Source organism: Polypterus senegalus, chromosome 8 (assembly GCF_016835505.1).
Source record: "Polypterus senegalus isolate Bchr_013 chromosome 8, ASM1683550v1, whole genome shotgun sequence".
Taxonomy (NCBI): Eukaryota; Metazoa; Chordata; class Cladistia; order Polypteriformes; family Polypteridae; genus Polypterus; species Polypterus senegalus.
In genome coordinates, this window is record NC_053161.1 from 160,333,083 (window position 1) to 160,477,261 (window position 144,179).

A 144,179-nucleotide genomic window follows, 5' to 3' on the forward strand; every position below is an offset into this window, starting at 1 on the left:
TTATCATGGGTCCAGAATCATAGAGGACAGCTTGCATGGCATCCAGATCAAAGCCCCATTCATCAGATCAAGAGCTCCAGATATTGGTATCTTTCACTTTGGGGTATTGGACTCCAAAACCTGATTAGGTCCTCGCCAGAAAAGAAATGTCACAGTTTTACTTTTAAGGGTTCTATGTTCTTTGCCAGAGCCCACATTAACTGTCCACTCGTTTGTCAAACAGGTACTTGAATTCTTCCTTCTCTTTTCTGCAGCAATGTCTTTCAAAGATGATTTGAACCATGAAGTTATGAATGGTATATAAGGAAAAGCTCATTTATCTGCAAGCAGAGCAATACAAATGAACTCTTTTTTCATAAATAACATGTATTTATTGAATATTTGTGACTATTGTTTTAGGAATGGAAAACCTGCATGATTATTAAATTGCTTTGGGTTTAACGTGTATAGAATTGGGATAATATAATTGAACAGTTTAGAAAAATGAGATTAGCATGGCATGGTGAGCACTTAGAGTAAAAGCAATGTGGCAGACCACTGCCCGCCAACTCAAACAGCTAATCAAACACATACTCACTCGCTTTGGTCGGTGCTGCGGTCCAAACCCATCTGTGAGCCACTGTAGCGGCTTTAGAATGGCTGCTGGTGATTTGGAAGAAGACAGACACAGCAATACCCGAATTCTGCCGTTTATTCTACAAAAGCGTCATCCAGCTTTTTTCTACAAGACAAGCAGTAAAGGGCACAGTCAGCACATGTAACGTCAGGCGCTCTCGGTCTCCCGCAAAAGCGTCATCCAGCTTTTTTTTTTTTTTATTAAACATGTATACACAAATACAATAAATACAAATTTAACAATTGAATATAAACAACAATAATGAAGGACAATAATTAACGTTGCAACATACCTACAAGACAAGCAGTAAAGGGCACAGTCAGCACATGTAACGTCAGGCGCTCTCGGTCTCCTGTAGCATGCCAAACAATATACCAATGAGGTTGAATCTCCGCTAAACCAAACACTTTTAAAACCCATTTCTGCCGAACAAAAGGGACAACAGAACCTTAAAGCACATCGACAACCACATGGCGTGATGGTTCCATTCAGTTTCATACAGAAAACACTTATTTAAAACTTGTCAATTTATACAAGAGACGGAGAGCATTGAGAAGCGCCTTACCTGCAAAAGCGTCATCCAGCTTTTGCCAGGAGTCTGCTGTACGTTACATGCGCGTCCCGTGGGTGTTGCATCAATTAAAGCGACCCCCCCCGCTACAACAAACAAATAGGAACTATATACAACAGATACAATGATTACATTAAAAAATAAACAAAATTTACAATATATATAAAACAAAAGAAGTTCAGTATATATAAAAAAAAAGTTTAGAGAATGTTCACAATAAAACAAACTAACTCAGCCACACCACGTTGACTATTCTTTTGCCCTCCATGGCTACCGCTTCAAATGTATTTCATGGAAACAACACTTCTTTCAATGTTATAGAAATTTCCTGCTTCAGGTAACTGTTTATTTCTATCAGTCAGGATTTTTTGGAGAAATGTCATTGACGAAACTGTTGCTCTCAAACTTCGTAACATGGCTGTTAGCTTTGTTTGCCAACATTGGGATAACTTCGGTGACGTGGTGTCCGTTGTTCTTAGTCACAGAGGCATTGTTATACAGTCTGCTCAACAATACGCTGATTACATGAATACGTCCGGAGTCTATGGTGGCGAGGCAGAAATTGTGGCAATGTCCCAAATCCTTCCAGCTACTATCAGCATTTACTTCCAAGAACGTCCTCATGCCTCTCCTCGAGTTTACAATCCGGCCCAGCGTCTCTTCATATCCCTGCTCTTTAGCGGTCCTTTGGATCATGGGCATTACGAGGTTCTCATGCCTCTCAAATACCCATGTGATTACCTTCTGGTGACATCTTTTGACTCTGTCGGTATGTGCACACAGCGTGCACACCCACTTGCTCGCCACACTAATGTGACGTCACCTGCCCACTCTCCTCTTCCTGAAAATCAGATAAGTGTCAGATGATGTGATGTATTAGGGTAATAGTAATAGAAAAGTATAAAAGGGAATTATTTTTTTTTATTGATTACTCACTCTATGGAGACATTTGTGCATATCTATGTGCAAATAAAGAACTGTTCTGCATTTTCATCAGGTGTCTGTGAATGACTTCTTTGAAAACAAAGGAAAGTTTTTTTCTCAACAATGGATTTTTTTTTCTCCTTTTCGTGTCTGTCTTAGTACACCTTCCAAGGAGATAACTGTTGGATTAGTGCATGCGCTTAAATTAATTTGCATCTTTCAAATTAATAGTCCTCTTCAGTCCTACTAATATTCTGTTTGTGTGCCAACTCTTCTAATTTGTATTTCGGGTCCTTACAGTGTTTTTCACTCGAGTGCTTATACAAAAAAAAAAAAAAAAAATGTGATCAGTCTAACTCGGTATTTACGGTAAGGAGTGGATGTTGGCCATAGGTGTTCCTTTATATCTTTCACTTTGCCAGAGTGGTCCTCGGTCCAAAACGCTTTGAAAACCACTATATTAGAGGAATTCAATAGAACTTCCAGGATGACTGTTTATTCTCATCCAACGGGCTTAAAGTACATGTAACACTTGTATATTTTTTATATAAAATGCCGAAGAAGAAGAGCAAAATAATATATTGTATATTGTAGCGACTGAATTTGCAGTTCAAGGAAGCAGACACTTGCATTAGGATGAAGTGCAAAAAGATAATCGGCGCTATGGTTCTTGTTTTATTTATTTAACCAAAAAAAGAAAAAAAAAAAAAACTGTATGTAATTTATACTTAATTATGTATGCGCCCACTACTCCTGCTGGGACAGTAAGAGTGTCAAGTGTTATGGCAACGGAACATGTACACTCACCGCTATTTCAGTTCTTCACAACTCGCATGTCACTATTTTCCGCTTTGGGGTGATTTTTTTCCATAAATTTCAGTTCCAGAGACGTACCTTACGCAGCGCGACCCTTTTTAATCTTTTGTCTTTACCTATGTTGCGCCGCCCATGCAAATTCAAACATGTTTTGCATAATAAGTCCTGCCATGGCCGAATTCGTAATACTGGTTGGTCCATTACCATTAGCAGCTCGGCTACATTATCTCGCATATTCAACAGTACTCTGGTGTTTGTACACTACTTCTCCCGCGTTTTTACTTCGTATTCTAACTGGCCATACTAGCCCCGTAATATTGACTTTACAACATAAACAGAGAGCAAATGTACGCGCGTGCGCTTAGCTGACCCGCAGCCTGTCGACACAGAGAGCTTGCGTCAACTCAAAAGGCTGAAGGGCGTGGAAAGAGGCGGTGAAGTCTGTGGCGTCATTAAGGGCGACGATGGCTGAAGTTGATGTGCGCTTCTTCGATACCGGGCGCGAATATTTAACAACAGTATGGTGCGAGAACAGTCGGCTGGGACCGTGGATTGTTAAACAGGGCTATCCGCTGGCAAAGCGGCATACACTGAGTTATCAGTGCGAGTGGATTTGAAGAGAATCCGGTCACTTAGAGAAATACGGGTAAGAAGTCCGAGTGTGGGCTTTTAATTTTATTAGTGGTGCTCAGGATAAACATGTATTCTGTGCGGATTGTTTAGCAATACCAGTAATAGCAAAAACCGTATGAGCAGTGATGGATGTCGAACGTTACCGTGCCCGCACTGAAGCCAGTATTGTCCGGTAATTACATGACAAAGGTTATTGTCATGTAGAAATCTGAAGCAGGGACTCAAAGTGCTCACCTTTTAACCTAGTTCGAACATGACCTCAGCATTTGCAATTACTGTATATACGTGGGCTGTCATATTATTTTAAGAATGGACAAGCGGATACGTTGGTATTTTTACTGAGTATCTGATATACATACTTGTGCTTCATTCGTAAAAGCCATCAGGCAAATGAACTGCAGAAGTCATATAGTTTCCTTATGCAATTACAGAACCCCAAATCAAAACTGCATTCCTAAACATATTTGGTATAGGTATCCACTGAAGAAGATAGTCCCGGTATTGCTGTACCTGCGACTCTGTGGAATTCCTGTTTGATGATGGGTATTTATTTCTGTCTTGGGAAGACACGCCGCTATGTACGTGCGAGCGTGCATTTCAAAGTTATGCACATTTTTTGCGATCGTTTTGGTGATACGTATGGCACTGTTGTGAAGAAAACTGTCCTTAAGAAAAAAAAATGCATGATTTGCATCAATGTAATCTCAAGGCCACGATATGTGACAAAGAACATGTCATATTTTAGAAGATTGCCAAGACATATTAAATTCCCGGATGTAAAATGTTAACATTCATGCAGCCGCTTCTCTAAGGGGCGGTCTAGAATGTCCGACCGAGTGTCTGCTATGAAACTAATGCAGCTTAAGCTTTTCAGGGGCCCCAGAAGCAATGTTAACCCCCAACAACTCAACCTATAAGGCACGGGAAATTTTTATTCACACCAGCAACTTTGACGTGTGAGATAATCCAATTCAGCATTTTTAATCAAAAACTGAGACGTAGGCGAGAAGGATTCTATCGATCGAAGTGGCTCTAGAAGGACAAAGAATTGTGGGAAATCGGGGTGCAAAGCCCCGCCCATTGACCCGTGCTATTTGCATGTTGAGAGCTTGCAAATGAAAATTCAATGAGCAGCTGGTGACGTCAGTGCTTATTTGCGTTTTACTTTTCATTTTTGCAGCTTCCTTTCAAATGGGGTTATTTAAATTCACTGCAGCATTCTTGCAGGCAGACTTGTAAATGAAATTGCAAATGGGGTATTTCATTTTCATTTTAATTTCTGCACAACTCTTGCATACAGACTTTGAAAACGAAATTGCAAAAGAGAGATTGTATTTTATTGTACTATTTTTAATTTTCATTTTGATTTTTGCAGAAAACACCTCCCATATTATAGAGGTTGCGCTTGAGCATTTTTCCCTTGTTAAATTCAATCTTCTTTCTGCAAGGAGCAAGAAGCTGCTGTCATTTCTTGTAAACCTTAAATGGATGCCAAAGACGAGACATGCCAGGCTGACATGAGTACTATGGAGATAATCACATTAAATATTAAAGAGGAAGGCTGTGAATGGGAGTCTGTCTGTACTAAACAGGAGGGCCATTGTGTTAAAGATGAAGATAAGGAGCTGTCTTCAATGGATGTTAAAAAAGAGGCTGAGGAGAGGTCTCTCATAAGTGGCACATACAAACATGAACTTACAGACAGTATGAAAGGAGAAGAGCTTCATTTAGACAATGAATGTCAAGATGGACTCTGCTTGTTTCAGGAGTTTTCTATTACTGTAAAATCGGACTGTGAGAGGGCCGAGGGATCCTTATTAAGCAGAACATCGGCAGATCCACCACCATTTCCAGGTATGTGTTGAGGAAGTAAGTGTAAAATCAAAGAATCTGGTTGGTTGGGTGTGCAAGAATGTTGCCTAAGTGGGTAACTTGTATTATTATTAGAATATTTATGAATGTTAAAAGTAGAATTGTAGCATTGTGCACAGTGAAAGGTGGAGAATTTATTTTTTAGTAAATTGCTCCTTTATCCAGGACAATACACATATTTGAACTGAACAAATTGAGAATTTAATCACATTAACTGCGAGCAGTACATGTACTGCAAGTCAGACCAGATATCTATGGTAACATTTTTTTAGTATTTTCACTGTTGTTGTGTTAGACCAAGGGAAGTAATAAAATAAGCAGAGAATTCTACAGGAGAGGTAAAAGTTTACCTCTGCAAACTAGAGGGGGCACTTTTGTAGACACCCTTCTATCTAGAATGATGGCAAGGAGGTAAGACAACACAAAAATATCTGTGTTATTAACAAAATAAATTCTAGAGGAATATCACTTAACAGCACAAGTACAAGGATAAAACAACAAACCTCTGGCCCAGTTGTGTTGGTGCTGATGTGGTGGCCTGACCAGTTGTCCATTGAAAGAACTTCTGTAAGCACTTCAAACTGCTTTCACGTGCTCTCTTTATATGTGTAATATATGTGTGTGTTTATTTGATGTATACAGCATATGTGTGTGTGTATACATGTATGTAATTTACAGTACATATATACATACGCTACCAGTCAAAAGTGCAATGCACACACGTCTAATGTCATAATATTCCATGAAATTAAGGCATCGAACAAATCCAAACAATGGCAAATAAGAATAAGACAAGGAATCATTAAGTGTACAACATTTTATTCCAATTTTTGACTCATCAAAGTAGCCCCCTTTTGCTGATATAACAGCCAAACTGTGGTAACCCTTTTGATTCAGAATGCCAGTCACTCTGTGCAAGTCACCAACTCTGCCTCCAGCATCTGAACCCCAGACCACCACACGTCCTCCTCCATGTTTGACAGCTGGTGCCACACACTGAGGAACCATCCTGTCACCAACTTGACGGCATACAAACACCCTGCATGATGAACCAAAGATTTCAAATTTGGATTCATCAGTCCATAAGATTTTCTTCCAGCCTGCAGTAGTCCACAGCTGATATTTCCAGGCCCTATTTTGCCCTTTAAGGAATGGCTTTCTGACTGCCACTCACCCTGTGAAACCTGCAGCACCAAGTCTCCTCTCCACTGTACAAACTGACACCTTGCTTTTTTTTTTGTTGTTAACCTTCCTGTTAGGCTGTGCTGAAGCTGTTGTGCTGTGATGCGTCTATCACTCAAGCTGATGACCCTCAGAAACTAGTCTTCCGATTGGGTGGTGACTTTGGCTCTGCCAGATCTCTTCCTATCAGAATTTCTTCTAGTTTCCAATTGCCTTTGAATTGTGTAGGACACCACTGTACTTACTGACACTTTGAATTTTTTTGCAATTTCTCTAAATAAAAGTCCTACACTTCTAAGGGTCATAATACTCTGTCTCATTTCATTTGTTACTTGCCATTTTCTTGCCATTATCATTGGGATATTGTCCAAGTAGTACTTCATAGGGTGTAGTAGCACAGTCTGGTCCAACTCTGCTTTAAGACAGACAGAGGATTTTAAGTAATCCACATAAGTTGGGACACCTGTGCAAATTGCTTCAACTTGCAAGGCTTCATTTACTTGAAGTGCTGCAGAATGTCTGTAGGTTGCAGCCTATTAGTTGTTCCCATTTTAGGTCAATCATTGCATTTCAAGTGATTAAATTTGAAGGAAAACTGGAAAATCGTATAACTTGTGTGTATGTATATACACATACGCACATAAATGAAAGACCTGTGCATGTAAGCAGCAGTCCGCTCTGCTCATGCTCAACCACAGCCACTCGATGGAGCATGCGTGTACCTCACTTCTCACTATGAAACGCCTGTATGCAGCAAACGCCGCTGCACAACAACACCGTTGTGCTAACAACACAGATGAAGAGATACGACATCCAATGGAAGCAAACGCCGTGGCTCAACAACGTGCAAGTGAAACACCTCAGCCAAGGAGGGCAAGGCTTGAAATTTTCACTAAAAACCATTGTCTGTCAGAAGGTATTTTCTTGAGACAAAGATTAACAGGACTTGTATGTCAGTGATAGGGTATCGCTAGTGTCTTCTTATGAAAGTCAGTGGGACAGCCAGCACAGGTGGGTCCATGTCCTCTGCCCTGGATAATTCTTAAGAGTTAGCTGACACCTCTCTTAGTTCACAAATATAGTAAAACTGCTAAGGAGTCTTCAGGTTTAGTTTGTTTAATCCCGAAGACCATATATAATATATAGATATACACTAGCTGTCATATGCAGCTCCGCCCATGTAGAAGTGAAACAGGACAGTGAGGAGGGCCCTGCCCAGCTCCCTACTCCTGATGTCATGCTTCCCCCTCCCCTCGGCCCACAGCCTCTGTCTCGGATTAGCGAGAATATATCTCTGCTGCAAGCGAACTATGATTCTTAGTGTGATTAGAGAAGTCGCAAAATCAACTGGAATGTTCAAGCAAATTACAATTAAAAAAAACAGTATAAATCCATTAAGTAGATCTTTTGTGAAAAGCAGACAGACATGCAGACAGACAGATGTTGGATTTTATATAATATAACTATAACACTCTAGTCAAAACAATGCTTAGTGATGGTCAGTGTTACTAATGAATCTCTGAAGGTTTAATGTCCACTTTTTCTTTGGACACAGTTGCCGTGGTCAGGATGCTCTCTCTGGCTTATATTGTCTGAGGTTCTTCTAGGCATCATTTTCTCCAGGTTCTGTTCTGTGCAGACATTTGCAGAGTGGAAAGTTACAGAAGTCACAAAATTCAAAAGAGTTTAAGAAGGAGTTGTCACCTGTCTTTGATTCTCAATTTGCCTTTTGCCCTTTAAATAACAACTCCTATCGACTCCGAACTACATTCTCCTATCAGTATTCTGTTGCCTAGAGCTGCAGTTCTCATCTCCTGGTTGAAATTTGTCTTGCAAATAATAATTCATTTGAGTTTCTTTGTTGCATTCATAACAAATGTGTTAATGGAAGCAGATCAACCCAGCAACAAATACAACAAATTGTCAAGTCTGTCGAAACCTAATTCCTGATATCTAATGTAGGAAATTGATGATTAATCATCAATAAGATGCCCACCCAGGTATGACACCATAATAATTTGAAATTTGAAGAAGAAAATGTAACTTTGTTAATAAATAATTGGTGATTAATCAAATAATTCAGTAAGGCTCCTACTTTATTTACCTTAAGTTTCTGTGTTTCCAGCCTTTACACTTATATCAAACATAAAGCAGGGAGAGGTTGGATGCTTATTGGTATTTTACGTTTTACTTTCTTTTGGCACAGATAAATGGTTTTATGATACCAACTTTTTATGGATGTTGCCTGTTGTGTGGAGTTGTTGTTGAAGGATCAAGTGGAGGATTCCTCATATGTTGGAGTGCAGTCTTTCTCTTTGCTGCACAATCCTTGTCAGTTCTACGCTGCTGCATGATTTGGCTATTTTAAACAGCAAGCTTTTGTCAAACATCTTTCAGAATATTTAATTTTTATGTTAAATTGTGTATGTGTTCATTTTTACAGACTTGCAAGACCCTGGGAACTTTTCCATTTCTTCAGTTTCTCAGACATCTCCTCACCATAGATTACAACAAATGGTGTTTGAAGAAACCATAAATATAACATCTTCAGGATCAGACATTTCAATACCCGCCTCCTTGCAAAACAGTTCCCACAGCAACACCACTCAAAAACAGTTGAACAGTATAAATTCGATTACAATGCATGTTTACCATGAGCAGCAAAAAAGTTATAAATGCAAATCTAAAAATGGAGATAATCAGAGGAGTTGTGCTACACAGAACACTCATTGTTGTTTTGATTGTGGCAAACAATTCTCAAGAAAGAGCTATCTGGAAAACCACAGAAGAATTCACACAGGAGAAAAGCCTCATTGCTGTTCTGATTGTGGCAAACGATTTTCAAGAAAAAGCAGCCTTAAGACCCATACAAGAATTCACACAGGAGAGAAGCCTCATTGCTGTTTTGAATGTGGCAAGCAATTTTCTAGAAAGAACAGCCTTGAAACCCACAGCAGAGTTCACACTGGTGTGAAACCATATTGCTGTTCTCAATGTGGCGTACAGTTCACTTACTGGAACAGTCTTCAGAACCACACAAGAATTCACACTGGAGAGAAACCGTTTTGCTGTTCTGAATGTGGTAAACGGTTTTCTGATAGGAAACATCTTTATAACCATACAAGAATTCACACAGGAGAGAAGCCATACTGCTGCTCTGAATGTGGGAAACGATTCTCACAAATGAACATTCTTCAGACCCACACAAGAACTCACACTGGAGAGAAGCCATACCGCTGTTTTGAGTGTGGGAAACAATTCTCACAAGGGAGCAGTCTAAAGAGCCACATAAGAACTCACACTGGAGAAAAGCCATATTGCTGTTCTGAATGTGGAAAGAGATTCTCCAGCAGAAGTGGTTTTCAGACACACTCGAGAGTTCACGCTGGAGAAAAAGAAACTGAGAAATCCAGAAACGGAATTTTTTTAAAAACATAATCAAAGATGATGATAATGAACACACTAAAGAAGCAGAGTAAAGAAGCAAACTAAACACTGGTATGCAGTAGAAGACACACAAAGGTAGAATTTGACAAGAAGTCTGATTATGCAAAGTCCAAGTCACTGATTATGCAAAGGTGCATCCTCTAAATTCTGACTGCTATACTCTTTCCATTTCTTAATGGTTGATTTAACTGGACTCCATGCCCTGACTTGTGCTTTTCAAGCACCATTTTGTGGAGTTGTTTAGAGTTGTTATTTTGTCTTCAATGTGTAAGTTATTCCATCATACTGACTCACTACAAGGTGGACATTTTAGATTAGGTGCATTTAGACTATGATCAACTGAAAAGCCCTGGACTACGACAAAAAATCTCTATTGAATTAATTTTGTGATTTCTAAAAGCAATTGGCAACACCAGTAATGATTTAGGTTTGCTTTACTTAACAGGGGAAAATACTTGTGCAATCAATTATTTTGTTTTTTGCATTTGTTATTAATTTAAACCACTTTACAGAGATCTGTTTTCTCTTTGACATTAGTCTTTTTCTGTTCACCAGTGTCAAATTAAATCCACTGTGATACAAAGATGTATAACAATAAAATATGAAAACCTCAAAGAGGGTGGAAGGTTTTTGTAGACACGGTATGCCAATGCTACTACTGCTTTTATTTCACAGAATGTGATTGTTATCGATAGATAAATGAAATCTGTGGTCGCCGAAGCCAAAGCTGTCACTGGCTACTATAGAAATTTCTGTGAATGTTATGTACAGTACACTGTGTCACAAAGCAATGGAAATAAATCCATCTGCAAAAAAGGCAGTATAGAAAAGTATATTCTTAAAGTTGATGATTTGCATATATTCAAAGAGAATCATGAGCATATATGATAATCATTATATCCTGGAACACGTTAGTATAGTAAGGGTTACAGTTAGTCTTAGACCATGAAAGAGCTAATCAACTCTTTTGAGGCAGGTGTCAATTTATAATTACGTCCAGTAGCATTCAGCACTTCAGTCAGATGGGGGCCAATCAGCTGATGCTGGTACACCAGATTCCTTGCATCAAAATCTCAGTGCAATATGTCTGAGTCCAATTCAGCAATACAGTAATCCCTCCTCAAACGCACCCCCCCGCGATAGATGAAAGTCTGCGAAGTAGAAACCATATGTTTGTATAGTTATTTTCTATATATTTTAAGCCCTTTTAAACTCTCCCACACTGTTAACATTATTAGAGCCCTCTAGACATGAAATAACACCCTTTAGTCAAAAGTTTAAACTGTGCTCCATGACAAGACAGAGATGACAGTTCTTTCTCACAATTAAAAGAATGCAAACATATCTTCTCTGCAAAGGAATGCGTGTCAGGAGCAGAGAATGTCAGAGAGAGAGAGAGAGAGAAAAGCAAACAATCAAAAAATGAATACGTGCTTTTGTGCTTTTAAGTATGCCGAAGCACCGCGATAAAGCGGCATTTTTTAGAAGAGCGTCCGTATCCTCTAGGCAAACAGCCTCTGTGCAAACGGCCCCTCTGCTCACACCCCTCCATCAGGCAGAGAGAGAGTGAGAGAGACATAGAAAAGCAAACAATCAAGCACCGCGCGGGAAGCATATCGTATATCATTGAGGAGTTTTAGTTAATACGTAATACATGCTCTGATTGGGTAGCTTCTAAGCCATCCGCCAATAGCGTCCCTTCTATGAAATAAACTGGGCAAACAAACTGAGGAAGCATGTACCATAAATTAAAAGACCCATTGTCCGCAGAAATCCGCGAACCAGCGAAAAATCCGTGATATATATTTAGATATGCTTACATTTAAAATCTGCGATGGAGTGAAACCGCGAAAGTCGAAGCGCGATATAGCGAGGGATCACTGTAATACACAAAACATAGTCTACTGAGTATTTTGCTTTGCACATTCACTTCACATTCTCATTAGAACTGCCTTTACCTCCGTTGGCTGGTGTCTGCACGACAGATGAAAAAATATTCAGCCCTCATAGAGTTAAGAAAGGCCACAATTGATTTTTAGCATAAAAGAGTGGCCTGTCTGCCCTTTCACTTGCTTTGTTTTAAATATCTGTGAATCACGGATGTTGTGTTCTTTGAAGCAGCTAGAGTTTGTTTTAGTTGCATAGGTGCTGGGTATATCCAGCTGGGGGCATTAGCTCCCTTGTTGGAATGAGTTCTTTTGTAATTGAGGCATGTTACATAACCCGAAACTATATAGATGTAATATAAAAAGGCGATACCCCTCCCTTAATGATACGGTGTTAAGATATCATATAGGAGAAATAACTTAGCTTTCTATAATGACGGCTTACTCTGCATAACAGATGAAAGAAGCCAATGGCAAGAACCCAGTTCGGGAGTGGGGGCCCAATGTGTAGAGTCTGCCATATTCGTTGCTGTGTTGAAAGGATTTTCAGGATCGGATGATGTTATCTTCCATCTGTCCATCGGCTTCAAATGTGTGCCTGTCAATGTTCCAAGGCTTTAATTATACTCTTTCTTCATGTGCAGGCCCCCACTTAGGTGAATCAAGCCATTCCAAACAAAGCAATGAGGATACAGTTTCATGCTGACTCTGACAGACGAAAAATAGTGCACGTTTCCCCAGCTGTCTTTTATCTGTCTTGTCTTATGCTTTGCCTAGGAGTACTTATATGGTGAACCCCTGTGCTAAATCCGGCTCTGTGCATGGGAGTAGAAAGAAAAGTAGATTTATAAAATATATTTGTACAGAGGATAGTGACATTAAAGTTATGTTCTGATTACACTGAGTCTTCTGCCAGGTAGATTAAACAAGTTTCTCTAAGCATTCAAGGTTTAAATATGGGAACACTATAGGCAAGCTTTCATATTAGTGCATATACTATACATATAGGTTAAAGGTGCCTTTAAGTTTATAGGTTTGTGCCTCTTTATGAATAATAATAAAGTTATAGAAGAGTATATTAAACCAGTTTTAAACTATGCAAGAATTAATTGTTAAGGGTCTGTACTGTTACTTCAAGTAGTCAAAAGGCGCCAAGCTGTCTGCAGCTTAGCCCTTATCAATTAAACTGCATGCTGCCGCCTAACTGGCATGGCTGTCTATTATGTCAGCTTTAAGCAATGCTAATACAACAAGTAAATATTAATTGGATTATTACTTAAGCAGTCCAATTTTCATAGGTGGGTTCTACTGAGTCCAAAGTACAGTAGTGGTGAGAACTATTTAACCAAAGGCCGTCACTCTTTAACAGCTCAGGATTAGGGAGGAGTGATTTGGTGATGCTCACCTCCAGGTGGCACATACGTCCCTTGAGCCAAAGGGATTTTAATGAAGAAAGAGATAGTGAAGGGTAAATTGTTATGAGAAAGTCTGCAACACCTGGTGATTGTTATGAGAAAAGGTGCTGAGCGAGGTCATTATTATTAGAAACCCTGTACAGCAGATGATGGGAAATTACATGAAGTGGGAATATTTTGTGATAAGAATTGTAACAATTGTGAGGCTCACGGACTGCTCAGGGCTCAGTTCATCTGAACTGGGACCATGTGTGCATCAGGTAATAAATCTTGATTCTGCTGCCTGTCCTGAGACTCGGAGTGCCTTCTGTGGGGCTGAGGGTGCCTGTGCTGCAAATCTGCTTCAGCAGCAACAGCAGCAGCTTAGTGTCTCCAGTACAGGGTTACAGGCTCATATAGAATAGATCACTGAACTGTTGTGGGTCTTAAATATGCTTTGTGAACAACCCCAAATGCCCCCACTAAAACCATTAAATGCAACCAGTATGGCCAATCTGGACATTTTGCCAAATTCTATCATGTTGTCGGACCCTTACAAGCCGTGCCAAATGTTACTGTGCTTGAAATCAATGTTCTTACCTTGTACTTGTGTACATTCGGTGTTCCGGTAAGCTACCAGGATTACTTGTTGACATTACAAGCAGCCATTTTCACTTCTCCCTGAATAGATCTACATTCTGCAATATACGTGCGGGCCTCTGACACTGCACAAAGTGTGTCTAATCAATTACATGCAAAAACCTTTTCTGGGATGTGGTACTGTTTCATCTCAGTGTCTATAAATCACACACAGGCTACATTCTCTGTCCTATACTTTGAAAATTCTGTAAAGGTTGGGTGGACTGCAGCTGCATGTCGATTTACACAATTCAAAGAAATCAATGGTGATTGTTTTGCCACACTCTAAAAATGTTTTCTATTGTCTGGTGTCAAATGGCAGCAGATATAGTACTGTATTTGTTACACATGATGGGCTTTTTTTGGTTGACAAAGGTAACCTTTGCTCTGGCCTCTGTTCCAAGTACATTGAAGTGCTGTCACAGGACTGGATATTGGCCAATGTCTTCTACAAGATCTATTGAGTCCCCTATGATCTATAAGCTAAGGCTACAAGAAATAATGCATTGCCTTCATGGGTGTGGGTTGCAGAAAATTTGAATTGCCATGCAATTTCATCCAGTGGCCTTCAACCCAATTTAGAGTACACGGATATAAAGCATCTCATCTTCAGGAAATTCTCTTTTAACACTGTTTCATTGGACTGATTACAGGCTCTTTCACAATTCTTCATACCCTTCTACAGAACTCCTGTACTTGTGCCAAGGCATTGATTTTTACCAGTCCATTGCTTCCTCTGTTTGACTCTTGGTTAGTTTCTTATTATGTGCTCCTGAATATGGTTTTGGTGCTGTTCTTGTGCAAGGTGGTGGTGGTAATGAGAAAACAGTTGCATTTGATGTGCACTCCTTGTCAGATCATGAAAGAGAGCCCTCTGCAAATGAAGAGTCTTTTTGCTATACTTACTGCACAGGTCACTTTTCATTCACAAGAAAGGGCCTTGACCAGCGTTTCTCAACCTTTACGTATTTGCGACCCGAGTTTTCATAACAGTTTTAATCGCGCCCCCCTAACGTTTTTTTGAAAGGAGCTCACTAATACCAATTTGTTCTTTTTTTAATTAATGATATATCATAGATTCATATTTTATTATACCTACTTAACTTTTATCGACATTAATCTAACTATATTTATTTTTCTAGTTTCAGAACATAGTTTAAGTTAATTTATTTTGGTTTCAATAGATGTATTTTTCATATTTTCGATTCTTGATTTCTTTTATTCACATCTTCGCTCCCCCCTTTTTGATACTTTGCGCTCCCTAGGTTGGCCCACCCCACAGTTTGAAATCCACTGACCTTGACCGAGTTGGTATTTGAATTGTCCAGATAGGTGGTGACCTGATGGCTCTGCATTCAGGGTTTTGGGTTGGTGATCGATGGCCCAGCTGACGTCACCTTGAGTGCACTGCTTGCAGCAGCTCTGAAGGCTGCTTCTACACACAGTAGAGAAGGAAATTCTGTCTTGCTCACAGTGTCAAGAAGATGCTTTTGAGTGCTCCTTTGTAACCCAAATGTTGCAGGTTCTGTGAAAGAAAAACACAGACATTGTACGTTTTATAATGTTTCAGTAATCAGTTGGGATTGAATGATGGGCTGGGAGCTGTCTGAAGGAGGCAAGTTGTGTGTGAATGTGCTGGGGCAGAAAGACTGGAATCCCTACTTCAGACTTCTGTGGCGCAGAAGAGGGATCTCGCCAGACAAAGCCAGATGCTGCATACCCAGCTTCAAACAGCTCTGGACAACGAGAAGGCTATAAATCTCATACAGGCCATACTCTTATAGGCGGAGTGGTGGCTCCAAGGCTACGGATCTGCACTGGCAATCGGAAGGTTGCCGGTTCGAATCCCGTAAATGCCAATAGGGACCCTGCTCTGTTGGGCCCTTGAGCAAGGCCCTTAACCTGCAATTGCTGAGCGCTCTGAGTAGTGAGAAAAGCGCTATATAAATGCAAAGAATTATTATTATTAGCCCGAGCTCAAGCTGACCAGATAAAGTGAGATGCTGAGCACGCCTATATGTCAAGATGTTTGCGAAGAGCTAAGTGTGCCCGTGTGCAGCACTCTTAGTTTATGAAAATAATGAGTGTTGGAGGAATAAGGCTTTAACCATTTACAGTAAGGAATGTGAGGCATGCTGCACACAACTAGCATGTGATTTGTGTGGTTGAACAAGGTGCTGTATTTCTGTAGCCAATGAGATGTATTATTTTATATTATACAGTATAGCTGTAATATGCAAATGAGTTATGTAAGCTAATTATTTATAAGTAAGACTTTGTGCCTTTGCTCGGGGACCATCCTTTCTACTAACATTTTAGGGCGGATGTTGACTTTTGTCCCTGCGTGGAGTTTGCATGTTCTCCCCGTGTCTGTATGGGTTTCCTGCGGGCGCTCAGGTTTCCTCCCACAGTCCAAAGACATGCAGGTTAGGTGGATTGGCGATTCTAAATTGGCCCTAGTGTGTGGGTATGTTTGTGTGTGTCCTGCGGTGGGTTGGCACCCTGCCCGGGATTGGTTCCTGCCTTGTGCCCTGTGTTGGCTGGGATTGGCTCCAGCAGACCCCCGTGACCCTGTGTTCGGATTCAGCGGGTTGGAAAATGGATGGATGAATGTCGACTTTTGTCGACACAAGGGGTTGAGGATGGATATCAGGGACAGAGGGTGAAAGAAAGCTGTAAATGTTGATAAAACTCATCATTACGTTATAGGTAGACCCTCTTTGCTTGGAGGACCGTTAGACTCATTGACTTGATGATGAAACCCTGCATGTGTGTGTGAGTAGCATAGAGTAAGCAACGTTTAGAATGGCATCGACTTCGGGTGAGAGAGCGAAGCAAATGCATAAAGCAAAATACTCTGTGTGTATTATTTCTTTCTTTCTTAGTTTTTTGCATATTATTGCTGAATTGGACTCTGACTTATTGAACTCCGATTTTAATACAAGTGATCTGGATATTGAAAATGAAAGTCACATGCCTGCATCAGCTGATTGTAGTGCTGGACATGCTCGTGCAGCTGACGCGCCAATAAAAACGTTTGCCCTGGGGGGGACTACACAGACCTCGATCAACGGGAGACGAGTTGGCAACAGGACTTCACCCAACGATGTGGCCTGCTGGTGGACACTACGGATTAGCAGCCACTTGACTACTTCAAGTAGTTCTTTTTACCAGAAAGTATTTTGTATATGATAAGCATGTGAATATGCATACTTTAGGGGCTCCTGGAACATAAAACAGAGAGTCAACATAAGTATTTTATGTTGATTTATGAGTGAAAATATTGCTTTGTGGGCTTTTTTGGAAAAATATTTACTCCTGGGACAAAAAGAAGAAAAAATATTTAGCCCTAAAAGAGTTTTAAAGCTGGAAGCAGGACAGACTAATGGAGCACCTACTTGGTACACAAAGGTATGGCTAATCAACTGATCGTTGTTCATTAATACAGGTATTTACATATTATTATATGAACGGCTTTTACACTGAGTGTAAAGCAAAAAAAACACACCAAGTGGAAAATACGCTGCTGCTTTGTAGGGCACAACCGCATAGCCAAACGGAAAAGAGTGTGCTGCATGCAATCCACTAACAGTAACCTACAAATTGCGTATTTAGTATTAATTCAGTTATTTGCTAGAGATAATTTGAAACCATGTAATCTGGTGGTGCAGTGGCCATTGGGGTTAGGCGTGGTTAAAGGGAAAGCTATTTACTTCACAACACCTGAAGGACTACATTTATTTTGTTAATTGAGCTGTATTACTGACACATTTCCAGCATTTAGTATTCAAAACAGGTGATCATAAAGAGTTAATCGCACTCGCTGAGACCATTTCAGAAAGGCACAAGAATGTGCAAACCCCATCCAGATGCTGGGAGCGAGGCAGGAATGGCCGCTTTCTGCTACCACTCTGCCTATGTTAAAACATACATACTGACCTTAAGACATTTCAATGTGATTACAACTGCTCCTGCTATCAGAAATCTTGGTGTTTTGTTTGATTCATCACTTGACTTTGAGCTACACATTAGGTCTCTGTCCAAAATTTCATTCTGTCATCTCCGTAACATTGCCCGCCTTTAATGATGCTCAGACTCTGGTTCATTGTTTCATAATGTCTTGTATTGATTACTGTAATTCCCTTTCCATCAGCCTCCCTGCAAAATCTATACAGAAGCTACAGTATATTCAGAACTCCGCAGCCAGAGTCCTCACCCACACAAAGTGGTTTGCTTACATCTCATCTCACGTTCTTGCCCAACTTCACTGGTTACCGGTTCCATCAAGGATTAAATTCAAGATTCTGCTTCTCACCTTCAAAGCCTTACATAACCTTGCCCCCTCTCTACCTCACTCAGCTCCTAACTCCTTACACTCCTTGTCACCCTCTCAGGTCCTCGAGCAGTGATCTCCTTACTGTCCCACACACCAGACTTCACCCTGGCAGGCAGGTCCTTTAGTGGTATGGCCCCTCAACTCTGGAAATCTCTTCCTCAATCTCTCGGAGATTGCTCCTCTTTCTCCACCTTTAAATCTCAACTCAAACTTTCCTCTTCGTAGAACTTTTGTCATCTGTGTAATCTTTGGTTTTTTTTTTCTTCCCCTTTGTATATAAAATGACCTTGGGTTTGTGAAAGGCTCTCTATAAATGCAACTTATTATTGTTGTTATTATTATTATTAAAGTATACTTGCAATTTTTTTTTTAGTTCTTGACTCACGTGATTGCAAGCTGAATCCATCCTTAATCGACATCAATAGCTTTCACTAAAGGACAGAAGAATATGTGTGCACACCACCAGCGTTTTCCTAATTTTGTTGAGCTCCTTCACTCCTTGCTAAACGCACAGGAAGAGGCAGTGACTGTCTGTGAAAACAATACAAAAACGCCTCTTCTTTGTTTTTATGTCTTACCATCTCTTTTCAAGAAATGCATATTCATTTCAGTGGAGCAAGGAGTTTGGCTGAAACTGCTCAAAAAACAGCCGAGGACAGGACTTTCCTAAACCACTCTTTGCTATAATGTTTTGATGCGGACGGAATTGTTAAAAAATAATTGCAAATCACACAATAGGTGGTTGAGGATCTTTCTGGTCTACCACTAAAACGCTAGAGAAACTCTTAGGTGTGAATGGGCATCTAAGTCCTCCACATACTGTATATGATTTAAGTTTGTTCACTGTCTGTGTTAAGCGATTGGTTTGGTCACTGATGTCTACTGTCATGACTGTTCGCAACAGTAAAAACACTCAGTTCTTTCCTGCATACGTTTTCAGATTACCTTCTGTAGCAAGTATACAAGTTTAAAATGTCACTGTACTATGTACAAAAAAAAAAAAAAATTATAAATCCACTCACAAGTACAGCTAACACAAGGCCAGATTTTCCACACAGGGGCTCATTATTTAGAACAGCTAGGCAAGAATTAGAAGACAAGAAAGGATATCGCCTTTTTATATTATATCTATATAGTTTAGGGTTAAACGCAGCCATTACAATATAACTTCTTCCAACAAGGGAGCTAGCACCCCCTGCTGGACAGACCTTCACGATTTTTTCTTCTGGCCCGTTGTCTTTGACTCTTTTTTTCCCTTGAAATAGATATTTCTTTCTCACCCTTTATCTTTGTTCTTCCTTGACCTTTCTGTCCTCCTCCTTCCTCTGTATGGCGAAGGCTCTTTTCTTTGATCACTATTGTGACTAACTTACAGTTACAATGGCCTTTTCACTGGAAATCACCTGTGTTTCTGTCTTCTGACATGTGAAGATCTGTGGCGTTCATCCAGTTTCAGTATTAGTGAGTGATTGGTCTGGTGACTGGGAACACAGGGAACTTTCACTTGTTTTTAGCTTTACTCTCAACCCATTTTTAAACTTATCTGGCCTTGTGAAACTATGGCCACTTTCACAAATAATAATTATTGGCATTTCCTTGTTTTGTATATTAACCTTTTCTTACATGGGTAGGGTGAGAGTGTGAATGCTATAGGTATGATTGTTTTATTATTTTATTTTAAAATCTATTTTAATCATTTAACATATTTCGCTTAGCTAAATATATATCCTGTATATATATATATATATATATACTGCTCAAAAGAATTAAAGGAACACTTTTTAATCAGAGTATAGCATAAAGTCAATGAAACTTATGGGATATTAATCTGGTCAGTTAAGTAGCAGAGGGGGTTGTTAATCAGTTTCAGCTGCTGTGGTGTTAATGAAATTAACAACAGATGCACTAGAGGGGCAACAATGAGATGACCCCAAAACAGGAATGGTTTAACAGGTGGAGGCCACTGACATTTTTCCCTCCTCGTCTTTTCTGACTGTTTCTTCACTAGTTTTGCATTTGGCTACAGTCAGTGTCACTACTGGTACCATGAGGCGATACCTGGACCCTACAGAGGTTGCACAGGTAGTCCAACTTCTCCAGGATGGCACATCAATACATGTCATTGCCAGAAGGTTTGCTGTGTCTCCCTGCACAGTCTCAAGGGCATGGAGGAGATTCTAGGAGACAAGCAGTTACTCTAGGAGAGCTAGAGAGGGCCCTAGAAGGTTCATAACCCATCAGCAGGACCAGTATCTGCTCCTTTGGGCAAGGAGGAACAGGATGAGCACTGCCAGAGCCCTACAAAATGACCTCCAGCAGGGCACTGGTGTGAATGTCTCTGACCAAACAACCAGAAAGACTTCATGAGGGTGACCCAAGAGCCCCATGTCCTCTAATGGGCCCTGAGCTCACTGCCCAGCAGCATGCAGCTCGATTGGCATTCACCATAGAATACCAGAATTGGCAGATACACCACTGGTGCCCTGTGCTTTTTACAGATGAGAGCAGGTTCACCCTGAGCACGTGACAGAAGTGAAAGGGTCTGGAGAAGCCATGGAGAACATTATGCTGCCTGTAACATCATTCAGCATGAGCAGTTTGGTGGTGGGTTAATGATTGTCTGGGGAGGCATATCCATGGAGGGTCACACAGACCGCTACAGGCTTGACAAAGGCACCTTGGCTGCCATTAGGTATCAGGATGAAATCCTTGGACCCATTGTCAGACCCTATGCTGGTACAGTGGCTCCTGGTGCACAACAATTCCTGGCCTCAAGTGGTGAGAGTATGCAGGCAGTTCCTGGAGGATGAAGGAATTATCTATATATCTATATATATATATATATATATATATATATATATATATATATATATATATATATATATATATATATATATATATATATATATATCGTGCAGTCCACTACATATATGTAATGTGAATGTAATTAAAAATTTAATTAAGAATGATTTTTTTCACCCCCTAAACCCACTTCATCCAATTAATGGACCCAGAGAGTCAAAACCTGCCCTGTGCTATTGGTCACAAGGACAGACAAACTGGGGGTTTCGTCAGCTTTTGTATTCCTTGAAAGCCCAGATCAGCTTGCAGCACCAGGTAATTAGCAGATTAGGATGTGTGAGAAGTTCCGCTGTATACTTTCATTTACTGATAACATAAAGCTGTACAGTACTCGCTCTCAAACCTCATAATTCAGTTAAGGGTTCTTGGAGGGCTGGTATCTATCCAAGCAGCACTACAAGGCCATTGCGAACTCTGCTCACACTCACACACTCCATTTTGGAGTTTCCAATTAACCTAACCTGCACCCCTTTAATGATGTGCCTGAAAATATACTCGCAGATACACGGAGAGAATGGAAACTTAACCTTTGTGTGTGTGAGACTGAGATCCAGGAAGCAGAAGTTTGAGCCACAGTAATACCATAGTGCTAACAAACATACTTTTACCCTGCATGTTCAGTTTCTAGGCAATCTTCCTGTGACAATGCTATTAATTTTGTCTGGCTGGTCAAGTTGTAGCTGAAAGGAGTAACTTTTGCCAGTGGCAAGCGCAGGAGGGAAAGGAGCAGTCTGTCCGCAGTGCGCGTGTGCACATAACTGTGTGGCCGACTACCGCCAGTGAGCATGCGCTCATTGAATAAGAAGGCGTGGCGCACAAACACGTTGCAAAACATATGACGTCATTTGGAGCGACGAAAACCTTAGTCGCTGTGTGGCTCATGACATTCGGGCGCGTGTATTAAACAATAGTACACAGCTGGACTGTTAACTGTGGTTTTGCAACTTTTACGTTGTGATTAGCATTTTTGAGCTTACATTGCCAGCCACTGAAAAGAAATCACATCACTGAAAAAATTACAGGTAAGTGATCCGATTGGAGGCTCTCTACTGTATCGAAGTCTGATTTTTTTACCCCTTCTTCGTATGCATGATTTAAAACTTAGTGACACGTCTATTTCCATCAGTTTTATTGTTTTTGTGCCATCCTAATGGCCTTGTAGGCTCGGTGTGTCTACTCGCTTTATTGTTTACGGCTCATTATCTAATCTCATTTACACTCCAGAGCTCACAGAGAATCCGCTACTGAGTATATATTTTTCAGTTTATGTTTCAGAGACTCGAATTTTGAACCCACATAGGCGTCGAATTTTTACACAAACATCCATACATTTTTCCGTTTATTCTTTACTAAAGAACTGCCGCTAGTTAATATAACAGACACGGGGGCACGCCACAAATAGTAACCCCTCCGAGATTTGATCTTAGGACTCTTACTCTGAAGTAACCACCGATCTACCCTTCACTGAAAGAGTTAATGGACGAGTTACAACATAATGATATTGTGAATCTTTGAAGAAAAGTCTTGGTTTTTATGTTAAATGTCAGTTCATGCGAGGCTGACAAAGAAATTAAGAAATCTTAAAGGAGAATTTAGCCAGCGCTGTGGTGCAGTGGTTAGCACTGCTGCCAGACAGCTCTGGGAGAGTGCCTTTGAATCTCACTCCTGGCTTGTCACTCTCTTTGTGGTCCGTTGTTTGCAGATTTATCTGACTTTGCATTGGTTTTACTCCCACACCCAAACGACTCGCGTGTTAGTTCAATTACTGACTTTTCATTGGCCCAAAATGATTGAGTGAGCCTTATTTTTAAAAAGTGCCCTATTTTGTGTCAGAATACCACCCTCGACGGAAACATTCTTTTGTATGTAAGGGTCCTTAACGCTAGGAATTGATAAAGTACTGGCAAATGAAATCAAAGTGGTCAACTCCTCTGAATGCATTTTGTCTGTAGACTTTTTGGTATACAATAAAGACACCATTCTGCTATAATATTTCACACAGGGAAAATAATCATGACCCAACTTAAACTCTCCAGACCTTAATCCCATTAAGAACTTGTGGTCAATCCTCAAGAGGTGGGTGGACAAACAAAAAAAAAACAAAAAAAACAAATTCTGACAAACACCAAGCATTGATTATGCAAGAATGGGCTGCCATCAGTCAGGATTTGGCCCAGAAGTTTATTGACAGCCTGCCAGGGCGAATTGCAGGGGTCTTGACAAAGAAAGAAGGGCCAAGACTGCAAATATGTACTCTGTGCATAAACGTAATGTAACTGTCAATTAAAGCCTTTGAAACTTATGAAATGCTTGTAATTCTGCTTCAGTATACCATAGAAACATCTGACAAAAAGATCTAAAAACACTGAAGCAGCAAACTTTGTGAAAACCAACACTTGTGTCATTCTCAAAAATGTTAGCCATGACTGTACTTGCAGTCCTGTAAAGGGATCTGCACTGGCAGTCGGAAGGTTGCCAGTTCGAATACCGTAAAATGCCAAAAGGGTCTCTGCTCTGTTGGGCCCTTGAGCAAGGCCCTTAACCTGCAATTGCTCCATCCTGGGTACGATGTTAATCTGGATCCATCCCTGCATGTAGGCCCTCGAACCTGCAGGGAAAAACTTGAGGGTTGGTGGCAGAATTGGCACTCCGGCCACCATAAAAAAAAACCTCATACTGTTCCACTCCATCTGAACTAGTGTGGTTCTGAGGTATCACATGGCCGCACTCGGGTCCTAATCTGGATCCTGAGTTTGTTTGTCATGTGGTGGGTGCGGCAATGCACTGTATCAGTGTGTGCTCCTAACCTCCTGCAGGTGACATACTACCCTTTTACTTTTCAATGCCACATTACATGCCAATAACATTGATGGGCCAGAACTATAGGAGATAACCTCTTTCCAGCTTATTGAAGGTTAATTTATCCCTGCCCATTTGTCATGAATAACCATGAACATGGTGTGTAATAGATTAAAATATTAAAATGTAACAAATAAAGTACTTGTGTATTTTCATTCTGTTGAACTCTTTAACTGTTGGTGCAGTTCTAGTTGATTGACATTCTCTTGTTTTCTGCAGGAAGCAAAGAGCAGCTGAGACTTTTAAATGGATGCAATTGAGGAAGCATGCCAAACTGAAATGACTAACATAGAGAAAAACACTGTGAATATTAAAGAGGAGGAAGAGGATTGTGAATTGGAGTCTGCCCACCTCGAGGACAAGAATCTCTCCATTAAAGATGATAATAATGAACGACCAACCTTGAGCATTAAAGAAGAGACTGAGGAAAAGGCATTGAGCGATGAGATGCAGGAACATAAAAACACACACCAAGTCAAAGGAGAAGACCTTCATTCAGAGTCTTTCCTACAGCATGGATGTCAAGATGGATGTGGTTCACTTCTAGAATCTTCTGTCAAAGGGAAATCTGAATCGGTGCTGTTAGATTCAAGGAGGCCTGAGGGGATGAGAGCAAGGAGAACATCAGAAGACCAGCCATCATTTTCAGATGAGACTGGAGAAAGTAAGTGGAAATTGAAAAAATCTGGGAGTTTCAGGGATCAGTGACATGAGTCTTGTGCATTTTTATTACACTTGCCAAGGTACCATTGTTTTTGATGTTCCTTAGTGAAAAGTGTATATATATATATATTTTTTTTTAAGTATAATTGTTATATTTTAAATTCCTGAACACATAACCCAGTTAGTGTTACTATTCAAATGTAATTTGAATCTATATGAAAAAAGACTTACTCAAAAGCAAATGCTGACACTTAATGATGTAAAAAGCATGGCCTCTTTTTAAATTTGTGTTTAATTTATTAAAATCGAATAACATTCCATGCAAGCAAGTCAAGTTTTGCAAAATTAGGTTCAAAACAAATCAACCTCCCAATTTTTTTTTTTAATGATAACTTTGCATACATTTCTGTATAGTGTTACTCCAGATAGTCTATACTACTGCACTTTTATATTTCACATATTTTGTATGTCACTTGCACCAACATTATTTTTAAAATTGTTAATTGTCAGTTAATATAGTCATTCGTAAAACAAGATTTTTCTACTGCACTGTTTTGATTTTAAACATGTCTCCATCCCTCTAAAAGTATCATTTTGCTCCTTTTCATGTTCTGTTTCACTCTTCAACCAGAGATCTCCGATTTGCTGCCGTATTCTATTAAAACCGTTATACATTCATTGTATTAAATGAAAGCTGCTTTCCTTTCGCATTAAGTATGTTGGGAAATAATTGATGTTTTGCTTATTATTATAACTGCTTAAAAACCGCCATTTTAAAGAGAATTTTCAGTGTCGAGAAAGCTACCTCATCCAACCTGTGGCTTTTGGAGGCTTCTGGCTTGACACATCTCTCTATTATATAGGGTGGTCCATATCTAATTTTGCAATATTCATTACGCTATAACTTATTAAGTTTATTACATAGAAAATCACCCGAAAAATCCCGGCGCATTGAGAAATGTGCGAATTGACAACATGAAGAATCGTCTTTGTGCCGAACTGGAATCGTCCCCGCACAAATCAAAGTCATCCAGACAATCTGGATCTGCATAATTAGATCTGGACCACCATATAAAAAAAAAAAAAAAATCCTGGGGTGAGACGAGACTTTTTTCAAGTCCCGCCCTCTCATATTCAACCCTGCACATGGTACTCTCACCTCTCATTCGTGTGAATGCTTTTGACAGACACAGTTCCTGCTCTCTCAGCTCTTATAAATTTGTAGCTGTTGGCGCCCATTAGCACGGAGTTGAACCTCCTTCCTCTAGATGGCCTCTTCATTGTGGGAACTCAGTCCCACTTTTGACCTCTGTAAACTTGATAATGGAGTTTAGGAGTAAAGAGGGATGGTGATAGTGTGCTAAACAAGCTCTGGATGCTCTAGTATACTGTGTTCCATTGTTTCTCCAAGCCAAGTAGTCTGAGGCCTACTAGTACAGTCACATTAGGGCCACGAAAATTAATGTAGGAGGTTGAATGTTAATTCAAGGAAAATGGAAAATGAATTTTCTTATTGCCCATATATGTTATTTTAATACTGCATGGGTGGCTGAGGAAATTGTATGGCTTGTCTAGATCTAATTATGAGCTAGTGAAAATAATTTGATTCCAATATAGCTGGTGTTGTGGACTTGATTTACACCACAGCTAACAGGTGACATCATAATGAGCGGTGACTACCTGAAACCAAGAGAGCTTCAAATGTGTGATTGTAGGTTTCTTTGGTGCTGGAACAATGGGTGTTGTCTGGGGAGTTTTTAGTGCGGTTTAAGATACAAAAAAAAAATCTTTCTGTAACATATGGGACTAATTAAAATTTTCATTGGACTGATTTTTTTTGTGTTTGATATTATATTTTAGCATTTCTTTTGTAATATATTCTTTTTGGATATGAATAACACTTATTTAAAAAGTGGTGGCTGGGAATTGTAGTCTGAACTAAGGACATGTTGAAGGTGTCCCAGAAGATATGGGCCAATCAGCTGCCAGGCAAGGCCGGCGATTCTGAAGCTGGAGCTTTACTGGTGTTCACTGTCAGTAGGTGAAGTGAGAACCTAAACGCCTGCTTTACCTTTTAGTCCTTTCAGATTTATTCCATGTTGTTGTATTTGAAACGAGCATCTGGTTAAGAGGCGCCAATGGTTAATGAAGTAACGATTTTGCTGTATGAGTCTGATTGCTTGAATTCCTTACCACTGTTGTTAAAGTTGTTTTCATTTTTTACAGTGTAGTTAATTTGCAGAGTTTTATTGCATGTATGTATTTATTATTATTATTATTATTTTTTTTTTAAGGAAAGTATTGTAAACATCCAAAGAGTCGATGTCGAGATTTTGATCAATCTCGACGTTTTAGACCTTCCTGACTTTCTCATATACAAAATACAGGGAAAGTATTGGAATCCTCCAAAAATTCCATTTCGAGATTTTGTTGATTCTCGATGTTTTAGACCTCCCTGAGTCTGAAAATACAATTTTTGGAATTATGTATGTATGTGTGTGTAAACGCAATAACTTGAGTAGTCTTTCAGTTACATCAACCAAATTTTGCATACAAGTATTAGATACAAAACATAGATTTATGCCAACTTTTGGGCTATTTCTGCCGTTGGAAGTGGTACTTTACCTTTACTTCATGCAACTGCAGAGTCTGATTTATTTAACTTTACTCTTAAAGTAACTGTTCAAAATATTATTAATTTGATTTGATTTGTTTTTGATGGTTCTTTAATTTACATAATACAAAAATATAATCATTGTCTTTCAGTTTACTCCTCGAACATCCATGCCCATATCTGAGTATGTGAGAAAGTCTAGGGGAGACCACTCCCTATTTTTAACACTCATCTCCTTATTACCAAGTTCAAATGCTGGGACACGGGGCTTTAAACAAGACATGGACTTTCCTGTTTATCTTCCTCTTTCAGATGAGGCAGTTCTCCTATTCCTCTTCATGTTAAGGCCTCAGCAGCATATTTCCTCATATTACCACTCAGTTGTGTGGTTGATATTCATCTACACCCATTTAAAATAAATTAAAAAAAAAAAAATGAAACTGTCATTACTTAAACAAATGACAGTACTAGGGCTGAAGCATTGTGTGTTGCATTTCTTTGCTCAGGAATTAGCACACTAAATGAATTTTGTCAGATCTCTTTGTAAACAACTTGTATTTATATAAAATTGTGCATTTGTAATTTCTGCAGGTTTACAAGACAGACAGAGTTCCTCCTTGTCTTCGTTTCTTCACACTTCCCTTCACTTTGGGTCACAAAAGACAGCACTTGAAGAAAATGTGAAGAAATCAGTATCTGGGACAGAGATTTCAGTACCAACCTCCTTCCCATATTGTTCGGTGCCTGTTGTGAAATTAATAAGAATAGATGCTGTGAATACTAAACAACAGATAATCAACACAAATTCAGTTGCTAAAAATAAAAGCAATCGGGGATGTTATATTAGACAGAAGACTCATTGTTGTTCTGAATGCGGCAGGCAATTCTCAAGAAAGGCCAATCTTTACATCCACCAAAGAATTCACACTGGAGAAAAGCCGTACTGCTGTCCTGAATGTGGCAAACGATTCTCTCAAATAAGTAGTCTTCAGACTCACACAAGAGTTCACACTGGAGAGAAGCCTTTTTCCTGTCCTGAATGTGACAAACGATTTTCCCGACTGAACAGTCTTCAGACCCATAAAAAAATTCACACTGGAGAAAAGCCCTACCAATGTGAGGAATGTGGCAAAAGGTTCCCACTAATGAAACATGTTCGTAGACATTCAAAAATTCATACTGGAGAGAGACTGTATTGTTGTTCTGATTGTGGCAAAGCATTTTCTGACAGGAACAATCTTCAGATCCACACCAGAATTCACACCGGGGAGAAGCCATATCAATGTAAAGATTGTGGCAAACGCTTCTCAGATAGGAGTTATCTCAATACCCACAAAAGAATTCACACTGGAGAGAAGCCGTACTGCTGTCCTGAATGTGGCAAACAATTCTCACAAACAAGCCACCTTAAGAACCACATGAGAATTCACACTGGAGAGAAGCCGTTTTGCTGTTCCAAATGTGACAAACAGTACTCCTCAAGGAGCAGTTTTCTGAGCCACACAAGAACTCACACTGGGGAGAAGAATAAAAATACACTGTAATGGCACCATCATGACACTGTGACCTTACTACATGTGGGCCATATTTTTCCCAACTTAGAGAAACATTGAAGCCAGGAAACCAGATATAATTGTGCAGAATTACAAACCATAGATAATAGAAGTATTAGTTGGAAGTCACTGCTTACAGTCATGGGAAAAGTAAGTACACCCCATGGAAATTGTTGTATTTTTCAACATATTTGAACAGAAAAACAGTAGATCTTCATGCAAATTGTGCCTACAGATAAAGGCGATAAACTTCAATAAAAAAAAGAAAAGATTGCCTTTTCAACCATTTATTCAACAAACATATCAAGAGATGTAATGGTGTACTAGGGAAAAATTAAGAGCACCTTTGGCCTCAGAAACTGATATTCCCGTATTTAGCAAAAACGGCTTCTTGTAGGCCTTTTGCATCACTGCCCACCAACCTCTGATATCGACTTGGTGAAACTCGTGACCACTCCTCTAAAATTCATTAATTTACAAGGTTTCTTTGGGTTTTCTTGTATGCACTGCCCATTTCATATTCCCTCACAACATTTTAGTGGGACACAAGTCATGGCTTTGACTTGGCTAGTTCATTACACTCAATTTCTTCTTGTTGAGCCATCTCTTTGTGGATTTGGTGGTGTGCTTTAGATCATTAGCATGGTGTAAGACCCATTTCCAACTCAACTTCAACCTTCAGATAGATGGTCTGGAATTCCCCTCAAGCACACTTTGATAAGATGCAGAGATTATTGATATCTTGATGAAGGCAAGCTGCTCAGGCCCTGAGGCTTCAAAGCAACCACATACCATAATACAGGGCGAGTCAAAATGATGTTAACACTAATGGTACTGCTATGTATATACGTATATACAATTTTTGTGGACAATGTATGTGCCACATATGGTACATGATGGCAAACAGGTTGAGACATTCCTGCAAATCATCTTGCACATATGAAGTATGTCTTGTGAATAAATTGTTTCTGCCATTCAAATGTTAACATAATTTTGACTCACCCTGTATATATACATTTGGTGTGAAGTTCTTATCCTGAAATGCTGTCTTTGGTTTGCACCAAACATGTCTACAGTTACAGTGGCCAAACAACTCCATCTTTGATTAATTTTTCCAGAGCACATTGTTCAGGAGGCCTTGTCTTTGCATACAGCAGCTATTCAATGCCAAGCTGTAGTCTTGTTCTAATGTTCTTTATGCACAGCAAAGGCTTTACACTGGCATACCTTGCATGTAGATCAAATTTCTCAAATCTCTTTCTGATTGTAGATACGTACACACAGTGCCGGTGTTATTATTTTGCACCCTAGGCCAAGCTTATTAATGCGCCAACCGACTCTTCTGTAGCCAACCCGTGTGGCTGAGTTTTCCCCCCTTATGATCTGAGCCCTAAGCAAACGTCTACTTCCCCTTAATGGTGGCGCCAGCCCTGCATGCACCTTGACACAAACATTTTACAAGAGGTACCTAGATCTTGCAGTCAAGTTTTGGGGTTCTTGGAGACTTCTTGTATTATTAGAAAGTCAGCTCTTGGGATGAATTTGTTGGGCCAGCCAGTCCTGGACAAATTAATAGTCATTTGAAATTTACTCTTCTTATGGATGATTTTTTTATTTTACAGTGGAATGGTTGATTTCAAATAATTTGGCAATCTTTTTAAATCCCTTGGTATGCTCCTAGGCATCCACAATTTGAGGGACTTAGAAAGCTCATTTTGATCTTGGCATGATGGCATCACACACATCAATAGCAAAGAGAACACCAGACACTGCATATCTGTGGTTTAAAACAACAACATTTATTTCTATTGCACATTTTCATAGAAATGACTAGGGGGCAAAGCCCCTGCTCGCTTCGCTCACCAACCCCCGTTTTTGTTAAACCAGATAAACACTTTTAAGATTATTTTTTTCTTTGAATTGTTGTTATTTCATTAGTTTCACTTTTATTTCAGAACTTTTGTAAAAACAATATTTGGAATCTTTCGAGTTCCAACGTGCTGAATCTTTTTAATGAGGCCAGTGAGACATGTGTTTAATGACTTTGTACCATAATTCAGGATAGGTTTCTCTGTTTGGAATTTCAGCACAGGCACAACGATCCACATCATCAGCAGTTAATCATTTTTTTTTGCAAAGTAACCATGCAGTTAAATGACCACCTAAATAAACCTGCTATTCTTGATAAATTTCAGTTGGGTTTTAGAACAAATCACAGCAGAGAAACTGCACTCGTTAAAGTAGTAAATGATTTGCGAGTGAACGCAGACAGAGGCCATTTATCTGTTCTCATCCTCTTAGATCTGAGTGCTGCATTTGACACTAATTGATCACAACATTCTTAGAAATCGCCTTAGTCAATGGGTGGGCCTCTCTGGCAGGGTCTTAAATTGGTTTGAATCCACTGGCAGGGAGAAAATTCTTTGTTAGTTGTGGTAATCAACTCAAAGACACATGATATCCAATATGGTGTTCCACAAGGCTCTATCCTGGGTCCGCTGCTCTTCTCAATCTACATGCTTCCGTTAGGTCAGATTATCTCAGGTTACAACGTGAGCTACCACAGCTATGCTGATGACACACAGCTGTACTTATCAATAGATCCTGATGACCCTGATTCTATTGATTCACTAACAGAATGTCTGACTTGTATCTCAGAATGGATGAATAGTAACTTTCTCAAGTCAAATAAAGAGAAAACTGAAATTTTAGTGATCAGCAATAATGGATACAATGAGGTTATTAGAAATAAACTGGATAAATTAGGATTAAAAGGCAAGACGGAGGTAAAAAGCTTAGGGGTAATTGTTGACTGTAATTTGAATTTTAAATCGCATATTAATCAGATCACTAGGACAGCATTTTTTCACTTAAGAAACATAAGTAAAGTTAGAGCTCTTATATCACTGAAAGATGCTGAGAAATTAGTTCACGCGTTTGTTTTCAGTCGACTAGATTACTGCAACGCACTCCTCTCAGGACTACCCAAAAAAGACATAAATCGATTACAACGAGTGCAGAATGCAGCTGCTAGAATCCTAACTAGGAAAAGAAAATCCGAACACATTTCTCCAGTTTTAATGTCACTACACTGGTTACCTGTGTCATTCAGGATTGACTTTAAAATTCTGCTTATGGTTTATAAAGCCTTAAATCTCGCTCCATCTTATATATCGGAATGTCTGACACCTTATATTCCAAATCGTAACCTCAGATCCTCAAATGAGTGTCTCCTTAGAAGTCCAAGAACAAAACTTAAAAGAAGTGGTGAGGCGGCCTTCTGCTGCTATGCACCTAAAATCTGGAATAGCCTGCCAGTAGGAATTCGCCAGGCTGATACAGTAGAGCACTTTAAAACACTGCTGAAAACACATTACTTTAACATGGCCTTTTTATAACTTCACTTTAACTTAACACTGATACTCTGTATGTTCAATTCTTCATAATAACTATTAATGGTGGCTCTAAAATCCGTACTGACCCCAACTCTCTCTTCTGTTTCTTTTTCTGGTTTCTTTGAGGTGGTGGTCTGCGCCACCTCCACCTACTCAAAGCATCATGATGCTCCAACAATGATGGACTAAAAGCCTGAAGTCTACGTGACCATCATCATCAAGTCCTTCCGTAAGAACCCTAAATCCAAAGAGGACTGTTTCATTTATGTTAGGTAGAATGCCCAGAGGGGACTGGGCGGTCTCATGGTCTGGAATCCCTGCAGATTTTTTTTTTCCAGCCGTCTGGAGTTTTTTTTTTGTTTGTTTGTTTTTTTGTCCACCCTGGCCATTGGACCTTACTCTTATTCTATGTTAATTAATGTTGACTTATTTTATTTTCATATTGTGTCTTTTATTTTTCTATTCTTTATTATGTAAAGTACTTTGAGCTACTGTTTGTATGAAAATGTGCTATATAAATAAATGTTGTTGTAACCAATAAATGCATGTGAGTTAAACCCCGTTTTTGAAATGCTCTGACTTAAACTAATTTATTTTTGTCTGCGTCAATGCGATCTGTGCTACCTTTTTCTGATACTGTAGCAACTGACGTAATAAAGTGTCACAAACGTTCTACTTTAATGAAACTCATATAAAAATATAATCATTGTCTTGCGGTTTATTTCTCCATCCCCATATATGAGTATACGAGATGTGGTATAGCGCGTCCGCGGGTCCAAAAAAATGGCTGGTTTTAAATAAATCCAGATAACCGTGTCAGCCTCAATGGGCGCGATTGCACGACTGCAGGAAGTTAATGAGCTAACTGGGGCGAGTCGCACCTGCACATGCGCCCACTGTGCCGTATAAGTACAGGTCAGCAGGGGGGGGTTGTGTGCGCGTGCGAGAGAGAGAGAGAGAGAGAGAGAGAGGGAGAGGGAGAGGGAGAGGGAGAGGGAGAGGTGTGTCACGCTGGCTGGCTGTCGGTGGCGCTCAAGTGGTTGGTTCGCCCCACTGAATATTTGCGTGGAGTAGGGCGAGCAAGACGGATGACCTCCCTATGGATCCGAGGTACAACTGCGGAAGTGTGAAGGAAGACGGGAGGAGAGCCGACCTCGGACGGTCTGGCTGCGCTGTTTGAGGCAGTCAAGGCGGGGTCAGAGGAGTGAAGTTCGTGGTTGCTGACTATCCGAGAAGGGGACTATCCGCTGACTACGCGAGTGATGTGTGAGCTGGGGAGATAGAGAACGAGGTGGGCTGAGATCGGGAGGAGTTAGAGACTGCATTTTAACCTCTGGTTTTAACGCATTTATTTATTATGGAGTTTTATCTCCACCTTTCATTTGGTTTTATGGATTTATTTATGTGCTGTTTTTAGAACACTGCACAGTGGACACTTTTACTTTTGGTTTTGTTTTTGCCTGTTTTTTTTAATAAAAGCACCTGTGCACTTTCCACCATCATAATGCTTAATGTGAGATTTGTCCTCACTTGTCAGCTCATCTCGGTCATAACTACTGACGGTTATTGCGTTCTAGAGACACCCATATGTGAAGGGGGACCCGCACTGTCACACGAGAAAGTCGAGGGGAGACCACTCCCGATTTTTTTTTTTCTAAACTGGTTTGTCATGGTGGGTGAATATTTTTATTTTGTACAAAAAGAGGATCATGCCAGAGTAATGCAGTTCCTAAAAACAGCAATCTTGTAGTTTTATAGTACTCAATGTGTTTAAGTGAGTGAGTATAGCAGTTATACATCCATCCATTATCCAACCTGCTATATCCTAACTACAGGGTCACGGGGGTCTGCTGGAGCCAATCCCAGCCCACACAGGGCGCAAGGCAGGAAACAAACCACAGGCAAGGAGCCAGCCCAACACAGGACACACACACACACACCAAGCACACACTAGGGACAATTTAGGATCGCCAATGCACCTAACCTGCAAGTCTTTGGACTGGGAGGAAACCCATGCAGACACGGGGAGAACATGCAAACTCCACGCAGGGAGGACCCGGGAAGTGAACCCTGGTCTCCTTACTGCGAGGCAGCAGTGCCACTGTGCCATGTATACACTGAATATTGATGCTTGCCCTGTGGTGGGCTGGTGCCCTGCCTGGGGTTTGTTTCCTGCCTTGCGCCCTGTGTTGGCTGGGATTGGCTCCAGCAGACCCCTGTGACCCTTTAGTTAGGATATAGCAGGTTGGATAATGGATGGATGGATATGCTGTGGAGCAGCTCTTAGCTTCTGCACTGCTGAAATGAAGTGATGAAGTTCCTCCTGTAAATCAACTTATCCGTATTCCATGTAACACTTCTGTAATTTTATTTACTTAAAATATAACTTAATCCACTGTAAATTTACAAATTCAAGGTAGATGAAATTAGTTGTTTCCATTTCTGTATAATGAATGAAATCAGGTGAATTCACACAATAATCAAGACCGAAGCAAGAAGTCTGTGTTTTGCAGTCCAGTTCCTTACAGTATGTACGACATGCAATGGGAGCCAAGTTACTCCAAATCCTTTACCAGTTCAGTCTGATCTGCCTCAGTCACCCGACTCCCACCCAGGATACTTTGGAAGGATTGAGCCTCCCGACTCCCTGGAGGCTGTTGGTCTCCTTTAAAAAGGAATTTGTTGTCATCATTAAAACCCTCATCAAGCAAAGCCAATGGAAAAAGAATTTAAATGAGGTGTTTTCAAAGTTTGGTCAGAAAATTATAATTGCCAGACGAAACCTGCACAAAGTTCTGGCATTGCAGTGCAACAATTCAGAAAAGTGCTTTGTATTAAGAGGAGAAGGACAGCCCATCATATCCTTGTCTGTTATTAAATTGCACTTCTAAGACAAAGAGAAATTCTTTTTTATGAAAGCCTTTTCTCAGCACCATATCGTCTTGTGTTGGGTTTCCCCTCCAAATTGTCCTAAACTCATGTCAATAATCTTCACACTGTAGTGATGAACACGGACGTCAGACAATAGGTGGCACTGCTGTCCTTGGTTTATATGGATTGGTCCTCTAAGCCTCTCAACAACTCAAAAAGGACTGATGATCTGGTGAAGGCTCAGCTCTGCGTCATTACATTTATAAATAAAAATGATACAAAAAAACAGATAGCAAAGAGAAGAATTAAGTAGATATTTTGGGAGGCAGACATGAGCTGCCACCAATAGGATGTCACGTTGATCACCAGAGTGGAGCTTATGCGGTAGATATTGTCACCCGCCATCCTGATCTGTTCAGTTTCTCCTCTAGTGCCTTCAGCTTCTTCTTCTGTTTCTCGCTAATCCCATTACCATCCACCCTGGAGAAGAGACAGAACTGTGAGTTACAATCTTATCGTGTGTCACTTTACTCCCAGTCAACTTAGAGACACCTCTCCATCTGCCATCAGTTTCCAAGAATTACTTACTTTGGAACTGAGTGTCTGTTCATTAATTTGGGTCACATTTTTCCTTATTATCTCACAGTCGTGTGTTGTGTCTTTCTTTTATCATCATCTTTTATCACAAGGTGTGGTGATGGGAAGCCCTTCCTGTTTCACTCAAACAACGTAAAGGGCATCTGTATCGTCTCCTTGTTTCAATTTTCCCCAGTTTCTCCTCTACTCATGGATGAACACCACATATACTGACATCTTTTCGTGTCTCTTCTCCTCTCACCTGTTTTCCCTTTACTTTCCTCATTTTTGTCTCTCATTTCATAACCGATGGTTGAGTATCTCATTGATTTCTTTCCCTTTATCAGCGTATCTTTAATTCCTTTCCATCAGGTATGTCCATCTGATGGTCCCTCGTATCTCCACCCTTCTTTATCCCCACCATTCATAGCCCTGCTGCTTTCTTCCTCCTGGTCTCCACGGTTCGCTTGCTGCACCCCAATGTGCCTGCCCACAGGTTCTCCTCTACAACTCCAGCTGCACTTTTCCTTCACTTTCTGTCCCTTGTCATTCTGCTTGACTCTGTCGGTCTGGTGACTGCAGTTCCCCATCTCTTTGTTCTTACTGACTACTGTAGGAGCAACAGCGAGAAGACAAGCAACTGGGAGAGTGTCAGGAAGAACAGGGACATTTCAATGGAAAGCCAACAATATAATGTTTAATTTATACTAAGAGTCTGGGTTATGAAACTATCATTAAAAAAAAAAAAATCAAATGATGGACAATGACACTAACTTGAAGAAGCTGAGGGTCTCTGCCTTCACCACGTCAGCATTAATTGTTTATACTCTTTAGAACCTGACCTGGGCCTGGAGTGGGATCACTTATCATCTGGATTGATGGTGTCTTCTCATCCTGCTAAGTCTGATGGGGTACTTGTGGCATGTCTAACATGCACACTTCAACATGAACGCACCTCATAGAATGTTGGAATATTGACTTATTAAAATTCATATATATATATATATATATATATATATATATATATATATATATATATATATATATATATATATATAGTGATAGACAGCCGGCTGTTCAATCTGGCCGACACATCCCAGAACAAGCAGAATGGAGGAAGGCAGCCTTTTCTGGATACTGTCTCCCCCGGGATGCTAGGTGGCAGCTTCCCTGGATGGCAACGGTGTCCCGGATTCCCTCAGGGCATCCTGAGACATGGAGTTCATTTTCTCAGCCCAGTTGGGTGCCGTGGGTGCCGCCAGGGGGAGTTTACAAAGAACCTGTGGACTCCTTCTGTTACTACAACCCGGAAGTACTTAGGAGTTATGAGGACGGAAGCCTGCAGTACTTCCAGGATATTTGAGAACTGAGGATGTGGCATTGACCTGGAAGAAGAGAAGGAGTACTTCCGAGTCATGGACTATTTAAAGGACTGGTCAAGACCCAGCAGAAAGAGCCGGAGTTGGGAGGTTGGGTGACTAAGCTGCTGGGAGTGGAAGATGGATTGATAATTGTTGTGATTATTATTAGTATTGGAGAATTGTGGAGTGTGCGGTGCTTTGTGCACTTTATTTAAAGAAAATAATTAAATTCTTCTTGGTACTTTTAAACGTGTGTCCTGGACGTCTGTCTGGTGGGTTTAATGGGGCAACAGCGGCTCTAGCGTCCAGTATATATATATATATATATATATATATATATATTTTGACGGGTGGCCAGGGCCAATGCCTGGCCGGGATGCCCTTTCACCACATCTGCCAGAGGGACAAGGGTGAGAAGCCCAGTATCTCCCCCATGGACGCTAGATTGCAGCCTCCCTGGGTTGTAGCGGTGCCTCGGACTCCCCCAGGGCTTCATGGCGGTTGGAGTTTTGTGCCAGGGGGTACTGCAACATGAGCTGCTGGCCCCTTTTGGGCACTGGTTTCACCTTACCCGGAAGTGCAGCCAGATGTCGCCAATCAAGCACCTGGAGCACTTCTGGGTACCCAATAAAAGAGAGCCAGCGACCACCAGTCAGCGGCCAGAGTCGGGTGGAAGGAGGACAAAGCTTGCTGAGGAGGAGGAGTGGTGGTGGAAGAGAGAAGAAGAGTGTTTGGTGTGACTTTTATACTGTGCTTGGGACTGTGTTGTGGCTGGAGGGATTATGGGGAAGACGTGCCCTCCAACTGAAGAAAATAAAAGTCTTTTTATTTTATACGTGCCTCCGTGTCCATCTGCATCGGGTCAGGCGCCTATATAGCGCCTTTTCTTACTACAGTGGTGTGAAAAACTATTTGCCCCCTTCCTGATTTCTTATTCTTTTGCATGCTTGTCACACAAAATGTTTCTGATCATCAAACACACATTTAACTATTAGTCAAATATAACACAAGTAAACACAAAATGCAGTTTTTAAATTATGGTTTTTATTATTTAGGGAGAAAAAATCCAAACCTACATGGCCCTGTGTGAAAAAGTAATTGCCCCCTGAACCTAATAACTGGTTGGGCCACCCTTAGCAGCAATAACTGCAATCAAGCGTTTGCGATAACTTGCAATGAGTCTTTTACAGGCTCTGGAGGAATTTTGGCCCACTCATCTTTGCAGAATTGTTGTAATTCAGCTTTATTTGAGGGTTTTCTAGCATGAACTGCCTTTTTAAGATCATGCCATAGCATCTCAATTGGATTCAGGTCAGGACTTTGACTAGGCCACTCCAAAATCTTCATTTTGTTTTTCTTCAGCCATTCAGAGGTGGATTTGCTGGTGTGTTTTGGGTCATTGTCCTGTTGCAGCACCCAAAATCGCTTCAGCTTGAGTTGACGAACAGATGGCCGGACCTTCTCCTTCAGGATTTTTTGGTAGACAGTACAACATGGTTCCATCTATCACAGCAAGCCTTCCAGGTCCTGAAGCAGCAAAACAACCCCAGACCATCACACTACCACCACCATATTTTACTGTTGGTATGATGTTCTTTTTTTGAAATGCTGTGTTCCTTTTACGCCAGATGTAACGACATTTGCCTTCCAAAAAGTTCAACTTTTGTCTCATCAGTCCACAAGGTATTTTCCCAAAAGTCTTGGCAATCATTGAGATGTTTCTTTGCAAAATTGAGATGAGCCCTAATGTTCTTTTTGCTTAACAGTGGTTTGTGTCTTGGAAATCTGCCATGCAGGCCGTTTTTGCCCAGTCTCTTTCTTATGGTGGAGTCGTGAACACTGACCTTAATTGAGGCAAGTGAGGCCTGCAGTTCTTTAGACGTTGTCCTGGGGTCTTTTGCGACCTCTCGGATGAGTCGTCTCTGCGCTCTTGGGGTAATTTTGGTCGACCGGCCACTCCTGGGAAGGTTCACCACTGTTCCATGTTTTTGCCATTTGTGGATAATGGCTCTCACTGTGGTTCGCTGGAGTCCCAAAGCTTTAGAAATGGCTTCATAACCTTTACCAGACTGATAGATCTCAATGACTTCTGTTCTCATTTGTTCCTGAATTTCTTTGGATCTTGGCATGATGTCTAGCTTTTGAGGTGCTTTTGGTCTACTTCTCTGTGTCAGGCAGCTCCTATTGAAGTGATTTCTTGATTGAAACAGGTGTGGCAGTAATCAGGCCTGGTGGGTGGCTACGGAAATTGAACTCAGGTGTGATACACCACAGTTAGGTTATTTTTGAACAAGGGGGCAATTACTTTTTCACACAGGGCCATGTAGGTTTGGATTTTTTCTCCCTAAATAATAAAACCATCATTTAAAAACTGCATTTTGTGTTTACTTGTGTTATATTTGACTAATGGTTAAATGTGTGTTGATGATCAGAAACATTTTGTGTGACAAACATGCAAAAGAATAAGAAATCAGGAAGTGGGCAAATAGTTTTCACACCACTGTATATATATATATATATATATATATATAGCAAAATACCCGCGCTTCGCAGCGGAGAAGTAGTGTGTTAAAGAAGTTATGAAAAAGAAAAGGAAACATTTTAAAAATAACGTAACATGATTGTCAATGTAATTTTTTTGTGACTGTTATGAGTGTTGCTGTCATCAAGAATTTGATTATCATTATTTCTTTCAATCAGGTTTGTATTTGGAGGATGTGTTGTGTTCAAGTTACATTCTGTGTTTGTGAACCATTGTAAAGATAACAGGTTTCATTCATTGATATCTTCACTACCCAAATCGGTACTCGTGAATCTAAGATGTTTAACAGGCATTCCCGGTATTAAGTTGTGGATTTGCTTGCGAATATTTAGTGGCAGCGTGTCTATGAACTTAATTTAAACTTAAGCTTTACACCTTGCTTTCCTATTGATATGTCTACAAAGGCTTGTTCAGATTCAGAGGGTTGTTCCTTTCTTACTGCATCAATAAGCAGCTCACCTTCCTCTTTATCTGAGACTTCACACACTGCATGCACAGGTTTACCTTTCTCAGTCCTGCAAACTTTAACAAAGTGGTTCAATTTACCACATTTTTTACACTGTCTTCCTTTAGCTGGACATTGACTTTTTCCACCGTGTGCTTTGTTTCCGCAGTAGCTGAACTTATTAATATGCTTGTATGCGTCACTCGCTTCATATTCTATTGCTGCTGTCTCAATTGTGTAATGCGTTTTTTTGCTCAGTGCTCTTTGGAGCTCTTGCTTTTTGTGTGCATACTGCGTTCACAGTTAGTTCACGTGAGCCGCTCGGAGTACTTGCATCGAAGGTTCTCAGCTGTGCTTGTGCTATCTCGTGCGATCTTGCAATGTCCACGGCTTTATTTAATGTCAGCTCAGACCCGGCACTTAAAAGTTTCTCTCGCACTTTCGCTGAGTTTGTGCCAAACACTAGTCTATCCCTGACCATCTCATCTTCATTTGCATAAGCACATTCCTTCACCAGTAATTTTAACTCCGTTACAAAGTGATCAAAAGTCTCGTTTTTATACCCTCCGTCTTCTCATTAAACTTGTATCTCGTGAGGCAGCCAACTACGTGGGAGGCGTGGTGATGGGTGAAGTTGGAGAATTAGTGATGTTGGAAAGTTCAATATGGCGGCCGACAGTGGCATCATACCACCGAAATAAGTACGTACATCGGTTTCGGTTAGCGCAGAGAAGCCGCCTACCAAATTTCGTGAAGATGGGGCAATAAATAAGAAAGTTCAACATGGCGGACGTTGTCGACCGTTATCGACTGTTATGACCGTTATGTGTAGAATTTCGAAATGAAACCTGCTTTACTTTTGTAAGTAAGCTGTAAGGAATGAGCCTGCCAAATTTCAGCCTTCTACCTACACGGGAAGTTGGAGAATTAGTGATGAGTCAGTGAGTGAGTGAGTGAGTGAGGGCTTTGCCGTTTATTATATATATATATATATATATATATATATATATATATATATATATATATATATATACTCAGCAAAAAGAAACGTCCCTTTTTCAGGACTTTGTCTTTCAACAATAATGTTTTAAAAATCCAAATAACTTTCCAGATCTTCATTGTAAAGGGTTTAAACAATGTTTTCCATGCATGTTCAATTAACCATAATCAATTAATTAACATGCACCTGTGGAATGGTCGTTAAGACCTTAACAGCTTACAGAAAGTAGGCATTTAAGGTCACAGTTCTTAAAATGCAGGACACTAAAGAGACTTGTCTACCGACTGTGAAAGATGCCCAGGGTCCCTGCTCATCTGCGTGAACGTGCATTAGGCATGCTGCAGGGAGGCATGAGGACTGCTGATGTGGCTAGGGCAATAAATTGCCATGTCCGCACTGTGAGACGCCTAAGACAGCGCTACAGGGAGACAGGAAGGACAGCTGATCATCCTCGCAGTGGAAGAGCCCGGATCTCAATCCCATTGAGCACGTCTGGGACCTGTTGGATCGCAGGGTTAGGGCTAGGGCCATTCCCCTCAGAAATGTCCAGAAACTTGCAGGTGCCTTGGTGGAAGAGTGGGGTAACATCTCACAGCAAGAACTGACAAATCTGGTCCAGTCCATGAGGAGGAGATGCACTGCAGTACTTCAAGCAGCTGGTGGCCACACCAGATACTGACTGGTACTTTTGAATTTGACCCTCCCTTCATTCAGGGACACATTGTGAAACATTTTTAGTTTATGCCTTATGGTGTTGACTCTTTTAGTGTTCATACAAATATTTACACATTAAGTTTACTGAAAGAAAAAACAGTTGAAAGTCAGAGGACATTTCTTTTTGCTGATATATATATATATATATATATATATATATATATATATATATATATATATATATATATATATATATATATACATACACACACACAGTATATTGTCACACATGTGTACCAGAGATCAGAGTTTCACTTTCCGGACTCATCTGAGATACTGTACATAATATTTTGCTGGGATGAGAGGGGGTGCTGTTTCCTTTCCTTGTTTCCTGTCATTTCCCTTACAGTGCCAAGAAGACGCCTGAAGAAGGCAAATAAGAAAGAGGAGCTCCACTCCTTCCAGCCCAGACAGTTTAAACGTGGACACACCCTTTATGAAGCCCACCCAAAGCCTGACCAAACCTTTAATTAAAGAGCTGTTTCCAGGCTGATTGCTTATATTCCTGTTTTGCACCCATGAGTCAGTTTCTTTTGTTCTGAAAACTATTGTGGTGCCGTGCATTAAATGGAGTGGCCCAGTGGGCGCCCCAGCATTTTTTTGGGACTCAGTCAAATCTTTCTGCCAGCCCTCAACATATGAATAATCTATAGTTAGATACAGTAGAATATGCAGTAGTTACACACTGTATGATGAAACACTCTCCTTGACTACTCCCATTGTGCTTCCTCTAGACTGCAGGAAGATTGCATGATTGTACTTCCAGCCCTTTAAGAGTGAAATCTCCTCCTGTCCCCTTCTTCTGTGTGTCTGTCTGGCTTCCTCTGATTTCTTGTTTTTCTGCTGTCTATCCTGAAACCATCCATCCATCCATTATCCATCCATCCATCCATCCATCCATTTTCCTAACCCGCTGAATCCGAATACAGGGTCGCGGGGGTTGGCTGGAGCCAATCCCAGCCAGCACACACTAGGGAAAATTAAGGATCGCCAATGCACTTAACCTGCTTGTCTTTGGACTGTGGCAGGAAACCAGAGTACCCAGAATAAACCAACGCAGACACAGGGAGAACATGCAAACTCCATGCAGGGAGGACACGGGAAGTAAACTCAGGTCTTCTAACTGCGAGGCAGCAGTGCTACCCACTGTGCCACCGTGCCGCCCCCTGAAACCATTATGTGTGATTTAAGCACAGAACTCGTTGCATGCCATTACCTCTCATTCTGCCCACACACACTCTCATTGATTCCTCACCCCAGTTTCTCTAATTTACAGTTTTTGTTCTTCAGCCCCTCACATAGAAGACACACTCCTGAGTCCTCCAGGTTATTTTTGCTCAGGTCCAGCTCAGTCAAATGTGAGTGTTCAGCAGAGAAAGCCAAGGAGAGAGCTGAGCAACATCCAGAGGTGAGGCCACATTGATAGAGTCTGTAAAAATAGCAGAGGGATGAGGTGAAGACACACACAGTTTCTGATGGCAAACATTAGGAAAAACTCGGATATCCATATAGCAAACAGCAAATAAAAGCTCAACTGAGAAAATGGTGGTGTCTATCATCAAGCATTATGCCATCCGAAAAAATCAAATCATAAGCTCACACATTCAGTGTTCCCTCACCTCAGTTTCTGTAATTTACAGTTTCGGCTCCTCAGGCCCTCACACAGCTGACACACTCCTGAATCCTGCAGGTTATTCCATCTCAGGTCCAGCTCCGTCAGGTGAGAGTGTTCGGCAGAGAGAGCCGAGGAGAGAGCCGCACAGCACCCAGAGGTGAGGCCACAATGAAAGAGCCTGTGGAGAAGAGCAGAGAGGAGGTGAAGACACCATGTCGGCATCCAGGGAGATCAGTTCACTTCGGGTAAGACACTGTGGTCGGGGTGTTTAATATAATAGTATAATCTGCTCGTGAAATATTATTCTTTTATGCACAATATATATTTTATTTCTGCTTATTATCATGTTTCATTGCTTGCTTTTCCAAAGGTATTTTTGTCTTTTGATTTCACTGTTATGCAGCATCAGTGAGAAAAGTGTTTCTTAAGCCTTGTCAGGAAAAATTCTGAGAAAGTTCTTTCGGTGGGTTAATAAGTTCAAACAAAGGAATATGCTTAGAAAGTTACACCCCACCATCACAGACAGAAACCCAAACAAACTGATCTGTTTGACTTTTCAGTTGCAGCCCTCAATAACTTTCCAAACTTCTGCACATCCCCTGGAGAAGATAAGGTCCAAAGTCAACAGATAAAGAGAATATTGCAGCAGCAGCAGCAGCTGCATCCATTCTATTGACTTTTCCAGTGGGGAATCTCCCAGCAGAGTCTGACGTGGATTGCTCACTGAATGATCCCTCAATCAAAAGGAACTTTATGCCTGTGTATCTGTGTGTTTGTCCAGTTGCTCTGTCTCTGGCATTCCAACATATGAAGTAATGAAATGCATTTTATTCACCATTCCAATAGATGGTGCATTACAGACATTAACACTTCCATTTACAAATCCAATACTAAAGAGTGTATAACAGAAACATATGCATCGCATTTGTCATTCCAAGAAATGGCACATCACAAACATTTGAAGTAATTGATTTTATTACTACAAATGTTTGTGATGTGCAATACCATGGAATGACAAATGCAAAGCAATTCCAATAAATGGTGTGCTGCAAATATTAAAGCCGAGGTCTATTGTGATTATTTAGATGTCAACCCATCTTAGACGGGAAGCACTGCTAGTATAAGTGTAAAATTGCTTGTGCTCTTACAAAAATGAAATATATTAAAATACACTTTAATCAAAATGAATGTATTTTAAAATATGTTGCAATATACTTTAGGGATGCATATATTACAATATATTGCAATGTGCTGTAAAATATGGCCGACAGAGAGAAGACACAAAGAGCTACAGACAGACAGACAGACAGACAGATTCTCCTTCAGTGACATTTCCAGGTCTGAAGCCAGGGCCGGATTTAGATGAAAAGAGGCCCTAGGCTATTCCACTTATGAGGCCCTTTCACCTCCCATTTTTAAGTTTGTAAATTACATGAGAGATAATAAAATACATCATTACTGTGATATATACTCAGCAAAAAAAGAAACGTCCTCTGACTTTCAACTGTTTTTACTTTCAGTAAACTTAATGTGTAAATATTTGTATGAACACTAAAAGAGTCAACACCATAAGACATAAACTAAAAATGTTTCATAATGTGTCCCTGAATGAAGGGAGGCTCAAAATCAAAAGTACCAGTCAGTATCTGGTGTGGCCACCAGCTGCTTGAAGTACTGCAGTGCATCTCCTCCTCATGGACTGGACCAGATTTGTCAGTTCTTGCTGTGAGATGTTACCCAACTCTTCCACCAATGCACCTTCAAGTTCCTGGACATTTCTGGGGGGAATGGCCCTAGCCATCGATCCAAATCGATCCCGCTCCAGGGTACAGACCTCGGTGTAACGTTCATTCCTACGACGATAAACACGAATCCGTCCATCACCCCTGGTGAGACAAAACCGTGACTTATCAGTGAAGAGCACTTTTTGCCACTCCTGTCTGGTCCAGCGAAGGTGGGTTTGTGCCCATAGGCGGCGTTGTTGCTGGTGATGTCTGGTAAGCACCTGCCTTACAACAGGCCTACAAGCCCTCAGTCCAGCCTCTCTCAGACTATTGCGGACAGTCTGAGCACTGATGGAGGGATTGTGTGTTCCTGGTGTGACTCGGGCAGTTGTTGTGGCCATCCTGTACCTGTCATGCAGGTGTGATATTCGGATGTACCGATCCTGTGCAGGTGTTGTTACACGTGGTCTTCCACTGCGAGGATGATCAGCTGTCCTTCCTGTCTCCTTGTAGCGCTGTCTTAGGCGTCTCACAGTGCGGACATGGCAATTTATTGCCCTAGCCACATCAGCAGTCCTCATGCCTCCCTGCAGCATGCCTAATGCACGTTCACGCAGATGAGCAGGGACCCTGGGCATCTTTCTTTGGGTGTTTTTCACAGTCGGTAGACAAGTCTCTTTAGTGTCCTGCGTTTTTAGAACTGTGACCTTAAATGCCTACTTTCTGTAAGCTGTTAAGATCTTAACGACCATTCCACAGGTGCATGTTAATTAATTGATTATGGTTAATTGAACATGCATGGAAAACATTGTTTAAACCCTTTACAATGAAGATCTGGAAAGTTATTTGGATTTTTAAAACATTATTGTTGAAATACACAGTCCTGAAAAAGGGACGTTTCTTTATTTGCTGAGTGTATATCAATATGTTAATAATATAATCATGAAAATATAAAATAAAGCATGAAATATACACTTTAAAATATACAAATTAAAACATATGTTAAGAACTTACCTAGAATTCCACGAAATGAAGATATTGTCACAAAAAATTTTTCAATAGTCTATAAACACTTCACTGAAGTATTGAACCTACTGAACTCAAAAGGCGAGAATCAAATGATCGTGTACGCAATCCTAAAATAAGAATCTTTTCTAATAACATTAACACGTGTTTCATATTATCGAAGTAACACGAATATAACCGAACGTCGGGATATCAATAGGTCTGTTCGTTTGTCTGTTCCAATCTACACCAATCTGCACTTTATTTATGCAAGAACAAACCAGAGCTTAGTAGCATAAGGCACGTCAATATTTGCCATAGCAATCAGTAAACGTATGAACGTTACTTTGGTGCAATCTAGTATATCCAAACGAACAGACCCAATGAGCCGAACGCGTTGATCTTAACCAATACATTTCTATGTTTGTTTATTAGTCAAATGCATAGAATTTCTCCTTCTTTTCGGTTCAGTGTTTTAGTGTTCACTGTTTTTAGAATACTGTAGTGTAATTTTAATTTTGCTAACAATTTGAATGTAGGCCCCTCTTGATCTTGAGGCCCTAGGCTGAAGCCTAGTTAGCCTATAGGAAAATCCAGCCCTGTCTGAAGCCACTGTAAAATATGTAAATTGTTGCTGTTTCTGTATATTGCAGCGTAGTTTCCAAAATATAAAATTATTTATTTTTAATATATTTTAAAATAGTAGGACTAATATACTGTAACGCACATAAATTGGATCATACCTTTAAATATGCTGTCACTTCTAATTATAATATACTATTTAAAATATTTAACAGCATATAGCTGTTTCAATATATTCCACAATATATTTGACTTTTTTAGAAAGTAACTTTCTAATAATAGAATATTTGCTTAAATATGTGTTTATAATGAAAAATCTTAGTCTGACAGTTGGTTTATTTTTCTCTGGAAACTAATAGTGTAGAGACACACATTTAGCAAACTGCTAACGTTTTAAATCAATTTTTCTTGAAATATCAAAAAATATCAGTCTTACAGTATACATGTTACAAAGTGGAATACATCACACCCTGCATGTACTGACACCAATAAGTCGGATTGATTAGGAAGCCAGTGTTTAAATATTTTCCATGTCAAAACATAAGTATAAAAAGAACATACAATATATGCAGAATGCATTTATAAATATATTAAGAGAAACATATCTTTGATTATATTTCAGATATACTCTTTACTCATATATATTTGAACTACATATACTTCACATTAAATTGCAAGATATGTCTACGTATTTTTAGGTATATTGCAATATACAGGGGTGGGCAAAAGTGGGTTTGCAGTTGTCCGTATGGAAAAGACATGCAGATTATGATTATTACAATCGCTTTATTATCTCAAAAGAATATCACCATGTCAAAGTGCACTTAACATACAGGTTGTGTGTAACAACTTCATAAATAATAATACAAATGAATGAATAAATAATAATACAAGAATAAACTCACACCTGTAAACCTGCTTTAGCTCACCCCATAAGCTTTTTGTGAGTGGCTTTTGCTGTTCTGTCTTTCTTCTTCTTCCTCTTTCAGCTGCTCCCATTAAGGGTTGCCACAGCAGATCATCTTCTTCCATATCTTTCTGTCCTCTACATCTTGTTCTGTTACACCCATCACCTGCATGTCCTCTCTTGCCACATCCATAAATCTTCACTTAGGCCTTCCTCTTTTACTCTTGCCCGGCAGCTCTATCCTGAACATCCTTCTCCCTATATACTCAGCATCTCTCCTCTGCACATGTCTAAACCAATGCAATCTCACCTCTGTGATTTTTGTCTCCAAACCGTCCAACTTGAGCTGACCCTCTAATGTCCTCATTTCTAATCCTGTCCATCCTCATCACACCCTAACCCTAATCTTAACATCTTTAACTCTTGCCACCTCCAGCTCTGTCTCCTGCTTTTTGCTCAGTACCACCGTCTTCAATCCTAAATAACGTTCCACTTTGCATTTCTCAACCCTGAACCTGCTCCATTGGTGGAGCTGATACTCTCTGCTCCTGACTCTGAATGAAGGTGAGCACTAATAACATTTCTTATAGGCATGTAATAAATAAGAAATAAAAACTCTACTAAGTTAAGTGATGTTACGGTCTGGGCCAGAGTCACAATGTAAACTGTTGCTTTCATTCATCATGTCTTTAACACTTAAATCCATTAACTTTTTTTAGGTACTAGGGGGCTTTGCCCCCTGCTCACTTCGCTCGCCAACCCCTGTGTTTGGTTAATCGGATATACAATTTAATTTTTTTTTTCCTTTGGAATTGTTTCAATTTCATTATTTGTACTTTTACTTTAAAGGTTCATTAAAAACAACATTTTTTGGAGACACATTGTGACAACGCAACGTATAACTGCCCGTGAGTGAATATTGTTTCTGTTTCTCTAATAAATAATCCGACTTTTTCTAATGTTTGTCCCTGTAATTTATTGATTGTCATAGCAAAAGCTATTCTCATGGTAAACTGTAAACATTTTAATACGAATGGCATATCAAGATCTCCTTTGGTGTGTAATTTTATTCGCGGAATATATACATTACCTTTCTTTTTGCCTGTTAAAATTTGCATCGCTTCTCCGTGATCATAAATATACACCTGACCGAATTGTGTATTCTTTGAAATTTAACTTGTCATTGCTTTAACTGTTGCGGGACCACAGATTCTCATGGTCTGTTATTGTGTAAATCCACATTTTGTGCATAAGAATGATGCGAATGCGAACAGACTCTACACTTTGCCTTTTATTTCTGACCTCGATTTGTCCTGCTCTTATTTTTTCAATTACACCTGGTTCTGATGGTTAATCACCTTTTGTTTTGCGGTAATGCGATCTTTTCTATCTTTTTTTTGATACTGTAGCGACTGACATGATAAAGTGTCACCAAAGTTTTACTTGAACAATCGCTGACCCCGTAACCCCAAACACAACTTTCAAGCACCTTTTCCAACCCCTCATCCCCCGCATCTCGCCCCCTTACTGCATCAATCAATACCCCACTATCAGTCTTCCGTGCTGTACTCCACCCTCCGTCAATCAGACTGAACAGTCACTTAAAACCAAAAAGGCCTCAACCTAGCTGGGATGCTACAACAATTTTACTGGTTTCATAATCTATCTGGCTTTTTTTCTCTCCAACGCCTTTGGTTGTCTATTCTCCGTATTGTCCTTATATGCTTTAAATGTGTTGAGAGCACAGAATGTGTGTGCACTACGTGCTTTTACACGACTGACTGTTTTTTGATGCATGTGCTCTTGTATGATATCATTTGTGAGTAGGGCATGTCTTGCAAGAATCTCATGTTTATGGTCCCCGCGAGACGCTCCGTGACAAGTGTCTTTTGTCTTCCGAGAGAAGATCACGTATCGTAGCCTTGCTTTTGCATTCCAGGATTTCTTTTTATAATAGAGAGATAGATCTATAAAATCCTTACAGTCTTGCATACTCACACCGCTTACTCACCTCAGTTCCTCTACTTTACAGTTTGCACTCTTCATCCCCTCACACAGCAGATGGACTCCTGAATCCTCCAGTTTATTTTCTCCAAGCCACAGCTCAGTCAGTTGTGAGTGTTCAGTGAAAAGAGCCGAGGAGAGAGCAGCTAAACATCCAGAGGTGAGGCCACACGAGTCGAGACTGTAGAGCAGACACAGGGTTACATTGGACTAGTCCAAGTATTATCAAAAGCGTAGGCACACAAACACTACAAACACTGTTTATTCTTGAACGTTTAACTCTTTGCTAGAGCTATTCATTCTATCACGCCACTTTGGTCTTGGAGATGGAATCTTCTTTCCTGATGAGCAGCAGCAAAAACAAGTCATATTAAATCAAAGAAAGATTTTTGATACAAAGTTACCCAGATAAGTAATTACTAGCCTTGACAGTACATCTTGACATCCATGCATGGAAAGAAGGCTCTAATATCGGACAGGTGTACAGTGCTACAAGTACAAAAGAATGATAAGAAAATGGATAAACAACTTGTACATTTGTACACTTTTATATATACATTATGGTCATGGACGCTATGACATGGGATCCAGAATAAATGGTGGAGCACCAGCCGGGTCGTTTGATTTAATTAACAAAGGAGAGCACAACAAAAACAGCAATGGTGCTGACAAAACAAAGCAAAAGGGCTGCTATAGGCCTGCTAGGACAGAGTAGAGCTCCATCTCCGTTGAGTGTTTGTCTACGATGAGTCGCCACCTTTTGGGAGCACCTTGAATATATAATCCACTGACAAGACGGGACAGAGTCAGTTACCCCATTAGGCACCTTGTATGTGATGTGGTCAAGTCAAGTCAAGTTGGGGAGCATGCACTAGTACAGCGCGTTGCCGTACCCACTACATGTCGAAACAACTCGGGATCCCAGTTGGCAATCCCCCAGGCAGACACTCAGTCCAGTCCCACCCTCCGGAAATGACCCTCTGTCTACCGCAGCCAGGTGTTACGTGGGCGACCCCTTGGCCTGGTCCAGCCACTCGGGTCCCCAACAATGAGGACCTTATAAGCCAGATCACCCTCTGGGAAACGCGCCACATTGTCATAGTGCCATAACTGATGCTCACTCACAGTGCAGGTAATGTGCCTCATTTGGGATTCCATGAGCAACCTCTCATTCGACACAAAGTCAAACCAATGGTACCCAAGGATTTTCCAGAGAGACACAGTACCAAATGAGTCCAGTCTTCATCTCAGGTCAATAGATAGCATCCATGTCTCACAACCATATAGCAAGACAGAAAGCACCAGAACTCTAAAGACTTGGACCTTCGTCATGTTGCATAGATATTGGGAGTACCACACACTCCTTTCCAGCGACCTCATGACCCCCCATACTCTCCCAATCCGTCTACTGACTTCATAGGAAGAGTCACCAGAAATATGAATGTCACTGCCAAGGTAAGTAAAACTCTCGACAAGGTCGACATTCTCTCCGCAAACACACACTGCTGATGGCTGTGCCCAAGAGGTCATTAAAGGCCTGGATCTTGGTTTTTATCAAGACACTCGCAAGTCCAGACACTCTGACTCCTCGCTCAGTCTCTCGAGCGCCCCGATCAGAGTCTCCATTGACTACACAAAGATCACAGCATCATCAAGATCCGTGATTCCCACTTGTGATTTGGGAACAGAGTGAAATGATACCATTAGCAAGAGCGCCCCCTCTTATCCCAGAGTAGTATTGCTTAACAAAGAGGAGCCAGTAAGGTGATCCTAAGACAAGCATGTGTGACAACATGTAATTTGCATGCTTAAATACTTTAAATGTTCTTTTATGTTCGCAACTTCTTATAAAATTAAGCAGAAAATACTTCCTTATACAGTAGATAGATAGATAGATAGATAGATAGATAGATAGATAGATAGATAGATAGATAGATAGATAGATACTTTATTAATCCCAAGGGGAAATTCACATACTCCAGCATCAGCATACTGATAAAAAACAATATTAAATTAAAGAGTGATAAAAATGCTGGTATAACAGACAATAACTTTGTATAATGTTAACGTTTACCCCCCCGGGTGGAATTGAAGAGTCGCATAGTGTGGGGGAGGAATGATCTCCTCAGTCTGTCAGTGGAGCAGGACAGTGACAACAGTCTGTCGCTGAAGCTGCTCCTCTGTCTGGAGATGATCCTGTTCAGTGGATGCAGTGGATTCTCCATGATTGACAGGAGTCTGCTGAGTGCCCGTCACTCTGCCACAGATGTCAAACTGTCCAGCTCTGTGCCTACAATAAAGCCTGCCTTCCTCACCAGTTTGTCCAGGCGTGAGGTGTCCCTCTTCTTTATGCTGCATCCCCAGCACACCACCGCATAGAAGAGGGCGCTCGCCACAACCGTCTGATAGAACATCTGCAGCATCTTATTGCAGATGTTAAGGGACGCCAGCCTTCTAAGGAAGTATAGTCGGCTCTGTCCTCTTTTGCACAGAGCATCAGTATTGGCAGTCCAGTCCAATTTATCATTCAGCAAACTTTTGCACGTGGCAGGACTCCGGGTTGTATTTGAAGTCCGATGTATATAGGCTGAACAGGACCAGAGAAAGTACAGTCCCCTGTGGCGCTCCTGTGTTGCTGACCACAATGTCAGACCTGCAGTTCCAGAGATGCACATACTGAGGTCTGTGTGTAAGATAGTCTATGATCCATGCCACTAGGTATGAATCTACTCCCATCTCTGTCAGCTTGTCCCTAAGGAGTAGAGGCTGGATGGTGTTGAAGGCGCTAGAGAAGTCCAGAAACATAATTCTTACAGCACCACTGCCTCTGTCCAAGTGGGAGAGGGATCGGTGTAGCATATAGATTATGGCATCCTCCACTCACACCTTCTCCTGGTATACGAACTGCAGAGGGTCGAGGGCGTGGCAGACCTGTGGCCTCAGGTGGTGAAGCAGCAGTTGCTCCATGGTCTTCATCACATGTGACGTCAGAGCAACAGGCCGGAAGTCATTCAGTTCACTAGGACGTGATACCTTTGGGACTGGGGTGATGCAAGATGTTTTCCAAAGCCTCAGGACTCTCCCCTGTTCCAGGCTCAGGTTGAAGATGCACTGTAGAGGACTCCCCAGCTCCAATGCACAGGCCTTCAGCAGTCATGGTAATACTCCATCTGCTTTGCTGGCACGAAGTCTCCTCAGCTCTCTGCTCACCTGCACTGCTGTAATTGTGGGTGGGGGGAAACTCTCTCCTATGCCGGTATCAGCAGAAGGATGGGTGGAGGGTGCAGTACTCCGAGGTGAGAGTGGGTTAGGGTGGTCAAACCTGTTAAAGAAGTTGTTCATCTGGTTTGCTCTCTCCACGTCTCTCTCGATGGTGGCACCCCGCTTCGAGCTGCAGCCAGTGATGATCTTCATCCCATCCCACACTTCCTTCATGCTGTTATTCTGCAACTTCTGCTCCGGCTTTCTCCTGTACTGCTCCTTCGCCACCCTGATCTGGACTCGGAGTTCCTTCTGCACGTGCTTGAGCTCATGCTGATCACCGCTTTTAAAAGCCCTTTTCTTCTGGTTCAAAAGACCCTTGATGTCACTTGTGATCCATGGCTTGTTGTTAGCATAGCAGCGTACTGGAACTACAATGGCCATACAGAAGTTGATGTAGTCAGTAGTGCAGTCAACAACCTCCTCAATGTTTTCACTATGTGACCCCTGCAGGATATCCCAGTCTGTAGTTCCAAAACAGTCTCTCAGAGTGTACTCTGCATCAGGGGACCACTTCCTAAATAAGCGTGTGGTTGTAGGTAGCGCCCTTACTCTTGGTTTGTATTGAGGCTGAAGCAGAACCAGGTTATGATCTGCTTTCCCAAGCGCAGGCAGCGGGGTGGCGCTGTATGCGTCTTTAATGTTTGCATACAGTAGGTCAATAGTGCTATTTCCCCCAGGTGTTACAATCCACATACTGGGAGAAGGCAGGTAATGTTTTGTCCAGCGTCACATGGTTAAAGTCTCCAGCGATTAGCACAAGTGCCTTGGGGTGCTGTGTTTGCAGTTTAGCAACAGCGGAATGGACGACGTCACCCGCTATCTCCATGTCCATCCACTATCTCCAGAACACAAAATTTTGAATAAAACTACTGTCTACACTGAGAATTTCATTTCCATTCATTTCTGTATCTTTTGCTCTAGGTCAGCGTTTCTCAACCTTTAAGTACTTGCGACCCAAGTTTTCATAACAGTTTTAATCACGCCCCCTAAGATTTTTTTGAAAGGAGCCCACTAATACCAATTTGTTCTTTTTAAATTAATGATATATCATAGATGCATATTTTATTATATCTACTTAACTTTTATCGACATTTATCTTACTCTATATTTATTTTTCTAGTATCAGAATGTAGTTCAAGTCAATTTGCTTTGGTTTCAATAGATGTATTTTTCATATTTTCGATTCTTGTTTTCTTTTTTTCACATCTTCGTGCCCCCTTTTTGTTACTTACCGCCCCACAGTTTGAGAACCACTGCCTTTAGGTGCTCTAGAATTAATGACACATGCTTGACAGTGCTTAAGCAAGGTAAGCAATACTGCCCCATACTGAAAAGAGGCGCTATTGCTAATTGTCCTTTCTTTTCCACCAGCAGTTCCAAAAACAACCTCTCAGTGAAAGCAGCTGACCATGTCCGTGGAGCTTGGAGAAAGCCCCGCCCCTTCTGGTTAGGACCAGACAAAAAGGGGCGTGTCCAGAGAGAGGCCTCTTATTCTGGACCCAGACATCAAGGTGCCTAAGATATTTTCACATACTATTGTTAAGGCTGGATTGGCCAAGTTGCTGTTTAATTTATGTTAATTATAATGTTTTGTTTTTCTTTCATTAAATGAGGTTGTTTGGCTAGTTTCCCAACATTTATTGTGGGCTGTATGACTCTTCCTGGATTTGACAATGCCATAAATATCCAGACTTTGATAAGTGATGAAAAGGGGAGCAAATGGCCGGCATGCTAAAATATAATATGAACATGAATTCAGTTGTCCGCATATTGTAACAGAACAAGATGCAGAGGACAGAAGGTTATGGAAGAAGATGACCTGCTGTGGCGACCCTTAATGGGAGCAGCCGAAAGAAGAAGAAGAATTCAGTAATACAGTTATAAACACACACATACATTTATGCACAGACTGTAATGACTACCAGCCAAGGATGAATCACCTCTACTTTGAGCTGCCATTCCATCATACAAATTAGCAGCTTCAGAGCCAGCAGCAGGGGAGTTAAAAAAAAAAACAGCGTGGTGCAGTGGTTAAGGCTTTGGACTTCAAACCCTAAAGTTGTGGGTTCAAATCTCACTACTGACACTATGTGACCCGGAGCAAGTCATTTGACCTGCCTGTGATCCAATTAGAAGACCAAAAAGAAATGGAACCTGATTTATAAGCTGATTTGGTTAAAAGCATTGACTTAATAAAAGTAAATGTCAGCCTGCAAAGCCACAGACAGAATTCCAACTAGTGTGGCAACAACCATAATAGGGAGCCACCTATATGAGCGATGTAAAGACCAAAGAGTCCATATTGGTACTCAGCACTGGCACTGCAATATTCCCTGCATTCATTTCTGTATGTTGTGTAGCTTTATTAAATTAACAATTTAACAAAGGCAAATTAACCTCTTCAGAATGAATTATATTATTGACCCAGATATAAGAATAAGAAGACCACCTTCATAAAGGTTGGCAAATATAAAAATAGCAGAAAATTTTAGGATATCCTAAACAGATCTGATTAGACCAAAAGAATAATCCAGTCCGAAATGCATAACCAAGCTTACAAATAATGAAAAGAAATGACAAAGATTAGAGTTTAAACTGAGAAAGAAAAACACAGAATATAGCTTATGGTGTATTCATGTGCTATCAGAGTATTTGGTGTTCTGAGTTGTGGCATCTCACTTTCCTACTTCAGTGACAATGTGAATTTGTGGTCAGACTATATGGGAAAACATAAGGCCGCTGTTGATTAGTAATTGATTAAATGTAATTGTGAAAATAAAGAGCTGACTAAATCTATTAAATGTTTACCACTTCACTCCAAATGTAATTATGTTTTATTTTATACAATTGACAAAGGTGAATGGTCAGCATTACGTTATAAATCCGAGAATTCGGGTGGCTTTGTTTTCTCCTAATTGTCCAACTTTTAGAGTTTGCATGGCCAGGTCAGGTTGGGGAACATGCACTGGTACAGCATCCACCCCTCAGTCAGACATGCGGTCCAGTCCCCTCCTCTGGAAATGACCCTCTGTCTACCGCACCCAGGTGTTAAATGGGCATCCCCTTGGCCTGGTCCAGCCACTTGGGTCCTCAGTAATGAGGATCATGCAGGTCAGGTCACCCTCGGGGAATCGTGCCACTACAGCCATGTGTACACATACTGTATATATACTGGCTGGGTTGAGCTGCTATTCGTCTCTTATACTGTATATACATATATACATATATACACACATATATACATATATACACACATATATACACACATATATACATATATATATATATATATATATATATATATATATTGTGAAAGATATATATATATATATATATATATATATATATATATATATATTGTGAAAGATGCAAGAGCAAACAGCATAAAGGTTTGGGGTTTTCCGGCCCCGTATATTGTAGAATAATCCACAATTCAAAAATCAAAACAGGTCAAAATATAAACACAAAAGGTTCATAGGCGCGACCCCATTCTAGGCGTCGGCGGCCATTTTATAAGGGAGGAGCCGGAAGTGGAGGAATGCTAGGAAGGAACCGTGAGGAAGGATGGGACTGATGACGTCAGGAAAGATGGCGGAGGAAGGGCGGAAGTAGCGTACTGCGGGAAAGCTTATGGTGGCGGAGCGTCTTTTTTCCTGGAAGAAAGCAAAGGAGAAAGGTTAGTACCCCGCCACTCCCTGCCGGCGAACGTCTTCCGAAGCGTTTTAAGGTCCATCCGCGGTCTCCTATTCGCGCGTGCGTGACAATATATATATATATATATATATAAGAGACGACTAGCAGCTCAACCAAGCCGGAACCCCCCAAGAAATGGTAAGATGGGGAAGGTAGCCTCTTTAGGGCAATGCTTCCCCCAGAATGTTAAATGACAGCTCTCCTGGATCTCAGCAGTGCCCCGGATTCATACAGGGCACCACAGGACTTGGAATCTTTATCTCAGCCCTGGTGACTACCATGGGTGCCGCCAGGGAGTGCTGCAAAAATGGAGGAGCCGTATGGCATGGGGTTCCTGTCTAACCCAGAAGTGCTTGCAGGCTACTTGGGTAGAAGAGCAGAAGCACAGATTGACCAGTATAAAAGGTCTTGCCAGCCTCACTGGGACAAGCCAGAGTCAGGAGGAAGGGGACAGAGCTTGCTGGAAGAGGAGTGAAGGCGAAAAGAGAGAGAGAGAGAGAGAGAGAGAGAGAGAGAGAGAGAGAGAGAGAGAGACAAAGATAAGAAAAGTACTGGGAACTGTACTTTGGTGCTTTCTACTGTGCTGTGCTCTGCGGAGTAAGGAATAAGTACTTCCCAGCTGTAAATACAAGTGTCTTATGTGCTGCACTTGTGTCTCTGCCTGTCTGTGCCAGATTAGAGTAGCTGTACTGGCCCCGGTGGTCCATAAGCCTCCTGCTCGCTTTGCTCACCCACCCCCCTTACCCCCCCAGGGCATGCTTTGTGCCTCTCATTGTAAAGGGGGGTGGGGGGGTGCAAACACACCAAGCTGCATGTTCTGCTTGTGGCAATGTGCGTTGATCATATCAACAGCAGATGTACAGCAGCTGTCCTCACTTTGCTCACTCACCACCCTCCCATGCGCTATGCACCAAACACTACACGTCTCTGCCGCTCATGTTGTGAATTTGGGGTGATTTGGGTGGTTTGGAGGAATGCATGCTAAGGAGATGCGGATGGATCAGCTGCTGGCTTGCTGCTGCTGAGCTGCATATTCTGCTTGTCGCGCCGTGCATTGATCACTTAAAGGCCTGTACAGCAGCTGTCCTTTTGTCTCACTGCTTTGTCTCGCGGGACGTCAAAGTGTCTCTCCAAGATGATCACATCTTGACCCAAGATTTTTATTTATATATAGATAGATATATATAACTGAATAGTTTCTTGGAGCCTGGACTGTTTACAGCATGGGCTTACATGGCTAGTGTATATATAAATATAAATACACACAGTTGTAAATGTTAGTATGTCCAGCTATCCTAACACACACATTAATTTAGAAGGTTGAAAACTGTATATCCCACTGACACATGGGCAAGTCTAAATTGGGCATCTGAATTGCCTTTAACTCATAAAATTAATAAGGAAAAGATAAAGATAGTCGGAGAAAAGTGAGAGAAAGAGGGACGCAAAGGAAAGACAAGTTAATATAAAAGTTGAAGATTAGAGAGAGAGACACAGCGAGAGTAACAAGGACATGGAGCAGCAGCGATCTGAAACTGTGAACAGTGAGGACAAACTAGGAAGGAACCACAGTCCCTGACTGCTTTACTTTGTGGATGAAGAAATATATTTTAGAAGGTTTCAAAAATGTTACACACACCTCCTTACCGTGACTGGCACTTTAATTTCATTTTCTATGATTTTTTTTCTGTTTTCTGTTTTTCTAGAATTAATTCCCGCTGTTGTCTTGTGTCTATCATATTTATATGGTTCTTTGACATGTGGTTTAGCACTATTAGTACTTTCATTTTCATTATAGTACACGTTAATGCAATCAAATTTCCTTTACATGTAGACTTAACGCATCTGGTGCCATGTTGGCCTTAGTCAGAATTTTGGGAGCAAAAATATCCAAACGACATTCAGTGAAATCTGAATCAATGAAGCCCACAGTGTTTACTCACTCCAGTTTCTTCAATTTACAGTTGTGGTTCCTAAGCTCCTTACACAAGAGATGCACTCCTGAGTCCTGCAGCTTATTGAGTCCCAGCTCCAGCTCAGTGAGCAGTAAATGATCAGCAAAGACAGCTGAGGAGAGAGCTGAGCAGTAACCCGAAGTGAGACTGCAGTTCCTTAGCCTGAGTAAATAAGGAGAGGGAAATGAGTGACATGGTGAGCCAGGCACACACAAACACTCACACTCACTCTTTACTCACCCCAGTTTCTCTAATTTACAGTTTCTGCTCTTCAGCCCCTCACACAGCAGACTCACTCCTGAATTCCCCAGATTATTGTTTCTCAGCTCCATCTCAGTCAGATGTGAGGCTTCAGCAGACAGAGCCAAGGCAAGAGCCAAACAGCAGTCTGGGGTGAGATGACATAAGCGTAAGCTGTGGAGAAGAGGAGAGAAGAGGGAAGGTGAACAGCTGGTGTGTGTCAAACAGTCAGAGGGGCTCCTCCTGGTTAACCATCACTGCTTAAAATAAGTCTTATTTATAGAAAAAGAAACCTGAACCATGATTGGCACCGTTTCAAACCTGCCTCAGTAAAGCCACTAGATCTTGTAAACCGGTCCTACATACTAATGTAAGGAATTAGGTTTCCAGGAGGAGCTTCTGTAATAAGTTTATATGTTTAATATGTCACTGTGCTCTGTACAATAAAAAAATATTTTATAAATCTGCTTCTTCTCACATGTACAGCTAACACAAGGCCAGATTTAGCACACAGGGGCTCATCATTTAGAACTGCTAGGCAAGCATTAGAAGACAAGAAAGGGACAACTGCAAAAATGGGCATTGTACTGTTTCTGTGTGTCAGAGTCAGCATGACATTGGGTCATCACTTTGCCTTGTTTAGAAATGCATGATTTACCTAAGTGAGGGCCTGCACATGGAGAAAGGGTATAAAGCCTTGGCACATTGCCTGGCACACCTTTGAAACTGATGGATGGATGGGTGATACCGTCATCCGATTCTGAAAATCCTTCCAGCGCAGCAACGAAAATGGCAGACTCTACACATGGGTTGTCATTGGCTTCATCGTCTGTAATGCTGCGTAAATCATCATTAAAGTTATTTTCTTACTGCCGTATCACTAAGGGAGGGGTATCGCCTTTTTACAATATATCTATTCAGGTTCAGGTTACTTAAAACGCCGCAATTAAAAAGAACTTATTCCAACCAGGGAGCTAGCGCCCCCTGCTGGATAGAGCTTAATTTTCCAAATTCTCTAAAATGAGTTTTAGTTCTTCATTACAGCGCTTCAGCAATAAGACTCAGAGCTAAAGGTGTTGTCCTTTCTTTTGGAATCTTATAGAAAATAAAGAGTTTTTTCTTCAAGACAAATAGATAGTCACGTGAAAAAGTAAGTACACCCCATGAAATGTTGTTTTTCTTTTGTAACATATATGATTCTCATCTCTAGGTAAAGATGACGCTATTCACCAAACATCATGCCGCATTTACAGTACATTTTGTAGTCCATTGTAATAATTTAAATAAATATAAATGCAAATTTCACTTGTGGAAGATGTAAGTCCACCCCTACATTTCTCACTGGATGCAGTGCTGTAAGAGCGGTGAAGGGAGTGCGTTATTCTCAACTTACCAGAATCTGGCATCAGTTCTTCTTGGCTCTTGAGTGACCTCGGTAGCGTAGCAGAGGAGTCCTCAGTGTGCGGAAAGGCACACAGAGATGGTCACCCCAGTTTGTGGACTATTTGCCAATTTTTTTTTTGACAACAAAATGGTGGACATACGATCCTGAGCTACCCAAGAACACTTCTCTTCCCTTCTACACTTCTCCTCAGTAATTGCTCCTCCTTCTGCTTTGAATAAATCAATATACTTTATTAAAACTGCCTAATGTGAACTACTGCTTACAATATCATTGTTTCCATTATGTGTTGTCACAAGAATGACAAATAGACATCGTAAAGGTTTGGGGCAGCTGCCCGTATAACGTGCCATGGCTGCATAAAAGGTATTTAAAGATAATGAGATGGTCACAAGACTGAGTCTAAACCAGAACTGCAGTATTGAATCAAGATGGTGGCTTTAAAGGCCAATGTAGGAAGTGATGTCATAGGAGACAGAAGCGGAAGTGACACCATCAGAGGCGGGGCCATAAGTGGCATTTTCGGGGGCGGGGCCGGAAGGAACGTCATCAGTAGCACCTGAACTAGAAGCGATGTCATTGGGCCCGGAAGCGGAAGTGACATCATTTAAGGTGGGACCATAAAATGCCTTCATCAAAGGCCCTGGAAACAGGAAGTGATGTCATCAAAGGTGCCGGAACACTGCAGGATGTCCCGAGAATTGTTTGCAAGGGACTGAGAAAGACAGTTAGAGCACCCTGTCACCCCCTGGTTGGAGGTGGAATTGCCATTATTCAGGCCATTTAGTTGACTCCTACTCACACGTGTGTGACAGTGTATACTTTTTGATTTCATAGTTCCTTTGGACCATTTTTTCTGCCATATTTGTTTATTATTGGGCGGCTCCATTTTGTACTCTCATCGTTAGGATTGCTCCCGAGTTGTTAGGGGTTTGACCTCAGAGGTTGCACGTTGCTTATGATACGATGGGAAAACATTTGCTTGCTTCCTTATAGAAGTTCATGGATTTCTAAAACCTTTATTTTAAAAACCTTTTTTGCTTACACGATTCTCTCTCAGTATCGACTTTTTGCTTTTTAATCTTTTCTCACATTTTAATTTTGGTGACTTTAATTTGACACTTTTCTGCTTTTTGGCTATGTCTTTTTTCTCGTTACATAATAAAAACTTGTCAGCAAAGTTCAACAGATACTGCAAATGTGAGTAATCAACATTAAATTCCTTCTCGAAGATCCAGCCCCACTCTGTTCTCTTATTACAGCAATGCACATTTTAAATGAAGATGACTGGTGCCTATATTTATGAAGCGTCTCAGAGTAGGAAAATGCTACAGAAATCTCAGAGTAACACAAATTGTGTCTTACTCTTAAGAAAAGGAATAAAAGTATTTTAACAATTTTCCTAATTTAGAAAACTATTCCTAACATCACCGGGGCCTCATGCATAACACCGTGCGTAGAACTAACACTCTAACATGACATAAGCACAAAAGCTGAAATGTGCTTACGCACAGAAAAATCCAGATGCAGGAATCTGTGCGTTCGCCAGCTTCTGCGTTCTTCCGCTACATAAATCAGTCAGCGTGAAAAGTAACGCTCGAGCACACACCTCCTCCCAGAATTATGCCTTTTTGAATATGCAAATCAATATAAATCGCCCTTAATCTCAGCATTCTGTGAAAAGACAATGGGAAAAGCAAGAGGGAAAATAGAAGAATTTCAGCGAATACCAAGTGGAGGCAAAGAAAAACTTACTATTTGTTGGTTTAAACCGTGGTATAAACAACAAAAGAAAGTTGATCGAGTGACATAGCGTGTTGGAGAAACTCGAAAGCTCAAGTTCACAAAGTCGCACAGTGCACACAATAAAAAAGAAGTTGTCAGATATCAAAGTCACCGTGAAAAGGTGAGTTGTAGCCCACCGTCTGAGTGTCATATGAAAGCTTATTAGGGTACAGAGAAAAAAAAGGCACACAGTGGGGAAAAAGCACGAAATGTCAACTTCATTCTCAAAATTTCCACTTTAATCACGTAGTTTATTTTGTCATTAAAGTAGAACATCATAAACTTCATCTTAAAATCGTTTAATTGACCAGTTTCTGAAATCATATTGTAAGTAAAGTAGCACGTTAAATGCTTTGTTTTGTATGTGATCTTCTATGTGCTCTATGTGTGTGAATCACTACTTGCTTCTTAAACCGGCTCTCTTCCTCCGACAGGACACAGAATCCATTACATTCGTGATATTACAGCCCTCTGAATAACTAAAATACTGAGATGTATACGTGATATCATTTTCATGATGATGAGAGTTAAAGCACGTTATTAAACATGGTAACATGGTGGCCCAGTGATTGTGTGCGACCTTCGATGAAATAATTTATTGCAGCAGTACTCAGGGGCAGCTCTAGGCTCATGGCAGCCCTGGGCAGAGAAAGAATCGGTGGCTTCTTCGCCTGCCAATGTCAATATGGTATCTTAAGGACTACGTAATGGCCATGTCAATTGCGGACACTGCATAGCCGCCTCGTGCTCATGACACAAGCATTTAACTTTTGCTGAAATTTGCAGCTGCGTTTTTAGCTCTGTCGTTATTTTCTCTTTCTGTTTTATATTCAATATATATTGATGTGGCAGCCCCTGGGATTTGGCGGCCCTGTGCAGGTGCACAGTTTTCACATGCCTAAGGCCGCCCCTGCAGTACTGTCTCTTTCTTTCTCCAAGTAACCGATCTCCACACAATCAGCTCTGTAATGGACGTTGAGCCATCTGTAAGCTTATAACGCCTATTCTTCAGATCTTTTAAGGAACATTGAAATATCTTCGTAGTACATGTTTAATTATTCTATCCTTCACGCCAGTCCCAGTGAAGCATACAGTGCGAGGCAGGAACAATCGTGAGCTGAGCACCAGATCCTTGCTAGCGTAGCAACACCGTGTCCTTTAATTATTAACAATATAGATTATTTAAATGAAGCTAAAGTTTTATCTGTATAATATAATAAACATATTTTGCTGCATTTCATCTTAAAAATTATATCGTCATCATATGTAAATACACTCTTTATAAAGTGGCTCAGATGGTGCAATATTATAACTGTACTGCAAGTTTACAGTGAGGTGATTGTAGAAATAAGTACTAACAGTTCTACAAGGAGCCGTTGATGGACTGATTGAGTGCATTTAGAGTTCTTGGGATGAAACTGTTTCTGAACCGCAAGGTCTGTACAGGAAAGGTTTGAAGCGTTTGTCATATGAGAAGCAGTTCAAATGTGAAGCATGGCTGAGACAGCGTGTGCTTCATGGTGTATACCGATAATTCTCTTTCCGATCAGCTACTTCGAGTGGTGCAGTGAGAGTAATATGGAAAAAGATGATCCGCTGTGGCAACCCCTAACGGGAGCAGCTGAAAGAAGAAGAAGAAGGTGCAGTGAAAGTAACAACGCTAAAGCAGCTACAGTATTTAGAATAGTTCAATCATTCCATGGACCATTATATTGTTACTGGTTAATTACAATCAGATGCATTACACTAATCAACAATATGCGGTTAATTTCAGTGTATTTATAAAGCCGCGTCAGGAAAAGAAAGGATAACCACACAGGAACAGTAGCACTGCTTTGACGCGGGGTGTCGGCAGTCTGCAAAACCAAGCGGAAAACTTGCGTACGACAGGGTATGAGGTACCGTGGAAATGTGTGTGGCTTTACGCCAAGTTTAGGTTTTATACATTGCGATTTGAACGTGAAAACATTCTTGCGCAACATTTCTGTGCGTACGCACCGTTTATACATGACGCCCCAGGAGAGCTAGGAGCCACTAAACGATGGTTTTTAGGTAGAGATCGGCACACACATCCTGGGAAAGATAGAATGTTTCAGAAATGCTGGGCAAAAACAAACTCGAAAAAAGTTATCAATCTGATAAAAATGGAATATTTGTAACAAATCTTGTACTTAATCTGATCACTCCGTTTATGGGGAGAAGCCATACTATGTCATCCAAAATGAAAGTGTTGGGCCACAGGAAAAATTACACTTTGCAATTGTGAGCAGTTGGGTATGTCACAACCAACCCATTTCCTCGAATTTCGCACCAAACTTTAAATGTCCTTACAATACGTGAGGTGACATGCAGATTATACATTCAGTAACTGTTACATTAAGAGGTGCTCTCTGTAGCCATAACGGCGGTAAGGTGACTCCTCTGTAGGTACAGCTGTCGATCATATATTGTCAGATAAATACGGCTTAGTGCAATATCCTACCTCATTATATTTTCCTTCTTCTCCATCTTATTCTGCTCCTACTTTTATTATTATTTATTATTATTATTATTACCTTTGTGGTTATTATTAGTATCTGGGAGCTACAAAACATCATCATGAATGGCAAATTGTGGCCAGGGGTGCAGTAAAATAATGACTTCATTCATTTTCAGATGTGGCTTCCTACTTTTCACTAGGATTGGGCGTAGGAGACTTTATAACTACTGTACTTTTCATATCCTACTGTGAAGTAGGATGAATTCTTATCCTAGTATGGCTTATAGTGCAGTTCCTAAGAGAAACTGGTCTCAGACAGGTAGAGGAAATTAGGATAAGACATCACAGCAATAAAATTACATCCTGTAGTGTGGACGATGGGCCTTTCAGACTATCTATTGAGTTCAGAACACCGTGGATTTAGTAACTTGAATGAAGCGCCACTGTTTTCATGGACAGTAAAACTGAATCTGTGAATGTTTTATTACTTACTCAACACGCCTACAACAGCTGAGACCTGGCACAAGTCTTTTGATGCACTCTGTGTTAAGATTTGTATCTGATAGTTTAAGTTCTTGAAGTTCTCCACAACAGCTAATGACAGAGCTCAGCACGGCACAGTCCAGAGGAGATAACGTTGATCTGCTAAAGTTCATCTTTAAATCCTTCCCGATGGAATCCCCAATTAATTTCTTATTCTGAGTCTCATAGAGCCACTGACACACTCGCAGAGCTTCATTTTTATCTTCACCCTTTAGAGCCTGTTCAGCTTTTTTCTTCACCCACTCCAGGATCAGCTTTGCTGTCTTCCTGTCAAACTCCCCCAGGATTTTCTCCAGTGTTTTAAACACAGAAGGCTTGGTCAGTCCGGCTAGAAATCGAATAAGGATCTCAAACCGGCCATCTTTACAAGAGTCCAACTTCACAAGCAGATTCTTAACTCCCTCTGATGGATCAAGGAAGAAGGAGAAGGCAGCCATGAACTCCTGCAGTGTGAGATGGAAGAATGTGTACGTCGTGTGCTCTAAACTGCTTTCTCTCTGCAGTATTTCTTTAAGGAACCCAGATAGGAATGGAGAGGACAAGACTGGCTGGAGGCCAAAGGTGGACATCTCAGACTTGTCATAAAACACAAGAATCCTGTTGTCCACCCCATAATAAGCCAATTTTCCCAGTTTGACCAGAATCCCCCGCCAGTCCTCAGCTTCTCGCCTATGGTTGGTCAGGATGTTGTGAAGAAACATTACAAAGAGCTCAGTGACAGTTCTTGGGGCATTTCCACGCTCTTCTTCAGGTGTCATGAAGTGGCTTTTCAGCACAGAACAGATAATCCAGCAGTATGAGGGGTTGAAGCACATGGTGTAAAGAATGGCATTCTCTTCAACATACCGAAAAACCTCTGCACCCAAATCGGCATCATCAAAAAACTTCTTAAAGTACATCAACCTTTGAAAAGGGAAGAACCCCAAGATCTCTGCATATTGATCAACTCTGTCCATGTCCAGGACCTCCAGAGCTGTTGGTCTGCTTGTGATCAGGACTGAACAGCCCTTGAGTAATGTCCCACTGACCAGACTGGTCAACAGGACATGGACAGAAAAGAGCTCCTCTGGGTTTGAGCACACCTGTTTTTGTGTGAAGTCCAGTTTGTGTTTGTACTCATCCAGGCCATCGAATATAAAGAGGAGAGATTCGGGTTTACTCAGGATTTTTATCAGTTTCTGGTCATTGAGATATTTATGGTGCCTCACAATCAGCCTGGTCAGAGGCATCTGTGGCTCATTCTTGTTGTCTAGGAGGTTAAGATCCCTGAATTTAAACATGAACACAAATGCAAACCTCTGGTACTGAGCACCTCTGGACCAGTCAAACATGATCTTCTGGACCATAGTGGTCTTTCCAATTCCAGCCACTCCACTGACCACTACAATGTGAGGGGGACTCTCACTTCCAGGACTCCTTCTAAAGAGTTGCTCAGTCCAGATCCGCTCACATTTCTCCTTTACCCGCTCCTCCACCATCTCTGCATGAGTCCTCCCAATTTCTAGAAGTTCATGGTGAGTTTCACTGTAGGTTCTTCTGTACTTATTAATGACCACCAGCTCAGTGTATCGTGTCTCAAAGCCCACAGCTCTGGCACTTGGTTCTGTGGAGGAAGAGGACTGATCATCCAGTGTTTTTGTGGATTCATACACGGTGACTTTGTGCGTCTCATGGAGGCCTGAAAGACATAATGAGAACAATTGGAAAAAGCTAGGAATGGAGGAGCTGCTGACCAGAGACATAAGACAAGTGGGTTACCTTTAATATGAGTGTGAATGTAATGGGGCTGTTGATTGGCCTGAATCTCCTTCAAGACATCTGGTCCTGGAATGCAAGGAATAAAGATAAAGATGACTAAGCAGTAAGAGGAGAGAAGAACACAATAATTAGGAAATCAAAGAGAGATATACTAAAGAATAACAAAATTTTAAAACACAAATTTGAAAACATTGACTCATTCTATAAGGAGTGGTCCTATTGTGTCTTGCTATATGGAGAGAAGGAGCAAATAGAAAGAAACGTTTGAAGAATAAATGAGGAATGTGTGCACACAGATTAGCAATTAGTTGTTCTGTTGAGGAAGACTCAGGAACAGAACAAATCCAGAAAAGCATGTGCATCAGGCAAGGTGATACTCAATGCCAAAGGACTTGATCTAACATGGAAGCACAGTAGAATGAGCTTCACCATCTCATCAGCCAGGCAAGTAACAGTTTACAAGGTTTAAGGTCATCAAGCGATGCCCACTCAGTTCCTTGCAGAGGTCTCAGGGTCTGATTCAGCTTTCTTCTACAACAGAGACAGGAAGAGCTCAAAATTGTTTGTAGAATCAAATAGAGCCTTGAAGGATAATGGGAATATCAAAGAAAGAATGGTTATTAGAAAGAATGCTTGAAGCTCAACACGGGTGCCTCTAGAAGAAGAAGAACTTGCTTCTGTATTTGGAAATTCAGAAGGCTGAACAACAATTTTCTCAGCAATCTCTGAATGTTTTGGGAAAATAAAACTAAACATAGACATGCCAAATCAATATGCAGACAATAATTCAGATTTCCATACTGGATCGCTCGAGTCCTTTGTTAACAATGGCCATCACCAGTACTGTTAGCCATCAAGGTGCTGGCGAAAATTGGGCTACTGTTGGTCGAAGAAGGAGAAGAAGAGGGGGAAAGTGTGTTCGGAGACTGGAGAGGAAGGTAAAGAGAGTGGAAGTGAGGATAAGAACTTTGAATGTTGGCAGTATGACTGGTAAGGGGAGAGAGTTAGCTGATATGATAAAGAAAAGGAAGGCTGATATATTGTGCATGCAAGAGACTAAATGGAAGGGGAGTAAGGCCAGGTGGATTGGAGGCAGATTCAAATTGTTCTATCATGGTGTGGATGGGAGGAGAAATGGGGTAGGAGTTATTCTGAAGGATCAGCATGTCAAGAGTGGTTTGGAGGTGAAAAGAGTGTCAGACAGAGTAATGATTACGAAGCATATACCCCGCAAGTTGGGTGTGCAATGGGTTAGAAAGATCATTTCTGGAGTGAGTTGGATGAAGTGATGGACAGTGTACCCAAGAGATAGAGAGTGGTGAATGGAGCGGATTTCGATGGGCATGTTGGTGAAGGGAACAGAGGAGACGAGGAGGTGATGGGTAGGTATGGTGTCAAGGGGAGGAATGAAGAAGGTCAGATGATAGTGGATTTTGCCAAAAGGATGAACATGGCTGTGGTGAATATGTATTTTAAGAAGAGGGAGGAACACAGGGTGACGTACAAGACTGGAGGAAGATGAACACAGGTAGATTATATCCTATGCAGGAGGGTCAATCTGAAGGATATTGAAGACTGCAAAGTGGTGGCAGGGGAAAGTGTAGTTAAGCAGCATAGGATGGTGGTCTGAAGAATGAAGTTGGAGAACAGGAAGAGGAGGAGAGTGTAGGCAGAAACAAGGATCAAATGGTGGAAGTTATAAAAGGAAAACTGTTTAGGGAGAAGGTATAACAGGTACTGGGTGGCAGTGAAGAGTTACCAGACAGCTGGGCAACTACAGCAGAAGTAGTAAGGGTGACAGCAAGAAGGGTGCTTGATGTGACATCTGGACAGAGGAAGAAGGAAAAGGAAACCTGGTAGTGGAATGGGGAAGTACAGGAGAGTATACAGAGGAAGAGGTTGGTGAAGAAAAAGCTGGATTGTCAGAGAGGTGCAGAAAGTAGACAAGAGTACAAGGAGATAAGGTGTAATATGAAGAGCGAGGTGGCAAAGGCTAAAAAAGGTGTATGATGAGCTGTATGAGAGGTTAGGGTTAGGGTTAGAAGGGAGAAAAAGACCTGTACCGATTGACTAGACAGAGGGACCAAGCTGGGAAAGATGTGCAGCAGATTATTGTGATAAACGATAAAGATGGAAATTTACTCACAAGTGAGGAGAGTGTGTTGAGCAAATGGAAAGAGTACTTTGAGAGGCTGATGAATGAAGAGAACGAGAGAGAGAAGAGGTTGGATGATGTGGAGATAGTGAATCAGGAAGAGGAACGGATTAGCAAGGAGGAAGTAAGGACAGCTATGAAGAGGATGAAGAAAGGAAAGGCCGTTGGTCCAGATGACATACCTGTGGAAGTATGGAGGTGTTTAGGAGAGATGGCAGTGGAGTTTTTAACCAGATTATTTAATAGAATCTTGAAAAGTGAGAGGATGCCTGAGTAGTGGAAAAGAAGTGTACTGGTGCTGATTTTTAAGAATAAGGGGGATATGCAGGACTGCAGTAACTACAGGGGGATGAAATTGATGAGGCACAGCATGAAGTTATGGGAAAGAGTAGTTGAAGCTAGGTTAAGAAGGGAGGTGATGATTAGTGAGCAACATTAATTCTTCATACTGGGAAAGAGCACCACAGATGTGATGTTTGCTCTGAGGATGTTGATGGAGAAGTATAGAGAGGACCAGAAGGAATTGCATTGAATTTTTTTGGACTTGGAGAAAGCATATCACAGTGTGCCTTGAGAGGAGTTGTGGTATTGTATGAGGAAGTCGGGAGTGGCAGAGAAGTACATAAGAGTTGTACAGAATATGTACGAGGGAAGTGGTGAGGTATGCGGTAGGAGTGACGGATGCTTTCAAGATGGAGGTGGGATTACATCAGGGATTCGCTCTGAGCCATTTCTTATTTGCAATGGTGATGGACAGGTTGACAGACGAGATTAGACAGGAGTCCCTGTGGACTATGACGTTTGCTGATGACATTGTGATCTGTAGCGAGAGTAGGGAGCAGGTTGAGGAGACCCTGGAGAGATGGAGATATGCACTGGAGAGGAGAGGAATGAAGGTCAGTAAGAACAAGACAGAATACATGTGTGTAAATGATAGGGCGGTCAGAGGAATGGTGCGGATGGAAGGAGCAGAGTTGGCGAAGGTGGATGATTTTAAATACTCGGGATCAACAGTACAGAATAACAGGGAGTGTGAAAGAGAGGTGAAAAGGAGGGTGCAGGCAGGGTTGAATGGGTGGAGAAGAGTGTCAGGAGTAATCCGTGACAGACGGGTATCAGCAAGAGTGAAAGGGAAGGTCTACAGAATGGTAGTGAGACCAGCTATGTTATATGGGTTGGAGATGGTGACACTGACCAGAAAGCAGAAGACAGAGCTGGAGGTGACAGAGTTAAGGATGCTATGATTTGCTTTGGGTATGACAAGATAGTACAAGATTACAAATTAGTAAATTAGAGGGTCAGCTCAGGTTGGATGGTTGGGAGACAAAGTCAGAGAGGTGAGATTGAATTGGTTTGGACATGTGCAGAGGAGAGATGCTTGGTATATTGGGTGAAGGATGCTAAGGATGGAGCTGCCACATAAGAGGAAAGGAGAGAGGACAGGGTGGGTGTAATGGAGCAAGATGCAGGGGACAGGAAGTTATGGAAAGAAAATGATCCCCGGTGGTGACCCCTAATGGGAGCAGCTGAATGAAGAAGATGGTTGAATTAAATTTTTAATGGGCATGATCCAGCAGCAGTACTTACTTAAGCAAACATGATTTGTCAATTTATGTTGTGTTTTTGTGTCCCTCCCACTGGCTCAAACAAGACATTTATAGAAACGCTCTCACATTGCACTTCACTCACCCCACTCTGTCACCTCCTCCAGTATTCTTGTCAGGTTTGGTGATGGAAATCTCACAAGTTCTTCAGCCAGCGCCACCCACAGGCTGACCAGCACCTCTCTTTTTCTCTCCATTAGGTCAGTGATGAAATACTCCACACCTAGTGGTCCCTCAGACTCTTCCTTGGCTTTGAATGCCTGAAAGGTAATAAACAAGGAGAAAGTTTAGAGGTGGGCCCTTGGACAATGGAGTTGTGAGTCCTTTGCGATAACCTCAGACTGGTAATGAAGTCTGGTTTGGTCTGCTATAGAAGATCAGCCCATCTCAAGGAGGAGTGGAAGACAATTCTCTTGATCACACTCTCTGTGCTCTATTTTTTGTATCTACCCTTCCTCCTCAGTAACAGGAAGATTCTCCTTACCTTGGCTTCATCGTTGGTGAGGATGTGCTTAGTAACCAGGTTTTGTAGGATACTCCTGATGTCATATTCAATCACATAGGCCAGGTAGGGCTTGTAGTACTGAGTCATCTGAAGGAGATCTTCATGACTAAATATTTTTATAACTCCTGAAAACTTCTTTATAAAACCTACACTCAGAAATGAGAAAAGATACACAGAGTAATGAAGGAGATGTTGAGATTGAGGAGTCAGATATCTGTTTGATACATCTGGTGATAGCCTAGTAAATAAAACTCACTCCTGATTCCTGCATGATTTTTACTATTCAGAGGGTTAGTATGATGGGACAGACTATGATTTGGAAATTATAATGAGGTAAGAGGGCCACAACTGGTGCAACCTCCTGACGTGAGGAAGCTGCAGCTGTTGAGGCCCTCTTACCTCACGTCTCTGGTGTTTCACCCGACTGCTGTTTCAGACTTTTTGTACACAGGACTTTATTCTCAAAAATCTATGGTTGGTCCTTCTCCTAAATTTGTCAGTGCTATCTGCCACACTGATTTCACTTTAGTTTGATGGCCTGTTATTTTGTTTTGGAGGTGGGGGGTATTTATGAAATACATAACAGAGTAGGGATGGTTCTGAGAACTTTGATTAAGAACCATTTGTTTTGTCTGTGTGCACTGCTCTAATTCTCTGGAATTTACCAATATTTTAGCAAAATAAATGCCTGTGTTTTGGCATAATGTGTGAGGAAAAATTTGGAGGTAACAATAGTTAATTATTTTGGTTTGCAGTGCACATTAAAATATACAAGCATTTATTTTAGAAATGTCATGAAGAAATCTACTGAAATGGTAAAATAAATAAAGTACAAGAATGTACTAGGAAGAAGGTTGATGTAATACACAAAAAGAGATCAGTCGATGCCCCGTAAAAACAACACTGGTCAATTGTCACATACACAGTGATTTTTAGGGTAATAGCTGAACCTAAAAGATATAAGAAGAACAATACTGTATACTTTTATTTAGATGAGTTATATTTATGCCAACAAACAAATCAGAGTAAATATCATTCAGCACTGTTATGTAAAATCAATTGTCTATAAAAAAAAAAACTACTTTTACTACTTTGATCATTCTGTAACAGACTGCTGTGATGAACACTCCTGTTTCAGCATTTACTGAAGTGAAACACAAGACTCATTGGATAAGCTTCCTCCTGCCTGCTTTCTGAATCAAACAGGTCCTAGCTGAGGAGAAGATTTCTTTCTTTAATATATCTTCAAATTAAATTTCTTCCCCAATATGACTGAATGACCAGACACGTGGATTATGTGACTCGAGGAATGTAACATCTTTGATGTTTTCTGTGCTCCAGCAATGGTCACCATAAATGCCCATTCTAGCAGAAATTTAGTTTTTATTTTCAATGAAAACATGAGATTAAAAATTTTTATCAGCCATTACTACCAACCATAATGGGTTAGTATTCCTTTAACTACTCAGTAAATTCTTATATGTTTCCAAATTCTTTAAAAAAAATGACTGTAATTAAAACCACTGCTGAAAAAAAACAAATTACCTTGACTGCTCTGTTTTGGATCCTTTTGGACAGATTTTACACCTAATCATAGCACAGAAAATTGCTCTTATCAAAGCAGTTCATTACATTCAAATATATATATATATATATATATATATATATATATATATATATATATATATATATATATATAAAGTAGGCCAAAAGTTTGGACACACCTCCTCATTCAATGTGTTTTCTTTATTTTCATGACCATTTACATTGGTAGATTCTCACTGAAGGCATCAAAACTATGAATGAACGCATGTGGAGTTATGTACTTAACAAAAAAAGGTAAAATAACTGAAAACATGTTTTATATTCTAGTTTCTTCAAAATAGCAGAGTGAAGGCAAAGGGGCCAACAAGTGCTAAACACCTCTGGGAACTCCTTCAAGACTGTTGGAAAACCATTTCAGGTGACTACCTGTTGAAGCTCATCGAGAGAATGTCAAGAGTGTGCAAAGCAGTAATCAGAGCAAAGGGTGGCTATTTTGAAGAAACTAGAATATAAAACATGTTTTCAGTTATTTCACCTTTTTTTGTTAAGTACATAACTCCACATTTGTTCATTCATAGTTTTGATGCCTTCAGTGAGAATCTACCAATGGAAATGGTCATGAAAATACAGAAAACACATTGAATGAGAAGGTGTGTCCAAACGTTTGGCCTGTACTGTATATGTATATATATATATATATATATATATATATATATATATATATATATATATATATATATATATATATATATATATATATATATATATATATATATATATATATATATATATATATATATATATACTGTATACACATCCATCCAACACAGGGCTTAAGGCAGGAAACAAACCCCGGGCAGGGTGCCAGCCCACCACAGTATATATATATATATATATAATGAGAGGTGTCATGCTGGGAGTGGCATCTGAACCAGAACTGTAGGATGCCAATATAATGAAAGGACAAGGGAAGGCAATCAGTTCAGTGTCTCCAAAAAACCTGCTAGGTGGCAGTCCCCCTGGTTAATGGTACTGCTACAGATACCCACAAGGCATACTGGGAATTGTAGTTCTTTGGGTCAGTCCTGTTGGGTTCTGTGGGTGCCACCATGGGATGCTAGGTGGACTAGTGAGCCCTACTTTGTCAGGCTCCAACCTCATCCAAAAATGTTTTGGAGCCACGGTTTCAGGACACCAGAAATGCTATCTGCCTCAACACAGAGAGCCAGAGTCAAGAGGAGGAAGACAAAGCTTTGCTGGAGAGTATTGTTGGTAGTGTGGGAAACACTTACCTGTAAAGAGTTTCACACCATTAAACCTTTTATATATACCTGTATGTGTCCAAGTACTGGGATATCCAAACTTTGCCATTCATTTATGTCTTCATTTTCTTCTACTGCTACAATCTATTTTAATGCATACCATTTTACTTCTAAGTTTTTGTAATTTTTTTTTTTTAATCTCGAGTAAATTAAATTTCCCCTTGGGGATTAATAAAGGATTTCAAATCAAATCAAAATCAAACAAAACAAAATCAAAAGTAATAAAGTAAATAGAGGGCACCTGGTGTGGGGAGAACCTTATTCTCTTTCTCATAGGATTATCAGGCTCAGGAGAGGCATTTCCAATAGAGAGCAGTGTGGACGGTATTAGGCATCATCGGTTGGCATTAATCAAGTTGTATCAGTCTCCATGTGTCTAGAGCAGGGACCCCCAACTCTGGTCCTGGAGGTTCGCAGTGGCTGTTGGTTTTCATTCTAACCCTTTTCTTAAGTAGTGACCTGTTTTTTGCTGCTAATAAATGTCTTTTGAATTCATTTTAATTGATTTGCTCTTGAAGACTCAGGCCTCTTAATTGTTTCTTTTTCCTTAATTAGCAGCCAAACAATAATGAGATACAAAACATGAGCAGCAAACTGTGTTCATCACACAATATCTGAAAATAAAGAAAGATGAAGGTCTCAGGAATGCTGATCTGCTCAGGTCCCCAAAACATGTTAGCATTGTTGCTCTTAGAAAAAGAAATTCAACAATTTCAGAAATGTCTGCTATTGCACAATGAGAGCAGCAACAAGCCATGGAATTAAAGAACGGGTTTAATTAACGGCAAGATTCAGCTCCTCATTAAGCAACTGGTTGGAGTGAAATTGGTTGGAGTTTGAAGCCCTGAATTAGTTGGTCTTCTCTTGGATCCCACACTTCTCAGTTCATTTCTGTTTGGGTGCCATTTGACGAAAGAAATGAAGCAAATCAGAACAATAAAGAAATGAATGAATCTTAAAAAGTCGACTAAAACTAATTCAAAATCAACGGTAGTTCTTAATCAGCAGTAAAGACAGGACACTAATTAAGAAAAGGGTTAGAATGAAAACCTGCAGCCACTGGAGTTGGGGACCCCTGCTCTAGAGTATTCTCACAGACATGGGTATATCAGGTTTTAGGTGTAGGTTACATCCGGGGACACCTGAGTGTTGTTCACACCAAAGCCAGTGAGCCTTTATGTGGAGCACTGAGAGGGAACAGGCTGTACAGGTGTCACTCATATTCATTATGTAAGTGGATTGGGTCTCCATTTGTGTGTGTGTGCGTGTGTGTGTGTGTGTGTGTATTAAACTTAGGGTGGGAGAAAAGAGCAATCCACTGATGAGTTCTGGTCATCCCATGATATTACAACATCTCACCAGACAGTGCAGCAACATCTTCCTCAGGTCTTCTCCTTTTACTATATGCCTCTCCAGCCTTCTCCTTGGTCTTGGAACTGTGGGGACCCATTTTAAAGACGTGAAGAGGACTGAATACGTCATGAAAGTAGCAGTCAGAGTCCTTTCTGCCCAAGGATTGTGAGACCGCTAGGCTGAAAGAGACTGTAGAAAAAGCACAACAGTGACTATAACAAGTACAGTAGTAGAGACAATGATAAGCAAAGAGGATAGCATGGAACTAAAATACATATAATCAACAATGGAAGAAAAAGGAAATGTAGTAAACTGGAATTTAATTAATAAATACACCAAAATACCAAATAACTAATATGATATACTAAGGAAACCCAAAAATCATAAACCTAGAAAGTAGTCAGTGATAAAGGTGAAATGCACGTGGTTATATACATAAGATCGAAGGGACCGAGAATCAGAAGGGCACCAAAAATTATTATCAACATGAATGTTATATTTAATACATGTTACATTAGTAATGAACATAGATATTGAGCATAAAATAATAAATAATGAATGATGAATCAACAATAGGGCTAGAGAAATTAATGTGCAGGGAAAAAAATAAAAGCAAAAAAAAAAGAATGAAAGCAGACTCTAAAGACATTTTATGCTTTTGTCTTCAAAGATGGCCTGGGATGATAATACTTTGATTACAATCATCACCAGTTCAAGTTCAAGTTACTGTCATATGTCCATAGTACAATAAAATTGTAGCAGGGCTACATAATAATAAGTATTTGTTTTTTTCTGTGCTGAGTGCGTTTTGTTTTCATCGTCCCATTTGCTGTACTATATGTGTGTATAAGTAAATGTTGTCCTCGTAAGGTAAAAGGGGAAGGATAACAAAGGGAGCCCACAACCCCAAGATAGAAAGTACCTGTTAAATCCACCAGTTACATACAGGATTGTCATTATTTAAACTAGAGGAGCATAAAGGAAAGAGGAGCGAGGAGAGAGTGAGGGAGAGAACAAGAATGAGAACAAGAACGAAGATCGTGAGAAGGAAGGTGCCATTATTTACAGTCATTTTATTGTGCCATTCCATTACTTGCTTTTTTCATCATCCTGATGCAACCTGTGCAGAGAAACCTTGGGGTTTGGATTCACACCAACCATTGCTGAGAACACGTACGGTGAGGTCGTTTTTGTATTGTCGGGAGGAAGCAAGGTATCATATCAGCCAGTCGTCAATATCCGTCAGACTTTTACCACTTTGGGACTCACTTATCATATACATTTCATCTGCTGTTTATTATCAATCTGTGTTCGTGTTTATGTGCTGTGATAATTTGTTTATTGTTTAGGGGCAAGGGAGGATTTTGTAAATAGTATTATTGTAGAAGGGCGGCACGGTGGCGCAGTGGTAGCGCTGCTGCCTCGCAGTTAGGGCACCCAGTTTGCATGTTCTCTCCGTGTCTACGTGGGTTTCCTCCCACAGTCCAAAGACATGCAGGTGAGGTGCATTGGTGATTCTAAATTGGCCCTAGTGTATGCTTGGTGTGTGGGTGTGTTTGTGTGTGTCCTGCGGTGGGTTGGCACCCTGCCCAGGATTGGTTCCTGCCTTGTGCCCTGTGTTGGCTGGGATTGGCTCCAGCAGACCCCCGTGACCCTGTATTCGGATTCAGCGGGTTAGAAAAATGGATGGATGGATTATTGTAGAAGGGCGGCACGGTGGCGCAGTGGTAGCGCTGCTGCCTCGCAGTTAGGACACCCAGTTTGCATGTTCTCTCAGTGTCTACGTGGGTTTCCTCCCACAGTCCAAAGACATGCAGGTGAGGTGCATTGGTGATTCTAAATTGGCCCTAGTGTATGCTTGGTGTGTGGGTGTGTTTGTGTGTGTCCTGCGGTGGGTTGGCACCCTGCCCAGGATTGGTTCCTGCCTTGTGCCCTGTGTTGGCTGGGATTGGCTCCAGCAGACCCCCGTGACCCTGTATTCGGATTCAGCGGGTTAGAAAATGGATGGATGGATTATTGTAGAAGGGCGGCACGGTGGCGCAGTGGTAGCGCTGCTGCCTCGCAGTTAGGACACCCAGTTTGCATGTTCTCTCAGTGTCTACGTGGGTTTCCTCCCACAGTCCAAAGACATGCAGGTGAGGTGCATTGGTGATTCTAAATTGTTCCTGTGTCAGTGCTTGGTGTGATTGACTCCAGAAGACCCCCGTGACCTGTAGTTAGGATATAGTGGGTTGGATGATGGATGGATTATTGTTGAATATCTGTATATATATATATATATATATATATATATATATATATATATATATATATATATATATATATATATATATATATATATATATATATAAATATTCACAGGTGTCATTGGGATAGTGGTGGTTTGTGTGAACTTACATAATATTGCATATTTGTCTGTCCTCGTGTGTATTTAAACTTATCACTTACAATATATCCACATTTGATTTTACATTTCTGTCTACTATTTGCTTGTTATTTCGTCATGTCAGGGGAAAAAAGGACAATCTGTAAGGAGTTCAGCTTGTTATCGTCTTGAGAGTGTTCAGGTTAGCCAAAGCAAAAGTCTTGGTAGTGTAGTGGCCGGGCTGGGAAAAGGAGTCGGTCGTTATAAAATTGTTACTTGAAAGTTTTCTTAGAAAAGTAACAGAGATGCAACATAATCAAAAGACCCAAAAAGATAAAACAACATAGAGTACAATGTATGTAATTATAAAGAAAACATACAGTGCCTATACGGAGTATTCACCCCCCGTTGGACATTTTCATATTTCATTGTTATACAATATTGAACCACAATGGATTTAATTTATCTTTTTTGACACCGATCAGAGTGCCAGATTACTGTATATAGCGCCTTGATGTGTGGAGTACAAGTCACAGGAGGTTCTGCTCAAGCTTTATAACACACTGGTGAGGCCTCATCTGGAGTCCTGGGTGCAGTTTTGGTCTCCAGGCTACAAAAAAGACATAGCAGCACTAAAAAAGGTCCAGAGAAGAACGACTAGGCTGATTCCAGGGCTACAAGGGATGAGTTATGAAGAAAGATTAAAAGAGCGGAGTCTTTACAGTTTAAGAAAAAAAGATTAAGAGGTGACATGATTGAAGTGTTTAAAATCATGAAGGGAATTAGTCCAGTGGATCGAGATTATGACTTTAAAATGAGTTCAACAAGAATGTGGGGGACACAGAGGGAAACTTGTTAAGGGTACATTTCACACAAACATTAGCAAAATTTTCTTCACACAAAGAACCAAATGGAAAAATGATCAAGTAGTGTGGTAGACAGTAGGACTTTAGTGACTTTCAAAACTCAACTTGATGTTATTTTAGAAGAATTCAGTGAACAGGACTGGTGAGCTTTGTTGGGCTGAACGGCCTGTTCATGTTTAGATTGTTCTAATGCTTTAATTAATACATTATGGAAAGTGCTAAATAGAAAAAGGCTTGATTAATTGTAATTAAAAACAGAGAGACCTGAACACGTAAATAAATAACAAATTTGTGATTTCAAACAAGGACAGCAGGTTCACAGTCCTGTTTCTGGTTGTCATCCATGTCCTCCCTTTGTCTCTGTAGGTCTTCGTAGGTACCCCTGTTATCTAATGAACTTAAGCTGCCTTGTGTGTATGCGAAAGAGTCCTGGTGCCATGTCTTGGACTGGCCTGGTGCTGCTGAGATTAGATTGAGCAGGTCTGAAAATGTTAAACTGCACTGCTCTGCTAACCTGTCAACTTTGAATTTATATATTTGAACACTAATCCTTAGGAATGGTACTAAGTACAGAAAGGTAAGATTTGCCAAGAAGAAAGCAAAGAAACCAAAAAAAAAAGTTTTTACTCTTTGTGCCAACGTGTGTGAAGGTGTGTGCGCGCGGTTACAATGTTATCTGAGCTTCCTTAAAGTTCCTTTTTCTAGTAGCTGACAAAAATGAAAAAATGGAAAGCACTTTCAATAAATACTAAGAAATAAAACTGTGGCTGGTGAGAAATTACAACTGAAGTGTCTTGAAAATAATGAAAGCCCTGCAAGACAAGTGTCATTTTTATTGTTATTTCTAGCATAGCAAATAATTAACTTTTAAGGCTCATCTAGAATTTTAATAATCCTTCAAGTTAAATGTGTTAAAGGGGTTGTCAACATTGCCTGTCAGTACAAAGTGCAACCTCAGAAGAGGTGGTAATCAAAAGTTAAGAAATTCAATGGAGTAACTGACATACGGCACGTCCCGTACAAGGAAGTCACTCAGGGTGTCGACAGTGAGAAGCAAACACAACTTGCTGACATCACGGGTCTCCTGTTCTTTCTCTCAGCTAAGCTTCTTGAAGGTGCACTCTTGCTGTTCATGCCACATATTATACAGTTAAGCGCATCGGACTTTAGATAAGCAAGAGAAAGGTGTCCTGTAAATGGTCCAGAGAGAAAATGGACGTGGTTACATATAGCTAAGAGTGCCTAAGGTCTAAAATTTGCACAGCGTGCTACAAAAAGTAATCTAAGGAGGAAACTGGAGATGTTTGGTCCTGGTGTTATGGGTCATGTGCAAGTGGGAGCAGTTGGAGTATCCTCAATGAGAACCATTACGTTTTAAACCTAGAAATACTGAAACCAATCAACTTCGATCCATAAAAGTCCCAAAATAATGGAGGCCAATTTGACCTTAGCAGACATACTGTTTGTAACCTGACCTGTAAATTGGCAAATGAAATGTACTTATTACGTGAAAGAAAGTAAAGATTTTATAAAATTAAAGCTAATTTAAGTTTATTAAACCAGCATTGATTTATAGTGTAATTATTGCATCCGGTTTGGACTGACAAAGAAATAAAATTCCTTACTGTAATAAAAGAAAACAGTAGAAGAATGGGAATGGTGGCAATCACCCATGCTTGGCAAGATTTATATAAAAGCTCACTAGTTATGCAAAACATGAGAGTATTTGTACTGGGAAGAAACCACCGAGAAGTCAGAAGGTGTCTCTATGCCGCCAGATCTGTGTGTATAGTCGTCAGTATGTCCTACTGAAGAACTGGCAGGGATGATGTGGCTTCTCTCAGGCCTGGAGATAGATAGATAGATAGATAGATAGATAGATAGATAGATAGATAGATAGATAGATAGATAGATAGATAGATAGATAGATAGATAGATAGATAGATAGATAGATAGATAAGGCACTATATAATAGATAGATAGATAGATAGATAGATAGATAGATAGATAGATAGATAGATAGATAGATAGATAGATAGATAGATAGATAGATAGATAGATAGATAGATAGATAGATACTTTATTAATCCCAAGGGGAAATTCACATAATCCAGCAGCAGTATACTGATACAAAAAAAATACAATATTAAATTAAAGAGTGATAAAAATGCAGGTATAACAGACAATAACTTTGTATAATGTTAATGTTTACCCCCTCGGGTGGAATTGAAGAGTCGCATAGTGTGGGGGAGGAACGATCTCATCAGCCTGCTTAGTGCCCATCTCTCTGCCACAGATGTCAAACTGTCCAGCTTGATGCCTACAATAGTGCCTGCCTTCCTCACTAGTTTGCTCAAGCGTAAGGCGTCCCTCTTCTTTATGCTGTATCCTCAGGATACCACCACGTAGAAGAGGGCGCTAGCCACAACCATCTGAAATATGAAGGTGTAGCTATGTATAAGGATATATGCATATATATATATATATATATATATATATGCATAAGGATATGTATGTAATAGTAATTCTGCATTGTATTTTTAGGAACGGGAGATGACACCTTGCGTCTACAAAGACTAGACAAGTGACAACGAGAACAGGTGAACAGTTAGTATAAATAAAACGTAGAGAAATCTTGGATGTTTCCACCTGCGTAACTTGACAAAAGGCTCTTGATGTTAATGATAATGAAAAAAACAATGAAGAAAGTCAGAGGTGTGCTGTGAAGATAAAGTAAAATGAAAATGTAATGCATTTGGCCTTGGTCTAAAGTGGAAAACTTGTAGGCCAATGAAGTGTACTGCTAGTGTATTTAAATATAATAAACTTTTGTCAGGTCATTATCTTTCATTTTGCTGTAAGAACTGGAAATAGAAGTGCTGACTGTTATTTTAATTCATAATTCCTGAATAATTGTATCCTTTATCAAAGGAAGAAGATGTAAGCGGTTGACTTAAAGCCTGTGTGTAATATGAGAACTTGTACTTCTGAACCGCATCAAAAATAGTTGGTATAGCAATTGTGTTGGAAGAAGAAGAAGAACACTATGTGGTATGATGGATGTGCTAATGGATTTTATAAGATTATGGTAGCATAAACAATACAGACCTCAGATGCTCTTTCTTGGTCATTGAGAAGAGATCACAAGAAGATCAGACTGCTAGAGCATTTGACCTGAGGACCATCTTTCATCTTGTTTTGAATGTGTTCTTAGAATGCACAGCAGGCACTTCAGTTCAATATGAATTTAACTTTCACCTCCACAGAAGCTTCTCCCACAACTTCCCACAGGGAGTCTGAACGACTTAAGAAGTGGAGACTGCAGTGACCAAACATTGGTTTGTGTCTGTCATTGTGGCAACATAATGATTCATGATAAGAAAATGCAGCAAGCAAAATTGTCAGATTAAAGAAAAAGGTCTTGTGTATTGTTGGCAGAAGAGTCTCTAGATATTTGGATTGAAGGTGGGAGCTCTGGCAGTGGCTGAAACCAAAACTTCAAGATCAGTGGTAGGCCACCATATAAAATGTTCCTCTAGCATCTGAGTGTCCCTGCTTCCCAAGGTGTGATCAGTTCATGCAGGGACACAGGTGGCCTCCAGACAAAGTTCTACCCTGGTGGTCCAAGAACAAATGTATGACCACCTCAACCTTAAAAGTGGTAATAGGGATGGGCCAGCTGTGACAATGTAATCTGTAGCGAGAGTAGGGAGCAGGTTGAGGAGACCCTGGAGAGGTGGAGATATGCTCTAGAGAGGAGAGGAATGAAGGTCAGTAGGAACAAGACAGAATACATGTGTGTGAATGAGAGGGAGGTCAGTGGAATGGTGAGGATGCAGGGAGTAGAGTTGGTGAAGGTGGATGAGTTTAAATGCTTGGGATCAACAGTACAGAGTAATGGGGATTGTGGAAGAGAGGTGAAAAAGAGAGTGCAGGCAGGGTGGAATGGGTGGAGAAGAGTGTCAGGAGTGATTTGTGACAGACGGGTATCAGCAAGAGTGAAAGGGATGAACTACAGGATGGTAGTGAGACCAGCTGTGTTATATAGGTTGGAGATGGTAGCACTGACCAGAAAGCAGGAGACAGAGCTTCAGGTGGCAGAGTTAAAGATGCTAAGATTTGCATTGGGTGTGACGAGGATGGACAGGATTAGAAATGAGGACATTAGAGGGTCAGCTCAAGTTGGATAATTGGGAGACAAAGTCAGAGAGGTGAGATTGTGTTGGTTTGGACATGTGCAGAGGAGAGATGCTGAGTATATTGGGAGAAGGATGCTAAGGATAGAGCTGTCAGGGAAGAGGAAAAGAGGAAGGCCTAAGTGAAGGTTTATGGATGTGGTGAGAGAGGACATGCAGGTGATGGGTGTAACAGAACAAGATGATGAGGACAGAAAGATATGGAAGAAGATGATCCGCTGTGTCGACCCCTAATGGGAGCAGCTGAAAGAAGAAGAAGAAAAAGAAGTAGGAGACACTTTTGTCAGAGGGAGACATTTTTTGTACACTAAGTCATTCCATTTCTCTCTTAGGAAAAGAAACATGTCAATATTACATTTAAAACCCAGCAGATGAACAGGCAATAGGCACCCATTGTTGGCACTGGGGATGAGAAGTTAAAAGGCTGTTTGCAGATTGTAGGTATTTGCTGTATTGCAAAGGAGTCACCACTTTGAAGGTTTTGGCTGGTTCAGATTACAAACAATACAGAGTTGTGATAACAGAACTGTCTCCTTCCTTGGAGGATTTCTGCATTTACCTGACTTGGCATTTAACATGTTTGACAATATTGGTTTCTAAACAGAAGATCTTTACTCATTAATGGTTGGTAACAATACATTTTGTTGACTTGTGCTTTCATTATTTGTTAAACCCGGGAAATTTAGATGTGCCATTGTTTAATCTGGTTGTCCAGAACTGATAATTGCAGGGACTGAAGGAGATTTAATCTTTGGCCAGGTGAAGGCAAACGTTGGGGGGACAGTCCACTGAGAACACAGCCAAGACACTCGGACAGAGCACAGGGGCTCGCAGGCTGACTGGGGTACGTGGCTGGCACGACGTGAGGCACAAGGACGGCAATACTTCCAGGGAGGAAGAGACAGCTCCACAAGGAGACGCCGGTTGTGGGCCTAGCGAGAGAGGGAAGCCGCATGAAAGGACCGAGCAAAGCTGGCAGACAAGAAATAAGGCGTGCCTAATTCATAGCAATGCAAGGAGCCCAGGGTGGGAAAAAAAGGAACAACGAAGAGACGCCGACAGGGATTCCACGATTTTGACAAAACTTCTCTTGGGAAACGAGTGTCCGGTGAACAGAGTGCATCCGTGGACAGTTGAACAATTAAGTGTTGGGGTAACACTGAGAACAAACTGAACTCTGCACCACTACCGGTTGTATCATCCAATTCTGTTTTTAATGGACTTTTAGAGTGTGGACTGTGTACTTTCCTTTGTACAAAAGAAATTTTCTTCATGATACTGTTAAATTTGGTTTATGTTCATTTATCTTTTTAATGTACTTATTATTGTCTGGTGTAATAGAAGTTACTGTAGGTTTTCCTGACATTACTGTTGTGTCTTTCATTGTGTGTTTACTCACCGCCCAATTTAAAGAAACATGTGTGCTATTATTGGTAAATTTCAGGAGTTCCCAGTCTCTTGATAAAACTGGGTGGTGTAGTCGGATATTTAAATGGTGTCTAAGTTAGATTACCTGTAAGTGTGACCAGACACATGTCACAATTTATTGAGTTATACCCAGCAACAAACACGTATAATCATATATGTTAATATCCTCCCGGCAAGAAAGAAATTAAGCAGATATAAGTATACGTATAAATTACCGCTCTGTTTCCAACCGTGTGACACAAATGGTGACTAGGGAACCAGCGTGTAGGTGAACTAATCAATTACGCTGCCGGTCAAAATTCGCATCACATATTGCATGTCCAATGGGGAAAAATATTATAGCGACTTCCGCGTCAGGTTCAAAAAAAGAAGAAAAAAAAAAAAAAACAGACGGACGAAGTACATTTTACTTGAACAATAAAGAAGAAAAAAAAAACACAGGGTTGTAACAGCAAAAAAATGAACGTCTTTGACTACTTTGACGTCTTTGAACTATTTACAATTTCCTGTATTTCTCTCATATTTACGATCCTGAGAGACGCCGTTAAAGATAAACAAAAACAGAAAAAGAAGAAAATGCCGACTTCGTAACCCCACAGCACAACCTTCTAGCCACTTCTCTAACGAACCTCCTCCCGTCCCGGATACCGCCCCCCACCCCTTAACACCAATCATACCCCCGCGCTGCACTCCGCCCTACTCCAATCGGACCCAACAGTCACTCCCAAAGCGGCTTCAACCAGGCTGGGACGCTACAATATTAATTGGCATCGCGAAGTACATATTCCCAAAAGCGAAAGCAGAGCTTTATCGCGTGCTCATCTCAGCGGGAGTGCAGCTTAAGCACAAGCAGGCAGACACAGACAGTGCCTATTTGATTTTATGTTATTTTTTCCGAATAAAAATAAATGGCAAAAAAATCGTAAAAAATAAATATTTTGTAAAACGCCATCCGTATTCGGATTCGGCTCCACTCCTACATTACAGGGTAAGGCAAAGCGTTTAATCTGAACCTAAACCAGATCCAAAACTAAACTAGCTCACGTTCAAGTTCTTAACTTCCAAATTGCGTTACGTTCACCGCTCTTAGAAAAATTAATTTGTGAAATGAACGCGCTCTTTTCAAGTAGTTCATGCACAACACTGGATATCTGAGTCAACCTCTTTCAATAATCGTCCACTTCATGGTCGTGTACTTCAGGCACTTGTGTGCTCGAGGTAAATCATAACAAAGGATATGCCAACACGTCAGCTTTCACTCGTTAGCAGTTTATTTGTGGTGGGCTTCAACCGAGCAAATCACAATAGTCATACACACTGAAAAAAGTATAACATTGATGTTGTTCATTCAACGTAAATGTTCTCTTTCAAGCAACTTAAAATTAGTCATTTAGTGTTGTAGCTTGAAATATTTGGTTTTAGATCTCAATCAAAGTAAAAAAAAATGTTAGTACCAAAGTAAGTTATGGTGGAGGGAATCGACATCAAAATCCTATTTCAGTTAACCCAGCGTTTGTCAACCTTTAAGTATTTGCGACCCAAGTTTTCATAACAGCGCCCCTCCTAATATTTTTTTGAAACGTAGATGCATATTTTATTATATCTACGTAACTTTTATCGACATTTATCTAACTCTATATTTATTGTTCTAGTATCAGAATGTAGTTTAAGTTAATTTGTTTTGGTTTCAACAGATTTTTTTTCATATTTTTGATTCTTGTTTTCTTTTTTTCACATCTTTGCCCGCCCCGCAGGTTGAGAACCACAGGGTTAATCTAATATTTTAGGCTGTTCGTGTGCGGTGTTTGAGGGGCCGTTTGTAAATTCTTCCATTCGAACTTTCCAACTGCCAAAAATGAAGAAGACTTTCCCGAGTGGAGTGGACGTGGCTATACAGGTCTGGTCATTTTCAGCAGCAGACTTTTATAACAGAGGATTTCTGGTAAGTAACCCTATTTCTCAACTGTTCATTTTAACTTAATAAAACATACTTTCAAGAAAGGTGTAGAAATGTTTAATAATTTTTTGTTGTATATTTAAGATTTACACTGCAAAATGTTTGTATATTTGCACTAGATTTCTAAATAAATGTAAAATGTACAGCATTGGAATGTGTTATGTTCATAATATTTCTAATGGCATAAAAACAGGTTAAGACCAATAAACCATTTTAAATTGTAACAACTTAAAAAATAGATTTACTTCAGTATAAAACAAGTGAATTGCACCCTCTAGATGATCTGCCTCAACTAAAAAATTGTGGGTTCAATAAGATAAAAAAAAATTATATTGGTTTAGATTGTAAATATTAAGTGTGAACCATTAGCTAAATTATTTTAAGTTGAATGGAGGTTATACTTTTTTCAGTGCAGTACAAGGAGTGGGTACTCAATATACGTAAATTGAGACAGTTGGATAAGCAATAATAGAACGGCTATTGTATTACAAATAACTCCTGTGCCATCACAAGCACACTATGAAAACACAGCTTCTACATGACCAAATTAAACATCACGCCTACAAGACAAATGTAAAGCAAACTGATGCATCATAAATAACATAAGGTGTATAAAACATCAAAACCTTCCTTATAAACAAAACTCCATATGGTGCAGAGCAGTGTGCTGATACTGACCTGGTAGACTAATGCAGGCAAAGAAAGCGGCCTTAATATTAAGCAAACCACCAAGGTCCTGGTTACGTGACAAATGTTAATCAATTAAAAGAATTAAATAGGCCTTACGTCTTTTTTAACTACGTTTCAGTGCTGTAAGACGCAAATCTCCACTTGCCTTTATTTGCTCTCGTCTCCTCCGCTTAGGCAACCCCTCTTTCCAGTTTCCTTGTCACTTGTGACTTTCAAATTGTACTTTGCCCTCCTTGGATTGACGTCATTGCCATCTTTTTCCTGGGATCGGCTTTTTTTTTTTTTTTTAAATGAGCTGCCTTCCGCCTGAGGTGCATTTTATGAGACTCACAATCCTTTGATTGAAACAGCATAACAGCTTCCATACCATAAAGCTCCCAAAACTAAAACATGGACAAATGGGCCGGAGACAAGATCTTATGAAGGCTGTTATAACGGTAGAGGTCATTATTAGATTAACCAGTATACCCCAGTTTGACAAGTGTTCTACCAAAAAAGGAAGTTACAATTCGACCTGAGATGATGTGCTGTAGATCCTGACCAAAAGAATGAGGTTGTAGCTGCTGCTTGAAGTTACTGGGCTCATTTTCTGTGTCGGGCTCAGCAGTTTGGAAAGATGTTGTGAGTAGAGCTGCTGCCTCTCTGGATCATCGCAGCCTGAACACCCAGCATTGTCTTTCTCACAAGTTCTCTACTTAATAGAAAAAGTAAAATGGTGCCAATGGGGGACTTACATCTGGCCTGGAGCACCTGAAATTTTATATGGTAGAGTCTGAGGTAGAAAAGCTGTTAAAGATGATAGAGGAGACATATCAGGAAGTAGGGTGACTTGGTCTGTCCTGCTCAGCCTGTTTGCAGTGTAACCCTCATCCAGACAGGTCATTAGCGACTAAGGATTACTGTACTTGCTCAAGAAGCAAAATTTAACATGACATAACATTGTCATATCCTGTTGTGCTGGTCTGAGGTCTGTTTTAGACTCCATTACACATATGTCCAATGACCATTAAGGGGAATTGCAGTGCCCCCAAACCAAGACCCAACTCCTTCATAGATGCATGTCTTGGGTTCACAAACAAGTATTTTTATTTATAAAATACCCTCGACAGGCTCACTCTCAGCACAGCACTACAATTCTCCCCCACGTGTCCTCCGCTCCTCCCAGGCTACTATTGTCCATCTTCTCTTTAGACTCCAACTCCGTGGGTGAAGTGGAGGGCTTCCTTTTAAGCCCCAACCCAGAAGTACTCGTCTCCAGGAAGCACTTCCAGGTCAGGCAGAACTCAAACATTCACTTCCCAACATTTCCCCCTGGCAACCTCCATGGAACTCAACAAAGCAGTCTTAACAACAACAACAACATTTATTTCTATAGCACATTTTCATACAAATAATGTAACAAATAAAGTGCTTTACATGATGAGGAAAGAGAGAAAAGACAAAGTAAGAATTAAAATCAGAGAACACTAATTAACATAGAATAAAAGTAAGGTCCGATGTCCAGGGAGGACAGAAAAAACAAAGACGGCTGGAGAAAAAATAAAATCTGCAGGGGTTCCAGGCCATGAGACTGCCCAGCCTCCTCTAGGCATTCTACCTAACATAAACGATCAGGGTTCTCATGGAAGGACTTGATGATGACAGTCACGTGGACTTCTGGCCTTTCATCCATCAATGTAGGGGCATCATGGTGCTTTGATTAGGTGGTGGTGGCACAAGGGACCACAACTCCCATGCTGCCCTGTGGGAGTCCATACCGGGGTTTACCATAAGGGTTGCTGCCACCCATTGTATGGTTGAACAACCTGATTGTGGAAGGCAGTCTCTTATTATCCCATAATTTCTGATATATGTGGTCTGCTGACTAGGAAAGACTCCATTACTTATCCCAGTCAGGATGCTCTATCCATTTTGTCCTTCCTGTATAGTGGCATACCAGCTGGGTATGTGATTCCTGCCCATGGCTGCTGGGATACCATTCGTGGGGTGCACTTCTTCTGTAACCATTCATTATGTTGGCCTCCAGGCTAGGTAAGGTAGGGGAGTCAATTCTGGCTGGGACGCCGGTCCATCCATTATAATCCCCATTTGAAACTGTAATTAATCAGAATTGCAGGTCTTGGGGGGAATGTGGACGAAAAATTCATGAGAACATCTAAACTCCCCACAAGCAACTACCAGATGTGGGACTTAAATTCAGAATGCTGAATTCAACTCAGTTCAATTTATTTTTGTTTAGTGCTCTTCACCAAGTGTAGTCACAGAGCACTGTTACAAGTTCACAGGTAATGCAATTAGAAACTTTACTAATTACATAATTAGTACCCATTAGGGGTCCATCATCACTGGCAGCACTTGCTTTTTTGTAATGCAGCTGAGCTCCAGATTGTATCAAGTGTTTGAGGAGATCCAGTCACCCTCCCCGAACACTGATCTCATAGATGCAATGGCTATCACGTTCATATTAAAACTTAAAATATATGGAAATATGCATTGCTTTCTAAAGCAAGCAGTACGTTTTGTTAGTCTGTGACCAGTGATGAGTTACTTTGGATGTTGACCTTTAACAGTGACAAAAGTTTATCGGGGTTTACAATTATGAAGGGAGTTATCCGAGTGTCAGCTATTACTTTAAGATGATTAAAAAATCATCACTAAGATAAACATTAGATCAAACAGTCAGTCATTTACTAATCAGGGTCACGTCAGGACCTAAAGCCGATCCAATCTAGTGCAAGGCAGGAACAAACCCTGGACAGGGCGCCAGTCCATCACAGGGCGAACACACACACAAACCCAAGCACACACCACAGACAGGTAAGTAACGATAATCCACCTAATCTGCATGTTTTGGGACAATGGGATGAAAATGGAGCACCTGGCAGAAACCCATGCAGACACGAGGAGAACATGCAAACTCCAGGCAGGGAGGACTCAGCACATGAACCCTGGTCTCGTTACTGCAAGGCAGCAGCACTGCCACTGCAACATGAGGTTATAATATACTAATGCTCTCTTCTTCAAAGTACAGCGTAGAGTATACAGCAGTGTTTCCCAAACTCGGTCCTGGGGACCCCCTGTGGCTGCAGGTTTTTGTTCTAACCGGATTCTTAATCAGTGACAACACCTGATAACACTGATTTCATTTAATTAGCTGGTATTTTTTTTTCTTTTATTCGACATTGAGAAAAGCACAGCAGCATAATTTTTACATTTATAAGACATTTATAAATATTTGTGCTTTTGCTATAGATTTAAATGCTTAACTCTCTTTTGTTGATTTCATTATACTTTGCCCTTTCTCTGTGCAGTTTTTCCCCATTCGTTGTATCTTAATAATGACAATTTAAAACAAGCAGATCAGACACCCAGGCAAACAACACTGAATAATCAAAGGCTACAACTACTTTAGAGTCAGACCCACTAATTAGTAAATAATGGATTAATTAAACAATTAGAACACCTAGAAAAGTAGAATGAAAATCAAGATGAAAATACTGTTAAAAAGAAAACAAAAAACATTCCTATATAACTACTTGGTACATTTTAATATTTTTTTTTCGCAAACTTAGTTTTCTAATTTCTATATTAGTTCCCTAAACACAGAACTTGGGAAATATCAGTTCACTTAATTAGCCCAGGAGTTCAATTAAAAAGAAGCTGATTGGATCAAAAACCTGCAGCCACAGGGGTCCCCAGGACCGAGTTTGGGAAACACTGGTATACAGTGTGTTGGGGTGGCCAACTCCAGGCCTCGAGTGCCGCAGTGGCTGCAGGTTTTCATTCTTACCATCTTCTTAATTAGTGACCAGTTTTTGCTGCTGATTACTTCTTTCAATTAACGTGACTCAGGGCCCCATAGTTGTTTCTTTTTCTTTAATTAGCAGCCAAACAATAATGAGACACAAAACAAGCCACCACATGACCAGCTCCCCTGTGCCCTTCACACAATATCTGAAATTAAAGAGAGGTGATGGTCTTGGTAAGGCTGATCTCTCAGGTCACAAAACATTTTGACATTGGTGCTCTTAGAAAGAACAGAAAAACAGCAGTTTTCAAAATGTGTGCTGTGGCAGAATGAGAGCAGCAAAAAGCCATGGAATTAAATAACGGGTTTAATCAACAGCAAGAATCGGCTTCTCATTAAGAAAGTGATTGGAGTGAAGTTGGTTGGAGTTTGAAGCCCCAGTTTAGCTGGTCATCTGTTAGCTCGTTTCACATCTCATTTCTGCTTGGCTGTCATTTAATGAAGAAAGGAATCAATTCAGAGGGTTGAACTCTTCTAACAGGGCTATTAAAGTGATGGGGAAAAAGTTAATTACCAGTGAAAACTGGTCACTGAATAGGAAAAGGGTTAGAATGAAAACCTGTAGCCACTGCGGCCCTCCAGGCCTGGAGTTCAACACCCCTGCTGTATGTCGTCATCTGTCTAAGTAACTTTTAGCTCTGTTTTTTGGGTGAATTACAACAAGGGAGCCGTACTGCGAAGAATTACGGGGCTGAGCTTCAAACGCGGAAGACAGCAACTTTAAAAGGAAACATCGATGACAGTGGAGTGAGTAAAAAAAATAAAACAAAAATAAGAAAGGATATGCATATCATAAAGCACGAGATAAAGTTTAGAGTAGTCGACTGTTGATAAATAGATGATGATTAAGAGAAACGCAATGGGAGGCAATAAAACTACAGCGGCAGGTGCAAGAAAGGAGCCGGCATGCGCGTCTACCGACGCTGGATTCCAGTAAAGAGGTCAGGCTTGATACTTCTTTATTTTTGAACTAAATAGATGTTGCGAATACAGCTGACGAACCCTGGAATCGTTTTCTTTGTTGCGTACTGTGTATTGCCTGATTCATTTCCCAGGATCTTGCTATTTTCAAAAAGTTTTTCTGTTTTATTTTTGAATGTTTGGCCTTCTTATCTATCAATCCATCCATCCACCCATTTTCCAACCCGCTGAATCCGAACACAGGGTCACAGGGGTCTGCTGGAGCCAATCTTATATTATGAGAAATAAAGAGTGACTTCTTATCCTTGCATCCAGTCGAGGCGGAGGTGCGCCGTTTTGGTATCTCAAGCGGCGCGGTCTCTGTGCCTTTCCGTCTATGGCCGTCAACCGGCATAGATCATGTCTAAAACACGCCGAGCTTCTCACGTTATTAACATGCCGTGACTAGCAAAAGCTAAGCGTGACAACACGGTTACCGTTAAATCGCTAAATAATTGTGATGGGAAAATGAAGCTTTGAGGCTTTCTTTCTACAGGGTGGTCCAGATGTAATTATGCAGATCCAGATCGTCTGGATGACTTTGATTTATGTGGGGCCGATTCCAGTTCGGCGCGAAGACAATTCTTCATGTGGTCAGTTCGCACACTTCTCGATGGTCCGGGATTTTTCGGGTGATTTTCTATGTAATACACTCAAGTTATAACGTAATGAAAATTGCATAATTAGTTTTGGACCACCCTATATTTGTGCCGAAAAAAGATTCGAAGCTTTGAAGCCTCAGCCCCAGTATGAACTGCGACATCTGGTGGTTAACTGAGATCGAGGCACGCTCTCAAGAGCGCAAGTAAAGCAGCACTCGCTGTTTCAGTCACATGTCTCCAGTGTAAGGTCAGAAAAGTCTGTGCTCGTTCTATTCTGCTAAGATCCTTGTCCGTTTATACTATTTAACTTTTGAACGCCGTTTTCTGCTGTTAGTCGCCATCTGATACCAAAGCTGTCCAAATATGTGTCTCTCTCTCCGCATAACCCGACATTGTTGAATGAGAACGATACATTTTACATTGGCTACTTGTTAATTTAACGCCAAAGATGTCAAACCGATGAAACGCGCTGTGAGGCACTGATGACGTTCGGAACTTCAAACACCACGGGTCACGTGACAGTGGTGTTTTGACACAGTGATTCGACTCACTACGCTTCAGATTGACTGACACAAGCTTCGATGCTTCGGTATCATCTTCCCATCTATACTAAATAACTTCCCCACCAACAAGAGTAGTTGTAACTTAGCGCTACTCCCCCGCTTTCTCTAGGTAACTTAAGGCCTTAGAATTTAGGCTACGTTAGGAAAGGGAAATGTTTAGTGAATGTATGATGCAAGTATTAACGCAACCTGCCGTTAATGCCCAGGGAGAACAAACGCTGCCCGAGTGGTCCGTTCTGCACGCACTAGTAGTCCAGTGATGTTAATTAGAGGAAGGTCAGGCGGCATTAGAGTAAGCTTTGTGCAACATTGTGGTGCAGTGGTGTGACGATAGGACAGAGATTTGTGGGTATTTCTTTAATATAACGGAAAATTATATGACCAGTATGATATATTGTATTATTTATGACTGCAGGGTATAAAGAAACCCACCACCCACTATGTGACCCTGACCAAGTTATTTCACTTACCTATACTCCAATGGGGGAAAAAAAATGTAACCAAATGTATCTCAAACATTGTAAGTCACTATAAATAAAAGTGTTGGTCAGATAAATATATGTACATTATTTACGGAAGGATATGCAATAATATAGCTGTACAGGCATTATGTATTGCAAAATTATAATTAGCCATAGCATATAGCAGTACACACTACATAGGAGTAGTCTTATTATTTATGTCTTTCTTATTTAAGATGCAGGCAGAATTGAAGTTAGTTTAAATGCCAGATCCATGCCAGAGCAGAGGGGCTTCTGTTTCTATAGGTACAGGAAAGAGTCACAAGAGCTGAGAAAGACAAAAGAAACGCATACTAAATCAGATGAAAGGAGTGTGGAGAAGGCGGACTACTTTGCACATCCCCAATCCAAAGATCCTGATTTGTTTTTCTGCTCTTGCCTCCAACAATCCCCAAGAACAGAGTGTGTTGTTGATGTGGCAAAAGTGATTGGAAAGCATGGCCTTCATTAGCGAAGGTACAGAGCGGACACTGCAGACAACACTTTTTTGGCCGTGGCAATTTGTTCCACCAACATCTACATGCTGTAAGTGCATCACAAAGAGCAAGGGACAGCCGATTTAGGAGTGGCATGTGACTTTTTAATTGTTGGCAGTTACCATGGCGACCTAGTAATAAATACTACATACCCCCCCAAGTGTTGGGTGGGCTGTTCTATATCATATTACTCCAGGACTGAAAAGCAGCCGCACTCTGCCTCTGCATCTGAATATGAATACAAATCTGAAGCTCTACTTGTCAGTTTAGATATTCACTTTTGTTTTCAGTTTAGGGAATGGTGTTGGTATAAAATAACCACAGTGATTGTGTAACTCCTGTGACTTGTAACTTCTATTAATCATTCAGACCGGATATAAAAATAACTACACATCTTCAGCTACTGTGCCCTTGAAAGTGTAAACCATTTGTCCAAGTACTCGAACCACACGTGAACTATAAAAGGCCAATTCAGCTGTTAATACAACACAAGAGAGTAAGAATTCACATACTCACACCACAAGTCAAGTCAAGTTGGGGAGCATGCACTGATACAGCGTGTTGCCGCACCCAGTACACGACAAAACGGGATCCCGGTTTGCAACCCCACCAGGCAGACACGTGGTCCAGTCCCACCCTCTGGAAATGACCCTCTATCTGCCGTAGACAGGTGTTACGTGGGCGACCCCTTGGCCTGGTTCAGCCACTCGGGTCCCCAACAATGAGGATCTTACGAGCTGGATCACTCTCAGGTAAACGCGCCACCTGGCCATAGTGCCGTAACTGACGATCCCTCACAATGCAGGTAATGTGCCTCATTCGGGACTCCATGAGCAACTGCTCATTTGACACAAAGTCAAACCAACGGTACCCAAGGATTCTCCAGAGAGACACGGTATCAAAGGAGTCCAGTCTTCGTCTCAGGTCAATGGATAGCGTCCATGTCTTGCAACCATATAGCAGGAATAGAAGCACCAGGACTCTAAAGACTTGGACTTTCGTCCTTTTGCATAGATATCGGGAGAGCCACACACCCTTTTCCAGCGACTTCATAACCCCCCATGCTCTCCCAATCTGGCTACTGACTTCACAGGAAGAGACGCCAGACATGATTGTCACTGCCAAGGTAAGTAAACCTCTGAACAAGGTCCTCACTCTCTCCGCAAACAGACACACTGCTGATGGCTGTGCCCAAGAGGTCATTAAAGGTCTGGATCTTGGTTTTTTATCAGGACACTCGCAGGCTCAGACACTCTGACTCCTCACTCAGTCTCTCGAGTGCCCCAATCATAGCCTCTATTGACTCCACGAAGATCACAGCATCATAAGCAAAGTCAAGATCCGTGAATATTTCTTCACCAACAGATACCCCACAACCTTGTCCAACACCCAGTCTGTGTAAGCATTGAACAGAGTAGGAGCAGAACACATCTCTGATGAACCCCAGAATCAAGTGGGGAAAAACACCGAGGTCCTGCCTCCACTCTGCACAGCACTCGCAGTACCAGTGTACATGCCGGCCATGATATCCAGCAACCTCGAGGGGATCCCACGCACCCTCAGGATGTCCCACAGGGCAGCTCGATCAACTGAACTGAATGCTTTGCGGAAATCAACAAAGGCTGCAAAGAAGCTCTGCCGATATTCGCGTTTACGCTCCATGAGAACCCTCGGTGCCAGGATGCGGTCGATGGTAGATTTCTTAGGCGTAAAATCGGACTGTTCCGGTCGCTGGTAGGGGAGCAAGTGATCGTGGATCCTATTGAGGACAACCCTAGCAAGGACCTTACCCGGCACCAAGAGCAGTGTTATCCCCCTGTAGTTGCTGCAGTCCAGGCGATCACCCTTCCCTTTCCACATAGGGACGACAGGTCCCATTTTCCAGTCAGTTGGGATGATGCCAGTCTCATAAATGGAAGCAAAGATTGCTTGCAACGCCAGGAGGACAGACTTCCCACCAGCCTGGAGAAGTTCACCCCAGATACCACAGATCCCTGCAACCTTTCCTCCCCTCAGCTGGTTCACCACCTGCGCAATCTCAGTGATCTTATGGATGACACACTCCTGTGAACCACCCACGCCACATATGGTTTCAGATCCAAGTAAGAATATGCCAGTAAGAATCTGGATCACTTGCTTTATGACAAGGCAAAAGTGTCTTTATTTTATTTATTTTTTTTGTTTGTTTTGCAAGTAATATTTATCCCAAACAATTCATGTCTATGTTGCACCTGTAGTGAAATGTTTTGAAGATGAATACCAAGCACGCCAGAGGCGTCTGGGGGGTTTTTTTTTGGAGGTGAGGGTGGTGTATTTTCTCTCTTGTTAATTTTTTTTTTTTAATTCCTCATTGGGTTATTAGAAGGTAACTTAGCTAACTTGTTTTACTGCAATCATTAAAATTAAATAGCCCTGTTTCTCAAGACTCGGCATCAACATCAGACAGGCTGATTCAACTTTCTGTTCTCGGAAATCCGACACCACGCCGTCGTCATATTTTTAGAATGCAGTTTGTCACCTGTAGACGTTAAACATCACTGATGTTTAGACTGACAAAGTAGTTGGCCGCCTTCCACTTTTACAAAGTTGACTTGAGTCCTACAGCTAGCGCTTATAAAAAATCAAGCAAAAGTTTAAAAAAGAGAAACGACAATGACGCTATTTGCAGGGAATTGTGGCGCGTCTGCTTTAGTGTAAATTCTGTGAATTAATTCTTTTAGACACTACACTGAAACAAACGACAATGTGAAGAGAAGATCAATGCATATGGTGGCTTTTAATTTTAATTTTTTATAGAACATTATAGAGAAATGCACTTGGAGTTCCAGCACACACAACTCCCAAAAAGCACACTGGGGCTGTAGAAAATGTGTTGTCATTTCTACATGGTGTGACCGAAGAGTGTGCATATCCCTTTAAATGAGAGTCAGAAATATGCACTTTAATTATGATGTCTGAATTGTTTGGTTTGTAATTTTAAACTGTGGAGCAGAGGAGTACACCGAGGAAAATTGAGTCTTTGTCCCAAACATTATGGAGGACACAATAGTTAAGCTTTTGTGGCCATATTTACCAAAGTCACAATAAGAGGAGAATCCATTTATACTAAACTGCAAACAAATTTGTTTATGGTAAGTATACCTTCTTCTTTTTCTTCTTTCGGCTGCTCCTGTTACGGGTTGCCACAGCGGATCATCTTCTTCCATATCTTTCTGTCCTCTACATCTTGCTCTGTCACACCCATCACCTGCATGTCCTCTCTCACCACATCCATAAACCTTCACTTAGGCCTTCCTCTTTTCCTCTTCCCTGGCTGTTCTATCCTTAACATCCTTCTCCCAATATACTCAGCATCTCTTCTCTGCACATGCCCAAACCAACACAATCTCGCCTCTCTGACTTTGTCTCCCAGACATCCAACCTGAGCTAACCCTCTAATGTCCTCATTTCTAATCCTATCCATCCTCATCATACCCAATGCAAATCTTAACATCTTTACCTCTTCCACCTCCAGCTCTGTTTCCTGCTTTCTGTTCGGTGTCACCGTCTCCCACCCATACCACATAGCTGGTCTCACTACTGTCCTGTAGACCTTCCCTTTTACTCTTGCTGATCCCTGTCTGTCACAAATCACTCCTGACACTCTTCTCCACCCATTCCACCCTGCCTGCACTCTCTTTTTCACCTCTCTTCCACAATCCCCATTACTCTGTACTGTTGATCCCAAGTTTTTAAACTCATCCACCTTCGCCAACTCTACTCCCTGCATCCTCACCATTCCACTGACCTCCCTCTCATGTATTCTGTCTTGTTCTTACTGACCTTCATTCCTCTCCTCTCTAGAGCATATCTCCACCTCTCCAGGGTCTCCTCAACCTGCTCCCTACTGTCACTACAGATCACAATGTCATCAGCAAACGTCATAGTCCACAGGGACTCCTGTCTAATCTCATTTGTCAACCTGTCCATCACTATGGTAAATATGCCTAAATTACTAAAAACGAGATGAGAACTAAACCAGTGGAATATTGAGCTAATGAGAGGAGTGGGCCGTGCTTGTTCTTTAGTTTAATATGAACAAAGTATAAATGAAATTAAATATGGTTTCGTTGTTTTATTACAGTATGCCTCTGAATATTTTTATTTGGAATTCATAATTAAATCTACAATTGAGTACAATACCTTCATCTGATGTGTATTTGAGTTCAAGTTACAATGACCATTAATTTTGCAATGAATATGAATATAAATGTGGAAATCGGAAGGTTGTTGGTTTGACTCCCGTAAATGGCAAAAGTGATTCTACTCCGTTGGGCCCTTGAGCAAGGTCCTTAACCTGCAATTGCTACATCCTGCGTATGACGTTAATCTGCATCCAGCCCTTCACGTAGGCCCTCCAACCTGCAGGGAAAAACCTGGGGAATGGTGGCAGAATTGGCTGTCCTGCCACCATAAAATAACCTCCCACTGTTCCATTCCATCTGAACTGGTGTGGTGCTGATGTGTCACCCGTTGCATGGCTGCACACAGGTCCTAATCTGGGATCCTGAGTTGGTATGTCATGTGGTGGATGTGGCAATGCGCTGTATCAGCGTGTGCTTCTAACCTCATTTCTGCTGGCAAATTAAGGAACAGCCAGGTCATTTACCAAAGATCACTAGTTCACCCAACCTCCATATCATTTAAGGTTTCTCATTGAACATTTTTATATTGCTGGAGATATTCATCAGTTGATCACCAGTTCTCCTTGACCATCCTGATTTTATGCCCTTTACAAAACATTCATGGCCTCTCTAACAATGACCATCACCGAGCACACCTTTGCATGTCCAGTGAATAACCGTGAACTGTGGTCACATTCTTATTTGCACTGGGCACAGTCCTCCGAGCCCCCACATCTAAATGATCTGAGTGACTGACCGCACCACCACATGTTAATATTGACCACTGGAGTTTTAGTTCTTTGGTTATTGCTACAGGTCATCAAGTGCAAACACATGACAAAGCTGAACTCAAACTTGTTCCTCATCCACTTTTCTCCAGGTCAGCTCATTTACATGCCTGGACTGTCCATCTCAATATTATATTTCTAATTTTTCCCATGATCATTTGTCTTTCTAGAGGTCAGATGATCTTTGATGAAAAGGAGCTTGATGGAATCTTTGGTCAGATGTTCAGTCCTATCCACATCTTTAAATGGGTCACTACAGCTCTAAGACCAAAGAGAAGTCTGGACAGGTGTATTTTAAAAGAAGAAGACCTGAGAAAGATGTTGCTGCTCTGTCTGGTATTCTTCCTCAATTTTTTTTTCACTGTTATAATTATTAATGTTCTAGAAAGTTTTAATTTGAACCATGGGAACTCTTGGTGACTTCATAAGAAGTGTAATGGCCATAACAGCACCAAGAATGATAATGTACCAGATCACTGATTTCATACACACTAAGCAGAGTCCTGGAAATGTTACTACTTTTTATGTATTCTGGTCTAAGTGATGGTAATTTTTTTTTTCTTTCAGCTAAACATTCCATTTCACTCTTTTCAGTTTAATTCAGTTTATTTTTGCATAGTGGTCTTCACTGAGTGCTGTGACAATATCTCTGGCGAAATGCCAGTAAAGATTTTACATATTATTAAATATGGGATTAGTACACATAAAGACACAGATTTGTTTAAACACACAGAAAATAAAGTAGAAACTGGTTAACATAAATGGATAATTACAATACCCATCCATTAATTAATTGATGAACCATGGCCATTTGATAACTGAGGAGACAAAAACTAAAACTCCAGTCAGCAAGAGCCCTGGGGAAAAAAAAACCTCTGGGGGTCCGTTGGTTAATTGTATGAGAGAAAGTCCAAGACAAAGGTTGACACAGTCACAGTCTGGGAAGCCTCCGCTAACTGGCCACCCACCTGCTCCTGGGCATCCTACACTAGAGTCTGTGGTGGGCTGTGCAATCTGATGAGACCATCTTTCTATCTGATGATTCTAATGCTCCTTCATCTGAAATGACTTTTTCATGCACAGATTCAGTAAAACTAATGGCAATTCTAACAGAGATAAACGGTGACAATCTATTGCAGTGGTCAGCGTCATTCCTCCCTCTAATTAACATTTTTACTTTTTCTGTATTCAGAGACTAGTAGTTCTCATATTTCCACTCCTGTAACTCACTGACACAAATACTTCAGGAAACCATTGGATAAAACCTAAAACCGGGGTCCTCAATCACAGTTCTGGAGGGCCGCAGTGGCTGCAGGTTTTTATTCTAACCCAGTTGCTTAACTAAAAAGCAATTCTTGCCAATAATTTAATTTCATGGCTTGTTGGTGGTTTAACTCTGCTTTGTCAGGTCATTCTCATATCCTGGATTTTCTTTCCCTTTCTAAGGATATCATCCAAATGATTTAAAGGCTAAAATGGAGGAGTAATTCTCTGTTTTTTTCTCTTCAGTTTCCTTCCAAGTATTTAATTAAACCCAATAGTGCATGATAAATACACACAGAGCTGGAAATGGATACAAGCTAAATGGAGAAATGCTGCTCTCTTATGTCATTTGCATGTTCTTGCTAATTAGGAGCAATTAAAGACCAAGACTACAGCTGTTTAAGACTAAAATAAGCAATAAGGGTTCAAAATCTTAACGAGTGAGACGAGTAAAGTGAAGCAGAAGTGTTACTTGAGCAGTAAGTGCTTCTTATTAAGCAATTGGGTTGGGACAAAAACTTGTAGCTACTGCGGCCCTCCAGGACTGTAATTGAGGACCCCTGGTCTAAAAGAAAGGTATAGTTGGGTGTCACCTGCATATGAGTGAAAATTAATTATATCTTTCCTGAGGGTTCTTAAAGGAAAAAATTAAGCTAAAATCAGTAAAGGTCCCAGTACTGAGACCTGCAGGACACCATATTTAACTTCTGAGAGTCCAATATCATTTTTCAACTTGTGAAATAAAATGGAATGGTCAATGGTATCAAATGCTACAGTTAAATCTAACAACTAAAGCTTGCAGGCCATTCTTAGTGTAGCGGCAGAATCTCAGGGACCGTGATGTAGTGAGTGACAGTGGTTATGAGCTGACTGCTCAACAAATATACGGCACTGACTGATCAACTCCAGCGTGCTGGCAAATTACATTGGGAACAGATTTTAGCCGGTTCCGGTTCACCGCCAAAAGTGCGATAGAAATATGCGCCCCGACAAAACCGCGACCGACAAATGAGCATCGACAAACCCGCTAACTGGTTTTCAACAAATGCACGCCGACAAAATCCGAAGAGAGTGGGATGCCCTTGCTGCAATTCTTCCTACATATGCAGGGCGTGATCTTAAGGACTATCTGCGTGCCGTGCTGATGGCATGCCGCGTCTCATAATATTGACTTCTAAAATAAACATTATTATACAGGTATATGCTTTAAAATAGTAATTCATATTTAATGAAACTTTTGTGATTTTGTCGGGGCGATTTTAACGGCGCGTTTTAATCGGCGCTATTTTGTCGGCGAGCATATGTCTATCACGCAAATGTCAGGTCACAGCCGGTTCCGGTGGTTTTAGGGTTAATGGACATATCTCTCCTTTTTTTAACCTCCACTTGCGCCTGTTTATATGAATTATTTATGAAGACGATGATGACTTTTTATGCACTGCACTTTTGGAACACTAGTTTTAGTTTTCATTTTTAATAAATGCACTGAGCACCTTGCACTTTCCCCTTGCTTCGTGTGGTGTCCTCATTTGAACAGCTCATCTCGATCACAACTATCGACAGTGTCGGGTTCAAAAGGCTCGCAATGAGAAGAGGGAGCATGGAGCCGACTCGCACCATCACAGTCCCTTCTTCAAGGTGCCTGAAGAATGGGCCTGAGTTGCCTCGAAAGCCTGCATATTGTAATCTTTTTAGTTAGCCAATAAAAGGTGTCATTTTACTTGACTACTCACTGAGAGCTTTTCAAATTTAAACAATTGGTACAGTGTGCTTTACCTGAGAGATCTTAACGACAAGTGAACTTGCCTGATGAATTCCCTTGAAGAATAAGTGTACCTGGCATGGAGCAAATTAAAAGGCAACTAACGAGCACAACGTGCCCCAATCTGCTGTGGTGGAACCAAAAATGTCAGGAACACAACAGATCTGTCAAATTAATGGAGGCTTGCTCTCTTTCTAAAATGCCACCACCAAAGCCTAAAGAAAACAGAGATAGCTTTGGATGATACAGACAGGAGGGTGAAGGAAAAGCAGTTGACAAATTCCAAACATTTGTGGAAACTCTTTCAAGAATGTCAGTAAAGTATTCCAGCTGGCTTGTGAGTATACGAAGAGCTGCTATATTAAAAAAATCTTTGTTTTGGTAATTTTTATTCTAAAATGTTGAAAATAGTCAAAAAAAGTACGTAGTCCCGGTGATTCACTACTTCACCTTTCTGCTTGAATTTTGTAATTTCTTCATGTCTTCTGAGATCATTTCTGTAAGAGCCATTTCTAAGTTATTTGTTATATTAAATGTTTGCCTAAATATTAGTGTATAGTCTATGGGAGGTCCTTATAACCCCCACAAGTTGAATTGAATTGGTATATTCTAACTACTTCTTGCCCCTCTGACTATAGAGTTAGTGACGTGCCTTGTCGTGTGTAAGGCATGGTGGGCACAAAAGTTTTAAATTGGGCCTTAACGTGTCCAGTGGTTAACATGCTCTATTGAATGTGCAGTGCCGTACGTTAGAACATACTGAATACGAAATAAAGCATCTTTAAGTATAGAAAAACTGAAGTTTGACAAAAAAAGATAAGTTTATAGAAGAAACACTTTTTTTTTTTTGCTTTTTATTCTATGTGTGTAGCAAACTTTTCTCTTTATTCTTGTGTGAATTACTTGCTTTGAATTTTCACTAGATATTTTGGAACAAACTTTTGGACTGAGAGATTTCTTACTTTTACCCGTATGCATGATAGGCTGACCTCCTGCTTATCATGAGTTTTGTCTTTGGCTCTACCTTTGGGAACATTGTGTTAAGGATCTCCAGGAGACCGGCTGTAAATCACCGTGTTACTTTCTCGGTTAGTTTTCCATTATCTTTACCTCTGCTGTGAGTCCATTCCAATTACATGTATGTCAGGTTAATTGTCAGCTCAGACTGAGAATATAATGTAAGAAGACGCTATATGGCGCCCGACCCGACACAGATTGGACACGGAGGCACGTATAAAAATAAACCAAACTTTTATTTTCTTCAGCTGGAAGGCACGTCTTCCTCGTAATCCCTCCAGCCACAACACAGTCCCAAGCACAGTAATCGCCACAAAACGCTCTCTTCTCTCACCACCACTCCTCTTCAGCAAGCTTTGTCCTCCTCCTCCCGACTCTGGCTGCTGAGTGGTGGTCGCTGGCTCCCTTTTATTGGGTTACCCAGGTGTTTGATTGGCAACATCTGCCTGCATTTCCGGGTAAGGCGAAACCAGTGCCCAAAAGGAGCCAGCAGCTCCTGCTGCAGCATCCCCTGGCGGCGCCTGCAGAACCCCACAGAGCTGCACAGACCTCCAACCCCCATGAAGCTCTGGGGGAGTCCGAGGCACCGCTGCAAACCAGGGAGGCTACCATCTAGCGTCCAGGGGGGAGATACTGGGCTTCCCACCCTTGCTCCCCTGGCAGATGTGGTGAAGGGGCATCCCAGCCAGACATGGACCCCGGCCATCCGTCACAATAATAAGCTTCCTAACACTACTCCTTGACAATTGTTCAATTAACTTTTAGAAAATGTTTCCAAGCTGTGATCTGAAAATCCCCAAATGTATTCCTGCCTACTTCTCTGCTTGGTTAATTATTCCACGTATTTCCTATTCTCTGAATAAAGAAAATTAATTTTTGGTCTGATATCATTGATCACATTGTACAGTAAAGGCGTATCTTACTATTGTGTGTGAACAGTTAGAACTTAGAAACCTGGAAGGGAGTTTTATTTACCTGGCTTTCAGCCAACATATCAGACTGACATCTGATTCCTCGGTCTCCATAGTTCCTTCATTATTCTGCTTTTCTTTTGTCATTTCTCACTGCAGATTTAACAACTAAGTTTTCAAAAGTTATTAAAACATTCAGTCATGAAGATTTACTCAAAGTCACCAACTTCTATAAGCCTTACCTGGCCTACGTCACTGAGTACGACATCACGAGTATCCTGCAGAATCTGGTTACCAAAGACATCCTCACCAACGATGAAGCCAAGGTAGGAGAGTCTTTCTGTGCAGACATAAAGCGCAGAGCTAAGAGAGTGAGTTTAGGACAATCGCATCCTGTTACCGAACAACATGGGTTGACCATCCGTAACACATTTCACTCCACTGTCAGCTTGAGATCATCATAAGAGAATGACCACTCCACAATCCAAGGGTATATCACTAAACTGTACCATTTTTCTCTTTCAGATATTCAAAAGCAAAGAACAGTCTGATGGGCAAGCAGGTGTGGAGTCCTTCATCAGTGACATGATGAAGAAGGACAAACAGGTGCTGGTCAGTCTGTGGGAAGCACTGGCTGAAGAACTTGTGAGATTTCCATCACCAAACCTGACAAGAATTCTGGAGGAGGTGGTAGAAGGAGGTGAGAAGATTGAGTTTAATGTCAAGGAGATTCACTAGAGAGGGGATGCTGAGAAATGGACCTAGAAACACAATACAAATCTATTCACCTACAGAGTCCACCTGTCTACAGCCTGTTTCTGGGCCCCCCTCACTAAAATGTGACTCGCACTCAGAATACGGATTCATTTGATGAGTTTCTAGTTTTCCTTCTAATTACTAATTCAGTCTTACTCCCATGGGATCCTCGGAGTCCCTAAATTACGCCACTGGACACACACATCGCTCATTAACTCTCCATATTTTCCTTTACACTTTGTCCTTTCTAGCCTTTGTGATAAATTAACATTTTAACACTTTAGGATTCTATCTGAACTATTTTTTTTGGGAATTTATCGACATTCTTATCATTTATACGAGAGGGAGTCAAACTAAAGTTAGAAAATGAGATTTATCAGAAAATGGAACGAACCTTAACAAACTGATCATGTCATTTGCACCCTTCTCAATGCACTTGTGCCACCTGCCTAGAAGTGCCTGGATTCCAACGGAATGAGAGGTTTTGTTTGTCCTCACCAACCACTCGTTCACCGCTTTCTTCACGTCGTCATCTGTGTTGAATCAACAAGCACCCAGATGTTTTTTGTAGATGTCCAAAAAGGTGGAAATCACACAATACCAAATCTGGCGAATAAGGAGGATGTGGCAATCACTCAAACTTCAGTTTCTCCAGACAAGCCTTTGTGTGTCATTGTCTTGCAGCAAAGGGACTCCTTGAGACAGCAGTTTCCGCCATTTGTATCGAACAGCAGGCTTCACATTGGTCTCCAGCAAGTCCCAGTAACTTGCACAAGTGACTGCAGTACCCCTCAGCATTTAGTGTTTGACAATAAGTCGGGTGCACGAGTGGTGATGAGGACAAGACAAACCCTTTTATTCTGCTGGAATCCAGGCCCTTCCAGGCAGGTGAAGACTACATGGAGAAACGACATGAGCAGTTTGGTTAAGGTTCACTCAATTTTCGAATAAATCCCATTTTCTAACTTTAGCTTGGCTCTCTCTCATATAGTTTTTTGCAATATAAGAATGTGACCGCAATGCCATTTTGAATGATTTTGTCTTCATAATGCTGCCATTTTGTGATTTTGGTGCATATCACAGGCCTGCAAGATTAAACTCCTAAAAAATTGTTTTAATTGTAAATAGCTGTTTTTATTTGCATTCATGAAAATAATAAAAATATAATTATAAAGTTTACATCACTTCACATGTAAGTACACAAGTAAAATCATTAAAACAATTTATTCATATCTTGTATATAAACATCTATGCGTGGAAGTGTGTGTGTCTGTCTGTCCACCCTGGAAGTGCGAGGCTATAGCATGAAGCTCAAAGAAAGCGACTTTGTCACCAAAGTCAAACTGCCACTGCCAATACACAAGCGAGGTGAGCACGTCGGCAAAACAAAACCTCTGTGGAGACAAAAACTCGCTTAACCACTGATAGGCAATGGAGGCAAGCACGTCGGCAAAACAAAACCGCCGAGGAAAGAGAACCTTGCTTAAAACAAAACTTCTGAAGAGAGGAAAACTCGCTTAGCCGCTGATAGACAATGGAGGTGAGCACATCGACAAAACCGCAGAGCAGTGGTTCTCAAACTGTGGGGCGGGCCCCCCTAGGGGGGCGCGAAGTAACAAAAAGGGGGGTGTGAAGATGTGAAAAAAAAGAAAGCAAGAATCAAAAATATGAAAAATACATCTATTGTAACCAAAACAAATGAACTTAAACTACATTCTGATACTAGAAAAATAAATATAGAGTTAGATAAATGTCAATAAACGTTAAGTAGGTATAATAAAATATGCATCTATGATATACAGTATCATTAATTAAAAAAGAACAAATTGGTATTAGTGGGCTACTGTCAAAAAAAGTTAGGGGGGAGCGATTAAAACTGTTATGAAAACTCGGGTCGCAAATACTTAAAGGTTGAAAAAATGCTGCCGTAGTGAAAAAAGAACCTCACCTAACCGCTAATACACAACCGATGCAATTTGATTGATTAAAGTGCCAGAATCCATGGTTTCTAGGAGCCCGGGCTTTTTACAACACAGGCTTACAATATTGGTCTAAATCAAAGTAACATGAGACTATGTAGTCAATCTAATATTTTTAAACCTAGATGTAAAGAAACAATAATACATATTCACTGACTTACATGTCACTTCTCTAGACGTTGTCACTCCTTTGTTTTTATGTTTGGTGGCCCATCGTTAGTGCACTTTTTCTTCTGCATCCCTTTGAACCATCCAGCAGTGGTTGGCCATCATATTGACATCCCAACATCCCTCGTACCTGCTCTTCATGTCCTTGATATCTTTATGAAATCTTTCATCTTCTCTACCGCTCCAAGATTTTCAGGAGAAAATTCCAAATTAGCCCAAATTTCAAATAGTACATTTTTTTGACTCCGGTTTCAACTTAACTTCCTAAACTTAAGTAATAAATGTTCACAGTCTCTTCATAATTTGGATCTTTATTGTTATCTCATACTTTGCCTCTTGTTCAAGATCATTCACCTCACCATCAAGTTCTACATCTGGAATCGGTTTTCTAATATCAGGTCTGGACAAAATGCTCTCTTTCAACTTAGCTTCAAACAAACCTGGAAACTTTTGGCTAAAATCCATAAAACAGACTCCATCTTTTTTGAGATCTTTGATATATTGCTTCATTAAACCAAGCTTAATATGAAGAGGTGGTAGCAGCACTGTTTCTGGATCCTCCAAGTGAGATCTTATGATGTTTTTAGCACCGAGTTGAAGCTTTTTTCTAGTTTTAGCTTAGACTCAATGTCAATTTTTGGCTTGGCTGTCCCACTCACAGACAAAATCTGGGAATTTTGTATGCCATGACTGCTGACCCAGTAAGATACCCAGAAATTTCAGGTCCCCACATATGAACCTTACTATTGAATAAAATAGCTGTTTTGTTTTGAACATAGATTTATATATTGGAATATATTAAATTCCACCAAATTATTATTAAAATAGAGATTTATTAAATTAGAGTGTAAGTAATAAAAAAATCTATAATTGATTTTTAATTTAATAACTCTTTCTGGAACGGTTCGCAGCTGAGTGTGAAGCGGCTGGGATGAGAATCAGCACCTCCAAATCCAAGACCATGGTCCTCAGCCGGAAAAGGGTGGAGTGCTCTCTCAGGGTTGGGGGAGAGATCCTGCCCCAAGTGGAGGAGTTCAAGTATCTCGGGGTCTTGTTCACGAGTGAGGGAAGAATGGATCCGTGAGATCGACAGGCGGATCGGTGCGGCATCCGCAGTGATGCGGGCTCTGCATCGGTCTGTTGTGGTGAGAAAAGAGCTGAGCCATAAGGGAAAGCTCTCAATTTACCGGTCGATCTACGTTCCTACCCTCACCTATGGTCATGAGTTATGGGTAGTGACCGAAAGAACGAGATCGCGAATACAAGCGGCTGAAATGAGTTTCCTCCGCAGGGTGTCTGGGCTTTCCTTTAGGATAGGGTGAGAAGCTCAGTCATCCGGGAGGGGCTCAGAGTAGAGCTGCTACTCCTCCGCATTGAGAGGAGTCAGATGAGGTGGCTCGAGCATCTGATCAGGATGCCTCCTGGACGCCTCCCTGGTGAGGCGTTCCGGGCACGTCCAACCGGGAGGAGGCCCCGGGGAAGACCCAGGACATGCTGGAGGGACTATGTCTCCAGGCTGGCCTGGGAACGCCTTGGAATTCTCCCGAAAGAGCTGGAAGAAGTGGCCGGGGAGAGGAAAGTCTGGGCCTCTCTGCTTAAGCTGCTGCCCCCATGACCCGACCCCGGATAAGCGGAAGAGGATGGATGGATGGATGGATAATTGACAGCTAAAAAAATTTGTTTTACTCAAAAATGTTATATGATGGAGAAAAATAGTTTTGATTTTTGACTTCAGCACCCAAAACAAATTTAAATATAACTTGAAACAATCAAAACAACTTTTTCTACATACACCTGTGTACTTTATTGTCACTATTGAGTTATCACTCTGTACTCACATGTGAACAAATTTGTTTGTACCCCTCCACGAAAAATGAAGAACCCACAATTTTCCCTAAATAACTTAAAACCGACAAAAGTCACTGGCACCCATCATTGTTGATTCCATATTATATACAAAAATCAGATTTTGCTTTAGAGTTTTGACTCAATTGAATATTTCAAATAATAACACAAATGAAAAGGCAAGGACAAAAATGATGGGACCCTTAACTCCATATTTTGCTGCACAACCTTTAGGGTTTGCAATCCCTGCAAACAAGTGATTCCTCGATATCTGAATGAGGTCATTTGGTCCACTGTTCAGAGCAAACTGCTCTAGCTGTGTCAGGTTTGAAGGGGGTCTTCTCCAGGCTGCACGTTTCAGTTCTTTCCATAGATATTTGATAGGATTCAGGTCAGGGCTCATAGAAGGTCACATTTCAATGGTTTGTGCTTAGCCACTCTTAGGTGCTTTTAGCTGTGTATTTGGGGTTATTATCCTGATGGAGGATCCATGACCTGCGACTGATATACAGCTTTTTGACACTGGGGCATATGTTTTGCTCCAGAATGTCTTGAAAGTCTTGGCATTTCATTGTTCCCTGCACAGGTTCTGCAAAGCAGCCCCAAAACCTACCCCAGCCTCCTTGGTGTTTCACAGTAGCTATGTTGTTCTTTTCTTTGAAAGCTTCATTTTCTCAAATGTGGACATAGAAGAGATGTGACTTGGCAAAAAGCTCCAGTCCAGTTTTGTCTCATTTGTCCAAAGGACATTCTCTCAAAAGCATTGTGACTTGTCAATATGCATTTTAGCAAATTCCTGACTGGCTTTTTGATGTTTGTCCTTCCATTGAGCCCGATGTCACTCAAAAAGTGATAGAAGGTGTGATCAGACACTGATGGCCCTTGACCTTGGAGTTCAGCTTGTATCTCTTTGGAAGTTGTTCTTGACTTTTTGTCTACCACTCTCACTATCCTTCTGCCCATTCTGGTGTCAATTTTCCTCTTGCACCCACATCCAGGAGGTCGGCTACAGTCCTTGGACCTTAAACGTCTTCATGATATTTGCAGCTCTTGTCACAGGAGCATCAAGCTACATGGAGATGGAAGCCTTTGCCTTTAACATGCTTGTCTGTGATTTTCTTTCTGATCTCCTCTCACAACTCCCTCCTTGGCTTTCTCTGCTCCGTGTTCAGTTTGGGACACACGAGGACACCAAACAGCAGAGTGATGACTTGACTCCATTTAAACAGGCTGATTGGAGACACGTGTGCTACAAATTAAAGAAAACAGCTAGTATGAAAAATCACTGAAATCCAATTATTTAGGCTCTTTTCTAGGGGTATCGGCAAATGTGTCCAGGCCATTTCAGAATATCTTTGTAGAAGAAGCAATACTTGATTACTTTTCACACTTGTTTAGCTTTACACGGCGACATCTGCAAGGCATGCAGGGACACAGGGGACAATTGCTTTTCAGGAGCCATGAGCTCTAAAGGTACCAACAAATTTTCCCACATCTGTAAGTTTGGCTTATAAGAATGGCGTCGCTGGTTACCATTTACCGTTTTTACAAATCAATAAAAACAAATTCTTTAGCCGTATTCATTTTGTAATTTCCAACTAGGCGACATATAAAATTACCAAAGTATTCACTCTTTCCTGTTACTCTGATTATTTTCAATGTGTACAGGAACATAAGTATGTTATCTACATAGAAAGATGTGTGGAAGCAATAACAGCATCTGATTAATTTAATGAAGTGATTGATTTAGGAGGAAATCGATTGTATTGCAGTTAAAATTCCTGACAACCAGGAATATGTTGTGGGCCACCAGGCTGGCACTGCTACCTGAACCCAACACATACAAGTGTGGGACACAAGCTCAAGGCCCACAGGAATTTTATTTTTTCTTTTTTACCTTGTGGGAAACGCCTTCCCCTGTTTGCCACAAGTATAGCACAATGCACAAACAGCACTCTTCCTTCTCCACTTCTCTGGTCAAACTTCGTCTTCCTCCTCCTGGGTCTGGCTCCTCGAGTAGTGGTTGCTGGCTCCTTTTATACTGAACCAGGAAGTGCTCCAGGTGCTTGTTGGCGTAATTCTGGCAGCACCCAGCTATGGCAGAAGAACTGCCCAAAAGGGCTCAGCAGATCCTGCTGCAGCACCCCCTGGTGACATCCGTGGATCCCAACAGGGCTGCACCAAACTCCAACTCCCATGAAGCACTGTGGGAGTACGAGGCACCGCTGTAACCCACGGGGGCTGCCATCTAGCGTACCGGGGGAGGTAATGCTCTAGCCATGCTTGCTCCCTCGGTCCTCTCAGCTTGGAGGCATCCCAGCCGCACATTACAATGTTCTAGAAAATATGCATTACAAAGTACTACAGTAAGGCATGACTCGATTTTTAGCTGGTCATCCAGGGATTTAAAAAACTTTAGAAGTGATTCAGAGATACTTTTGGCAGTCATCTGTAAAGGAAGAAGTCAATAGCCATGTTCTAGCTGATGAAGTTTGTTGAAGGTCTGAAACGTTTGCAATACACTGCAGTATACTGACAACAGCTATACTCTAATGAACAGGGTATAGGAGATGAAATCAAAAACTAAATTAATAAAGTAGGACAGAACAAGGGAGACTTAACATCTGGGATCAAATCCTGATCATTAGACCCACTCATGCTTCACTAATCATTAATTCCTATTTCCTCTCAATAAAGCTCAATACGTAATCCTAAATCTGAAGTCAAAAGAATGTTGCAGAATTTCAAGTCCTAAAAGACATAAACTGAAGAACACTTTTGCAATTTGTTTCAGTATTTGTCCACAATCTTGGACGGCAGTAAGCATGCAGCAGAGTTGGCTTTTTAATCGTAACTTTGTTGACGTCACACAGTGCAACAGGCCACCATGTCACAGCAATACAGCAATAAAAATGAAATGCAGTCACGACAGGCAGGTAGTCCTACAAGACTTTTATAACCAATACACCATTGATATTTTAATGAATTTCATTTCAGACCTCCCAGTGTCTGAGGGATATTCCACAATATTGCTAATTACTGCCAGTTGCAGATGACTAATAAAAGTTGCTTTTCAAGAGCTTGTTAAGTTTCCTTAAGAGTATATTTCCCAAAGAGTTCAGTTTCCCAAGGTTGATAATTTCTCATCATGGCCTTTTATTTTTTTGCTCAGTTTTTAAAGAAAGTTGAATACAAGAAGTGGCTTGCTTTACAAGACATCTACTTGAGTGGTCCATTCCAGAAACCTGCCCCTCATTTTACAGGACCGTGCACCATTACTTAATAAGCGGTGCCTCAAACTTTTACACTAGCACTTCTAAGCCATTTCAGAGATGATCAGACTTTTCTTGTATGTTGAATTTAAGCAGGTTGTTCATTCTCCCTTTTCCCATCTTTCTTTCTCACCTCCGTTTATATCAGTTTAGAGTGAAATTTGAACTTCATGGAATTGTGAACTCCAAACCTTGACACCGTATTATTGGGTACCTTCGAAGGATACGGCTCGGGGGGGGTACGGCCTCAAATCTTCATTCCCCTCACACTGTATGATTATTACACAAGTGTCACCCTGGTAAATCCGATAGACACATTCAGATCCCACACCTTATTGGGTGAGCCAAGTGATACATTCATATTTTAGAATCTTGGATTTTTTTTTTTTTGCTATTTTTAATAATTTACACACACACACACACACACTTTTTAGCATAGTTTTGTTTTATCACTTGTCACGCATAGGGAGCTGTGGAGAGACCCAATAAGCAGCGTAACATATCATGCCAGGGGACGAAGACGGGGTACTAACCGTTCGTTCTTTTGTTTTCGCAGAAAAGAAACAACGTCACCATAATCCACGTGACTTTCCCTAAGCCACGCACCTTCACTTCTGCATTTTCCCTGGTCCACCAAAGATGACGTCATGACTCCCATACTGCACCTCGCTTCCTTCCCAGCATCCTACTCTGCAATTTCCGGTCCCTCTCCATAAATGTTCCCCTCACCACATGCCTGTTGTCTGTTGTACTTTGTATGAACACTGACCTGGAAAAAAACGTAATATTTTTGCAAACTGTACAGTATATGGGGCCGGAAAACCCCAAACCTTTATGCACTTTTGTCTCTTTTATTACACATTATAATATTGACATTCCCCCGTCACCATTTTCCAACCATTGAATTCTGTTTCAAAATACATATTGTTCTTTAGAATTATTGAAATCAACGGAAAAAAGACAAAGGAATATCTATTATTGTTCACTATAGAGTTTGGTGTGTGTTTCACATTTTAAATGTTTGATTTTGCTTTGTCTTTTCTCTTTTTTCCCTAATTTGTGCCTACGTTATGGCTTCCATTTTTCCATCAATTAAAATATTGGCATCATAACAATTTTGCAGTGTGACATATTAACACCACTCTGTAACATCTATACAACTAGCCGTCCCCCGCGGCTCTGTCCACATATTTGTGAAACAGGACAGCAATGAGGGCCCTGCTCAGCTCCCTACTCCTGATGTCATGCTTCCCCCTTCTCTCGGCCCACAGCTCTGTTTCAGATTAGAGCGAATAGATCACTCTTGCAAGCAAACTATGATTTGTAGTGTGATGAGTGAAGTCACAAAATCAACCAGAATATTGAAGCAAATTATAGAAAAAAACTCGATCTAAATCCGTTAAGTAGTTCTCTCATTCGCTAGCTAAGCAGATGCAAGGTACATCCCAGAGGCTGGTGCATGAGTGAGGGGGGCCCCACCCCCCTCCCCGCAGCCCACTGCGTGTCTCTTGGATTCACTCAAATAAATCAGTACCACAAGCGAACTATGATACATAGCACAATGAGAGAAGTTGCAAAATTAATTGGAATGTTCAAGCAAATTACAGAAACAAAAACCCGATCTAAATCCGTTAAGCAGTTTTCTCGTTCGCTAGCTAAGTGGATGTAAGATACATGCCCCAAGGCTGAAGTGTTTCCCTCTCCCCTCAGCTCACTGCGTCTCTCTCGGATTTGTGCAAATAAATTATTACCGCAAGTGAACTATGATAGTTAGTGTGATGAGAGAAGTCGAAAAATCAACCAGAATGTTCAAGCCAATTCTAGAAAAAAAAAAAACGATCTAAATCCTTGAAGTAGTTCTTTCATGAAAAGCAGACAGACAGATGTTGGATTTCATATATATAGAGATGAATTAACTTTTAAGTTTTAGTGTTTGAAATATGTAAAGTCTGTAGTTCTTCATGATGTCCTATTGAAACTCCTTACACTTGTAATATTCTCATTCCTTGCTGATTTCATTGTCTCCACTGTCTTTTTTTGCTCTCTTTCCAGGACTGGATGTGTTAAAGGAGATTCAGGCTCCTCAAATTGAAGCTCATATTAAGGGTAATCCATTCCTTTCATATCTCTTGTAATTGGTCCCCCAGTTTTGTTGCTCCTTGTTTTTCCTGACTTGTCCTTATTGTGACTTTCAGGTCTCCATGAGACGCACAGAATAACTGTGTGTGAATCCACAAAAAGTCTGGAGGATCAAGCCTTCTCCTGAAATTCCACACCCCAGAGCTGTGGGCTTTGAGAGTCGATACACTGAGCTTATGGTCATTAACCAGTACACCAGAACCTATAATGAGACTCACCATGAACTTGTGAAAACAGGGAGGGCTCATGCAGAGATGGTGGAGGAACACGTACAGGAAAAATGTGAGTGAATCTGGACTGAGCAGCTTTTCAGGAAGAGATCTGGAATTGAGTCACCACCCAATATTGTTGTGGTATGTGGAGTGGCTGGAATTGGGAAGACCACCATGGTCCAGAAGATCATGTTTGACTGGGCCAGAGGCACTCAATACCAGAGGTTTGCATTCGTTTTTTGGTTTAAATTCAGGGAGCTCAACCTCCTAGACACAGAGACAGAACCGCAGATGCCTCTGACCAGGCTCATTGCAAGGCACTATAAATATCTTAATGACTCCCGGCTGAGAGAAATCCTGCAGAAACCTGAATGTCTCCTTTTTATATTTGATGGGCTGGATGAGTACAAACACAAACTGAACTTTACACAGATGAGGCTCTCCTCAAACCCTGATGACTACTTTCCTGTCCACATTCTGGTCACCAGCCTGGTCAGTGGGACATTACTGAAGGGCTGTTCAGTCCTGATCACAAGCCGACCAACAGCCTTGGAGTCTCTGGACATGGAGAGAGTTGATCGATTTGCTGAGATCCTGGGGTTCTTCCCTGATCAAAGGAAGATGTACTTTAAGAAATTCTTTGGTGATGCTGATCTGGGCACTGAGGCTTTTGAGTATGTGGAGGAGAATGCCATCCTCTACACCATGTGCTTCAACCCCTCGTATTGTTGGATTATCTGCTCTGTGCTGAAGAGCCACTTTATGACACCTGAAGATGAGCGAGGAGCCTCCCCCAAAACTGTCACTGAGCTCTTTGTAATGTTCCTTCACAACATCCTGACCAATCACAGGCGAGAAGCTGAGGACCGGCGAGAGATTCTGGTCAAACTGGGAAAAATGGCTTATTATGGGGTGGACAGTAGGACTCTTGTGTTTTATGATAAGTTTGAGATGTCCACCTTTGGTCTGCAGCCATTCCTGACCTGTTCATTCCTTTCTGGATTCCTCAAGGAAATCCTTCAGAGGGAGAGTACTCTGGAGCATACGACATACACATTCTTCCACCTCACCCTGCAGGAGTTCATTGCTGCCTGCTTGTTCTATCTCGATCCATCAGGTGGTGTCAGAGAGCTGCTTGTGAAGCTTGACTCCTGTGAAGATTGCCGCTTTGAGATTCTCATTCAATTCCTGGCAGGACTTGCCAGGCCTTCTGTGTTTAAAACACTGAGGGAGATCCTGGGGGACTTTGAGAGGAAGACAGCAAATCAGGTCCTGGAATGGGTGAAGCAGAAAGCTGAATGCGCTTTAGAAGGACAAGATAAAAGTGAAGCTCTGCGAGTGTGTCAGTGGCTCTACGAGACTCAGAATAAGAAACTGATCAGAGACGCCATTGGGAAAGATTTAAAGATGAACTTTAGTGGATCAATTTTATCTCCTCTGGACTGTGCTGTGTTAAGATCTGTGATCAGCTGCTGTGGGGAAATTCAGGAGATTAATCTGTCATGGACAAATCTCACCCAGGAGTGCATCAGGAGACTGGCACCAGGCTTCACCTTCTGTAGACGCATCAAGTGAGTAATAAAATTGTCAGGAGTTTACGTTTAGTGCTTGTGAGAATAGTGGAGTTTCAGTCAAGTCCTTTAAACTACTGGGCTCTAATTTCCAAAGATCTTCTAACAAGCCCCTCCCTCCACACTACAGAAAGTGATGTCACTGTTGTGATTTATCATTACTTGGGTGTCTCATGCTGCTTTAGGCTGTTCCTCTAAATCACAATGGCAGAGTAAGACTCGGTTTCTGTCTGAAGCAAAAGTTCTGGCTTCATTGCTTGTATTACTATTTAAAATTTATTTATAGTGTGTTCAGAAAAACTGAAGTTGCTTCTGTTTAATTATTTTAACAGTCAGCTCAGGGGTGAGTTCATCCTCTTCTTTCATGACCAGGGTGTAACCACACAAGAGTCAATGCAGATTGCACGGTATATAATCCATTTAGAAAAAAGAGAGGATTTAGTACATGCAGTGTCTTCAGAAAGTATTCAAATCCTTTCACTTTTCTCAATTTCAAATGGATGTGGGCAGTTCGTTCCACCGGCTAGGAGCTACACATAAGCGAGCCTGGATTGAGATTTGATGCCATGTAGAAGTGGTATCACCAGATGCCATGTAGAAGTGGTATCACCAGATGCCACTCATCGTTAGACTTCAATGGTTGAGAAGGAGCGCAGGACCTCAGAAGTGTCTCCATATGTATAGAATATGAGAACAATCTAGATGAGAATAGGCTATTTAGCCCAACACAGCTTGCCAGTCCTATCCAATTCATGGGAAAGGTGCTATATAAACAAAATCTATTATTATTATTATTATTAATTCTTCCAAACTAACCAAGTCAAGTTCTGCAATTCCCTAAGGTCCTACTATCTACCACACTACTTGGTCACTTATTCCAAGTGTCTGAGGTTCTCTTTGTGAAGTAAAACTTCCTAATGTTTGTTTGAAATGTGCCCTTAACAGGTTTCCAACTGTGTCCCCGTGTTCTTGATGAACTCATTTTAAAGTCGTAATCTTGATCCACTGGACTAATTCCCTTCATAATTCCCTTCACAGTCTCAATCCACATTTATGTTTATCAAAAATAGCAGCAGTCCCAGCACTTACCCCTGTGGACCATCACTCTTAACGTTACCCCATTCTGGTAGGGGCTGACCCATTGGCTACTCTTTGGGTAGGCATCAAGGATTTTAATTTATTACATGCTGATACAAGGAAAAAGTGCTGTGATCTGAAAAGCAGAGTGGCGAATGCCCACCTTGGCTGCTTGAACATCAGATGTGCCACTGCATTGTAAGTCACGGCTTGGTGACACATGCCGATACTCCTGCCAGCAGAGAGTTGCAGTAGTCCAGATGTGACAAGACCAAAGCCTGGACTAGGAGCTGTGCAGCATACTCTAGCCTGCTATGTTGCAGCTTTATGCTAAGATCATTGAAATTCATATTTTTTTTTTCTCTCCTCAAGCGATACTAAAAACTCCAGAATGACGATGCAAAAACAGGATTTTAAAATATTTTTGTAAATGAATTAAACATAAAAAAACTAATCTCATAGTGTCAATCAGTATTCAGTCCCTTTGATTTAACACTTTGAAATTTGGCTCACGTATCTCTCATTCTATTGGTCACGTTTGAGAGGTTTCTACACCTTGTTTGGAGTGGTCAGTTCAATTGATTGGACATGATTAGGAAAGGCACCATTGTCTGCATACGGTTCCCCAATTGATAATGTGTATCAGACCAAAAACCAAGTCATGATGTTGAAGGAATTGCCTACTGCAATTAGAAACCGAGTTTTGTCAAAGATTGAAGGATCTCAAGTGCACAGTGGCCTCCATAATTCATAAATGGGAAAAAAAACTGGGAACAACCACAACTCTTACTGGTCAAATTCAGCAAACAGGAAGGAGAAGGGCCTTTTGTGAGAAAAATGACCAAGAACCCGATAGTCAGTCTGAGTTCCTGAAAACATGTTAGACAGACAGACAGATAGACAGACAGAACTTTATTTGTCCTGATGGAAACAAAAGCTCATTAAATAAGTAGATAGGTAGATAGACACACACACACACACACACACACACACACTAAGGCTAAAAAGTCAAAAGTCAAGTCAAGTTGGGGAGCCTGCACTGGTACAGTGCGTTGCCGCACCCACTACACGACGAAACAACTCAGGATCCCAGTTTGCAACCCCCCAGGCAGACCCTCGGTCCAGTCCCACCCTCCGGAAATGACGCTCTATCTGCCGCAGCCAGGTGTTACGTGGGCGACCCCTTGGCCTGGTCCAGCCACTTGGGTCCCCAGCAATGAGGATCTTACGAGCCAGATCACCCTCGGGGGAAACGCGCCACATAGCCGTAGTGCCGTAACTGATGCTTCATCACAGTGCAGGTAATGTGCCTCATTCGGGACTCCATGAACAACCACTCATTCGACACAAAGTCAAACCAACGGTACCCAAGGATTTTAAAGAGAGACACAGTACCAAAGGAGTCCAGTCTTCATCTCAGGTCACTGGGTAATGTCCATGTCTTGCAACCATATAGTAAGACAGGAAGCACCAGGACTCTAAAGACTTGGACCTTCGTCCTTTATCATAGATATCGGGAACGCCACACACCCTTTTCCAGCGACCTCATGACCCCCCCATACTCTCCCAATCCGTCTACTAACTTCATAGGAAGAGTCACCAGAGACATGAATGTCACTGCCAAGGTAAGTAAACCTCTCGATGAGGTCGACACTCTCTCTTCAGACAGACACACTGCTGACAGCTGTGCCCAAGAGGTCATTAAAGGCCTGGATCTTGGTTTTTATCCAGGACACTCGCAAGGCCAGACACTCAGACTCCTCACTTAGTCTCTTGAGAGTCCCCATCAGAGCTCTCCATTGACTCCACGAAGATCACAGCATTATCAGCAAAGTCAAGATCTGTGAATCTTTCTTCACCAACAGATGCCTCACAGCCACTCAACCACACAGCCTTGCCCAACACCCAGTCCATACAACCATTGAACAGAGTGGGAGCAACAACGAACCCCAGAATCAACTGGGAAAAACGCAGAGGTTCTGTCTCCACTCTGCACAGCACTCACAGTACCAGTGTACGGGCCGGCCATGATATCCAGCATCCTCGAGGGGATCCCATGAACTCTCAGGATGTCCCATAGGGCAGGTCGATCTACTGAGTTGAAAGCTTTGTGAAAATCGACAAAGGCTGAAAAGAAACTCTGCCGATATTCATGTTTGCGCTCCATGAGAACCCTCAGTGCTAGGATATGGTTGATGGTAGACTTCTTAGGTGTAAAACCAGACTTTTCCTCTCACTGGTAGGTGAGCAAGTGATCACAGATCCTATTGACCCCAGTGCAGCGTTATACAGACGTACTGCTGTTGGTACAAAGGAGCCCCCGTAGTAGTGCTTGACACATTTCTGCTGAATGATTCATTGGCTGAAAGTCCTCAGTGTTGGTGTGTCAGAGAGAAGATGTGCAGCATTGTTCCTAATGGCAGTCAGTTTTGTTTTAATTCCCTACTTTGCTACGACCTCCAGAGTGCTTCCTATAACTAAGCCTACGCATTTACTTATCTTGTTGATTCCTCAAGGCTCTGGATGTTCTAGGACTGTCTTGGTTGACATGTCTCTGCAACATCGCATGGACTTCGGGGACAATGCCTCTGGATTGGCAGACTGGGGTGGTGGTCCCCCTCTTTAAAAAGGGGGACTGGAGGGTGTGTTCCAACTACAGAGGGATCACACTCCTCACCCTCCCTGGAAAAGTCTATTCAGGGGTTCTGGAGAGGAGGGTCCGTCGAATTCAGGAGGAACAGTGTGGTTTTCGTCCTGGTCGCAGAACAGTGGACCAGCTCTACACCCTTAGCAGGGTCCTGGAGGGTGCATGGGAGTTTGCCCAACCAGTCTACATGTATTTTGTGGACTTGGAAAAGGCATTCGACCGTGTCCCTCGGGGAATCCTTTGGGGGGTGCTCTGGGAGTATGGGCTACCAGACCCCCTGATAAAAGTTGTTCGGTCCCTGTAACACCGGTGTCAGAGCTTGGTCCGCCTTGCTGGCAGTAAGTCAAGTCTGTTTCCAGTTGGACTCCGCCAGGGTTGCCCTTTGTCACCGATTCTGTTCATAACTTTTATGGACAGAATTTCTAGGCGCAGCCAGGGTGTTGAGGGGGTCTGGTTTGGTGGACTCAGGATTTGGTCACTGCCTTTTGCAGATGATGTTGTCCTGTTTGCTTCATCAGGCCGTGATCTTCAGCTCTCTCTGAATCGGTTCACAACTGAGTGTGAAGCGGCTGGGATGGGAATCAGCACCTCCACATCCAAGACCATGGTCCTCAGCCGGAAAAGGGTGGAGTGCCCTCTCAGGGTTGGGAGAGAGATCCTTCCCCAAGTGGAGGAGTTCAAGTATCTTGGGGTCTTGTTCAAAAGTGAGGGAAAAATGGAACGTGAGATCGACAGGCGGATGGTGCGGTGTCTGCAGTGATGTGGGCTCTGCATCGGTCTGTCGTGGTAAAAAAGGAGCTGAGCCATAAGGCAAAGCTCTCAATTTGCCAGTCAATCTACGTTCCTACCCTCACCTATGGTCATGAGCTACGGGTAGTGACCGAAAGAACGAGATCGCGAATACAAGCGGCTGACAAGAGTTTCCTCCGCAGGGTGTCTGGGCTTTCCCTTAATGATAGGGTGAGAAGCTTAGTCATCCGGGAGGGGCTCAGAGTAGAGCTGCTGCTCCTCCGCATCGAGAGGAGTCAGATGGGGTGGCTCGGGCATATGATCAGGATGCCTCCTGGACGCCTCTCTGGTGAGGTGCTCCGGGCACGTCCAACCAGGAGGAGGCCTCGGGGAAGACCCAGGACATGCTGGAGGGACTATGTCTCCCAGTTGGCCTGGGAATGCCTTGGGATTCTCCCGGAAGAGCTAGAAGAAGTGGCCAGGGAGAGGGAAGTCTGGGCCTCTCTGCTCAAGCTGCTGCCCCCGCGACCCGACCTCGAATAAGCGGAAGAGGATGGATGGATGGATGGATGCTGATTTGGTGGGCCTCTCTTGAAGTGATGTTACCAGCCCAGCCCAGCACACCACAGCATAGAAAATTTACACTGGCCACCACAGAGTTATAGAAGATGGTTAGGACAACACTTCCCACATTAAAGGAATGCAGTCTTCTAAGGAAAAAAGCCTGCTCTGCCGATTCTTATATGCTGTAACTCCTCTCTGTTGCAAGACCAGTCCAGCTTGTCATTGATGTGGACCTGCAGGAGTGTGCCACCTCTAAATCCTCTCCTTGAATAGTGACCAGCAGAATGGCAGAAGCTTCCACAAGGACAACTATCATTGCAATGCTCCACTTATCGGGGCTTTATGGCACAGTGGTTGTACAACACATGGAAGCCCACTCTGAGTTTGTTAAAAGGCACCTAAAGAACTTTCATATTATGAGAAACAAGATTCTCTGGTCTGATGAAACCAAGATTGAACTGTTTAGCTTCAATTCTAAGCATCACATCCAGAGGAAACCAGGCACCACTCATCACCAGCTTAATACTATTCAAACAGTGAAGTATGGTGGTGGTAACATGATGCCATGGGGTTGTTTTTCAGTGGCAAGGACTCAGAGCTTTAGACAGGGTTGAGGGAAACCTGAACAGAGCAAACTATAGAGATAACTTGCTTCAGTGCATTCTGGACCTCAGACTAAGCTAAAGATTCACCCTCCAATAGGACAGTGATCCTAAACACAACGCAAATCCCACACAAGAGTGGCTTAGGATCAACACTATCAATGTTCTTGAGTGGTCCAGCCAGAGCACGGATTTGAACTCGATCGAAGATAGCTGCCCATTGACAGTCTCCATCCAGCCCGACAGAGCTTGTGAAGATCTGCAGAGAAGAAAAACAGAAAAGCCCCAAATCCAGGTGTGTGAAGTTTATCATGACAAAGCCAAGAAGAATCCATGCTGTAATCGCCGCCAAGGGGGCTTCAAAAAAGTAATGAGTACAGGGTCAAAATACTTGTGTGAGAGTTCACTTTTCTTCATTTTTAATCATTTCACCAAAACTTTTAATATCCTGGTTTTGCTTTGTCATTCTGAGGTATTGAGTGTTGTTTGATAAGGAAAAAATACATTTAATTGTTTTAGCATAAGACAGCAATATAACAAAATGTGGACAAAGCGAAGGGGTCTGATGACTTTCTGATGTCACAGTAATGAAACTGTCCTAGCGAGAGGCCAGTTCTGCTCCTAGTTCTGTTTTGATCTCAACACCAGCCTATCATAGATCTCCTAGTGAAATGGTTAAAGCAAGGTTATGGAAGACAAACTCTGTCTTCTTCTTTTTGTTCTTCATCTTTTCCCACTTCTATATAGGGGAGAGGGGGAATCGATGTGCCTGATCACCCATCTTCATTTATCTCGGTCCTGCACCTCCTCCTCCTCTGCCTCAGTCAGGCCCTTTTCCTTCACAACTTCTTTTACTTTATCCATCCACCTCTTCTTTGGTCTCCCTGGCTTTCTCATCCCCTGTGCTCCCATTCCCAAATAGAAGAGCATATTATAAAGCCTCTAACTATAAACCAACAATATGGCTATTAATCCTACAATTAAACTTTTAAACAGCGTCAAGTTTTGGGATTGTAGACACTTGGCCAATAAACAAGGTGGAGAGCTTGGTGCTTATTTCAAAAGCTCAGGTTCGATTGAATACTCTTTTGGCGGAACTACTTATTTAACAATTTTTTAGCAATGCAAGCATGCATTTTAGACATTGTGAGCATATGACAGGGCAACTAACATGTGAAACAAGTTACTTGAGATTTTTTTAATTGCTGCTTTAAATTGCTGTTGTTCAGCATTGACTCCCCACATCGCTCCACCCATTGAAGCCTGTTGTATTATAAACTTTGGGAAAGGCACTATATAAATAAAATGTATTATTATTGTTATTATTTTTGTTTTCCATGAAAATATCAGATTCATTTTTTTGGTAATCAATACACACAGTAGAGGGTTGAGTAACAGATTAAAAAACACAAAATGTCCATTATAAAGCTTGGGACAAAGAACCATTTTTCCTTGATTTACCCCTCTGCTCCGTTATTTAAAATTACAAATCAGACAATTCAGATATGATTAAACTACACATCGTAGACTTTCATTTAAGGGGATTTGCATTCATTTTGATCACACCATGTATAAATAACAGCACTTTATCTAGATGGTCTCCCCATTTCAGTGCACCATAATGTTTGGGTACAATTGGCATCACAGGTGTTTGCGATTATTTCTGACTTACCCTATAAAGCTCTGTAACTCACTGCTGACAGCCTCTCGGACTCTAACCTGTGTGGCCTCTGTTCCATCTTCTTCCTCAAAGGCCAACGAGGTCACCCCACAACATGTCATCAGTGCTGGACACACTTGAAACAAAGACATGATCAATGACTTGAATCCTTCTGTAAAATGTAATCATTTGCACAGAAACCTTTTTTTTCTTGATGTTCAGATGACAAATACTGACCCCTGGTTTCATTCTGGGTGGTATCGTTTATTATAGTTCTTTAATGAAGAATGATGGAAATGCATAGAAATTAGAAAAATAACCTGTAAAGAAAGTACGTAAGAGTTGGCAGAGGAGTACATAAGAGTACATAAGAGTTGTACAGGATATGTACGAGGAAAGTGTGACAGTGGTGAGGTCTGCAGTAGGAGTGACGGATGCATTCAAGGTGGAGGTGGGATTACATCAGGGATCGGCTCTGAGCCCTTTCTTATTTGCAATGTTGATGGACAGGTTGACAGACAAGATTAGACAAGAGTCCCCGTGGACTATGATGTTTGCTGATGACATTGTGATCTGTAGTGAGAATAAGGAGCAGGTTGAGGAGACCCTGGAGAGGTGGAGATATGCTATAGAGAGGAGAGAAATGAAGGTTAGTAGGAAGAAGACAGAATACATGTGTGTGAATGAGAGGGAGGTCAGTGGAATGGTGAGGATGCAGGGAGTAGAGTTGGTAAAGATGGATGAGTTTAAATACTTGGGATCAACAGTACAGAGTAATGGGGATTGTGGAAGAGAGGTGAAAAACAAAGTGCAGGCAGGGTGGAGAAGAGTGTCAGGAGTGATTTGTGACATACGGGTATCAGCAAGAGTGAAAGGGAAGGTCTACAGGACGGTAGTGAGACCAGCTATGTGGTATGGGTTGGAGACGGTGGCACTGACCAGAAAGCAGGAGAGAGAGCTGGAGGTAGCAGAGTTAAAGATGCTAAGATTTGCATTGGGCATGACGAGGATGGACAGGATTAGAAATGAGGAAATTAGAGGGTCAGGTCAAGTTGGACGTTTGGGAGACAAAGTCAGAGAGGCAAGATTGTGTTGGTTTGGGCATGTGCAGAGGAGAGATTCTGGGTATATTGGGAGAAGGATGCTAAGGATAGAGCTGCCAGGCAAGAGGAAAAGAGGAAGGCCTAAGAAAAGGTTTATGGATGTGGTGAGAGAGGACATGCAGGTGATGGGTGTAAAAGAGCAAGATGCAGAGGACAGAAAGCTATGGAAGATGATGATCCGCTGTAGCAGAATAGATGGGAGCAGCTAAAAGAAAAAGAAGAAGAAGAAGAGGAAGAATCTGTAAAGAAATACGAGAGACCCAGTTCCCTCAATATGTGGCACTGGCTATTAGAATGTGGCGGCTTCAGAGAGGCAGTCCTGTACAGTGTTACTCAATGCTTTTGTAGTATTCTTTTTCAATAAATAAGTGTGTTTTAGGAGATTCAGACCTGGAGACGCTAGCTGAGAATCTCCTTCAGGTAAACCATCAGTCTGTCTATAACTGTCTTTCTTTTCATTATTTCCTCTCTACAGTCTGGACTCCTGTGGTCTCACTCCTGGATGTTGTGATGCTCTTTCCTCGGCTCTCATTGCTGAACACTCACAGCTGACTGAGCTGGAGCTGAGGGACAACAACCTGGAGGATTCAGGAGTGCGTCTGCTGTGTATCTGGCTGAGGTGCCCAAACTGTAAATTGGAGAAAATGAGGTCAGTTAAATATTCGGGGCCTCATTGAATAAAAGTTCTCAGATATTTATCTTTGTTTACTGTGAAAAATTCTGGCCAACACACAAATAAGACCAGAGTCATTAATACATTCCATCTACGTATATACCATTACCAAAAACAGTTTGAAATGCTACCAAAGTTTAAGCCCCTCCCTGTCTATGTTATTAGACTAAATGATATAGGAAGGACGAAGAGGAATTTTACATTCCCAGGGACAGTCATAATAAATTGGAAATGGGGTGAGATTTCACTTCGTAAATTAATTATCGGTCTTGCCTTCAACATTTATTTTGTAATAAATTAAATAATTCAGTAAGTCTCCTACTTTATTTACCTTACCTTTCTCTGTGGTAAGAGGGTTAGATTTCTATCGAGGTAACTCATGAACAATCATTTTAAGAAACAGACTAATACAATTTATTGAGAAACAGAAGGATTATAGACATGTGATAGCTGCAGGATAGGTTGACATATATAGGGTGGTCCAGATCTAATTATGCAACTTTTAATGCAATACAGGAAAACAATACAAGACAAAAGAATTGTTCAAAATATCTTGTAATAAACAAAAATTGACTTACATTGAATTAATTCACTGATTTTTCATGTAATGTCCCATTTGTCCTCCATTCAGTTGGATACAGGCTCGGAGTAATAAACTTATTAAGTTATAGCGTAATGAAAATTGCATAATTAGATCTGGACCACCCTGTACGACTGGGTGCAGACACACTAGACAGACCAACACATAACAGAGAGAGGCTGGCTGTTTACTGAGAAAGGTCTAGCTGCTGCTTGCAATACCTATGATATGCCCACAACGTCAGTCACAAACCGCCCTTTGACTCGGATAACCCTCCTGCAATCCTAATCTTAACCATAGTGTAATGGGGCCCTAATGTTAATCATTGTCTAATGTGATGGGTGTTACGTGACTGACGTTGAGGGCGTTTCCTGATATTGGGGCATTATATGACTGACCTCATAGGTACTGCAGTCTGCAATTACACTCTGTTGTGTTTACTTGCTATTTACAGTTACAATTTATCTTGGTACAGATACCAAGTCATTGAAAGTGATGTCTGATGTTGTGTGGAGTTGCTGCCCCAGAAAGTTCAGTGAAAGTGTCCTTCTCTTAGAGAGTATGTGTGGGTACAGCTAGATTTTAAGAAGGAATTCTAACCTGTCTTCCATTAACAAAATCAGGGTCTCCTCATAGGCGAGTTCTTCAGTTATCCCAATTGTCATTCCTTGAATTACAGGTCTTTATTCTTGATTGAACCCTTTCCTTGCCTTCCGGCTCAAGAAGGCTCTGCAGAGATGTCAGTACAACTCTTACTTACAGATTTTTTTTTTGTTGTTCTTTTTCACCTTATACAATTTCTCATATTAGGAATTTGTTAGTTTTCACATACCCCTTGGGGTGAGAATGCAGGGTCAGCCATTGTACAGCGCCCCTGGAGCAATTGAAGCTTAAGGGTCTTGCTCAAGGGCCCAACAGAGTAGAATCTCTTTTGGCAGTGATGGGGATTCGAACCAGCAACCTTTGGGATACCAGTGCAGATCCTTAGTCTCAAAGCCACCCCAATAGCCCTGATAGCTTTGTTATCAGATGAAGTCCAGGCAGATCCTGGTACAAGATGGAGCTCAGTTGCTTAGCTGGGAATGCAAGTCGGGGAAAGTGCAGCTGCATATCTGTTAAATCTGCTTTCTTATCAAACCTGGTGTGCCACTTAAACCCAGCAGAATGGGTAGTGCCCAGTGCACTTTGTCCTACAATGCACACCCCTAAATTCTTTGTAAAGACAGTGTTGTTACAAGCTGAACAATAATTAAAAAAAAAAAAAAGTGGTATTAACAGCAGTGAGGTTTGTGTACCCTGTATCTGAAGGGTGCACATTTTTGAAATTTTTTGACATCACTTACTTTTTCACCCACAAGGTGAATCAGCCGCCCAAAGCAGCGTTTACATGCTGCTTTCTTGTTCTTCACATTCATACTTTCAGATCACCTTGTCTCCATTGTGTCTTTCCCTCTGAACTTCTGCTTCTCATAAATCTTTTAGAACATTTGATCAAGACGAGAACAGGCCATTCAGCCCAACAAAGCTCGCCAGTCCTATCCACTTATTTCTTCTAAATGAACATCGAGTTGAGTTTTGAAAGTCCCTGACGTCTTACTGTCTACCACACTACTTAGTCGCTTATTCCAAGTGTCTATCGTTCTTTGTGTAAAGAAAGACTTCCTAATGTTTGTGTGAAATTTACCCTTAAGTTTCCAACTGTGTCCCCATGTTCTTGATGAACTCATTTTTAAAATCATAATCTCGATCCACTGTACTAATTCCCTTCATAATTTTAAACACTTCAGTCAGGTCTCCTCTTAATCTTCTTGATGCCCATCCTCTCATCTAGCACCATATCATATACTTTCTGAAAGTAAAGATAAATAATATCTTATGCTTCACTTTGATTGTATCCTTTCGTTGCTTCCTCATAGAATTCCAGCATGTTGGTAAAACATGAACGCCCTCGTCTGTTCAGTAAAACTCCTGTTCTTGCCATGTGCTGCTCAGTCTTTCCATTAATACTTCCTTCCATTAAGGTATCTGTGTGCAATTGACACAGCCAGGTTACTGCTATGCTTTGCTGCCTTGTCTCAGTTAAATTCTGCAGTGCTGCCATCTATATTTATATATATATATATATATATATTTTTTTTGGTGGCAACAGCTTCCGGAAAATACCAAAATAGCTTCCAGTATAAAGCTGGTGATGTTTTGAAACAACTAGATTTATTGCAAAATGAATATTCTCCCCGTGTCTGCGTGGGTTTCCTCCGGGTGCTCCGGTTTCCTCTAACAGTCCAAAGAAATGCAGGTTAGGTGCATTGGCGATTCAAAATTGTACCTGGTGCGTGCTTGGTGTGTGGGTGTGTGTGCCCTGCCCGGGGTTTGTTTCCTGCCTTGCGCTCTGTGTTGGCTGGGATTGGCTCTAGCAGACCGCCATGACCCTGTATAGTTAGGATGTAGCGGGTTGGATAATGGATGATGGATGAATAATTTGATGATAATGACAGTGGTTTAGATAGTGACAATGAACTGGATGATGTAAAACCCGTAGGCTCTGGAACTGATGTGGATTACTGCCACGAAGGTGTTTCTTCATTACAAGGCTTCTGAGTTGTCCCGACTGTCAGGACAACACTACAAGGACATTCTGCAGCCCACTGAGCGTAAACAGTCACCAACTACAAAATGTGTTGCATGCAACAAGTGTGGACAATGCAAAGAAATGTGTTATATTTGGGGCATATGTGCTCTAAGCCTGCTTCTAGGACTTCGAGGACATCTTTCAGACGTATTGCTGGTCAAAATAAAGTAATTAACAGTTACTTGATATTTGAACAGAGTTACTGTTGATAACAGAACCACTGCTTTCTGAAACATTCCTATACACTTTTTATGAGTTTTAATAGAGCTCATTATTTATCATATATCTGCAGACCTGTACTGCAATGTCTGGGTAATACATAATTAAGACCGGTTTCTTGAGTTGTCCATCCATCCATCCATCCATTATCCAACCAGCTATATCCTAACTACAGGGTCACGGGGGGTCTGCTGGAGCCTATCCCAGCCAACACAGGGCACAAGGCAGGAAACAGACCCCGGGCAGGGCGCCAGCCCACCGCAGTTTACCTTGAGTTGTATATTTTGCATACAGTAATTTCCTGTTTGGCATGATGACTACTTCTGTTGGCAAACAGATCCTCAGTATTTTGTCCGACTTGCATGTGTGTGCCTGGGGTTTATGCCTGGATGTGCTGCCTGTACAAATAGTGGAATGGCGATCTGAGCAAACCTCCATTACAAATCATACACTCCACTTTGACATCACATGTAATTAACAAGAATGTCTCTTTGATGAAGAAAATGAAAAGTGAAAAAATGCTCAAAACAATTCAATCCTAGGAGACATTCAAATGTTATGCCATGCATACATGTCTTAATTTTTTTAAAATGTATGAAAGTACTTATTTTCCCACAATTACAATAAGAAATTAAAAAGGTAATTTAAATATTGTAATTATTACTGTAGTTGTGTAGTTTTTTAAAATTTCAAAGTTTTAAATGTGTTAAAGTAAGTGAGATTAAGTTTAAATTGTAACTTCATATTATGAACAATTTATGATATGTGACTTGGAATATGATGTAAATATGTAGCAGTCAAGCTGCAACATTCCAAAATGGAAAAGCAATTATTTAATGGTTTTTCTCACCCAACCCGGTCTAAACATTAAACTCCATGCATGATTCTGTTAGTCATAACCTTTCTTAATTTGTACCTCTGAATTCATTTAAGTTAGAGTTGAACTGGAACTTGGCCCCAGAAGACTCTCCTATCTATCCATCCATCCATCCATTTTCTAAGCCCACTTATTCAGAGCAAGGTCACAGGGCTTCTGGGGCAAGCAATGGGAACAATCCCAATCAATTCAATCCATTTCAATTCAGTTGATTTTTGTATAATGGTCTTCACAGAGTGCAGGAGCCGGCCACTTTGACAAGTTCTCTGGTAAAATGCAAATGAGATATTACAAATTACTAAATACAGAATTAGCACACCTAAAGGTACAAATGTGTTAAAACACAGAAAAAAAAAAACAAAGTAGAAATTGATAAACATAAAAGGAAACCAACAATATCTGTCCATTAATTGATTAATAAACTGTGGCAAGTTAACAATGGAAGGGAGGAACACAAAAACTGAAGTCCAAAGCATCCCTGCAGAAAAGAAACCTCTTGGGCGGAACCATGGTCAACTGTAAGAGAGAAAAGTCAAATACAAAGTCAGATACCGTCACAGTCCTGAAGTCGTTGGCACACTAGCTGGGCATTCTATAGTAGAGTCTGTGCTGGAGAACTTTTAACATCCAATGACTCCAATGCTCTCAGTATCTGAGATGGCTTTTCCATGGACAGGAGAGCAGCTTGGAAGTAGACCAACGGGACATCAAGATGCTGAGATAATGGTTTATAAATGTTGTATTACTTGTATTTTTTGTACACATTACTAACAGAGATTCTATATTCGCAGCTAAGCAGCAGCTTTATTCAGGGTATTCCAGACTAAACTCGTGACTCTTCAGTTGGGATTTAAATGCTGAGACTAAAGGGACATCTCTTATAGTAGCAGGCAGATCATTCCACAGCTTTAGTGCCCTGCTTTCATCACGCCTGGTCCGTCACACATAGGACAACCCATCACAGGATGAACACACACACAAACACACATTTATCATTGCTAATCCACCTAACCAGCATCTCTTTGGACTTTGGGAAGAAACCAGAGCTCTCGGAGAAAACCCACTTACTGGGTGCTCACCCCGGTGTCCTTGTTGTGAGACAGCAGTGCTACCACTGTGCCACCCTGAGAATCCTCACCCATTTTGTATTGTCATTAATCAGTTATAATTTTATTTCAATGACCCAAAGAGTAAGCCTATGTTGTTAAAACAGGATGGGACATTGCTTCTAAGTATAGTGCAGACCCTGGGTTTCATAGCCATCACGCCATGTCAAGTGCCTGCAGTCCTGGTAACTTTTATTTTATTACTGATGTGTTTTTATTAACATTTAGCCTTTTATGTCAGTTCTTCTATTAACCTTAAGCTTTGTTTCTCTCCAGATCTTGGAGGGCTAGTTTTAATCCTTTTTTCCCCCTTTTTATTGTAAGAATTATCAAATTGTATAAGAAATTTGACAAATGAGAGGAGACCATTCAGTCCACCAAGCCCATTCGTTTAGCTAATAGCTCAGCACTCCCAATATCCCATCCTGATGCTTCTTGAAATTTGTGTTTTGGTAGTTTGTTCCAGAGTCCCACAACTCTTTGTGTAAAGAAGTGCTTTCTTGTTTCACTTTTAAATGCACTTCCCCTTAGTCTCCACTAGGTGTCCGCAAGATTCACCCTTAAGCTGAAAAAATGTTGCTGGATCTACTTTATCAACTCCTTCGAAGGATTTTACATACCTGGATTAGGTCCCCACACAGTCTGCTCTGCTCAAGACTAATTCAGCATTTTGGGGGAATAATCATTATGGGCTATTTTTCATGGTTTTAAAGCTAATCTTTTAAAATTTCCCTTAGTTCTTGTAAGTAATGGTTACATTCAAGACTAATTAAGACTGATTACTTCTTCTTTCTGCCTGGTCTTTCAGTTCTGCTGTTAAATCCTACTGGCCCCAGTTGTTTGTCTGTCTGTATCGAGATTCGAGACACCCCTTTCAAATACATATCAGGGTCGCTGACTTCAAATATCTTCCAGATGTCTTGGCTTTTTTTAATTTATTTGATTTTTTTAATTGTTTATTAATTTAGAAAGCTAAGTAATATTTATTAGTGTTATTTTTTTACATTCTTTGAAAAACTGAAAAAATAAATTGCACTTTGAGTTAACTTGGCTTGCTTTAACAGGAAAAACAATTGCAGATATTCAGTGTTCAAATTGTCGAATATGGGAATTAGTTCAAACGAAAAGTTAAATATCTTAAAGAAAATGCCAAGCTCTTCTTTGAGTTGTCCATGCATTCTTTTATGATGTCCTAGACCAGCTTAACCTAAACCCTTTTCTTCTCTACAGCTTGGAATCATGTGGACTCACCTCGAAATGTTGTGAGGCTTTGTCCTCGGCTCTCTCTGCTGAACACACACGACTGACTGAGCTGTGGCTTGGAGAAAATAAACTGGAGGACTCGGGAGTGTGCCTGCTGTGTGAGGGGATGAAGATCCAAAACTGCAAATTAGAGAGACTGGAGTGAGTAAACACTAGTGTGCATGTATTAATGTTGGTGTGAGAATTTAATGGATGTGAATGTTAGGTCCAGTTTACATTGCACCTGGTGACCCCAGACAGAGAGCAGCTTCACTTCATCAGATGCTTTGACTTTTTTACTTTGTCATGTGGATGTTACTTCTTCTTCCTTCTCGGCATCTTTTCCCACTTTTATGTTGAGTCAATGCGCTTGATCAACCTTCTCCAAACAATTCGGTTCTGCACCTCCTCCCCAGTCATACCCTTTATCTTCAGACCTTCTTTTACTTTATCCATCTACCTCCGCTTTGGCCTCCTTCACTTTCTGTTCCCCGTTACTTCCATTGTCATCACTCTTTTGCCCACATATTCTGCTTTCCTGTACTTTCTTAGATTTCTCTCCCACTTTTGTTGCATCTCCTGGGTATGACATTAAACTGCATCTGGCCCTGCAAGCAGTCCTCCAACTTGCAGGGAAATCATTGGGGTTGGTGGCAGGATTGGCACTCCAGCCACCGTAAAAAAAACTTCACAAAGCTCCGAGACTACAGAAAAGACTCCTTTTTGCTCTCCACGGGAGTAGCTCTGCTGCAGCCGCCCATAGGAAGGCTGCTCGCATCATGAAGGGGATGGGGGAAAGCCCTCGGGAGCCCCATCCCCAGAAGAGTCGAAACCGTTGGAGGGCCAATAGGATCAGGTCTATTGGGGATCAGAGCTGGTGTGGTGCTAAGGCGTCGCCCGCTGCATGGCAGCACTCGGTCCCAATTTGTGCCTGCCCATACGGGTGGGTGCATGGAACGTCTTGTCTCTCCAGCAAGATGATCATGTTCTTCTGCTGTCAGATTAGCTGCGTAAACTCTGCATTTCAGTGGCGGCACTCTCTAAGGTGCGCAGACCGGGGACTGGCCAGATCTCTGTAAGTGGTTACACCTTTTATTGGTCTGGTCGTGCTGATGGCTGTCATATTCAGGGAGTAGCTGTTGCTGTATCAGATCGGCTTCTTCCGATGGTGTCAGATGTCATTCCTTTCAACGAGCGTATTATGAGACTCGGATTACGGTACTCCCTGGGTGCCTTATCTGTTGTCTCATTGTATGCTCCAACCATGGTGAATGATGTCTCGGCGAGGGAGACCTTTTATTCGCAGCTTCACTCAGTGGTTGATGGGTGCCCACGAGGTGACACTCCTCTGGTCATGGGTGACTTCAGTGCAGCCACTGGCACTGACAGGGCTGGCTATGAGGATTGTCTCGGTCCCCATGGGTCTGGTGACCGTGGTGAAAGTGGCACCATGTTCCTTGACTTTGCAAAAGGTCAGGGGCTGCAAATCGCTGGATCCTGGTTCTAGTGCCCAGAACTACATCGTTGGATTTGGTACTCCAATACTGGTGGTGTGGCGAAGGAGATCGATCACATCCTCGTGGGCAGACGCTGGAGGCTTTTGCAAAGCTGCAGGGTCTACAGAAGTGCTCAGTTTGTGAATTCTGACCACAGACTTGTTGCTACTCTTAGGATCCAGCTTAGGTCCAGTAGGTTACCACCTAAATGAGCCTGGACTTGGCCAGATTCCAGGAGCAGACTGTTTCTAACCTGTTTGCACACAGTTTATGTGAGGAACTTGTAGATTTCCTGTCAATCCTAATGTGATGTGGGAGACCTTCTGTGACAAGACCCTGAAGGTTGCTGAGGGTTGTGTTGGTGCTATTGGTGTTCCCAGAAGGAGGTGTTTCATCTCGCAGGGCACCCTGGATATCAGCGAGAGGAGTCGCAGTACGCTACTCAATGGCAACTCTGGTCTGTATCGGGAACTGAGAAGGAGGGCTGCGAGGGCTCCAAGGGCAGATAAGGAAGCGTTTGTTAGAGGAATCTGTGAGCAAGTGACATATCATCTGTGGTCTAGTGACCCACATCCTGCTTACAGAGGAATCCAAGCATTACGCACATCCAAAACTGTTCCTCGGAGAGCTGCAGTCAGGGTGGCTGATGGAACGGTCCTTACGGATGACACTGCAGTTGTGTGACCCACTGGGCTGGTTACTTGAGGAGTTGTTCAAAGCTGGTCCTCCAGCTAGGACGTTGGATATCTCTGGGTCCATGGTCCTTGAGGCTGATCCTCCAATTAGCTGTGAACCACACAGTCTCACTGAGATTGCACAGGTGGTGAACCAGCTGAGGGGGGGAAAGCCTGCAGGGATCTGTGGTATCCGGGGTGAACTTCTCGAGGCTGGTGGTAAGGCTGTCGTCCTGGCATTGAAAGCAATCTTTGCTTCCATTTGGGAGACTGGCATCATCCCATCTGATTGGAAAACGGGACTTGTCATCCCTATCTGGAAAGGGAAGGGTGAACGCCTGGATTGCAGCAACTACAGGGGGATAACACTGCTCCCGGTGCCGGGTAAGGTCCTTGCTAGGGTCGTCCTCAATAGGATCTGTGATCATTTGTTCACCTACCAGCAACGGGAACAGTCTGGTTTTAAGCCTAAGAAGTCTATCATCGACCGGATCCCGGCACTGAGGGTTCTCATGGAGTGCAAACACGAATATCGGCAGAGTTTCTTTGCAGCCTTTGTCAATTTTCGTAGAGCGTTCAACTCAGTTGATCGAGCTGTCCTATGGGACATCGTGAGGGTTGCGGGATCCCCTCGAGGTTGCTGGATATCCTGGCCGGCCTGTACACTGGTACTGTGAGTGCTGTGCAGAGTGGAGGCAGGACCTCTGTGTTTTTCCCAGTTGATTCTGGAGTTCGTCAGGGGTGTGTTTTTGCTCCTGCTTTGTTCATGCTTGTATGAACTGAGTGTTGGGCAAGGTCGTGGAGTCCAGCGGCTGTGGGGCATCTGTTGGTGAAGAAAGATTCACGGATCTTGACTTTGCTGATGATGCTGTGATCTTTGCGGAGTCAATGGAGGCTCTGATCGGGGTGCTCGAGAGACTGAGCGAGGAGTCTGAGTGTCTGGGCTTGTGAGTGTCCTGATAAAAACCAAGATCCAGGACTTTAATGACCTCTTGGACACAGCCATCAGCAGTGTGTCTGTCTGCAGAGAGAGTGTTCACCTTGTTGAGTGGTTTACTTACCTTGTAGTCAGTAGACAAAATTGGGAGAGCACAGGGGGTCATGGGGTCGCTGGAAAGGGGTGTATGGCGCTCCCAATATCTATGCAAAATGACGAAGAGCCAAGTCTTTAGAGTTCTGGTGCTTCCTGTCTTGCTATATGGTTGCGAGACATGGATGCTATCCAGTGACCTGAGATGAAGACTGGACTCCTTTGGTACTGTGTCTCTCCAGCAAAATCCTTGGGTACCGTTGGTTTGGCTGTGTTGAATGAGCGGTTGTTCATGGAGTCCCAAATGAGGCACATTACCTGCACTGTGAGGGAGCATCAGTTATGGCACTATGACCATGTGTCGCTTTTCCCTCGAGGGTGATTCGGCTCATAAGATCCTCATTGTTGGGGACCCGAGTGGTTGGACCAGGCCAAAGGGTTGCCCACGTAACACCTGGCTGCGGCAGATAGAGGGTCATTTCTGGAGGGTGGGACTGGAGCGCATGTCTGCCTGGGGGGTTGCAAACCGGGATCCCGAGTTGTTTCATCATGTAGTGGGTGCGGCAACGCACTATACCAGTGCATGCTCCCCAATGACTTTTTTTGTAACTCCCCACATCCATCTCAATATACTCATCTCTGACACCTCTAACTTCTTCTCTGCCCATTTTTCAGCTTCATATATCACTGCTCTTCTTACCACGGTCTTAAAAACCTCACCTTTAATCTTCACCTTAATTCTTCAATTACACAATACTCCTGATGGCTTCTTCCAATTGTTCCATCCACACTGTACTCTATGGGTTACCTCTGAATCTAGTTTTCCATCCTAGATATTTAAACTTATAGACTCTTTTCAATAATTCTCCCCACAGCCTAACTTCTGAATTCTGATCATCATTAAGTATTCTTTCTATTTATCCTCAGCCCTCCATTTTCCAAAGCCTTTCTGCACTCTCCCAACTTCCTCTCCACTTCCTCCTTTCTGGTGCTGCACTTCACAATGTCATCAGCAAAAACCATGGGAGTTAAGCTTTAATCCTTTGAATCAACACATCCATATCCAGATCAAAGAGGTAAGGACTTAAAGAATCCCTGGTGCCGACTGGGAGCTTCTCTGTTACCCCAACACGAGTCCTCAATACCTCATACATACCTTAACTGATCCTCACATATTTCTCTGGTCCTCCTTTCTCTCTCGTACACCTCCAGACCCCTTGACATGGCACTTTATCATAAGCATGTGAACATTACAATTGTTTAATAGTACTTACCTCCTCTACTCCACAGCCTGGACTCATGTCTTCTCACCTCTGGATGTTGTGCAGCTCTCTCCTCGGCTCTCTCTGCTGAACACTCATGCCTGATTGAACTGGAGATGAATAACAATGACATCAGAGACTTGGGAGTGCATCTGCTGTATGAGGGGCTGAAGAACAAAAACTGTAAATTAGAGAAACTGAGGTGAGGAAACCTAAGTCTTCTTGTTTATACTGGATGTGCATAGGCACTTTTGTTTTTGGTATCTTGTAAAGCACCATGAGTTAAGTTTTTTTTATGAAACTATTCTATATGTGTGAATGTTGTTGTTGTTGTTGTATTATCTCTTTTAGGGCTAATTATTTTTTTTCCTTTTGTCCCTGGCCTGAATATTTTTCCAAAAAACTCGGTTTTCTAAAAAGCAATGGTTTCAAACATAAATCAACATAAAATACATATTTAATCCAAATGTCAATCTGTTTGATGTTCCATGAACCCCTACAAGTGTTTAAATTCACATATTGTTTGTCTCTTCACTCATAAGCTGAAAGGCACTTTCTGAAAAAAATTAAAAAAGCAGTTGAGTGGCTGGTAATCCGCCGTGTCTATCAACACGCCGTGTTATTTGATGAAGTCCAGCAGCCACAGATCTATGTTTGTGTGGTCTTCCCAGGGTGAACATTCCCGTTCTACCGTTAACGTGTTCAGCACTACAATCAGCTGGGTGCCAGTCAACTGAAGCAATTACCTGTCTTTCATTTTCGATTGGCACATCGTTTGCATCAAAATCAGAATTTGATAAGTCAGAGTCCAATTCGGCAATAATAATACGCAAAACATAAATATATGCAGAGTATTTTGCTTTGCGCATTCACTTTGCTCTCTTGTCCGATGGTGCTGCCATTCTAAACAATGTTTTCTCTGCGCTACTCAAGAACACGCAGGGATTTGACGTCAAGTCAACGAGTCTAACACCCCTTCAAGCAAAGACGGTCTATCTGTAACGTGACAGTCAGATTTATCAACGTTTTTAGCTTTTATTACCCTCTGTACCTGAATGTTGACTTTTGTCAACATCTGCCCTCAACTCCTTGTGTCGACAAAAGTCGCCATCCACCCTAAAAGAGTTAATGGTCTTAGCATTAAAGACACACGCATGAAACACTGTCTAAATCATGATGCGATTAGGACAACAAACAAGAAATCAGAGAAGGTCTCGGAGACAGAGGAGAGGAAGAGATTTTATTCTCATTAACTGAAACGTTTCTCTCTCTATTTCTACCACTTTCTTTCCTCCATCTTAAGATAAATGCATATTCACACTATACCCTTTTAATCCTTCTCAGTCGTAAAGTTTGTATTTATACCATCATGTTGTCCATGTTCACCCTGACTAAACCTGATATCTGCACATATGCTGTCCTATCCATTCCTTGTAACATTTTGGCTGTAAAATGGTCAAAGACTTAAGTCACAACCTGGACAATCAAAATACGATGAGGTTCATCACAAATGTTTTATGACATCCTGATGTGAAGACCTTGGTGACCTGAGCCTATTATGTCTGTCTGTCTGTGTGTGTGCACGTACAGGTGTTGAGCTTATTAATTAATTATTTTCTCATTGCTACCCATTTATTTCACTAAATTGAGCAACTTCTTGGGCAACTTTTCCAGTAACACAGACAGTGAGAACTTTTTGTCATTATGTGTGATAGATGTAAATATTTTATATCCATCCATCCATCCTCTTCTGCTTATCCGAGGTCGGGTCGCGGGGGTAGCAGCTTAACTCTTTGAGGGCTGAATATTTTTTCCAAAAATCTCAGTTTTCTGAAAAGCACACAAAGCGATGGTTTCACACTTAAGTCAACAGAAAACGTCTGTTGCTATGTGCTGTGGGCGCATGTTCAGCATTTCTGGTGGTAGTGGCTGCTTGGGTGGCACCCCGATGGTCAGCAGGATTGCACGGTGAACCAGTTGCCTGGCAGAGAGGCCCAGACTTCCCTCTCCCCGGCCACTTCTTCCAGCTCTTCCGGGAGAATCCCAATAGACATAGTCCCTCCAGCGTGTCCTGGGTCTTCCCCGGGGCCTCCTCCCGGTTGGACGTGCCCGGAACACCTCACCAGGGAGGCGTCCAGGAGGCATCCTGATCAGATGCCCGAGCCACCTCATCTGACTCCTCTCGATGCAGAGGAGCAGCGGCTCTACTCTGAGCCCCTCCCAGATGACTGAGCTTCTCACCCTATCTTTAAGGGAAAGCCCAGACACCCTGCGGAGGAAACTCATTTCAGCCGCTTGTATTCGCGATCTCGTTCTTTCGGTCACTACCCATAGCTCATGACCATAGGTGAGGGTAGGAGCGTAGATCGACTGGTAAATTGAGAGCTTTGCCTTACGGCTCAGCTCCTTTTCACCACGACAGACCGATGCAGAGCCCGCATCACTGCGGATGCCGCACTGATCCGCCTGTCAATCTCACGCTCCATTCTTCCCTCACTCGTGAACAAGACCCCGAGATACTTGAACTCCTCCACGTGGTGGGGCAGGATCTCTCCTCCAACGCTGAGAGGGCACTCCACCCTTTTCCGGCTGAGGACCATGCTCTCGAATTTGGAGGTGCTGATTCTCATCCCAGCCGCTTCACACTCAGCTGCGAACCGATCCAGAGAGAGCTGAAGATCACGGCCTGAAGAAGCAAACAGGACAACATCATCTGCAAAAAGCAGTGACCCAATCCTGAGTCCACCAAACCGGACCCCTTCAACACCCTGGCTGCGCCTAGAAATTCTGTCCATAAAAGTTATGAACAGAATCGGTGACAAAGGGCAGCCCTGGCGGAGTCCAACTCTCACTGGAAGCGGGCTCGACTTACTGCGGCAATGCGGACCAAGCTCTGACACGGTTGTACAGAGACCGAACAGCTCTTATCAGGGGTCCGGTACCCCATACTCCCGGAGCACCCCCACAGGATTCCCGAGGGACACGGTCGAATGCCTTTTCCAAGTCCACAAAACACATGTAGACCGGTCGGGCAAACTCCCATGCACCCTCCAGGACTCTGCTAAGGGTGAAGAGCTGGTCCACTGTTCAGCGACCAGGACGAAAACCACACTGTTCCTCCTGAATCCGAGGTTCACTATCCGACGGACCCTCCTCTCCAGAACCCCGAATAGACTTTTCCAGGGAGGCTGAGGAGTGTGATCCCTCTATAGTTGGAACACACCCTCCGGTCCCCTTTTAAAGAGGGGACCACCACCCCGGTCTGCCAATCCAGAGGCACTGTCCCGATGTCCATGCGATGTTGCAGAGGCGTGTCAACCAAGACAGTCCTACAACATCCAGAGCCTTAAGGAACTCGGGCGTATCTCATCCACCCGGGGCCCTGCCACCAAGGAGTTTTTGACCACCTCGGTGACTTCAGTCCCAGAGATGGGAGAGCCCACCTCAGAGTCCCCAGGCTCTGCTTCCTCATTGGAAGGCATGTTAGTGGGATTGAGGAGGTCTTGAAGTACTCCTCCCACCGACCCTAGCGTCGAAGTGAGGTCAGCAGCGCACCATCCCCACCATATACGGTGTTGACACTGCACTGCTTCCCCTCCTGAGACGCGGACGGTGGACCAGAATCTCCTCGAAGCCGTCGAAAGTCGTTCTCCATGGCCTCTCCAAACTCCTCCCATGCCCGAGTTTTGCCTCAGCAACAACGAAGCAGCGTTCGCTTGGCCTGCCGGTACCTATCAGCTGCCTCCAGAGACCCACAGGACAAAAAAGTCCTATAGGACTCCTTCTTCAGCTTGACGGCATCCCTCACGCGGTGTCCACCAACGGGTTGGGGATTGCCGCCACGACAGGCACCGACCACCTTGCGGCCACAGCTCCGGTCAGCCGCCTCAACAATAGAGGCACGGAACATGGCCCATTGGACTCAATGTCCCCACCTCCCTCGGGACGTGGTTGAAGTTCTGCGGAGGTGGGAGTTGAAGCTACTTCTGACAGGGGACTCTGCCAGCCGTTCCCAGCAGACCCTCACAACACGTTTGGGCCTACCAGGTCTGACCGGCATCTTCCCCACCATCGAAGCCAACTCACCACCAGGTGGTGATCAGTTGACAGCTCCGCCCCTCTCTTCACCCGAGTGTCCAAGACATATGGCGCAAGTCCGGCGACACGACCACAAAGTCGATCATCGACCTGAGGCCTAGGGTGTCCTGGTGCCAAGTGCACATATGAACACCCTTATGCTTGAACATGGTGTTCGTTATGGACAATCCATGGCGAGCACAGAAGTCCAATAACAAAACACGCTCGGGTTCAGATCGGGGCCATTCCTCCCAATCACGCCCTTCCAGGTCTCACTGTCATTGCCCACGTGAGCATTGAAGTCTCCCAGCAAAACGAGGGAATCCCAGAAGGTATGCCCTCTAGCAACCCCTCCAGAGACTCCAAAAGGGTGGATACTCCAAACTGCTGTTCGCGCATACGCACAAACAACAGTCAGGACCCTTCCCCACCCGGCGGAGGGAGGCCACCCTCTCGTCCACGGGGTAAACCCCAATGCACAGGCTCCAGTGGGGGCAATAAGTATGCCCACACCTGCTGGCCTCTCACGGGGCAACTCCAGAGTGGTAGAGAGTCCAGCCCCTCTCAAGGAGATTGGTTCCAGAGTCCAAGCTGTGCGTCGAGGTGAGTCCGACTATATCTAGCCGGAACCTCTCGACCTCGCGCACTAGCTCAGGCTCCTTCCCCTTCAGAGAGGTGACATTCCACGTCCCAAGAGCCAGTTTCTGTAGCCGAGGATCAGACCGCCAAGGTCCCCGCCTTCGGCCACCACCCAACTCGCACTGCACCCAACCTCCTTGGCCCCTCCCATAGGTGGTGAGCCCATGGGGAGGAGGACCCACGTTACCTCTTCGGGCTGTGCCCGGCCGAGCCCATGGGTGCAGGCCCGGCCACCAGGCGCTCGCCATCGAGCCCCACCTCCAGGCCTGGCTCCAGAGGGGGCCCGGTGACCAGCGTCGGGCAAGGGAAAACGTCGTCCAAAGTTTTCATCATTGGAGGTTTGTTGAACCGCTCTTTGTCTCATCCCTCACCTAGGACCAGTTTGCCTTGGGTGGCCCTACCAGGGGCATAAAGCCCCGGACAACATAGCTCCTAGGATCATTGGGACACGCAAACCCCTCCACCACGATAAGGTGACGGTTCAAGGAGGGGAAATATTTTATATAAGAATTTTATAAAGTCAGTATTGCTACACTTAGAGTGCTGAGACTTGGTTCATTCATTCTTTTCTGCAGGACTGTTACTGCTCCTTTCTGCATATTTTCATCCTGTCTTTCAGTGTTATTTTGCATTAGTATTTTACTAAAGACTTCAGCTTAATAACATTTTTCATCATGGATTTGGATTCTATTTTGATTTCGGGTTTAACTAAAATTGCAACCTCTGAGGTAATTGATTTGAATTTGGCTGAATTAATGCCTTGTTTATTACCTTTTTTTAACTCTTATACCACCAGGGTCTCATTTTATGAATGTTCTCTGTTTTTTCTGATTTGCTACATCAGCTTGTGTTTCCAGTGGAGTGGCGGCACACTAATATCTGCCTCCACCTGTGGATTCTTTTGGTTATGTGTTTGCTGTGGTGACCCTTCTTCCCACTTTTTGTGTGTTTCAAGGTGTATTTCTTAGAAATTCAAATGGATTGCTACCTATTGACAGCGACTTTTCTGTTAAGACACTGAGCATTAAGAACATTCTTACTGGGTTACCTCTGTCTTCATATTAAATTCAAGTAGGCAAGTCAATTTTATTTATAGAGCACATTTAAAAACAACAGGAGTTGACGAAAGTGCTGTACAGCTTCCATAAATGAACCAATACAATATATATTGAATTGTATTGTGTGTGTATATGTGTATATATATATATATATATATATATATATATATATATATATATATATATATATATATATATATATATATATATATATATATATATATATATAAATAAATAAATAAATAAAAGGCCAAAAGTTTGGACACACCTTCTCATTCAATGTGTTTTCTTTATTTTCATGGTAGATTCTCACTGAAGGCATCAAAACTATGAATGAACACACGTGGAGTTATGTACTTAACAAAAAAAGGTGAAATAACTGAAAACATGTTTTATATTCTACATGTAGTTTCTTCAAAATAGCCACCCTTTGCTCTGATTACTGCTTTGCACACTCTTGGCATTCTCTCGATGAGCTTCAACAGGTAGTCACCTGAAATGGTTTTCCATTAGTCTTGAAGGAGTTCCCAGAGGTGTTTAGCACTTGTTGGCCCCTTTGCCTTCACTCTGCTATTTTGAAGAAACTAGAATATAAAACGTTTTCAGTTATTTCACCTTTTTTTGTTAAGTACATAACTCCACATGTGTTCATTCATAGTTTTGATGCCTTCAGTGAGAATCTACCAATGTAAATGGTCATGGAAATAAAGAAAACACATTGAATGAGGAGGTGTGTCCAAACTTTTGCCTGTACTGTATGTGTATATATATATATATATATATATATATATATATATATATATATATATATATATATATATATATATATATATATACATATACAGTGTGTGTGTGTGTGTGTATATATATATATATACAGTATGTGTATATATATATATATATATATATACATACAGTATGTGTGTGTATATACAGTGCATCCTGAAAGTATTCACAGCGCATCACTTTTTCCACATTTTGTTATGTTACAGCCTTATTTTAAAATGGATTAAATTCATTATTTTTCCTCAGAATTCTACACACAACACCCCATAATGACAACGTGAAAAAAGTTTACTTGAGGTTTTTTCAAATTTATTAAAAATAAAAAAACTGAGAAATCACATGTACATAAGCACCTTATAACAAGTTGGAGACAAACACACTTAGCCACTAATACACAAGTGAGGTGAGCACATCGGCAAAACGCAACCTCTAAGGAGAGAGAAACTCACTTACCTGCTAATAGACAATGGGGGTGAGCACACTGGCAAAACAAAACCACAGACTCTGCATTTTAATTTCATTTCTGACGATTTCAATAGTTTCTATGAGTCCGGGCTTTTTTATAGCATGGGCTTACACAGCTAGGATGGATAGATAGATATAGATATATGTAGATATAGAGATAGTGGCAGACAGCTGGGGCCCTTACCCAGCTGGGACGCCCAACCAGGGGAGAAACTGTCCTCTCTCCCCCGGACCGACAGAAGGTTGAGCTTCCACTGGGGCCATAGGTCATGAGCATGGAAGCTCAACCGTGCTAAAGCCTGTACTTTTGTAGGGCCTATTTGGCAGCACAGAAGTGGTATGGAAAGAAGGTTTCTGGGTGCCCTATAAAAGGAGCCAGTCACCATCACTTAATGGCCTGAAGTTGAAGTGTAAGAAGCTTATGAGGAGGAGTGGAGGCGGAAGGACTGGCAAAGAGATGAGAAAGAGAGCTAGGCAAGCTGAGTAAAACTTTAATAGTAGGAAAAATATGTAAATAAATAAATGAATAAAAATAGATATAATTAAAAGAGGGGAGAGAATCCGCTTCCTCAATTTAAATGCTTATTCTAAAATGTTATTGATTAGTACCTGCCAAGTTTTGAAAAAGTTTTGTACAGATGCTTTAAGTGAAAATTAGATTTTGTTCCGATTTCAAACTTAAAAGAGGCGAGTTAGGATTCTTCCAGTTGAGCAAGATAAGTTCATGTTCCAATAGTGAAGTAAAGTTTGTTTGTCCTTCTCCACATGCTCATTAATTTCATTGGCCTTGCTAGTCGTTGCATTTCTACTTTGCTAAAATACTGCCATGATGAGCTTCACTGTGTTACATGCTCTCTCCAGTGCAAGTGTTCAGTTTGAAATACTCAATAAAACTTTGTCGCACTGCAGCACTGTTTGTTCTGAACTATGCCACCCAGCTTAAAGCTTTGACCACAATTATCCAAATTTATACTGCATTGAAATAAACCCTGGGTATGTATCTAAATGCAGTGAACTTTCCACAAGGTAACACAAGGTCCTTCAAAGAGCGAAACACTAATACTAGTTATGAGCTACAGTTGTTGTATGTTGTGCTTAACTAAACATTGCAAAAAACAACTGAGTTTGCTACTCCAAACAAGGCAACTCCATCTGATCTGCCTTCTTTGGAGTGGCTTAAGTCAGGATGGCAATCTGGCTGTAGCTGTTAGATCCGATCTAAAACATCAACTGAATACCTACCCAGTTTCTTTTATATTATAAGCATTTGGATCTAAAACCGATAAGGGACTGTTCTGGCCCCATTCCTTTTCACATTATACACAGCGGATTTTAAATATAAGTTGGACTTTTGCCACATTCAGAAGTATTCTGATGATACAGCTATTGTTGCGTGTTTAAGGAATGATCCGGAAGGAGAATACAGGGATTTGATTGGTGCTTATAGTGACTGGAGCAATAAGATCTGCCTGGTAATTGTGGATTTCCACAGGTC

General features: G+C 41.6%; 2 protein-coding genes across 5 annotated transcripts; one reads left to right on the forward strand and one right to left on the reverse strand.

Annotated features, from left to right (window-relative positions):
- Window positions 1-3,361: 3,361 nt before the first annotated feature.
- On the forward strand, window positions 3,362-32,420 carry LOC120533287 (gastrula zinc finger protein XlCGF26.1-like). Of its 4 annotated transcripts, XR_005634471.1 has the most exons (4): window positions 22,033-22,200; window positions 24,257-24,701; window positions 27,906-29,017; window positions 32,389-32,420. XR_005634471.1 is itself a non-coding variant. In XM_039760111.1 (3 exons), exons 2-3 carry the CDS (start codon window positions 5,045-5,047, stop codon window positions 10,050-10,052), a joined length of 1,365 nt encoding a protein of 454 aa, XP_039616045.1. In that variant the 5' UTR covers window positions 3,362-3,573; window positions 4,936-5,044; the 3' UTR covers window positions 10,053-10,576. The 4 variants fall into 4 exon arrangements, 3 of the variants coding, with proteins under 3 accessions (XP_039616045.1, XP_039616046.1, XP_039616044.1); XM_039760111.1 differs by lacking the exons at window positions 22,033-22,200; window positions 24,257-24,701; window positions 27,906-29,017; window positions 32,389-32,420 and adding exons at window positions 3,362-3,573; window positions 4,936-5,414; window positions 9,058-10,576; XM_039760110.1 differs by lacking the exon at window positions 32,389-32,420 and having other exon boundaries at window positions 27,906-29,725.
- Window positions 32,421-35,510: 3,090 nt separating this feature from the next.
- Window positions 35,511-66,554, reverse strand: LOC120534649 (NACHT, LRR and PYD domains-containing protein 3-like). Its single transcript, XM_039762239.1, has 7 exons — window positions 64,919-66,554; window positions 58,761-58,934; window positions 58,509-58,682; window positions 49,616-49,789; window positions 43,391-43,564; window positions 43,027-43,200; window positions 35,511-35,613 (listed from the first exon to the last, which is right to left on the reverse strand). Exons 1-7 carry the CDS (start codon window positions 66,445-66,447, stop codon window positions 35,511-35,513), a joined length of 2,502 nt encoding a protein of 833 aa, XP_039618173.1. The 5' UTR covers window positions 66,448-66,554.
- Between the last annotated feature and the right edge of the window lie 77,625 nt (window positions 66,555-144,179).

Bases quoted from the DNA above. Each gene is read 5' to 3' on its own strand.
- LOC120534649 (XM_039762239.1), bottom strand. From the start codon at position 66,447: ATGGTGGAGGAGCGGGTAAAGGAGAAATGTGAGCGGATCTGGACTGAG. The intron at 58,683-58,760 runs GTGAGTAAAGAG...TTATTTACTCAG, and splicing joins TGTAAATTAGAGAAACTGGG to GCTAAGGAACTGCAGTCTCA. The intron at 43,565-49,615 runs GTGAGTAAGCGG...TCTTCTCCACAG, and splicing joins TGTAAAGTAGAGGAACTGAG to GCTCTTTCATTGTGGCCTCA.
- LOC120533287 (XM_039760110.1), top strand. From the start codon at position 24,284: ATGGATGCAATTGAGGAAGCATGCCAAACTGAAATGACTAACATAGAG. The intron at 24,702-27,905 runs GTAAGTGGAAAT...TAATTTCTGCAG, and splicing joins TTCAGATGAGACTGGAGAAA to GTTTACAAGACAGACAGAGT.